Consider the following 138,702-nt stretch of genomic DNA (forward strand, 5'->3'; position numbering starts at 1 on the left):
CTGGGAACCACAGCTGTACTCATCTCGTAGACTACAAGGCCCAGAGAGGTGCTGGTTCTGGCCCAGAGAGACACACATGCACAAGTCCAGGCAGGTACACTGGGGTAGAGGACAGGAAGGTACAGGGCCCTATCACAGAGATGTATGATAGGAGAAACTAGGCAGAACACATCTCCTGTAAATCTTGGGCACGAAGTGTGTGTGTGTGTGCTGGAGGAGACTCGGCTCTGGGCTGAGGTCGCAAGGCCCAGACACACAGAAAGTGCAGCTTGAACGCGGAGTCCCTGCAGGCTAGTTTTGCCAGAGAAGATGCTCTACAGAGGTGGTGGTTCTTTCTTGGCTCCTTGCAGGGCCCCAGGGCCCCTTAGGCCCAGACAATGGGCGCTGAGGTCTGGAGGCTCTTCTTCGGCTTAGCGGGCCCAGAGCTGCTCCTTTAGGGCACATCCACCCGGGAAGCATTTTAAATGGGTTCCGGGTACCAACACAGGGTTTGGGCTCTGGGGTGGGAGGAGTGGAAATAGAAGAGGGGGGCAATGGAATTCTACACTCACCTGCGGTCTACACCCGCGGTCTACATTCAGCTGGGGGCCTTGGGCACAGGCAGCTTTCCAGCCCCCTAGAATGCCCCACTGTGACCCCAACCCCCTGACGGAGCGGGGGGGGGGGGCTTCTCCCAACAGTGGGGAGCAGGCTCCTCGGGGTACGCGGAGGCCTGGAGGAAGCATTAGGCAGGCCCGGGTCGCGACGATCCAGAAGCCTCGGGGTGACGCTGCCGGACCCTGGGGATGCAGCGAGCGCCCCGCGCGACCCCGTGAAGCCCTGCTCCCGAGCCTTTAAATTCCTAAAAGGGATGCCGGGGCGCCGGGAGGGACCCCCGTTTCCAAGACGAGGGGCGAGAGGCGAGTGTCGAGCGCGGTCCATGCGCGCAGCGCCGGGGGCGGCGGTGCGTGCGGGGCTTCGGGGCGTGGGCCTGCGGGGACGCGTGCGTGCGGGGCGGGGGGTCGCGTGCGTGCGGGGCGGAGACGCGGGCGCGCTGCGGGGGCGCGTACGGGGCGGGGGCGCGCGAACCGGGCCCGGAGCGCACGTCGCGCCGCCGCCGTCGCCGCCGCCCGGCCCGCCGCATTGCTGCTGCCACCGCCGCCCCGCGCCCCGCGCCCCGGCCCGCGGCCCCCCACTATGGTGCAGCCGCCCGCGCCGCCGCCCCGCACGCACGCGGGCCCCGCCGCCGCCGCCTCCCCGCACCCGCAGCGCGGCAGCCGCAGGTGGGGGGCTGCGCCCCGGGCCTGAGCCGCCGCGCCCCTGCGGGCCGGCCCGCCGGCTGCTCGGGCCCGGCGCTGAGGTGGAGCCGCTCGCCCCGCGCCCGGCCCCCCCCGCGAGCCCCTCCCCGCGCCGCCGCCTCCTCCCTGCGGGCCCATCTCCAGCGGGAGCGCCAGACGCGGGTCGCTCGGCCGCGGCGCAGCTCGGGAACGCACGGGCGCCCCCGGCCCGCGTCGGAGCCTCCGGTCCTGCCGCCCGCCGCGGGCGCGGAGCCCAACGCAGAAGCGGCCGCGCACCCGCCGCGGCGGTGGATCGTCGGTCCCCGGCGGCTCCGGCGGCTCCAGCTTCTCCGGCGTCTCCGGCTGCTGCTGCTGCTGCTGCTGCTGCTCCACCTCCTCCTCCTTCGTCTTCGTCTTCTTCCCCCCTCTTTTCCTTTTCCGCCCTTTGCGGGGTTCGCCAACCGCGTTACATGCATGTCCAGTGGGGGAAGGTTTAATTTTGACGACGGAGGGTCCTACTGTGGAGGCTGGGAGGACGGCAAGGCGCACGGCCATGGCGTCTGCACCGGCCCCAAGGGCCAAGGCGAATACACCGGCTCTTGGAGCCACGGCTTCGAGGTCCTGGGCGTCTACACCTGGCCCAGCGGCAACACGTACCAGGGCACCTGGGCGCAGGGCAAGCGCCACGGCATCGGCTTGGAGAGCAAGGGGAAGTGGGTGTACAAGGGCGAGTGGACGCACGGATTCAAGGGGCGCTATGGGGTGCGGGAGTGCACGGGCCACGGAGCCAAGTACGAAGGGACGTGGAGCAACGGCCTGCAGGACGGCTACGGGACCGAGACGTATCCGGACGGAGGTGGGTGCCGGGCCCAGGGGGTTGGCGCGCGCCCCTCGCCCGCCGCCGCCTGTTTACGCGCGCGTGCGCCGGAGGGTGCACCCTTTCCTTCAGGGGGGACCCCTGCGGCGCCCCGGGCTACAGGTAGCGCCACTGCCTGGGTTTGGGGGTGGACCGGCTCCCCGGGTAGCTTTGGTTTATTTTTTTCTCCTGTAGAGCCAGGCATGCAGGGGACTCTGCTAGGGACCTGGCGCCGGAGAGGCCCCTGCGTCTGTCGGTTCGGTTCGTGCGAGGCTAGGGGAGTTGGTCGCACCCGGTGGGGTTCTTGCTTTTCTGCGGCGCCGGCCTCCCTCGGTCCTGGACCTGCTCAAATCCCTGGAGAGGGAGGGAACGTGGAGACCAGCAGGAACTTCCAGACGGCTGGATGGAGGGAGGCGCGCGCGGGCGAACCTCGCGCCTCACCCTGCTTGGTTTCCAGAGGCACTTTAGGGCTTTGCTGCCCAGGATGCCAGCAGAGCCTGGCCGGACCGGGCCAGGCCTGGGGCCGCGCCTGTGCCTACTCCTACTGTGCGTTGAGAACAGAGCAGCCAGACCTGGACCCCCATCTCCCCCTCCACCCTACAGCTCCTCCCCCACCGGCTCCTCCGAGGAAGCCGAGAGGTCCCCTCGCGCGCAGACCACCTGCTCCCCGCGCCACACCGCAGCAGGAGCGGCTGCGGGCTGGCGAGTACTGATCATTTCGCTTATGCAACTCGCGGCCTGGCTGCTGCCCCGGAGGGGAGGCGGGGTGTGGGACCGTTAATTATATAAGCTCCGCTCGGCGCCTGCTCCCCCGCGGCCTCCAGCGCGCTTGTTGTTTTCCCGGAGCCGGTGCGCGCCGCTGACCCTGGGTACCCAGGCCGGCCCGGCAGGCGCCCTCCCAGCTTCCGTGGGCGTGTGCGCGCCTGCGTGCGTTTGTGCGCGTGCGGGCCCGCGGCGGGGAGCAGCCGAGGGAGGCACGGGTGGGCGGCCCAGCAGCCTGGCACTTCCAGCTGGGCCGCCCGGGACAATTGCCCCTGCTCACCCATGCCGGCTCCGCAGACACTGACCCCCCCAATAAGGAGATGGAGCTCTTGGGTCATAGCTGGTTTCTGTCCTGGGACCCTTAGGGGGACTGAGGGAGCCTGGGGCCCCAATGTCCTGTCATGCACCATCTGTGCAGTAGCTGGATGTTTCAACTGTCTCATCCCTCCTGGCCTCCGTCTCAGGCTGGTAGCGCACCCAGAGGGGCCGGCTGAAGTCTGGGGAGCAAGCTTGAGCGGGTGAATTCACAGGGTGCAGGGGTACATGCCACCAGCTCGGCTGTGGCCAGTTGAGATTTGGTCCTGTGCCCTGCGCTGGCCATGCCCATCTTTCTGCCCCACACCCTGAGCTGGCCCATTCTCTTGGGGACCAAGGTGGCCACTGTGTTTAAGCTGTTGGGAAGGTCTGGCAGCTGGTGGGGCAGAGAGAGGGGCGCTGCGTGCTGGGTCGTCCTGTCATGACAGGCCCAGCCCCACTCAACCAGGTTCGCTTCTAGCTCAGCTTTGCTCCCATCATTGCCCTCAGTGGCCCATCGCCCTCCTGCGACTGACCTGGGGGGAAAGAACTATAATTTTTTCTTTCTTTTTTATTTTTCCATTCGTTTTTTGGGCCCCACCTGGTGGTGCTCAGCGGTTACTCCTGAATGTGCTCAGGAATCACTCCTGGCAGGCTCTGGGGACCATATGGGATGCTGGGGATCCAACCCAGGTCAGCTGCGTGTAAAACAGATGTCCTCCCTGCTGTGCTATCATTCCAGGCCCAGCTGTGATTTTCATGAGTAGCCCTGGCTGGACTGGGTCAGGGACCCTCCTGGGAGAGTCAGCCAGGGCAGCCCCCCAGGCCTGGGACAGCTTACTGACCTCGTTGAGCTTGCTTTTCTCCTGCTGTCCAAAGGCAGGTGGAGTGGAGTGTCTGCCACAGGTGGGCCTCACAGAGGTGGCAACTCAGCTGTGGTGGTTGGAGCTGTTGCCTTGGTGTCCTTGGTGGTGCTGGGCACAGGGTAATGGTGAGGGTCAGTGTAGCATCCAGCCAAAGCAACATCTGCATGGGTTCAAGCACTCAGTTTCTGGCTCTTCACCACGCTCGGGCAGAACAGGGGTCTGTGGACCCCCCAGGACAAAGTTCAACTGTCCCCTGTCCCTGGCACTTAGTGCCTGCAGCCCCGTGCCCTGCAAGCGGTCATCCTGCTTTGCTGCACAGGAAAATATTTCCGGGCATATGGGACCTCTCGGACTGCAAGTTCCCCCTCCACAAATAAGGCCTCCCACCTCCAGTTCTGAGTCATCTCGCACGCCTCTCCCCCTCAGGGATCTCTCAGCAGCCCAGATCCCCAGGCCCACGCGCATCACACACTCCCACGGCCGTGCACAGCCCCCACGCCTGCGCACTCGTCCTGCACACCTGTCACCTGGGCCACCTTTGCCATCCAAAAACAGCTGCATGCACTTCCCAGCATGGCCGTGGTCAGGGACTCGGGCCCCGCCCTGCAGCATGGATGGTGGCAGGCAGCAGCATGTGCCTGCTGCTCTGGGTTGGTGCGGGGAGCCGGCGGAGAAGCTACTGCTGCTGCTGCTGCTGCTGCCTCTCAGGGAGGAGGGAACGCGAATGACTATTCTCTGTGCCAAGAATAGCGAGGATGCCCCGCCCCTCACGGCTGCTCCCTGGGACCCGCAGAGCTGCAGGTGTTTGTGGGGATCCAGGAACCTGATGGGGCCAAGACCAGCAGTGATTCTGCAGGGGCCTCGCCCGCCCCGTGCTGGCTCTTCCCTCCTTAAACATGCAAGGTGCAGCTCTTTGCCCTCCAGTTACTCAGGCGCGCCAGAGGGGCCTGGGCTTCACCAGTGACTCGGAATCTCCTATTGTGAGAAGCTGAAGCCACGGTCAGCACCTTGGACAGCACCCAGCACCGCACAGGCCCCTTAGGCTACCTTCATGAGTTCCTTGCTGGGCCTCTGTGACTCCAGCCCCCTCAGAGACACCTCCAGGATGGGTTGGGGAGGGGCTCCTTCCGCTGGGCTTGCTGAGTTTGCTTCTGCCCCAGACATTCCCCTTTCTCAGTGTGGGGAGGAACTGCGGGCAGAGGAACAGAGACAAGGCCTAGAGCGCCAGCTCAGCAGGCACAAGGCACAATGTAGCCCCAGGAGCAGCTAGCTAGCTTGGCTTTGCTGGAGTCCAGGCTGGGGGTTCTCAGTACCATGCCCAACTGTAGGGTTGTTCATGCTGCCCAGCTCTGCCCAGGAGATGCCTGTGTAATGAACAGAGTGAATCCATAGAGATGGGTCAGGGGCACCCATTGGCCCTGTGCAAGACCCACTGCAGTGGTCTTATCATTTTTTTTTTTTTTTTTACTGAAAATTACCTTTTTCACTGCACTCAGATGTTCAGGGCTGACTCCTGGCTCTGTAGTCCCTCTCTCAGGGATCACTCCTAATGGGAATTGGGGACCACAATGCTGCCTCTCTGCCGAACTCGCACATGGATTCCTATGCCCAGTGCCCCAGGAGGTCTTCGCCATCTGCTGCTGTGCCTACTGCCTAACTGCCTAGAGGATGCCCCCTCAGGCTGGGCCAGGATCCCTTGGGCTGTGAGATCAGGCTGAAGCTGGTATCTGTGGAGCCATCCTGTATCCTAGGAATCTCAGAGCTGAGGCCAGAGTCTCAGCCTCTGGGTGTGTCTTTGCTTCTCTGTCTGCTTGGCTGTGCAGTTCTCTGCCCAGCAATCTGTCCTAAGCAGGACAGTATGTGACAGAGGCCTGTGAGAGCCCCAGCATTAAGCCTTGGGTGGCAGGGCATGGAGCTCTCTAAAGGGTGCCAGTGTCTGAACCAAGTCTGGGCTCAGATAAGGCAAGGCAGGGGAGGGGGAGCCAGTGAATCTGAGGTTAGGGCTGTGGGGCCCCACTCTGGGTTTGGGCTTCCACTTTCTGTGGATCTCTTTTTTTGGGGGGGGATCATACCCAGCAGCATTCAGGTGTTACTCCTGGCTCTATGCTCAGAAATTGCTCCTGGTAGGCTCAGGGAACCATATGGGATACCAGGATTCAAACCACCGTCCTTCTGCATGCAAGGCAAACGTCCTACCTTCATGCTATCTCTCCACCCCCCTTTTTAATATAAAGTCTTTATTTAAGCACCATGATTACAGGCATGATTGTAGTTGGGTTTCAGTCACAAACAGAACGCGCCCCTTCACCAGTGTAACTTTCCCACCACCAATGCCACCCTCCCTCCTTCCCAATGTGGACACTCACTGGTATTTGAGACAGGCTTTCTACTCTTCTCACTCATTAAGATTGTCATGATAGTTGTTAGTGTAGTTATTTCCCTAGCTGCACTCACCACTCTTTGTGGTGAGCTTCATATTGTGAGCCAGTCCTTCCGGCCCTCATCTCTATTGTCTCTGGGCATTATTACAATGATGTCCTTAATTTTTCTTAAAACCCATAAACTGTGGGTCTCAAGGCAACAGCAAGAGGAGTACAGGGACTCTGGAGGGGCCCATCTGTGCAACCTACTGGATCTTCTTTTTTTTGGGGGGGGGGTCACACCCAGCAGCACTCAGGGGTTACTCCTGGCTCTACACTCAGAAATTGCTCTTGGCAGGCTCGGGGACCATATGGGATGCCGGGATTCGAACCACCATTCTTCTGCATGCAAGGCAAATGCCTTACCTCCATGTTATCTTTCCTGCTCGCACTGAATCTTCTTGCCTTTAGGGAGGAACACTAGCTTTGACAGGGGCCCTTTTGGTTCCCAGATAACAATGCCCAAGCTCTGTAGGATGCATGTGCCCCCTGAGCTAGGAAGAGGTGAACCTGAGGTCCCCATGGAACCCCTATTACCAGGGTGAAGAGTGCCCTGGAGGAAGTGACTACACACACTCACAAAGCAAACTTACAGTCATTTTTCACCAGGGATTCTAGATCTTTCTAGATCTGGGGAAGGGGCTATGATCATCCTGCTTCTTGGGCAGCATCTGGGCCGACCAAGCCTGTGGAAGTATACTAGAGGCCCCACTTCCGTTACTAGGCCTGGGCCCATTCCCTTCTCTTCACATGGGTCCTTGTCCTGACTCTGCCCCTACCTGGGGCCCGTGAGACCCTCAGGCTGTATTTCTCCAAGGTTGAGATCTGGACTGAGACCGAGCAGTGGCTCCACTACATAGAGAGGCCCTGGATCCCACCTTCTGCCTACTTCTAGCAGAGCACTGCTTCAGTGCTGAGCCCTTCATCCTGCTCTCTGTCCACTGGCGGGCAGGGAATGTTCCCTCCCTCCTGTTTCCCACCATTTTCTTGATACTTCGAACATGCAGGGGAGGTGCAGGGGTGCTGGGAACTGAGCCAGGATAGACCCCTCCACACTAGTGTGTTCCACCTGGAACCTCTGGTGCAGCCCCACCAAGGTGTCCCCACTCAGGCCATGCCTGAGGTTCACCCAAACTGAGCTCACTCAGCCACTCCTTTTCAAGGCTCCACCCATTACAAGGCCCTGCTTGTACCCTCCTTTTAGGCCCTGCTGTGCCCCTTCCAGGCCTCATTCACTCTGGAGTCCCTGGCCACACCCACTACTGCCCCTCAGTAATACTGTACCCCACCCACCGCTGCCCCACCCAACCTCCCTGGACCTGCTTTCAAGAGGGCAGCTTAGAAGCGGGGACAGGCAGAGGGTCCCTTGAAGCCACCTGCTAGGGCCATTGTGGACACTCACTGGGACCTGTGCGTCTCTGGAACCTTCTGGGCATCATAGAGTGCAGCTGGGACCCCCCCCCCCAAAACATCCAGAAACTACCGTTTATCTGCAGAGACCTCCCACCCCTCACTGTCTCGTTTTTCCGCAGGTACCTACCAGGGCCAGTGGGTGGGCGGCATGCGGCAGGGCTATGGCGTGCGGCAGAGTGTCCCCTATGGCATGGCCGCTGTCATCCGCTCGCCTCTGAGGACGTCTATCAACTCCTTGCGGAGTGAGCACGCCAACGGGGCGGCGCTGCACCCCGATGGAGCCCCAGGCCTGGCGGGCAGTCCGGCCGTGTCCCGTGGTGGCTTCGTACTGGTGGCCCACAGCGACTCGGACATCCTCAAGAACAAGAAAAAGGGCCTGTTCCGTCGCTCGCTACTCAGCGGCCTGCGGCTACGCCGCTCCGAGTCCAAGAACAGCCTGGCCAGCCAGCGCAGCAAGCAGAGTTCTTTCCGCAGTGAGGCGGGCATGAGCACCGTGAGCTCCACAGCCAGCGACATCCACTCCACCATCAGCTTGGGTGAGGGAGAGGCTGAGCTATCGGCCATCGAGGACGACATTGATGCCACCACCACCGAGACATATGTGGGCGAGTGGAAGAATGACAAGCGGGCCGGCTTTGGCGTCAGCCAGCGCTCTGATGGGCTTAAATTTGAGGGCGAGTGGGCCAGCAACCGGCGGCATGGTTATGGTTGCATGACCTTCCCTGATGGGACCAAGGAGGAGGGCAAGTACAAGCAGAACGTGCTGGTCAGCGGCAAGCGCAAAAACCTTATCCCACTGCGTGCCAGCAAGATCCGTGAGAAGGTGGACAGGGCTGTGGAGGCAGCTGAGCGGGCTGCCACCATTGCCAAGCAGAAGGCTGAGATTGCTGCCTCCAGGTAGGCCACAGGTGGGAGAGGCCATGCCCAGGGGTCCTTAGGATGGCCAAGGACTGAGTGGACATCCCCTGCTGTGTGTTTGGGAGAGCCAGGAATCAGGGCCCCAGGAGCTGGGAAGGGAGACATGGCTGGGAAGTGTCCAGGCTGCTGTGGAGCTGGGCAGTGAGCAAGGGTGTGGTCCCAACAGTTGGTACAACTGTTCCTGGTTCAGTAGCCAGGTGTTGGCACCACCCCTCAGTTGCCAGGTAAGTTGCATGCCACAGGATGGGGCAGCCTGGGATGCTGAGGCACTAGGCCAACCACCAGCCAGTGACACTGGGACTTGGCCTCTGAGCCATAGAGTCCAAATCACTAAGTCCAGCCCACGGAGACCAGACCTTGAAGAATGAAGGCCCTGAAATTGGGGTGTTCCTGGCATGGGTATGACACATGGGGGGGCATGCAGGAAAGGTATATGGGGAGAGTAGATGGCATGATACAGGCATCATTGGTCCTGGTGCTTTTGAAAAGCTGCCCACTCTGCCTGGGGCCATGGCTGGCAGTGTTGGCTGCAGAGGTGCTGGGTCCCTATGTTCTGGGGATCAGAGGTGCTCATCAGGAGACACCAATGCTGCTTGCAGGAGCCTGCAGGAGGTTGCTCTGGGCCCAAGTTTCCCTCCTTGTACTGGTGCTAACCTGAGCATGGTGTGCAGCCATGCAGTGTACTGTATGCATGTGCCGGCCTGTACACATGACCCCACACGAGCTGCACATCAGGCTGAGGGAGCCCTGTTCTGCACAAGGGTGCCCTGTAGCCTTCAGGACTCAGCCTGCTCTGCACAAGACTGATGCCTGGTACACACATCCATGCCCACAGCTGCAGGGTGCAGTGTTGGACCTTGCTGTGTAGGTGTGGGTTTCTTGTGAGAGTCTCCCTGTGGGTGAAGGTTGTGGCTCATGCTTGGCTGAGCTCCCTGACCAAGTCACTCCCGCTAGAGCCCCCATCCCCACTGATTACCAGGAGCCAGTCACTGGGAGTGTGGTCACCTTCAGGGCAGACCCACAGGGCCCCCATTGTCCATCCTCAGTACTGTGGCCCAGTGCTGGACTGTTGGACCCTGTCCGTAGCTCCCAAGCACTTTAGGAATCCATCACTTTCTTACTACTTCCCTCAAGACTCAGTGAATGTGAGGTGCTTCCTGAGCCCCCAAGTGGCTGAGCCCCCTCCAAGATGGGGTTTGTGTGGCCCCCAGGATCCTGCTTGGCTTTCTTGACATGGGGGCTCCCCCGCCCCCCCCCCATTACGGGGAGAAGTGAGGAGGTCTTAGTGCCAAACTTAGCTGTTAGGGAAGAATGCAACGCCAGAGAGTGGGCTGGGGGGAATCCCTGTGCACCCCATCTCAGCAGGCTGAGCTGCAGGGTCAGACCTAGGATGGGGTCTCTGCTACAGACATCCAACAAACTCCTGGTGCTTTGAGGGTCTCCCTCTTTCCCTGTGTAAGCTCAACACTAGGACCCCACAAAACTTTCTACAAGACCTCTGCTAAGAGGATGGGCCTTTGGAGGCAGCAGAACAGCAGCTGCCATCCAACACAGTCGTGATGCCTCAATTTCCCTGTGAGGGAAAAAGAACCTTTGCTGGGAAGGACCAGGTCCTGCTCTGAGCCCACAGCCGGTGTGGAGTAGGGTTCTGCTGTCCAGGGCCGGGGGTGCCAACCTGCTCTCACTGCCAGTCCCACCCCCTAGGACCTCCCATTCCCGGACCAAGGCGAAGGCGGCACTCACAGCGGCCCAGAAGGCGCAGGAGGAAGCGCGGGTGGCCAGGGTCACTGCCAAAGAATTCTCACCGTCCTTCCAGCACCGGGAGGACGGTGAGTACCAGAGAAGTTCCTGGGCATGGGGCCCCGTGCATGTGTGCATGGGGAGCCACAGGGTGGGGAGGGGGCTCAGGAGCTTCCAGCCGTGACCCACATCTGCCCCGGCTAAGGGCTCGAGTACCAGCGGCCGAAGCATCAGCTGTCGAGTGATGCCTTGGAGGTGACCTCTACGGGGACACCCCTGCAGGAGAGCCCCGAACTTTACCGCAAAGGCACGACGCCCTCTGACCTCAGCCCCGACGCCAGCCCTGACGCCAGCCCGCCACCTGCCCCGCGCAACCAGCTGCCACATCTGGCGCGGCAGGTGTCCATGGATGAGGAGCGGGGCAGCCACATCCAGGTGCTGCTGGAGGCCAGGCCCGGGGACCATGCCCGTGGCAGTTGGGCTGAGAAGGGCTCAGCCCGGGGCTCAGGCCACAAGCAGCCTGGGAACCCCAAGGCCCAGGAACGCAGGCCTGAGTCACCCACTTGCTTCTCCTGGACTTCCCAGCCCCGGGCAGCCGCGCCAGGTGGCACTGTCAGACTGGCCGAGCTGGATGAAAAGTTGAGCAAGTACGAGATGGAGCTGAGACCGCTGCTGCGGGTGGATGCGGCCTTGCAGGAACCGCACCCCCAGAAATGGCGCCACAGCAAGGGCGAGGACCATCATGCCGAGGACCGGGCCTTCGGGGTGTCAAGACAACGGGCCAAAGGCCAGAACAGCAGCCGGCCAGTGGCAGAGCCCTCTGTGCAGCGGCTGGGGAGCCTGCGGCTGGGAGGCCGCACTGAGCCGCGGTTGCTGCGCTGGGACCTCACCTTCTCCCCACCCCAGAGCTCCTCACCAGTGGCACTGGAGTCGGATGGAGAGTCCTCGGACCAGCTCAAGACCAGCTCGGTGAGTGTGCCGGGAAAGGAGGGAGAATCAAGGTGGCCCTAGGGATGGGTGGGACTGGGTGCCATGTGTTGGGGAGCCATTGGGCCTCCCACTCACCTGCCACTGCTTTGCAGGGCTCTGCCCCGCTCCTGGTCGCCATGGTGATCCTGCTGAACATCGGCATCGTGATCCTATTCATCAACTTCTTCATCTGAAGGACCGAGCGAGCCCCAAGGGGCCAGACTCAGCCCGTGACCCTCGGGCCAGCCCCGGGCCCATGCAATTGGGTCTTATCACAGTTTGCCTTTTTTTCTGGGTAATGTTTTTGGATTCTAGTCAAACTCCTTTGCTTGTCTAACTGCGCTGTGTGGCATGGCAGAGGTCGACGCTCGCCGACCTGTCCCTCTAGCCTGGCGTGGGGGGACAGGGATCCCATCCTGGGAAGGGTCCCTGAGTGTCAACCAGGCCCTTTACGCGGCAGGAGAGACCCATGCTGTGAGGAAGCAGAGACCCTGCCCCGCAGCTGGATCCTGTGTCCCCTGCTGTCCAGCCCCAGGAGGCCATCTGGGGGTTGGTGCCAAGGACAGGCCATCCTTCCTGGAGTCTCTGCCTCCTTGCCAGCCTTGTTCCTTTACCCCAACACCAGGATGAGGCTCAGCTCAGAGCACAGGGGTGGGGGGCCCTCCCCTCGGTCCCACCCCCTGCCAGGCACCACGTCAGGACTCTGCTACTTCCGTCTCGCTGCCTGCCTTCGGCCCTCTGGAGCAGTTCTTTCCTACACGCACTGGATCGCTATATTTTTAACCAAATAAACCGGACGTTAGAGCATGTGCCAGTCGCCCCGGCTGTTCCATTCCACCCCATTATCCCTGCCCCTTGCTCCTTGGGGTGGGGGGAGCTGGCCCCACTCACCCCGCTGGGCAATGCCACCTGACAAGGTGGTGCTCTCACACCCCAGAACTCCCTCACCTTGTCGACCATTGGTCAGTGTCACAGGCTAGATGTGGAAGAGGGAAGGAGAACAAGGAAACTGATGACAGTACCTGCACATCCTTGGTGGGATATGAAATGCTAATGCACTCACTGGCCCTGGCCCCAGAGCTGCCATGGGGCAGTTGCCTGAGTAAGTCCATGCAGAGAAGCCAAGGTGAGGGGAGGTGGCTGTGCTAGGGTGCCCTGGGCTCAGCCACATCCTCTGCACACCCCCATTGCTGAGTCAGGCAGGCATAGTTCAGTTCTGGGTGCTTGTTCCTTCTGGGGGTGCTGCTCTGCTGCTGTGTCCTCAAAGGGGACTAGAGGGGCTTAGGGCCCACCACACCCTGGTCCTCCCAACTTCTCCACACACTATTTGCAACCTTTAGCACCTCCCCTGAGCCATGAGCCAGGAGGAATGAATACTCAGGACCTCCTGGGCAGCAGAGCTTAGGGCTCTGGCCTAGTGCCAAGCAAGGCTACGGTGTGTGGCAGGGTGATGGGTGCAGGTGCCTAGGCAGTCATGAGCAAGTGTACTGGGTGGGGGGAGAGAGGGGAGGGCACCAGCACATACACAGGTGGGAAGTGTCTGGAAGTAACACTTGTTGCTCTGGCCCCTTGCCTGTACCTCCTGAGGATCAGAACAGTGGGGCTGGCCAGGATGTGGGAGGAGCAGGCTGAGGGCACTGCTGGCCCATGTGGCAATGTGGAGCGCAGAACCCACAGGCTAGGCCTCAGGCAGCAGCTCTGGGCCCAATAGGTTGTCACCAAATACCAGGACTAAGACGGGGCTGTGGTGCCTCTACTGGAAGCGTGTTGGTCATTGGGATATGAGCTAGTCACTGGAGTATGCACCAACCACAGGGTTAGTTTCTCAGCCTCAGAGCAGCACTGGAGCGGGGCCAGAAGACAGGGCAGGGTAGAGCTTCCCCAAGAGCTGCCCCAGAACTTTCTAGACTGAGAAGTGGGTGGGGGCAGAGAACAATTTATTTAAGGGTCCCAGTCCAGTCTCTTCAAGTAGCAGAAAAGAACCTCCAGGAGTGAAAACAAAGACATGGTGGCCAGGCGGGTCTGGACACAGGTGCTGCTGCCACTTACTGGGCCTGTGTGGCCCCAAGCTGGGGCTCTGAGGAAGGAGGCAGAGAAATGGGAATGTGGGGTGTGTCTGAGACCAAAGGGGCACGCTGCTGGCTGATTCCCATGGCCCCAGTGGACACTTACCCGCAGTCTCCAGGTCGCTGTCCTCGCTGCTGTCCTCATCCTCCTCACTATCCCCCTCTGAGTCTGTCTCTTCCAGCCATTCTTGTGCTTCTGCAGAGCCAAATGCTGCCATTGGAATGCGCTGGACCGAGATCAGCACTGGGCCATGGGCAGGGAGAGGGCTTGGGGGATGCGGGTCAGTCACCTGGGTCCCCCTCAGCCAGGACTGTCCACTCCTCCATGTGGTGCAGGTCCAGGGAGTACATGTCACTGAGTGTTACCTGGCGGTCACCAGCTTCAAACATGCCACCATACAGGAAGAGGCGGCCATGCTTCACAGCCATCATGGCACTAGAGCGGGCACAGGGCCCAGGGACAGGAGCCTCAGCCTCTGCTGCCTCTTCCTCCTCCTCCGGGCCTGGGGCCGAGTCTGAGGGGCCCATGGGGCTGGGCAGCACCTGCTTGATGGTGACCACAGTCCCATCCTCGGTCACCACCTCCTTGACTACCTCCAGGGGCAACTGGATGTTGCTGGGCTCCACCTTGGCTTTGGCCTCTCCCAAGGACTCTGCTCGGCGGCCACGTCTTCGCCTTCTCTGCTCCGATTTGGGGCCCTGGGCAATGTGGGGTAGGCAGCATGGCCAATGTGGATCTCCCAAAGTGCTCCCTAAACCCACAAGGGCCTGAAGCCACAGCACTAAGGCAGTACTAAGGGCACTGCCCACCTTCAGCTGCCCCTGGGCCCCCAGACACCGCCTACCTTCAGCTGCCCCTGGAACCAGCGGTTCTTGACTGGGTCGAACAGGTACAGATCATTAAGGAATTCGCCCTCCAGGCTTTCTTCCTCCTCCTCATCACGGACCCCCCCGAAGAGCAGTGTGTGCTGATTTGGGGCCATGGCCACGGAGAAGCCAGATCGCGGGCTAGGCTTGTGTCCTGAGGGCTGAAGCCTCGTCCATGAGCACTTGCCTGGAACAGGAGAGCAGGGAGGAGGGGCCAGGTGTCAGCATGGAAACCAGCTCAGACACCAGGCTCTGCCTGCTATAGACTCCCAGGTGGAGGGAGAGGTAGATGAACCAATTTCCTCAGTGCTCCCACCTTGGCCACCCTCCCCCACCAGTACCTTCTGTACCCTCAGCCTGTAGCAGGAACATGTCTGAGTGCGGTGAGCCTTTGTCCACATCCTTCTTCACACGCTGTAAGGAAAGTGCCCTCAGACTAGCATGGAGTCCCAGGCCTAGAGCATGCTCTTTCCTTTGCTTGGTTTTTATTTCTGGGTTAAACCTGGTGGTGCTCAGGAATTACTCCTGGCAGTGCTCAGGGAGACCATATGGGGTGCTGGGGAAATCAAATCTGGTTGGGCCACATGCAAGGAAAATGCTTTCCCTACTGTCCTATCTCTCTGGTCCTATCTCAGGTTTTGGGGACTATCTCTGGGAGTGCTTATTTGGAGCCAGACTGTGTCCCCCACCCCACGCTAGCAGGCCCACATGGGTGCTGCAGCAATGACACAGAATCCAGGGCCAAGAGCAGCTGAGCCACTGTTATGACTGCCTAGAGCAGGGGTCTCAAACTCGCGGCCCGCAGGACATTTGCGGCCCTCCATACAACATTTTGTGGCCCTGCCCTAGAGGAATCTTTGTTTTATTTTAGTTGTTTGGGTCAACTCCTCAATGTTCAAGGCTTACTACTGACCTTGCACTCAAGGATCACCCCGACTTTGCCTCCTGCGGCCCCCAGGTAAATTGAGTTTGAGACCCATGGCCTAGAGGCAGTCACAGCCTGATGCCCACAGGAGGCTCATCAGAAGTGCCTTGGATGAAACCGATGCCCTTTCTGAAGCCCCAGGGCCACCCCAGGTGAGGATGCCCAGGGCGAGCACAGCCCCCAATTCACCTGCTTTGAGTAACCTCCATAAAGTAGGACGCTGCCCTGTGGGGTGACTGTCAGGAGGCAACCTGAGCGGGGACAGGGCCCAGTGCCCACAGGGGCCAGCTTGGTCCAAGAGAAGGTGTCCAGGCTGAAGGCATGCAAGTCATTGTAGTATACATAGTCCCTGAGAGAGCAGAACACAGAGCAATGAGGTGGCCTGGGCACCAACTGCATTGCCCACAGCACCCTCCTGGGAGCCAAATGCACTGAGTGAGGGCAGCAGGCCAGGTCCGGCTGACGGGTACAGCCAATAGAGCTATGCAACCAGGCCTAGGCCTGATGGCTTCTGGGCAGGATGGAGACTCCAGACCTTGTCCACCCCAGCTGTGAGCCAGAAGACTCCTGACCTGGCTTTGTTCATACCCTGACGAGAGCCAGAGACTCTCCACCCAGTTGTCCATGTTTCAGCTGAAAGCCAGGAATTCTATTCTTGTATCTTCTGAGGTATCCTGAGGATGGGGACCCCATGGTGCTGTCCTGACCACCCAATGCAGGGGCCATAGCACACAGGCTCAGGCCTCTCTGGCTAGGGCAGGTGAATGAGTGTTTATTTTAGAAAGACTCGAGACTAGACAGGTAAGGCCTGTAAGTGCCCATGAGATGCAGGAAGAGCAATTTCCACCATCTGGCATGTCTAGTTCCAGATACCAGTCAGGCCCCCCAACCAGTCTTCAGCACCTGGCCAACCTGAGAGTACAGGACTCCCTCCCTGCCCCCACCATGGGACCAACCTGGTGCTCTCGTGGAAACCCCCAAAAACGAGGAGCTGCCTCTTCCAGGCCACCATGCGATGACCACTGCGGCCTGAGGGGCCACCTGGTGCCCTGAAAGAGGGGAAGAGGCACTTCCTGAGGATCCTTTAATGTGGGGGGCCTAATAAAAGACGTGTGTGCACTTAGACACATACACACCACAAGTAACCACATGTAATCTCTCTTCTCTCTCTCTTACCCCTTCTCCCCCACTGCCCCAAAACGGCCTGATCCTGGTCCTATGAATCATCCTCCTTCAGCCACTGGCCAACTCTAGTGCAGGGAAGCCATTGGAGGACAGCAAGAGCCCAGTGCACTACAGGCCAACATGAGGTCCAAGCCCCCCCACTAGCTATGACTGCTTTCCCAGCTTCGTACCAGTGATTCTCAGATCCCAGAGGGGTCAGTCTGTCCAAGTCCAGACCCATTCCATCTCCAAGAAAGGCCCCCCCCCACATACACGCAACACGCAATCACACACAAACACATATGTATGCACATACATGCACTCACACACACATGTACTCAAGATCACATACAATTTCACATATTTTCTTTCCCTTGGCCTATCTCCAAAAGACTCTGAGTCATCTAACGGTGAAATCAGGAGCTGGGGTCATAGCTGGGTCTGACTGAGCCCCAGGTCCCAAAGAGAGGAAATGACACAGCATCTCTGGGCTCAGCCTTGCGGAGGGCCAGGCCCAGGCCAACCCTGGGCACTGTCCCATGAAGAAACCCCGCTTGGCTTGACACAGAGACATGAACAAGGACAGACTAGGCCCAGAGCAGAAGGGTGATAGTGGGGGCAGGGGCTGCCCATCTGTCCAGGGGAGCAGCCACTTCTCAACAAGGATGAGCATAGGGGATCCCCTCCTCTCCCACAGCAGCCCAGGAGATGTCCATGTCCTCACCTGACTTGTTCCCACTTCTTGGTGGCAAGATGAAGCACCCACAGGTCCTTGTAGTGGTAGAACTGTTCCCCATCAGGAGATGCAAACTCCCCACCGAAGACCCACAGCTGCCCTCCACCCTGCGACACTGCCACCGCCTGGGGAAGGACATGGGATGGTCAGAGTGATGGATGAGGGAAGGTAGAGACAGACAGATGAGGAAGGGCACAGACAACGGATAGGGGAGGCAGATAGATGGAAGAGGGCATATCATAGACAGATGGAGAGTGTCACAGACAAATTGGGGAAGCCACAGACAAAAGGATAGGGCAGGGGACAGAAGAGGGCGAGAGTTTCAGTGCATGGCCCAGAAACAACATGAGCACTGGCTTCCCAGAGTGCCAGGCTCCAGGTCTGATTCTCCCTGAGAAGGACCCCTCAGGAGCCAGAAACACAGCACAGCGGGAGGGCACTGGCTTAGTATATGGCTTAGTATATAGTTCAATCCCCAGCATTCCATAGGGTCCCCAAAGCACTGTCAGGATGAATTCTGGGTGCAGAGCCAGTAGTGAGTAACGCCTGAGCTGGATGTGGCCTAACACCTCCACTAAAATAAAAATATATATTAAAAAAAAAAAAAAAAAAACCCAACCCTCCAGGAGAAACCTCTGATGGATACCCAAAAGGGATGCCATAGTTAGTCAGGTTAGTTAGGGGTGTGTGAGTGTCTGTGTGTGTGGCATCAGAGCAGCACCAGAAGGAATCAGCCTAAATTTCATGCTCATACCACCTTCCTCGACTAGAAAAGTCCAAGGCTCAGAGAGTCTGGCTCTGATAAGGGGCTAGAGCACCAGCTCCTAGGGAACGGAGAGGCAAGTTTGAGGGGGCAAGGTTCCACCTTCTTCCTGGGACAGAGTGAGGGAGAAGTATGAGGGGCAGTCTGAAGGGGTAGTATAACGAGAGGTGTGAGAGGACAGTCTAAGGTGAAAGTGTTAAGGGGTTCCCTCTTCTTGGAAAATGTGTGCACATGAACACTGACCTGATGAGCGCAGCGCCTTGGGGGGGCCCCAGGGATGTCGAGCTTGGTCCAGGCCTCCTTCTTGATGTTATAGATGTAGAGCTCGTTATACAGGAATGTCTGTGAGAGATTGGGGTTTACGTACATGAAGGATCAAGCTGGAACAGAGACTGGTCTGTGCCCATGTAGGGATACCTCTATCCACTTAGGACTGCCTCCCAGAGCAAGCAAAGGGGTGGGGTGGAGATGTTACAAGGTCTTGATTTGCATGTAGGACCCCAGTGCTCCTCTCCGCCATCCCATGACGCACTGTGAAAGCTTGAACCTTGTAGGCTTGTGGCCCCAAGAAAGAAATGAGAAGGGCCAAAGGATAGCACAGTGGGCAGGGGATTTGCCTTGTATTCAGATGACTCAGGTTCAATCCTCTGGCATCTCATATGGGTCCCGAGCCTGCTAGGAGCAATTTCTGAGCATAGAGCCAGGAGTAACCCCTAAGCGCTGCCGGATGTGGCCCAAAAACAAAAACAATAAAAGCATGAGAAAGCGAGTGAGCACAGGGCTTCCCTGTGCATGGGAAACCCCAAGTCCCTGTAGAAAGGGATCAGCCAACACACACATAGCTCCAGAAGGAGTGAGCAGGAGGCTGAGGTCAGCAGCAGCTGGAGGGCCTAGGGTCCCTGCAAAGTCTAGGAGCATCACCACACTTCTCTCCCAAGGACACCCAGGAGAACTAGAGGGGGAAGAAAGAAACATATACTTTACTTTTTTGCCATTGAAATATTCACCTCCGAAAAGGATTAATTCGTCTTTCTCAGGGTGAGCAGAAAATGAGGCGTTTAACCTGCAAAGGAAGCAGCTCTGTTCCTGCGTGATAGTGGCAGGGGTGTGAAGTCCCTACAAGAAAGCCCCAACTCTGCACCCCCATGACACTGGTGCAACATCCACTTCAGGGCAGTCTCCAGAGCTCAGAAGTACAACTTGGAATCCCTCCCTAGTTTAGTGGCTGACAGTAGTTCCCAGCTCTTCTGGGCTACCACCAACCTTTCAAGGGAAAGACCTTGATGTGGCTCCTGGCATCTGAGGGGGGAATCTCTGCAGACTCTTCTCAGAAACAGACCAGAAGAAAGCTGCGGCCCTGGTGGGGGTCCTGCCTCGCCGTCCCCTCTGACCCCCCGCTGGACAATGCAGGATCAGGAGGGCCCTGGAAGCCTTAGATTCTATCCTCCAGGAGCAGTGAGGTGCAGGGGTTCTGGGCTGCAGGAGCTCTCATACCTGGGGGAAGGTGGGGCGCTGGGCGTCTCCACCACCTGCGTCTTCCCGGCGTCCAGCGCCTGGAAGTGGGCAATGAGCGCCTCCAGGTCCTCCTACATCAGGGAAAAATTCCAGTGAGCACCCAAGCGCATCCTGCAGCGCGACACCCCATCCCCGGGGTCAGCGGTGCCAGGCGAGAGGCAAGCGCTCAGGAACCAGGCTGGGAGCAGGGGGACACCTCAAGGCGGCAGGGACGGGGGTGAAATACACCCCTACCAGCCACCCGGGACCACCCACCATTGCAGAGTCCCGACACTGCTCTGGACACCCGAGAGCGACCCTAAGCGCTTTCCGAGCAACGTGCAACAGAATGGGGAGGGGGTTCCCGGGTCGGCCCAGGAAGTGGACGAGAAGCGGCTGGGGCGCTGGTGGGGCCAGGCAGAGCCGCGCTCACCTCCCCCTTCCGCGAGCGCTTCGACACTTTCTTCTCCATCTTGGCGGCCGTCTTTTCCGCCCCGCGCACCTTCTTCTCGCGGCGCCCCTTCTTGCCCATCGCGCCGCTAGCACGTCTCCGGCTCCGGGCTCGGCGCGCCGGAAATGCGTCACGCGTGGGCGGATCAACTTAACCGGAAGTTTGTTTGCGCAATGTGACACGTCACTTCCAGCTCGACCGGGACCTCCCGGGCCCCTGGTTCCCTTGCGCGCTCTGGTGCCTGCTAAGGGCTCTGTCATGCCTTCCTCCCGCCTGTCGCCGTCCGTGCTCAGGCCCGGCTGGGCTCTCCTAAACCTTGTCCGGGTATTGGCTGAGCACATGCATTCTCTCCCCGGGCCCGGCTGCGGCTGTCTCCTCGGGCTCTCGGAGCCTCATACACTGACTCCGAGCACTGTGCGGGGAGCAGCCGCCGCCCAGCACTGTCACATAACGGTCCCCCAAATCTGGCGTTGAGGCTGGAGCGACAGCACAGTAAGCACAACCCAGCTTCAATCCCCGGGCACCACCAGGAGTGATTGATTGATTGCTGAGTACTTCCAAACGTGTGGCTCCCCAAACCCAAAACTGTAAATCTAGGCTTGTCATGCCGCAGCGGGAAGACCAGAGGTTGGGACAACGGAGAAAAGTTGTTGCCTCCAAGAAGGCATGTGCTAGTTGTCCCCCAGGACAGTGGAGACTAATAGAGAACAAGGGGCCAGAGGGGGCCAAAGGAGACCTGTCGGGGTCCATTTCTAAGTGTTGGGCACCCCCATGTGGCTCCACCTTAGTGGCCTAGAGCCACAGTGACCTCCTCCCCCCACCCCGTGACCAGGAGGACGCTGGCCAGGTCTCTCAAAGCAGGTGCAGGGAGGTAGGGACAGTGGGAAGGAAAGGTAAATTGACATAGTTGCCCTGGGGATGAGGACGTGAGTGATGGGGAGAGTAGACTGGACAACAGTCTGAAAGGTCCCTTTATTCTCTTCTCTTTCAAAAGTCCATGAGATCTGGGGGCAAAGCTTAGGAGCAATAATAATGGCTTTAAAAAAATAATAATAGGGCCCGGAGAGATAGCACAGCGGCGTTTGCCTTGCAAGCAGCCGATCCAGGACCAAAGGTGGTTGGTTCGAATCCCGGTGTCCCATATGGTCCCCCGTGCCTGCCAGGAGCTATTTCTGAGCAGACAGCCAGGAGTAAACCCTGAGCACCGCCGGGTGTGACCCAAAAACCAAAAAATAATAATAATAATAATAATAATAATAATAATAATAATAATAATAATAATGGGGCCTGGAGAGATAGCACAGCGGTGTTTGCCTTGCAAGCAGCCGATCTAGGACCAAAGGTGGTTGGTTCAAATCCCGGTGTCCCATATGGTCCCCCCGTGCCTTCCAGGAGCTATTTCTGAGCAGACAGCCAGGACTAACACCCTGAGCAACGCCAGGTGTGGCCTAAAAACATAATAATAATAATAATAATAATAATAATAATAATAATAATAATAATGGCTTTGATAAGTCAGTAAAGCAAAGTGTCACCAAGGGGCTCAGATGCGCCTCCCCCCCCTAGACCCCATGCTTCAGTTTCCTCCCTGCAGCATCTCCGCTTGCTGCTTTGGGAAGTTTGTGGTCACAGGTTCAGGGTGAGGCATGTATAGATACAGTGCTCATCACCGAGGAAGAGAGATCAGAACATGGGGATGAGGTCATTCTCCTGGAATAGTCTGGATACGAAGTGCAGGGGCTTCACCCTGGAGTCTGATACTGTTCCCCACCCCAGGGCACTGCCTTCTGCTCCTGAGACCTCCATGCCCCTTCACCTCCTTCATGCTCATTCAGGACTTGGAGGAGCAGTATCCCTTCTCCCTATCCTTGCACCCCCAAAGGAATCCAGGGATGGTGAGTGCATGGCCAGCTGGAGGCGAGGATACAGACGGAGGCGTCTCCCAGCAATCAGTCCCCACACCCGGAAGCCCACAGCCTACAGAGGTGCCAGTGTGGGGACCAAGAGCCCTGGAATGGGCCCTCAGCCCACAGTGCCAGAGATGACCAGCAGAGGGCGCCGCTCCCACACAGCAGTCCCAGCCTCCTTTGCCCAGGTTGCATCAGTCCCACGTGGTGGCAGAACCAGCTAGGACTCATGCAGACTGGTCCTGGGTGATCTTAGGCCTGTCCTGTGTGGACATGGTCCTGCCCTCTCCTTTGGGCAGCTGCTCCTGGCTGGCAGCTACCCCTGCCCTGGCCCATGCTGAGTGCAACTGCAGGAGAGACAGAGTGGAAGGAAGGATATCTTTGTGGCTGGTGCCTGCCAGCCTATGCCCCATTCTGGCTTATCAAAGGAGCTTTGTTGCCTGGTGCTCCGGAGTTTCCTGGGTTCAACAGATTGAACAAGTGGTATCTGCCTCACCAGCAGGCAAAGTGCAAGGTTGGGCTTGAGGGCCTTGTCAGCCTGGCCACAAGGTCCAGAGGGAGGAGGTCGGTCCTAGCAGCTCCAGGTTGCCCTTCCCAGGGATTTGGGGTCTTAGTGAGGATCCTTGGCTATCTGCTCTGAAAGCAAACAGGCCCTGGATTCCCCCCCCCCCCCAACCTGGCCGCTTTCTGTGTCACTGAAGCTCAGGAACACAGAGCTCTTGACCTCTGGGATCCTGCAACACTCGGTCTTCCGTATTTGTCCAGGCCTGTTGCCCTACCATAGGTGTGTGCAGGCCCACAGATGCACATGTGTGTACATACCCAGGACACACATGCATTACATGGTACACAGATATGCACACACATGCACAGAGCTACGTGAACATGTCCACAGGTACAGACATTCACACCTTATTAACATACTGTAGTGCTCATCTCATCCTGGACTTTGTGACCAGCCAATGCCTTTTCAGACTTGCAGAAGCTCAGAGAAGCACTAGGCAGAGCAAGACATGCTGCCTTTGGTCTGGGGGGAAGAAGGTGTCTCTGGGCCCTACAGGTCCCTGGCACCTCCCATATCCCCGTGGGGCAGAACATGTGCCTACCCCTCTGGGCTCCTCTTTCTCGTGTGTTGTCCCCTAGGCCCCATGGATAGGCCCTGAGTTTCCCACATTCGACAAGGACCCCGGGAACAGGGGAAGGCCCATTAGCAAGTCCTGGTACTTAAGTCCCTTTTGTTCCATGATAACCCCAGAACCTCATGATAACCCACACTGTCTCTCAGCCGAGAGGAATCCATGGATGCAGATGTTGGACTGTTACATTGCTGGTCTGTGCAAGAAGAATTTTCTAAAACTACTGGAGAGAAAGCACAGCAGGGAGAGCACTGTCTTGCTGTCTGCTAACCTGGGTTCGATCTCAATATTCCATATGATCTTGAGCATCACCAAGGAGTGATCCCTGAGTGCAGAGCCAGGGATAAGCTCTGCCTTTCCCCCCAAAATCATTCTCCCACACTTTGTTCCTCCTTAGCCATCATCAGAGAGGGGAAGGAACAGGATTCACTTCCCAAAGCATCATGTCACCAAGCACATCTTCTACTGGCAAAGATAAGGGGGAGCACATTTTGTGGGGAGAAGAGGGTCAGAGGCAGGATGGGGTGAGGCCCTTACTTTGCACACAGCTATTCCATACGTGAAGCCCCAGCACTGCATAGAATTGTCCTGAACACAGAGCCAGGAGTAGTCCATGAGCACCACTGACTGGGACAAGAAAAGGGGGGGGGGGCAGAGTGATAGTGCAGCAGTAGAGTGTTTGCCTTGCACACGGCTGACCCAGGACGGACTTTAGTTTGATCCCTGGCATTCCATATGTCTCCCAAGCCAGGAGTGATTTCTTTTCTTTTTTTTTTTTTTTGGTTTTTGGGTCACACCTGGTAGCGCTCAGGGGTCACTCCTGGCAGGTTCGTGGGACCATATGGGATGCCGGGATTTGAACCACCGTCTGTCCTTTGTTGGTCACGTGCAAGGAAAACGTCTTACTATCACTGTGATTTCTGAGCACATAGCCAGGAGTAATCCCTGAGCATCACTGGGTGTGGCCCCAACACCACCCCACCACATAAAGAAGAAAAGCAAAGGTGTGATGGTGTCATACCTGGGGCCCCTCACCCTGTCTGCAGACACTGAAAAAAGGCTCATCCCTGTTGCTGGAAGCATAGGACAGACGGGGAGGTGGGCAGTGGGACTGGCACCAGCTGTGTCTCAACCCATCATGTCTGGGTGGGGGAGTCCAGGCATCCAAGGGCACTCTGGGACCCTGCTGGTACCTGATGGCCAGGACAAATCCCTGGTTCTACTCCAAGGAGCCTATGTGAGGCTCGGGATAGAGCTTGGTGGAAGCTGCCAGATCAGCCTCCCGGGTCCTACCTCTCAGGCCTGGTTCTCTTCATTCCTAGCCATCTGGATATTGGGGGGAAAGGGGGAGGGCATAGCTTGCTTACAGCCTCCCTTCCTGCCTGGCTCAGTGCCTACCTCCCTTCCCTGGAAACCATCCAGCACTCCGACCTTGCCTGCTTCTGGCCTTGGCACTTGTGTTGCTGTTTGTAGAGCATCAGTGGCAGAGCCTGGGGGCACATGTGTGTCTGTGGTTGCCAGAACCCCCATAGGGGAGACACCCAGGCCGGCTGAGATAGGTATCTTTGAGATGTTCCACAGGGTAGGCCTGCCTGGTCATGCTCAGCCTCACACATCCCCTTGGCGCCCGCCTGGCAACCCCGTCTCACTCTCCATAGACAAAGGCCTTTGTAGATATGGCTGAGACCTGGGGCTGGTGACCAGGAGGTACACAGCCTGAACCAGAGCCTTCATGGGCTGAGGGACTGCTCAGAGCTCAGTCTCAGGCAATGGTGAAGCCCCCGGTTTGAAGCTGGACTTCTGCTGCTAGAAGGGCCCAGCTGAGCTTGTCCTACCCAAAGGCTTAAACTTAGGAAGGAGTGACATGGCAGTGCTCGGGCCTCACTCCTGATTCTGTGCTCAGGGCTCACTCCAGCTAGGGCTCCAGAAATCAGGCCTCAGATGGTGCCTTTCCCCTTTGCTCTCTCTCTGCTCCAGAGCTGTTTTCTTTCTCTGCAGGAACACAGAGGGAGCAGCAGCAGACACAAGCCAGGAAGTGTTCCCTTGGCGTTTGGGGACACCTAATGCATCCTGCCTGGAGCTGATCCCTCTGTGCCCGGTGCCAGTCCTGTGGCTTTCCTGGCTAGGCAAGGGAACTCTAGTCACTTCCCTGTGTCTCTTCTCTCCTCTCCATGCCAGCCCAGTGTGTAGAGATCCCAAAACCATGGTATGTTCCAGCTCACAAACCCTGTTCCTGCCCTCGTGTGTAGCATCTGGCCACCAGGATGAACCTCTAGGACCCTGAGTTTGAGTTAGGGATGAATAATGCCCCCAAGCTGCTGTACCTGGGGAGACCAGCAGCCACCTCTGATCCCCCGCAGCCCTGCAACTCTCCAGAAGCCTGCACTCCCAATGCCCCTGTGACTCCAGCTTCCCTGTAATCACCATAACCTCTGCACTCCCAGCACCCCAATTTCCCCAGCATCCCTGTGACTCCAGAACCTCAATCCTCTGGCACCTCAAAGCCAGCAGGGCATGTGGGCAAAGAATCTTGGCAGCCCAAACTGGTCCTTGTTCCTTCTCTCTCCTCCCTTTCTTAGAGGCAGCCCTGCAGGTCCTGTGGATGACCCCTTCACATTTTGTCCTCTGCATCAAGGGCTTGGGTTGCCATTTTCCCTAAAGTCTGGGGGCTGAGGTCACTCAGGGCTCAATGGCACCCACCAAGTGGAGGGGTCCTGTGATGCTCCTGCCTCAGACCTCTGGCAGCTCCAGTGTATGCTGGGGGTTCCCAGCCAGCCGCCCAGAACCATTCACTGCAGCCCAAAGTCAGACGCTCTTCAGGGACCCTTGATGACTGCCAACAACTATCCCTAGCCCAGCCCCACTCTGGCTGAGCAGACCCAGGGCATGGAGCTGTTTTAAGGGGAGAGGGGGGAAATGCAGAGGGCAGGGACATGGGCAGGGCAAGGGTTCCTTTATAAAGTCCTCCTGGGCAGGGCTGAGACCAAGATAAGACCTGACCCAACTCCACCCAGAACTGCACAGGCCCAGAGCATAGAGCCAAGACTAGTCCTGACACCTCCAAGGCGTGACCTCACCCGCCCCCTCAGTAAAGTTCCTCTCTGGGTGGCTACAGACCTGGGGGCCCTGAGGAAAGGTGAAGCTGGAACTTATGCAGCTGAGGCCCCTGTCTGGGGGACAGAGAGCCCATCCAACGGGCACTAAGAGCAATGCCATGTCTGTTTAGTTTGCTCAAATGGACCTGATCCCACCCCGTGCCCAGCCTCCCGGGCCGGAGCTTTGAAATTGCAGCTCCAAGCACTGATCTGGAACAGGGTGGCCTCCCCCATGCTAATCCCAGAGGCTTTACCTGCACCCCTAGATGCTAATCCGGCTTTCATCCAACATCCACCTCCTCTGGGCCTGCCAGCACCCCAGGGGTTGGAGGACAGCTGTCCAACCTGGGGGTGACAAGTTGGGGTTGTGAGACCAGTTCCTGTCCACCCCAGGGCTGTCCCTGGTCTGGGCCCAGGACACATGAAGTATCGTTTTTGTTTGTTTTTGGGTCACACCTGGCAGCACTCAGGGGTTACTCCTGGCAGGCTTGGGAGACTTGAACCACCATCCTTCTGCATGCAAGGCAAATGCCTTATCTCCATGCTATCTCTCCGGCCTCACAAGCATCTTTGACAGCTGAGAGCGGCCCAGCCTCACTGACCCAGGACAAAGGATGGACGAGGTGGCCTGAGAGTTCATGGGGAGAGGGGCACCTTCACACTGTAGCTCAGAAGGACAGGACAGTGCCCTTCCTATCAGACACTGGGCCCTTCCCTCTGGCAACAGGTCTAATCCACCCAGAGGCCAGGACCAGTGAACAGGCCCACACCCCCAAACCCTTCCTGTTCATATCCTGAACAGACCCACCTCATATGCCCTGAAGCAAGAAGACATTGATAAGCTGGTTCCACAAAACCCATATTCAAGAGGTTCCATCTCAGAGTTCCCTGAACCCCAACTTTTCCTTTTTTTTTTTTTTTTTTTTTTTTTTTTTTGGTTTTTTTTTGGGTCACACCTGGCAGTGCTCAGGGGTTATTCCTGGCTCCAGGCTCAGAAATTGCTCCTGGCAGGCACAGGGGACCATATGGGGTGCCGGGATTCGAACCGATGACCTCCTGCATGAAAGGCAAACGCCTTACCTCCATGCTATCTCTCCGGCCCCCCAACTTTTCCTTATTGATTTGGGGGTGCTTCAATCATTAGCCTGTTTACCACCTGCAATGGCCTGGGCCAGTGACCTCCTCCCTGGTTTCTGAGGGACTCACATGGTGCAGATCAGGGGACCCTGGGATCTAGGGTCTGCAAGCAAGAGCCTGCAGCTGTATACTGGAGCCAAAGCCCCTGAGGGACAAGGGGCACTTGGGAAGGACACTTGGGGAAACACAGGGAATTGGGGGACAGGGCTGGGCCCTGAGCCCTGTTCCACCCCAGCCCCACTGAGCACCAGCCCCTTGCTTGACTTCTGGTTCTGGATATTGGGGGTCAGGGGTGTCTGGGGCTAAGACTGGGGCTGAGCTAATCTTCTCAAGTTCAGTGGCCTGAGCCGCTTTGTGGTCCTGTGACAGGGTCCAGCTTCCCAGCTCCTGCTCAAAGCCCCTGCATGACCCCAACATGACCTCAGAGTCCTTGCCCCCCCAGTACCCGGGGCAGAACCCAGCCCAGGAGGGTCCCCCCTAGGCAAGCCACCTGCCCAAAGTACCCACTCAGCCCCACACAAGGCAGTCCAGTTCAGTCACCTAGTCGTGGCAATTCTCAGGCAGGTTGCATCAGCGAGGCCTCCTGGGACAGATGTTGGCTGGAGGCTTAGTGGGGCGCCAACAGGTGCTTGCCCCAGGCTTCATCTTCCCAGTGAGCCAACCTAGACTTTGTACAATACACTGTCACAGGGCCAGTGGAGCTGTCCTGACATACTGCTCTTGCCTACACCTCCCTGGCCCTGCAGGGAATAAGCCTAGTGCCTGCTGCTGAAGCCACCGAAGGTTCTAGAGTTCCAGAGCAATCCACCATGTGGCCAAGGGACTGGAGGAGGGTCTGAAAAGGGACTAGGCCAGTGTCAGATGTGGGGCCTAGGTCTAGGAGCATCCCCTACCCCCTGGGAACAGGAGTCCTGGATAGCTCACTTGTCCCTCTGCCCTGTGGCTCAGACCCAGGCCTCATGGTCACCAGGGGGAGAAATCAGGAACAATTGGGGCGTCCCAGCCTGGGCACTACAGATGCCCCATCCTCCCTCAGCGGGCCCAGAGGAGGGTTCCTAGCACAGCTGTCCGGGAACCCCATGCGACCAAGCACAACCCTCATCCAGCACCCATGGGACGAGACTGGTGAAAGCAGGAGAGGGTGTAATGGCACAGAGCTGTGGGGGATATGACCCCTAACCCACCCACCTTGGACTCTGGGGCCTCTGGGTATGTGTCTGCTGCTGCTCAGGACTTGAGGGAGCCTCACAGAAAGATCCTAATGGGAAAGGTGATTTGGGGTGAGGATACATAAAGTCCCCAAACCTGAGTGCCGAGAGCTGGGTGAGTGGGTATGGCTCAAATTGCAAAAGGCAGAACCTCTGCTCCTAAGCGTAGCTACACTGTGCAATGGATGTGAGCCCCCTACTTGAAGTAGGTGGAACTCCTGCTCGCATGGGCATGGCAAATGATCACAACAGGTGGAACCTTTGCTCACCTGGGCCTCGCCTCTGCTTGCTGGAGATGATGGGCCAGACAGAACAAGTGTCCTGCTCTACCTCCTTTTTCTAAAGCCCAGTGTGTTCCCACATTTTCTCACAGGTTTCCTGGTGCCTGAATGCGGCCCATGGGGTGGGAGGTGGCTAATCTGGCTGCACCCATGAGAGCCTGCAGTTTCCCAGTGCTTGCTGCAGCTGGACTGGCCCTTCCAGGCCACCCCTGCTCCCCCAGACCTCTGTGAAGAAGACAGAGTTGGATGCACTGGGGCTGAACAGAGGGGACCTGTGTGGATGTCTCTGTGTTTTGTCTGGGGGGGCCTCAAGGGAAAGGTGGGCACAGAAGGTGGCAGGGTGGAGGCAGAGGTGAGACGCGGAGACTCTGGAGGTGCACAATCAGTCCAGCACTGAGAGGCAGGTAGATCTATAAGAGCTGCTGTGGGTGTGAACATTTGCTGCAATGGGCCTGGCATGTGGCTGTCTCCCAGGTCTGGCTCAGAGTTCCCACGAGCTTGAACGGAGCCCCTACTCCACCCGACAGGGGAACAGTGTGGGAGACAGTGACGTGCCTCCCTCAGAGAGACACAGGAATATCCACCCCAGATCCAGGTGCTGAAGAAAAATCACTAGGACTTGGAGTTTTTGAGTTTCAAAATTTTCTTACAAATAAACCCCTCCGGTATTCTTTACATGACTGTAATCATACAACCATAATCATATTTGTAATCACGGTGTTTAAATAAAAAAATTTTTTCAAAAAAACCCAAACAAACCAATAAACCCCTTCCTGCCCAGTGTAACAGATCAGCCATGAGGTGGGCACGAAGGCCACAAGGCCACCACCGCCCCCAGGAGTAGGAGAGCCCAGATAGGCACACACGTGGGCAGAACTCCCAGGGGCTCCAGTGTTGAGGATTCTACAACAGCGCTCTGGCCTTCTCATGCCTGCAGCTTGAAGGCCACGTTCCAGGACATGATTCTCTCTCCAGTCCAGACTCTGTCTTGTCTCTCCCTCCCTGCTCTAGGATGACCCGTCCCCTGGCCCTGCCCAGACACACCCTGTGCAGAGGTGGCCCTGCCCAGAGTTGTGAGCCTTGGTCACCAGGAGACAGAGTCCTATGCCCAGGGGCTGGATGATGGGCCAGCACAGGGGTCCCTGTCTGGCTGTCCAGGAACCCCATCTGCCATGTACAGGGCTCTGTTGGTACCTTCCCTGAGGTGCCCCATTTCTTTAAAAAATAATTACCTGGTACTGTCATCTTGACCTCAAATTTAAGTTAAAAAAAAATAATATTACAAATAAAATAGGGTGAGGGGAGTCGTTGAGCCAAGCAGAGGAATGACGGATTGTGGCCCATGAGCACCAAACCAAGATGGGCGCTAAGGGCTGGGCCCATCTGCCACTGCCCCGGGAGTGTGCAGGTGCGGGCCAGCCGGTATGAGCGGGGTCCGCTGGGTTCGTTGACAGCTGGTGCCCGTTCAGTTATTCCTGGGGTACCACCTGCAGGAGCTTCTGACAGACAACAGTGGTGGAAACTGTGGGGGGGAGGGACAGCAGTCAGATGGGGTATCGTGTGAGACTGGCCCAGGGGAGACCCCACTGCTGGCAGACCACAGAAATGACCCACCAAGTGGGGCTGATCTTCTGAGGTGCTGGGGTTCCATGTCTGGTCTGCAGGGCCTTAACTGTCACTTTAACTGCCTCTCAGTGGAGCCCCGTGTGGCGCCTGGATCTTTCTGGGTCAGCCAATACTTTTGGCAGGGGACCTGTCTCCCAGGGAGTCCGTGCAGCCCATCCACCAATGTCACAGCCCCAGATGCTGCCAGGCTGATTGCCAAGCCCGTGTTGTGGAGTTACTCACAGATGCCCTGGAGCAGCCACTTGGGCTTATTCTGCCACCACACGCCGAGGAAATAGACAGGCAGCCCACTGAGGATGATGGCGAAGCCAATGCCGCATTCCACGGGTGTCTTCCAGAATGAGACAGCGATGAGGAAGAAGCAGGCCAGGATGAAGAAGAGTGGCAGTGCCAAGTTCACCTGAGTGTGGAAGGGTGGCATGGCGGGGTCCTGAGGTTCTGCCCCTCCCACCAGGAACGGGGCCCAGACATGAACAGCAAGGTTCCAGGGTTCAGCAGAGGCCATGGTGCGCCTTCATGTCAGATGGGGCCCAGCCCCATCTGGTCACCCAGAGGAGGAACAATATTTTGGGGGAGACTCCCAATCCCAAGAGCAAGTTGGGCACAGCAGGCCTTGAGCCAGGAACATAAAGCTACTGCAGGGCTGAGTGTCTAGCAGTGGGTTCCAAGGATGGGGTCAGGACTGGGACAGGGGATGGATGGAGATGGGGTGGGGACAGGACAGGAAGAGGTGCTGCACCCCCTTCTGTCCCAGCTGGAACCGTGCATCAGGCTCCAACGTCTAGGACTGGGGACCAAACTGCCTCAAACATGCCTGACCTCGCTGTTCCAGGTGGGGACACCCAGGTCCCCTTCTGCTCTGCTCTGCTATCCCAGCTACCTTAATGGGCCGCTCCAGCTCTGGCTTCTTGTAGCGCAGCCAGAGCAGACCAAGGATGGCCAGAGCCACACACAGCCAGTTGAAGAAGCTGAAGAAGTTGATGACAGAGAAGATATCGTTGGAGAAGGCGTAGAACAGGGTCATGGCGCACTGCAGGTGGGTGGTGGGGGTAACTCGAGTGAGGCATGGGTAGAAATGCTCCTGCACATACCACAGACATGTGTACCTGTCTCCTGCACACAGCACCCTCTCCAGCATATGTGCACATGCACACATGTCTCCTGCACACACACATGCTGAACCTGGAGGACATAGCACTCACATCTGTCACCCCCAACCTCAATGCAACCACAAGGGGGGCAATGGGGGAGACGCAGCAGGAAGAGGCCAGAGCCTCAGAATGATGCACACATCCACATGCATGGGGCCCCAGTCAAACATGGTGAGATGTGGGGGTGTGGTGGGCTAGGACACGCCACCTCCCACACCACTCACCGTGAAGATGAGTGAGGGCACTGGCGTGAGCAGCTGTGGATGGATCATGGACAGGACTGAAGGTAGGTGGCCTTCCCGGGAGCCCACGAAGAACAGCCTGGACATGGGGCAGGGTTTAACCCGGGCTCTGCGAGTGGGGGCAGTGCCCTCCCAGGGATAGGGATCCTCCTCACCCCCCAGCACCCCAGGTGATAGTGTACCTGGATGATGTGAAGAGGGAGCCGTTGACGGAGCCAAAGCAGGACAAGCCCACAAAGACAGGGATGATCCAGGACATGACCCCTAGGTGGTAGTTCCCGAAGTCCTATGGGAGCCAGAGTGTTGGGAGCACCTCTCAGGGCAAGGTCTGGGTGGCAAAGGGCCTTGGGCCAGGCAACCCCCCACCCTGAGACGCCCCCCCAGCTCCCAGGTGTTGGGCTCACCACAGCCACAGCTTCGGAGGCCAGCATCTGCTCAGTGGTGAGCGTAGTGAAGTAAGCAAGGTTGGTGAGCACGTAGACCAGCGTGACGATGGGCATCGAGATGATGATGGCCAAGGGCAGGTTCCTGCGGGGCCACAGCTCAGCATGGCATGCATACAGATATGGACACACACGCACAAACACAGGACGGACCAACTGATGCTCAGCTCTGTGACCCAACTCCTAACTCACACTCCTGAACCTCTGATCTCTGACCCACCCTCCTGACCACCTGACCCCTGATCCTGTTGATCCACAGATCCTTGCTCACACACCCCTGTAGCATCCCCTACGTACCTGTAGGGGTTTATCATCTCTTCGGTGACGAAATTCAAGTAGTTCCTGGCAGGGAGACGAGGATGGGTGGGGGCTTGGTCAGTGGAGGGGTTACTCCCCAATAAAAGGATCTCCCTGAGCTGTGACTCTACCAATGGTGGCTCACCCCCTCCCAGCCGTACACACCACTGCCACAGTGAGCAGAAACCCAGCCCTGGGAAGGCCTTCCAGAACCTTCCAGAGCCTCCTCCCGCCTGCCTGGGAACCCACCAGCCGCCATAGGCGAAGAGGCCACTGTATAGGGCCAGCACAATGTTGCCCACGTCCAGGTTGGTGCCCTCGAAGGAGTGTCCAGGATTGAGATTGGACACGTCACCTGGAGGGAGAGCACGGGATGAGGGGTCAGAGCCATGCTCAGTACAGAGAGACTCTGGAATGTTCTTGAAGCAAAACATTGTCACAGGCTAATGCGGGTAAAGATTTCATAAGAGACAAATTAAAGGCAACTACAGAGCTACTGACCCTACTCGGCCAAAGGCATTAGTGGCTGATGCAAGCCATCATGTGTCTACCACATGCAGGATTGTCTAAGGGCCAGAACTGGTGAGGGTGCCTGGCAGGCCATGGGGTCCCCCACTCTGCAGATGCCTTCCTGGCTCGAGGTTTAAGGCGGGGGTCTTCTGCTGCTCCTTGCCCACACCACACTGAGCCCACCATTGTCCTGCCTGCCCCAAACCACAATTTGGGACTCTGTGAACTCACAGAGTCCCAGATTCTATGAATGTGGCTCTGGAGAGTCTTTGTGCTAAGAGTCTGAGGGGAGGCAGGTCTCCACAGGGGACAGGGGAGACAGTTCAAATGAGGGCACAGTCTCACCTGTGTCCCAAGCACTCCCAGGGGTGACCCCAACATCAAACAGAGAGTAGCTCCAACCCCTTCTAAATAAACACACCAAAGGCCATGGGGATATGGCACCTGTGTCCCTCAGCTGCTAAGGTCATCCCCACCCAGGCCAGACATGTGGGGTCACTCTGCCTGAGAGACCTATATGGGCCTTGGGGCATGAGGACTTGACTGGTTCCAACTGGGACAAGCTCCAGCGTGGAGAACCCCTAATCTCTCAGCCAGGAGCAGCCAGAAACTTGCACACCCCAACACAGGGCCCAGATGAGGACGGCAGGAGAGGAGCCCAACAGACACACAGATACACAGAGACTCACATAAACAGAGACACATGGACAGAGACTCATAGAGACACAGAGACAGGCACACAGACAAACACAGAGACATTCACATAGACACATGGATAGATTCAGACACACATTCACACAGGCAGAAACAATCAGGTGGATACACAGACACACAAATACAATGCAGCTGGACTGGCCGCCTCAGGCCCTGAGCAGAGCCTGGACAGGGCAGCAGGTTTGGCCTTGGGGCAGCGGCTGAGCCTGGCAGTGGGAGACAGAATGGACCCCACCACACCCTGTCACAAGACCCCACCCCCATCCTTCTACCCCATCACAAGGCTGTTAGGGGGACTCAGGGGGATGGCTGATGTGTTCATAGGCCCCCTGAGGCTGTGCTCAGGGAGCCACCAAGCCCTTCACCATGGAAACTGGGGCCTGGAGACACAGCGGCTGCAGGGCGCCTCCCCCAGACCAGCTCAGTGTGCTCAGGGCCTGCCCACACAGTGCCACCAGCCCTGAGCCTTGTGCCTTGGCCCGACCTCACCTCTCCCAGCCCTGCAAAGAGACACGGGGCCAGAGGACCATCTGGCTAACTCTGGACATTCTCAACAGCAGAGTGATGGGGACAGGGACAGAGATGGACCTGTCACACACCCCCTTTCAGAGGACGTGAGGGGCCTCCTGAGCCATGGGGTTAGAGGATATGACTCCCTGCTAGAATGTTCTGGAAAGTCCCACCAACTGTAAGCAGGGACTCAGTGAGCAGCAGCTGCCACAAGGGAAACTGAGGCAGAATGGGAAAGGGCGTTTATGTCAGAATCAACAATATGACTCCTGTGGGAAGGGCACGACTCCTGTGGGAAGGGCAGAGAGGCACCTCTCTCTCTCTCTCTCTCTTTTTTTTCTGGTTTTTGGGCCACACCCGGTGACGCTCAGGGGTTACTCCTGGCTATGCGTTCATAAGTCACTCCTGGCTTGGCGGACCATATGGGACACTGGGGGATCGAACCGCGGTCCATCCAAGGCTAGCACAGGCACCTTACCTCTAGCGCCACCGCCTGGCCCCTGAGACACCTCTCAAGACAAAAGAACTATGGGGAGCTGGCAGGAGAGCCCATTAGGCTTCAGGATCACCCAGGTTGCTCCTTCCTGGAACATTCCCGAACCTGCGTCCATGGAGCTAACAGTGGAGGCCAACTGGGCTCAGGGAGATCTGGACGATCTGAGAAGTGGGACCCAGCTCTACAGAGCTGCCCACCCTGGGGTGTAGATAAGCTCAGGGGATGGAGGACCAGGCAACCCCTGCCCTCCCTGCCCTCGCCAAGCCGGGACTCACCTTTGCCGAGCTGGATGAAGCCCAGGAGAATGATGAGGGCCAGAGCCAGGAGCTTGGCAGCAGCGAAGGCATCCTGTACCCGGGTGGCCGCCTTCACACTGTAGCAGTTCACAGCTGTGAGCAGTACTGCAGAAACAGGGGACAGGAGTGTGTCAGAGCCTGGGAACCCAGAACGAAGCCTTTTCTGCTCTAGCAGCTCCCGGGCCCCTTCAGAACTGGGGACAGAGCCCAAAGGAAAGATAGGAGGAAACACGGGAGGAAACACGGGATATGCAGGGAAACAGACTGACAGGAAGCATTCATTCTGTGGTGATTTTCCTGTAGCTTAAAGTGGGACTGGGGTGTACGAAGGAGGAGAAACCTGCCTGGGGAGGAACAGAGGGAGTCTGGGGAGGCCTGGGGGGAGGGTGTCCCAGCTATTGGGGAGGGAAGTGATTTCCCTGCCCCACCTCAATACCCAACAGGACACAATGGCTCTTCCCAGCAATGGAGGGGATGCAGGGCACAGGGACACGTGGAGGGGCGCGCAGGGACACATAGGGGGTACAAGGTTTAGGACAGGCCCCATGCGGGACACGGGCCCAGCCCCAGCCCCTCACTGCTCCCCTTGTCCGTTCTAGTGCTACTAGTCTGGCCTGGAAAAGGCCACGAGACACGGGGGTGGGGCAAGCTGGTGACAAATTAACCCGGAGCTTCCTGAGCCCCCAGATGACCAGGAGCAGCCGGCTGAGGCCTCGGCAGGTAAGATCCCCCAGACATACGGTCCCCCAGAGTCCCCAGACAGGACCCCCTATCATGTCCCCCAAACTCGCGCCCCCCCCAATCCCCCCAGCACTGGGTTAGCCCAGTGACCTCAGTGACCATTAACAGTCTGGACCCTGGGCCCCCCCCCCCACCCGCCAGACACTCCAGGACAGCAGGGGTGGTGCAGGGAGGAAGTTCAGGGAGACTGCAGACTGAATGAGGGGCCCAGCGGGTGGGGGAGGAGACACACACACACACCCTGGGCCGCATGTCCTACAAGTCTCCGTCCCCCCCCCCCCCTGGCTGTGGCAGAGGATCCCCTAGATGTGTCGGGACTCTACGTGCAGCCGGCAGGCGGCCCTTCCCCCCACGCATGAGGCAAGCACAGCCCAGATTGCATCAGTGGGCTGGGCCGCAGTGACAAGCCAGTCAGCCAGACAGCCAGTCAGCCAGTCACCCTTCTCTCCCTCTTCCTCCACCTCCCATCCCTCCGAAGGCCCAGGGCAGGTTGGGCAGGCTCAGCATCCCACCAACCCAGCCCACCTCTCTTGAGGGACCCCCATTTAACCCTTGCGGGGAGGCAGGGTCCTGAACACAGGGTAGGAGGGCAAAGTCCATCTCAGTTGTCACGGAAGGGCTGCCCCCCTGCACCTGTCTGGCCCGGACCAGCTGTTTGGAAGTTGCAGAGTGTTGCGGGGTCGCGCCGGAGGGTACAAAGTGGGGTGAGCAGAGCGGACAGTGGGGGGGGGGGCGGGGCAGATGCGGTTCCTTCGCTCCTTTCAGGAAGGGGCGTGTCTGATCGCACCTGGAACCAGCTCAACTCTGCCGGCGGGGGCCCCCCCCCCCACTGGAGCTCCCCAGTTGCACCACCGCTGCCTGACCTGGAGAGTCCAATCCTCCAAGCCCTCCTAGGTACCATACAGACAGAACCAGCCTACTTGCACACCCAGATAAGCACGGCTGCTCGGAGCAGCTGGGACAAGGAGATAAAGCCCCAGTGGCCCTGGTCTCTCCCACTGATCCCGACGCTCGCTTCCAGGGGTCACCAGGGCCAGAGGACACCCCACCAGCCCATTCATGTCCTGCAGAGAGGGGGAGGTCCCTGAGGGTCTGACCTCCCCATTTCTACCTCCAACTGTGCCTTTTCTCAGGGTTGCCCAGTGCCCACTGCCCACCCCTAACCACAGGAATCCTGGGTTCCATCTGGGCACCAGGCGTCCTGGCCCTCAGCCATCAGGTGTGGCCCCCAGCAACCAGCAAACCAGAAACCCACCAGCTGCTAGGCCGGAAGAGGAAGCAAAGAAGCCAGCAGCAATGTTCCCTTCAGACACAAGACTCCAGAGCTGGGCTAGGAGATCTGGAGGACACAGGGGGTCTGGGGCCCAGCAGCAGCTGAACCCTAACTCTAAATGGCTCTGAGCTAAGCTGGAAAAGCCTCCAAAGGTGTGTGTGGGGTCCTGGCAGGCTAGGAAAGGTCCAGAGGCAAACGCACACCTGGGCCTTATTCTGCCTGCCCAGCAGGTGGAAGGGAAAGCAGACCACAGCCAGTTTCCCCAGTTCCCGGCGCACTGTGGTGTCTAGTCCATGCAGGAAGCAGGTGTGTGGGGCTCTGCTATAGCTAAGGGGCAGGAGGTGGGGCTCATATTCTTTTTTGGTTTTTGTTTTGTTTTGGGGTCACACCCAGCAGCACTCAGGTTACTCCTGGCTCTGCGCTCAGAAATCACTCCTGGCAGGCTTGGGGGACCATATGGGATCAAACCCGGTCTGTAGGTTGGCAGCATGCAAGGCAAATGCCCTACTGCTGTGCTATCTCTCTGGCCTGGGGTTCACATTCTGCCGTGACTGGTTTCCCTCCCTGGCAGACAGGCCCCACGAGTGCTGCTAGGTGCCTACAGCCTCCAGGCCCAGTTGCCCACTCCTGCAGCCCTCCCCAACTGTGCCTTGACTCCCTGTCCTGACTCACTGGGCAGGTCCTGACACACTCCACTATTTGCACCAGAGTCCCGGGATGGGAGGGGATATCTGCTTCAGTGGGGAGGGACCACCTCTGGCAGATCAGAGACAGCCAAGCCCAGCCCTGGATCCCTCCAGCACCGTCCCACCCGCAGGGCAAGGTCTGACAGGCCAGTCATACCTTACAAGACTCTATCAGGCCCAAGTGAGACTGCGCTCAACATGGACTCCCAGCTCTGTGCTCAAGGCTCACTTTGGAGGACTCACACTTGAGGCAAAGCTCCTTCCCTGTTCTCTCTTCCACACCAGATATGCTGAAGTTTTTTGTTTGGTTGGTTTTTGGACCATATGCAGCAATGCTTAAGGCTTGGCTTATTCCTTATTCTGTGCTCAGGGATCACTCCCAGGCTGTGCTCAGGTACTATAAGAGATGCTGGGGCTCAAACTGAGTCCTCCCCACTGTCCTATCATTCCAGCCCAGAAATATGACTTTTTTAATTTATTTTTTATTTTTTATTATTTTTGGTTTTGGGGCCACACCCGGCGATGCTCAGGGGCTACTCCTGGCTGTCTACTCAGAAATAGCTCCTGGCAGGCACGGGGGACCATATGGGACACCGGGATTCGAACCAACCACCTGGATCGGCTGATTGCAAGGCAAACGCCGCTGTGCTATCTCTCCGGGCCCGAAATATGACTTTTTAATGCGGCCCAAAATACTAGAGTCCTGACATAAGGGGGCAACACCAGAGCTGGAGGCCAGAAACGGAGATTCCTATGTGGGAGACCCCAAGTGTGTCATACACACACACACACACACACACACACACACACACACACACACACACACACGAGGTGGTTCAGAGACTGTTTGGCTGAGGAGACCAGGCTGGGCCACGACCATTCACACCCAGGAACTCACTTGGGGCTCACACTCATAAGTGTGAGGCAGCAGGAGGCAACAGCCATCAGCCCCTTTCCTCCCAGGCTGGGGCGACACAGCAGAGCCAAGAGCCTCCCACAGGTCCTCCCCTCAAAGCTGGGGCCTGACCGGGTGAAGCCAGGGGCCCCAGGGCTCAGAAGCTGCAATCCTGCCCTCACTCAAGTGGCCAGTGTCCCCTATCATCTGACTCCCCAGCTCTGAACGGTGCTGCCTTGGGACGGGTAACTGGTGTTGGGCAGGACCTCACACAGCTATCCTGTTGTGGTATCTGGGGACGGAATTGATGCTTGGCCCTCTGCAAAGGAGCAGTCTGTGCTCTGGATGTACCCCAGGAGGTGACTAATACCCCCAGACTTCACCCCATCCACCGCCAGGGACAAAGGACATCAATGGGGCCTGTGCTTGGGAGATGTTAGTCCAGTGGCTTTCCTGGGGTCATGTGCCTGACAAGGCCACTGGGCTAGACATGGGGTCAGTGCTGGGCACCAAGCCAAGCAAAGCAGGGCTTGCTGGCCACCAAGAAGCAATGAGGGAGCGAATGAGGTGTGGTGTGTTAACGGACCCCAGGTCCCCAGGGAACAGAGGCCCCCACCACCAGCCTCTCTGATCTCTCCCATCCTTGTAGCCCCTACCTGACCCCGCCTCAGATCAGGAGCATTAGGGCGGCAGGGCTGGACTGGGACAGAGCCCTGAGCACCCCAAGTTCCAGACATGCGTCTGGCCCCTGAGCAATCACATGCCAGTCTTGCCACTGGGTCTCCTCCAGCTTTTCTGTTGCTCTGCTTTGTTTCAAGGGTCTGGGCACTGATCGGAGGCTCCCACGTGCTAGGCATGTGACCTGCCTCCAGGCCCTTCCGGGCCCTTCTCAGGCCTGAAAGTAAGCTGAGCTGAAGGCCCAGGGCAGGTGGTGAGTGGGCATGCCATCTCGCTGTCTCTCCTCTCTTTCTTTCCCTATACTGCAGAACACCAGTGCCCTGTAGTGTCCCTGTGGCCCCAGCCCAATTACCCTGCATCCCTCACTGTACAGACAGGCCCAGGGGTCAGGGGCACAGCTCAGGAGGTGGGTGGACTCCTGCATCTGCCAAGTCCTCCTAGAGCCTGGCCACAAGATGGGCAGAAAAATTGCCAGTCACAGCAGATAAGCCCACGCAGCTGAACCCACGTGGCACAAGAATCCATTTTCCCAGGTCCCAGCAGAAAGTGGAAAAGCAGCGAATCTTTCACACCCGACCCCTCCCAAGTTAACAGTGACCCTCCCCCCACAGTCCAAGGCCCCTAAGCACAGCCCAGGACTCCCCATATCTCTGGAAATCCAGAAACTCTCAAGGTCCCCCATAACATGCCCGAATTTGGGCATCACCCAAAACCCAAGACACCCTTGGCTACTCAGATGAAGCAGAAACCCTCCCTTCTCTGCCGCATGGGCCCCTCTTCACCCTTCCTCCTGCCCACACACAATTTTTTTTTACTACATTGGACAAGTTAGAGTTGCCGGTTCTGGTAACCTGGTTTGGTGAGTAATGAATGAAGTTTCCTCTAAAGATCCGTCTCAATCTCTGCGCAAGAGACAGGGGTGTGTAGACTGCCTGTGGGTGGGAGCTGGCAAATGGAGGGAGGGGGTGCTGCCCAGCTTCCAGGCCACCAAGGCGGGGCATGCACTGGGGCACAGGGAGAGGGTGACAAAGAAGTGGGGAAGGCGGGAATCTGTGTGCAGATGGGTTCTGGGGGAGGGCGGGTATTGGGCTGGGGAATGTCCCAGGGGCGCTGGACATCATTGGCCCTGAGGGAGGCTGGGGCAGGAGCCAGGAGGATGCAGACGTGTGAACCCACGCACACGCACACGCATACGCACACGCACAGCAGGGACAGTCGGGAGCCCGCGGGGCACTGCGGGTCAGCCCAGGACACGGTCCCCAGGACCACAGGGGCAGAAGGCATGGTGGGGAGATACTCACGCACACAGAGGCAGGCCACCAGCTTGGCCGCCTCCTCGGGCACTGGGCAGGTGGGGAAGATGGGCTTGAGCAGGTAGGTGGCGAAGACCAGCGCCACGATGTACTGCGACGACGGGCGGATGATGAGCAGCTCGATCCAGAGCTTGAGGAAGGCGGGCAGCGAGCCGTACACCTCCAGCATGTAGGCGTAGTCGCCGCCCGACTTGGAGATGGTGGTGCCCAGCTCGGCGTAGCAGAGCGCGCCCACGATGGAGAAGACGCCGCAGACGGCCCACACGACGAGCGCCAGCCCGGGCGAGCCCGCCTCCTTGAGCACGCCCGTGGGTGTCACGAAGATGCCCGAGCCGATGATGGTGCCCACGATGATGGCCACGCCGTTGAGCAGAGTGATGTTGCGCTGCAGGGTCACGCCCTCGCCATCGCCCTCGCTCGGCGGGCACCGCTCGCCCAGCATGCGCTCTCGGGCCTGCCGCTCCTCCTCGGCCGTGCCGGGGCTCGTCGCCACGCGCCGCTTCGGGCCCGAGCCTGCCATGCCGCCCGCAGCCCGCTACGAACAGCCCCGAGCGTCTGTCCCAGGCACCGCCGCCAGGCCTGAGCCCGCGCTCCGGCGGAATGGATTAAATACACGCCCCGCAGAGGGCCCGCCCGCTTCCGGCCGTGCCCTGGCCTGCCATTGGCCCGCCCGACACCCGACGCCTCGCTATTGGCCCGGCTGGAAGCTCCGCCCCGCGTCGTGGACTCGAGGACCCCCGGCCCGACAGATGAAGCCTTGGAGCTGGCGTGCGGCAGTTGCTGCTGATGTTGCTGCTGCTGTCTGCGTCTACCTGCTTTTACGCGCGCGCCTCGCACCCCACGGGGGGCGAACCCCCGAGCCCACGTCCCCGCCGCCTCCTTCACCCCACCACGCTCACTGTGGTGTCCAGACGCCCCTGGTCCCCCGCCCTCCCTCGCACGTGGTGCGCCTGGTGATCTGAGCGCCCGGGCCGTCCTGGACCAGCCTCCCCCGCCCCTCTCCATTCCCCAAGGCTAGGAACTGAGAGTGCTGCAAATCGGGGTTCGGGCGGCGGCCTTGGGGCACAGCAGCCTGTTCCTGGAGGGTGCCCAGCTCAGGCTTAGGTCCCAGTGGAGAGCCTCAGGGGTTCCTGCTTCCGGCTGCTGTAGCTCCTGCCTCCACTCTCTCCCACTACTGAGGCTGCTGCTCCTCTCTCCGGGAGGATCCTTGAGAGCAATCCCTGCCACCAGGGTCCTTGATTCTTGGACCCAGAACCACCCTCCATTTTATCCCAGGAGCAATGAATGGCACGTGTGAGTCAGTGTGTGTGTGTGTGTGTGTGTGTGTGTGTGTGTGTGTGTGTGTGTGAAAACCGGCATTCACTGGGGCAGATGGACAGACAGCAGGAGTGACTGAAAAAGGCCATTGCAGCTCCGACTCTCAAGGCTGGGGTGAGGGGTCATTTGCAGAACCAGCTCGTGACTGGAGTGATGCCCGTGGTCAGAGCTAAGTGGGTGTGTGGCCTGGCAGCAGGAAGGGGCCACGGAACATGCTGTGCTGGCTGAGTGGCCAGGTGGGCAGGGTTTATCAGGGCTCCAAGTCCTGAGGTCCCTCACCCTTCAGGCCCTCTACCCCCAATGACAATCATCGGCTCTGTGGCCTGGAAGGTGCCCATGATGCTGGCTCCCATAGCCCAGGGGGTGTCAGGTTGTCCTTGGAAGCCCGACACTGTTCTTAACCCTGGTCAATATGTTGGGGAGGGCCCGGAGAGATAGCACAGCGGTGTTTGCCTTGCAAGCAGCCGGTCCAGGACCAAAGGTGGTTGGTTCGAATCCCGGTGTCCCATATGGTCCCCCGTGCCTGCCAGGAGCTATTTCTGAGCAGACAGCCAGGAGTAAACCCTGAGCAATGCCGAGTGTGGCCCAGAAAAAAAAATGTTGGGGAGCCTCTATAGGAAGGAGATAGGCTGGGCTGAGCACTTAGGGACCACTGCCCAGCTCCACAGGGCCCTGCTCAGGGGCTATTTCTCCCCCCCCCCCCCAGGGGCTATTTCTAACCCTGATTAGTGGATCACTCCTTGTGGGGCCGACCTTTGCAAGGCAAGTGCCCCCATCTTGCCTCTCCAGCCCCCGGCTTTCCCTACGGTCAAAGAGTCTTTGGTTGTGGCCTTAACTGGTCCTAGTGTAGCCGCACAAGGCTGCTGGGGTCCCCCAGGAGATCTGTGGCAAGCGGGCCTCACAGGGCCTACCCCACCCTAGCCCCAGGCCATGGTCCCTGAGCACGTGGGCAGGTGGGCATGATACATGCAAGTTGCTCAGAAAGAACCTGGAAACCAACCCAGCTCCTCAGAGTGAGAGTGATGCGGCTGGAGGCCCCTGTGGAGCTGCAGGAAGGGACTTTGTCCAGAGTCCACGGCCCTCTCTGCCACTGTGAACACTGTAGCATCTTGCTTGATGTCTGTGAGCTCACCCCCCTCCCACTGACCCAGCCCACAACTCAAATGGTCTCTGCAAGGAGCTTGGTCAGACACAACTGTCCATTACAGGCTGGGCCCATCGGATCTGACCCCAACACCATGAGGGCTCCCTTGGGCACATAAGTGGGCACCAAGATAGCAAAGCTGTCCAAGTGCTGGAAGCCAACCCCTCTACATGTTTGTGCTTGTGTGCCTGTGTGCCAGTGTGCCTGTTGTGCATGAAGTGGTACCCAGCCACAGGTCCGCCACTTTCCTGTCACCTGCAGAACAGCTGGGAGGAAGCCCAGGGGACACTGAATGCTGTGGCGCCTCCTTTGTCTGGAGGCCCAGGATCCTAGACTGGCCCTTCCCGCCACACCTGCCGGAAACCCCCTACAAACCTGAACCAAGGGCGCCCTCTGCTGGCGGCGTGGACAAAGGCCCTTTGTCCTCAGTCCCTGAGGCTGCCAGGGCCCTGGCCCAACATTTTGGGGAGCTCCGATGGTTACTGGGAGAAGCCTGATGACCCCTGTTACCCTGCAGAACATTCTCCAGGACCAGACCTGCCATTTGCTCTCTGTGGGGTTTTCTTTTCTAATTTTATTTTTGGGTCACACTCAAGGGTTACTCCTGGCTGTGTGCTTGTGCTCAGGAATCACTCTGGCAGGATAAGGGGACCCTATGAGATACCGGAAATCAGCTTCGTTCAAGTCAAAGTCAAGTCAAGTCCCTGCTGTGCTGCTATCCCACTCCTCTTTATGTGGTTTCACAGCCAAGCACCAGCACAGAGAACCAAGTGAAAGTCCAGCAGAGCTTTCAAGGCTCTGCCCAGAGGATCCCTCAGCACAGCCAAGTGTGAGCAATGTCCTAGCCCTGAGCACTTGGGGGGGGGGGGCAGGGAGGAGGATGTGTCTGAAGGGGCTGTCTGGGGACTCAGGGGACACATACACAGGCAAGCTGAGTGGTGCAGGCTTAGAACAAGTGCCAACTTGTGCCTGACTGCAGGGTGCAGAGTGAAGGCCAGGAGATTGGACGGGGCAGCTCAGCTTGGCTGTGGCCATGTCCACAGGGGTGAGTGGAGGGGGCAGCACAGGTCCCAACCTGAGGAGTTGGCCTGAGCCTGCTGAGCATGTCAGGCTGTAAACGTCCTTCAATTGTCCATCTCAAGTGGTTCCATGGCTAATGTCAGGTTCTCTGTTGGGAGACTATTAATTTCTGATGCTGGAATTTGAACTCAGGGCCTCACACTTGCCAGGCAGAGCCAGCTCCTTGCACCTTTGACCATGGAGCAGTACACTGTGCTCCCTCCGCTCTGCCTCAGTTGCCCCAGCTGCCCCCATCGAACATTGCCGAGTGTCTCTTCGGGGGCAGAAACTGTCCTGGGGGGGAGAGGCAAGGCCAGGCAGACTCTCTATTACCTAACTCACCTAGGGAAGGGATGGTGACAGGCAGGAACTGCTGGAAAACAGGATCTGAAGTAGCTTCAGCTGCACCTTTGTGCTGAGAATGATACTAGTTTACAGGCACAAATCAGGCTTTTTGGTTTGTTTTTGTTTTGTTTTGGGCCACACCTGGCAATACTCAGGGTTACTTTTGGCTCAGTGCTAAGAAATCACCCCTGACAAGCCTAAGAACCCTATGAGATGCGGGGGATAGAACCTGGGGACAGCCATGTACAAGGCAAATACCCACTAGACTTTCACTCTGACCCCGGATTAGGCATTTATTGATCCTTCCCATGTGGCTTCTGGCATGCATGATCTTACCATTTACTTCAGATTCACTAGTTCTACCTGGGTGCTGGAGAGCCACCACATGTCCCCTTCTGGAAGACAGGATGGAGTGCCCTGCCACCTCAAATGAGCTCCTTCACCCTATACTCCCCAAGGCGCTTCTTTCAGAGCTCTGTCTTGATCCAATTCCTTGTTGCTTCTCACACTGCTCTGCACCCAAACTCTCCAGAACCAACCCTGGGAGTGTGTTCAGGGCTCCCACCTTACATCCTGCCAACCTTTGCTCAGGAGCCCTGCATGGGGGGGTTTCCTCACCCCACTGCAGTGACCACTGTGGTTCAGGACCTTCCCTGCTCTCTCATGGTTCACTCGGTCCCCGACTCAATGCTGGCTGTGCCCTGGCCCTACACTCAGTGCCTGCCCAGAAGTAGCTCCAGGGGTTCACCCATGCCAGTGTCCTACTTTTGCACAAGTCAGGGCAAGGGCCCATGACAGGCTTCTAAGAAGTGGGTGCTGAGGGTGGGGCTCAGGGCCCCAACAAGGCAAGGCGTTGGAGTTTGGGGTACAAAAAAGCGGTTTCCTGTTCCGAAATAATGAAGCAAGTTGTGGAAGGGGATGGGTGGGGGAGTGTTTGGAGGAGCTGGCCTTGCTGACTGCTGGCTATCAGTACCTCTATTTGGGTTTCAGGGCCAAACCTGGTGGTGCTCAGGGGTAGGTCATCTCTTTGCTCAGGAGTCACTCTTGGCGAGTTCAAAGGAACTCTATGGGGTGCCAGGGACTCAAGCCTGGTTAGGTGGCTATGTGCAGGACGATGCCTTAGTCTCCTCTGGTCTCAAATCAGCACCTTTGATGTTGGGGAGCCTGGGCCATCTGTGACAGCCCACCCCTGGATTCTCAGAGTTTAGTAAAAGATCAGAAGGTTTCCACCGGCTGCAAAATAATCCCCCGACTGAGTGTTCCTTCAAACAAACCTGGACTGACACAGGAAGCTCTGACAGGGAGTAATCTCTCTGCTGAGAAAATACACAGACTCAACCTTCATCGCAGGAGCCAGGGACCTATCTCCAGGCGGAGGAAACAGAGGTACTGTTCTTCCTGTTGACCTTGTCTGAGCATTTTGGGGACTGGGGATGGCTGTGTGGCCCACTCCGGACTGGGGTCGAAATCTAAATGGCAGGAAGAGGCCAGCGAGTTTCAGAGCACGTTGGATTTGCCTAGTGGGTGATGGGGGGGGGGAGCTTATCCCAGACCTGTACCTGTGCCCCAAAGCTCACCCCTGCTCTGCCCCACTGACTCCTGTTAATTTTCACCACCCCCTCATTCCCACTCTTTCTCATTCCTGCTCATCCCTGCTCTTACTTCACCCTTGCTCCATGTGGCCGTGGCCCATCTCTCTCTGAACATGTCAAGTAAAGGCACCAGAGCAATAGGACAGTGGCAGGGCACTTGCCTTGCACACAGCCCACCAAGTTTTGATCCTCAGCACCCCACTAGGTCCCCTGAGTTCCCCACCAGGATTGTTTCTTGAGCACAGAGTCACAAGTAAAGCCTGAACTCCAAACCAAAAATTGTAAGAAAATAAAAATAAAAATAAAAATAAACGTGTGTCAGGATCAGAGCGATAGCCCAGTAGGCAGGACAATTTGCCTTGTACATGGCTGACCTGGGTTCGATCCCCAGCATCCCATAGATTCTCCCAAACCTGCCAGTAGTAATTTTTGAGCATGGAGCCAGAAGTAACCCTAAGTGTGGCCCCCAAACCTAAATGAATAAATAAATAATTACAAAATAGACATATCTTGTTCCTTGAGAGTGTCCGTACTGACCTCTCTCCCATCTGCCCTCTGTGATGTGAGTCACTCGTCACCATCTCTGAAAGTCCACACAATTCTTAACAAGGTCCAGGTCTGTGGGAGTTGCTCAGGAGTTTCTGTCCCCTAGGTCTGAGTTTATGCAGCCACATGCCAGAGGAAGCTTTTTCATCTGGGCCAAGTGGAGGATCTTTGGGGGGGGAGGCTGGCATTTCCAGGAGGGTGCATGGGTAAAGGTGCAAACACAGAGGCTCTCACAGACAAGCACATGACAATGGTACCAGCCTGGGGACTGTGCACCCACCTCTTTTCCCACTGAGCAAACATGTCTCTGCACTGAACTAAGGCCTTAGGGAGACCGGGGGTTGGGGAGAGGATCACAGCTATAGCATCTGCACCTTCTCAGCCAGCACCCAGAACTGGTAGAGCCTCGTGAAGCAGGGAGGCCGGGTGCAGAGGGCAGGCACTGATGCAGCATGGACCCAGATCTCACCACAGAGCCAAAGTAAAGGGTGAGGGGCTAATGGGTGTAGCCAAGAGCAGGCCAGAAGGAAGAGACACTACAGGAGTGGGGATCAAGGGTGCAGCAGGAGCCACAGATGCAGGGCCACAGACGCAGCCCGACAGCAGAGCCTGAGGGACTGGGACTGGGCCTGGGTCACCTCGCTGTGGGCATCTGGGCACAGGAGGGTGCAGGGAATGGCCCAGCCAACACCCCTGGTCACCATCACCCCTAGTCCATCTCTGCTGGCCCACATGCAAGGGGTGGTGTGGGCCATTCAGTGTTATGGGCATCATCAGGTCACCTCAGATCTTCAAAGAAAGTGAGGACTATACAGGGAACACCTTCATTAAGAAGAGGAACAAGTGCTATGGGCAGGATGTGGGACTGAGGGTGAAGGTGTGACACCACAGTGCCCTCCAGTCAGAGCAGGCTCAGAGTGAGCATGGACCCCTGTCCCACAACTGTAGGTGTGTGCAAGCACCATGGCTGAGTGTGGGAGCACCATGCTAAGTTGGAGCATCATAGCTGAGTGTGGGAGTGCTGTAGCTGAGTATTGAGCACTTTAGTGGGGGTGTAAGCATATCACAAACTGTAGGTGAGTGTGTGAGCACTAGTGCCTGGAGTTTGTTTTGTTTTGGGGTCACACCCAGTGACATTCGAGTTACTCCTGGCTATGCGCTCAGAAATCACTCCTGGCTTGGGAAACCATATGGGATACCAGGGGATCAAATTGCGATTCATCCTAGGCTAGCATGGGCAAGGCAGATGCCTTACCCCTTGCACCACCGCTCTGGCTCCAGTGCCTGGAGTTTAAATTCCATGAGCACCACAGTCAGTCCTTGCTCAGTAGCATGAGAGCAGGAGCAAGGAAGGTGGGTGAAGACAGGGCAAGCCTGCAGCACAGGGCGGGGGCCACGGCTTGAGTCTTGCAGGGGCTCTGAAGAGTGAGTGTTGGGTTCAGACAAGCACTGATGAAAGGAGCCTGATTCCAGCTGGCCCCAGGACAGCAGGATGGGGGGTCAAGGACTATCAGGTGAGATTCCTGGGGAACTGGGCGGAAGAGCGAGTTGGGTGACTGTCTCTGGGGAAGGTGGGGTGGAAGACTGTCCAGGAGAGAACAGCAGAAGCAGGTGGGAATCTGACTCTGGCACAAATCCTGACCTGACCCTAAACCTAACCCTGACCCTGAACCTGTGGCCCAGCCGTAAATGCTTCCTGCTCCCTCTTGTTCCTCCACACTCCTTTAGATTCACCGGATCATCCCCACAGCCAAGTTTCTGGGCCTCAGGTTCCAGCCCCACAGGGTCCTATGAGTGAGCGTGCTTTGTGAGAAACAAAAACAGGTGGTCAAGGCAGTTCTGACCTGCTCTAGATCTCTTTTGATCTTTTAGTTTTGGGCGACCTTGCCTCTGTGCTCAGGGATCACTCCTGTCTGAGTTCAGAGGACATATGGGATGCCAAGGATCAAGGCAAACACCCTCTCTGCTGTCCAATCTCTCTGTCCCCCTCCATTCTTCTTTTTTTTTTTTTTTTTTGATTGTTTTTGTTTTGGGGTCACACCCAGCAGCACTCAGGAGTTACTACTGGCTCTGCACTCAGAAATCGCTCTTGGCAGGCACGGGGGACCATATGGGATGCTGGGATTCAAACCAAGGTCTGTCCTGAATCAGCTGTATGCAAGGCAAACACCCTATCAAACATTCTATCTGCCCTCACCCTTCCATTTTTTTTTTTTTTTGGGTCACACCCGGCGATGCTCAGGGGTTACTCCTGGCTGTCTGCTCAGAAATAGCTCCTTGCAGGCACGGAGACCACATGGGACACCGGGATTCGAACCAACCACCTTTGGTCCTGGATTGGCTGCTTACAAGGCAAACGCCACTGCGCTATCTCTCCGTCACCCTTCCATTCTTAATTGCTTTGAGGACTAGTAGAAGTTGAAACATGGAGGAATGTGATCCAGAGGTTTTTTTGTTTTTGTTTTTTGGTTTTTGGTTTTTGGGCCATACCCGGCAATGCTCAGGGGATACTCCTGGCTGTCTGCTCAGAAATAGCTCCTGGCAGGCACGGGGGACCATATGGGACACCGGGATTCGAATCAACCACCTTTGGTCCTGGATCTGCTGCTTGCAAGGCAAACGCCGCTGTGCTATCTCTCCGGGCCCAAGTGACCCAGAGGTTTTGACTGAACTCAATGTTGCTGGTGGCCCAAGGGGTTATGGCTAGGAACAGTATCCTGGTGGTCCTAGGCCACATGGCCTGTTGAATGGGATGCCACTGTTGGCTTTGTTCAGACACAGTGTCACACTCTGGTGTATCCCTCTGCTCCCTTTCTCCCTCTCTCATTCTTTCCACCATCATGGGGAGTTCAATGGAAGGGAGCCATTCTAGAACATTCCATCACAGGAAGTGTTGTGGGATAGAGCAGTTTTTGAACATTCCATCACTGGAAGTGCTATGGAACAGACCAGTTCCAAAACATTCCATCATAGCAGGAGCTTGAGTCTGTACCAGCATTATAGGATGGACAGAGCAGTTCCAGAGCATCCTCACCCCAGGGACTCTGGCGAGGCATGCTAATCCATGGGCTGTGCTATATCTCCGGATGTGGAAGGGCCTCTGCAGTATGAGGGACACATGAGAGGGAGATGACAGGTCACATAGGCATCTCAGTAGGAGGGCAGGGCAGTGCGTGATCCTGACCTAGCAACCATGAGGACTGTACATCATGAGACCCAGGAAAGGTCTCGTGTCCCCAGAGACACCTTCCGTGTCTGCTCCAGCCTGCTAAGCCTACAGGCGGAAGCACCCACCCACCACCTACCCCCAGTGGCAGGGTTATCTTGTGCCCATTGGAAAACAGGCCTGGGCCTGCCCTAGGCCACTCCAGGAAAGCAGGTACATGTGTCTTTGCATCTGAGAATGTATGGCATTGCATGTGTACATGCATGTGTGGGTATAAATCAATGTATGTGTGCATGCATGTGCATGTGTGTGCTCACATGTGTATATTGGGGGGGGTCCCAAATAACCAGAGAGCCAGATGGTGGATACAGCAGGAGGGCCTGGGACAGAGCAGGATTCTCCCTCTGACCACCAAGGCCATACCTGAATTTAAATGGCCTTCTCCTCCTCCCTCACCCCAGGGCCAGGGCAACCCTGTTGGTCTCACCCGCCCAGCCCCCGCCACTCCAAATCTCTATTGTAAGGGAAGGTCTTGGTGCAACAATAGTGAAATGTCTTATTAAGTAGGTGTTTATCCAGACAGTAATAGCTAAAAAGATGTTCCTGCAAAGGGGTGCAGAAGGGAATATGGGGGCCACAATAGTGCCTGGCCCTGAACTCAGAGGACCTGGGCCTGGCTTTTTTCCCCCCCTCCGGATTTGGACACAGCTGCCTACACTGTGGGCACTCCTGGGGGTGGGTGGTCCCACTGTTGGTCAGACTCTAGAAGGAGATGGAGCAAGGCAAGTGTGGCCTCGGGCTGGGAAGAAGGAAGGGGGTCAGGGGAAGGGTAGGGAGGGTGAGGGCGAGGGGAGGCCTGCAAGGCCCTGTGACCCCACACCAGAACCTCTCCCATTCTAAGCTCCTTTAAAGTGGCTGCGGATTTGCAATCTGGAGAGCTCCCAGAGAATAGAACTGAGACAAAGACTCTGAGCCCGGGACTCTAAGACAGAGACCCTGAGATGGGAACCCTGAGATGGGAACCCTGAGAAAGGAACCCCAAGAAGGGGACCCCAAGACCAAGGACCCCTAGACAATGACCACAAGCCCATTTCCTGTTATGTTCAGGGCCTCATGTAACTAGCTTAACAGACCCAGCATGGGGGGGGGGGTATATGTGTCTTCCCATGTCCCCAAGTTTCAGGCATCAGGTGAGTTCAGGCCCAGGTGCCCCCTGGCATACCCTGGAAGGAGGCACGGACCCTCCTGCCCAGGAGTGGCTGCACGGGCCGGAAGTTGTTGGCCATCGGCCGCTCATCCTCACCCGGAAGGGACAGCAGGAGTGCACGGAAGGCAGCCAACTGTGGGGAGAGTGGGGTGTGAGCTGGGCCAGTGCCCCAGCATCCTGGTGTGGAGTCCCTATCTGCCACTAGCCCAGCACAACCACAGGGCCCTGCAATCACCCCAGCACTGCTGTTTCCTTGGGGTACCCTGGCAGCTATGGACTAGTGGAGGTGGAGATCAAAGAATCCAAGTTATTTTTATGTTTTGTTTTGTTTTTTGGTCCCCACCCAGCGGCGCTCAGGGGTTACTCTTGGCTCTTTGCTCAGAAATTGCTCTTGGCAGGTTCAGGGGACCATATGGGATGCTGGGGATTGAACCTGGGTCTGTTCTAGGTTGGCCACGTGCAAGGCAAACACCCAACTGCTGTGCTATAGCTCAGGCCAAAACGAGTCCAACTTGGGAGCCACGGTGTAAGAAGGAGGAGTACCCCAAGAAGGAGTACAGCAGCCCAGACAGCCCGGGCAACCTTGCGAGTTGGAGTCTGGAGTCCAGGTGACACCCAAAATCTCCAGCCCCAGGCTCATGGCAGCAGATTCTCAGGACCGTGGGGGCAGGAAACAGCTTGTTCTAGGACTGTGATGCAGTAATGGGGTGAACCCAGCTGAGGCCATCTCCCCAGGCACCCCATGACCTTCCCTCTTGTTTCATGGCAGCTCAGTGGTTCCCTTGTCTGCGAGGGCAGGTGGGAGGCACTTATAGACTGGGGCTAGGCACAGACTCAGCACTGCAGCCCTGTGTGTTCCCCCCACACCTGGGCAAAACCAAATGAGAAAAAGAGTATATGGGAGTCCTAGGAGAGGGACTGTATATATTGAGAAGATCGAGGGTGGGAGTGGGTTTCTCCCTCCCAGGGGCCAGTGGCCTGAGGCATGATATCCCCGGTAGTTTTTTGGGGGGTGATGGTATCCATGTCCCAAGGCTTGTTCAGGGCAAGTTGGGCCCTGTGCCTTTAGGCAACCTCCGAGCTGGGGGTATACATTTGGGGAGGATGCACCACGGTCTTATTCTGACCTTACCATTGTCCCCCTCTATTCTGGCCCTGCCACTGTCCTGTCTGCATATACCTACTGCATGCCAAAGAACTGGGGTGTCCCCAGGCCAGGCTGGTCCTGTCCCCTCGTCTCCAGCCCCCACAGCTCACCTGGGCTGGTGCCACTTCAATGGGCATCTTGTGAACGATCCAGGTGACTGATTCGCTTAAGGGCGGCGTAGTGAGGGAGCCTGGGTATGTCCAGTAGTCAGGGCAGGCTGGCAGCAGCATGGTCGGCTGGAAGGAGCCCAGCGCTGCCCGCGCATTCTGGCAGGAGGACAGAGCCCCTATGCATCTGGGCAGGGCAGCCCCAGCCTCCGGGATCACAATGTGCCTTGAGACAGAGGCCCAAGGCTGCGGATGACCTTCAGGTCAGGGACAGGATCGTGGGCCTTGTTTGGGGCCGGCCGCTCATGGGGACCCATTTCCCTTCCAAGTTTCTCCTTTCCCCATCTCAGGATGAGACAATGTCACCCTTCATGTTGCAAACTGTTAAAGGATGAGTGAACCAACTGAAACACAATGCTCCTGGCTCTGTGCTCAGGGATTACTCCCAGTTCTGGGTTCTGGGTTCACTCCTGACTCTGCTCAGGATCACTCCTGGTAGTGCTTGAGAGACTGACTATATGGAGTGCCGGGGGTTGAATGGGTCAGCTATGTGCAAGGTGAGAGCCCTCCCCTCTGTTCTCTCTCTTTAGCCCCAGAACTAGGAGGTTTGGCTCAGGGTTAGGGATATCTTCATGGGCTGAGCGGGGCTTGGGACCTTGGGGCTTGGACTGGTCATCCTGTGGAAACAGACACAACAGTAGGCTGCAGGTATGGGAAAGCTGGAATTGGGGTATTGGGGCTCCAAGGGCCATCTCTCTTCAGGAAGAGAAACTGAGGCCCAGAGGCCAGCATGAAGCTGGGAAGTGGCCTCTGTCCCCTAGGCCCCTCCCTGGCTGGGCAGGACCCTGCAGTTGCCTCCCAGTCAGCTGCTTCCACCCTGTGGTGGCACCATACCTGGGCATATGCTGTAAGGACAGGTGAAGTATCTAGTGGCCAGCCAGCAGGGGGTCGTCTGCACTGGCGTTGGTGCGGGGAGGACAACATCAAGGATTTGCAGGGGACAGATCAAAGGGCGCCCTGTGTGTGGGAGGAAGGGCTGCGGCCCTACCGGCCCATTGTCAGGCCTGAATCCATCCCACGGCCCAGCCTGCTCCCTCGGCTCAGAATTCTTTTGTTTGCTTCCAAACAAATAAACCATATTTCTCTGGAATTTCCATTTCTCCCTCAAAGCCCTTTCTCAGCTGGTGCTGGGGGGGCAGCGTTTGTACTCTTGACCTTGGGGACTGGGCTGATGGCCAGGACTCACCCATGTTGCCTGGTGGGCTACGTGGCCCAAGGGGAATCAGGGGCAACCAATGTTGATTTTTTTTGTTTGTTTTGTTTTTTGTTTTTTGGGTCACACCCGGCAGCACTCAGGGGTTATTCCTGGCTCTATGCTCAGAAATTGCACCTGGCAGGCTCAGGGGACCATATTGGATGCCCGGATTCGAACCACCATCCTTCTGCATGCAAGGCAAATGCCTTATCTTCATGCTATCTCTCCGGCCCTAAGTGTTGGTTTTGTTCAGTTTTTTTTTTTTCTTTTTTTTTTTTTGGTTTTTGGGCCACACCCGTCGATGCTCAGGGGTTACTCCTGGCTGTCTGCTCAGAAATAGCTCCTGGCAGGCACGGGGGACCATATGGGACACCGGGATTCAAACCAACCACCTTTGGTCCTGGATCGGCTGCTTGCAAGGCAAACGCAGCTGTGCTATCTCTCCGGGTCCGGTTTTGTTCAGTTTTAAGACTATCATTGTCCCTGAGGCCAATCAGCTTAAGATTCCCCAGAGCAGATGAATGGCTGAAGTGATAATGTTCCCCCAAACATGAGGCAGTGGTGGAGGGCATGGACAGAATTCTGGGGATGGGCGAGAGATGGGATCTGGGGGTTCAGATCTTCCAGGAGGGGAGTATGGAGAGGAGGGATCAGGGCAGAGTAGCAGTACCCCCAACACCATCCCCGGCCATACCTTGTGCCTGATGGCCGGGAGGATGTCCACCAGCGTCTGCAGTGCCTGGTGTGGAGCCCCTAGCTGCAGGTACATGGTGGCTTGTGAGTTTGGGGTGCCGCTTTCCTTAGACACCCCAAATTCACAGAAGGACTCATGAGGAGTGCACATGGCAGGCATAGGGTCCACTTCTCATAACTTCCCAGCCCCACATCATCAAAGGCAAAAATAGAAAACAGAGAAGAGAGACTGGAGAGGACAGAGGGAACAGGTAAGCAGTGCAGGAACTGGGTCCTTGATCCTTTTGTGCCAGGCCCTTTGGCCAACCCACCTTGAGGAACACAGCCAGCACCGCCAGACCCTCAGGACTGCCCGATGCCTCCTGGTAACTCTGGTATTTCTCAGCATTCCAGTGTACCACATGTAGCTGCAATAGTGGACAGAGCCTCAGCAGGCAGGCCTGCATACAGTCCCCCCCACCACCCCGCCATCCTGTCTGTTACCCACAGGATCCCAGCTCCCATCGGTCCTGTTAAAGGGCAGTGGAGAGGGGCCCCTCCCTGAGGTCACCTGCTGGGTGATAGGGCAGGTTTTCTGGATGCGCTTCCTGCATGTCCACGCACCTCAGCCGGGTACACGCTCTCATCCACCGTGTGCTCGGACCCACACTCGTCACCTGCTCCCCAGTGGAAGTGCAGCTGCCTGAGCCGGTACTGGTTCCGCAGGGGCCCCCCACTCACCCCTGCAGAGTATAAAGGTGCTGTCACTGCTCTGCTCGAGGCCCTGAGTGTGAGTGAGGCCTAGAGCACACTCGAAATTCCAGCTCCCGGAAGGGTGGGCCTGGGAGGTGGGACCTGGATTGGGTGCTCTAGCCTGAGCATCCCAGCATGTCTGCACACTGCAGAGTGTGCCCAGTGTGGAGGGTCCCAGCAGTAGCATTTCCCGACTATAAGATGATGTAAATAGGGCCCGGAGAGATAGCACAGAGGCGTTTGCCTTGCAAGCAGCCGATCCAGGACCAAAGGTGGTTGGTTCGAATCCCGGTGTCCCATATGGTCCCCCGTGCCTGCCAGGAGCTATTTCTAAGCAGACAGCCAGGAGTCATCCCTGAGCACCGCCGGGTATGGCCCAAAAAAAAAAAAAAAAAAGATGATGTAAATAGGGGGCCGGAGCAATAACACAGCAGTAGGGCGTTTGTCTTGCACGGGGCCAATCCTAGACGGACCCGGGTTCAATCCCCAGCATCCCATATGGTCCCCTGAGCCTGCCAGGAGTGATTTCTGAGCGCAGAGCTAAGAGTAACCTCTGAATGCTGACGGGTATGGCCCCAAACCAAAAACAAAAAGATGATGTAAATAGATTAGACTCAACCTTCCATGGTCCTTAAAGAGATGTGTGAGACCGAGACTGGGAACAGGCGAGTCCTGAGCCATGTGTTCCCTCCTGCTAGCACTGTGGAGCTGTGGGGGTGCTTGTGTTCAGGGAATCTGCATTTCAACCACCACCCCAGTTCTCTATATTTTGATCTAATAGACTGGTGGATGAGGTCCTGGAAAGGTGGCCACAGCCTGCTGCTGCACTGGCGCCCCCGTGTGGCAGTTTTGAGGGTGCTGGTCACAGATCTGGGATGAGCTCCCAGGGCTTCAGAATCCAGAATCCAGAGTGGTTCCGGCACACAGAGGCCAGAACCAGCAGGGCCGCAGATGTTGCTGCTTCCGTGGTGTTCATGAGCCACAGAAGAACAGGTGAGGAGGGAAGGAATCACCTGGTGGGTTCCAGCTGTGACACTTTAATAGAGATTTTCTGTGGCTGGCACATTGAGTCCATCCCACCGGATCCCTATCTCACTAGATTACACCTCAGCTGATCACTTACTTCATTGAATCTACCTCCCTGAATCCCCACCTCACCATATCCCACCTCACTGCCCGCCTTACCTGACCCCTTGGCAGAGTCATCGAACTCCACCTGGAAGAAGTAACCTGTGTTCCAGATGTGCTTGCAGCTGGCCGCATCGTAGGCCACCCTGAGAGGTGGCAGACATGGATCATACACACTGTCTTCACGGCAGATGTTGATGGGTGACTGGCGGCTGCCCCCTGGCACGGGGACTGGACCCTTCCAGAGGGGGTGCACTGTGGGGGGAGGAGACTGATGGTGGGTCCAGAGCATCAGGGGACATAGACACTGTCCCTGAGAAAATCATTCCTGGGTCAGAGCTGGGGGAGCCCTTCTGGCTGTGTGGGCTGAGCCCTGTGTCTCCCACCATGGTCAAACCTGTTGCTTTCTTGGTTTGGGGCTCACAATGGCAAAACTCAGGGCACTGAACTACAGGGGATGTGACATGCATGTTGGGTGCATCTGTCCACTTGTCCACCTGTACCTTGGCCCGGGCATGTCAGTTTGGGTGAGTGCCACTGTCCCAGTGCAGCCACTGCATCACCACTGGCGACTGGAAGGTCTCCCCGACATGAGGGCCCTCAGAAGGCCCAGTCACTATAGCCAGAGTTCAGCTGCTCCCACTCAGAGGGTGAGATAGGGTGGTGCCCACTATGTGTAGACCTGGAGAGGAACTGAGATCCAGGCCCTTAAAGCTAGCAAAACTTTTTGCAGCGGCGGCTTCCTGATCTGACAAGGTCTGGCAGACTCGTGGGGAGGAAACTGTGCTCTGGGACTAGCAGACCTTGCTCACGGGGGGGAGGGGGTTTGGTGGGGGAGCTGATTCTCAATCACATCAAGGACAAAACCTGATGGTTTTGTACAAGTCTTGGGCCCTGTACAAGTCTTAGGCCCAGTTCATATGGGTGCTGCGTCCAAAGGTGGCAAAGGGACGCGCGTTCATCACTGTCAGATTTTCTGCTTCTGAGGCCCAGGCTCAGTCAGAACACAGAATACCACCAGCTAGGGGATATGCCAGGCAGCCACAACTTCAAGGACCACCTATCACCCACTCTCCCTCCAAGCTTGGCAGAAGGTCCAGGCCTTAGGGCTCAATAGGTCAAAGGCCCATGAGGGACAGTGCCTGGCCCGAGAGCAGTGTCACTCGCATCTGTAAAGACTTGGGGTGACTTACCGGCAACGTTCCTGTCCCCTAGTGTGCAGGGGCCGTGTGAGCATGTGTGTGCCAGCTGTGGAGGCAGGTGGAGGCCCCTTAAAGGCCCTTCCCAGGGCACCCAAAGCCTCCTGCCCAGCACTGGGAATCTTAGCATCTTGCTCTGACACCCAAGATTCCCAGCAAAGAGCAGGTAAAGTCTCCACTGTCACTCTGCCACTGTGGGTCCTGTGAGCAGGGACCAGTATCCAGAGATGCCCCCAGATCCTGACCTAGTGGTTAAACTTCAACTTGGTGTGGCCAGTTGCGAGGCTGAGGTCCAGTTTGGCTTAGGGTCAGTGGGTTCCAGGGTCAGTGACCTCTGCTAAGTGCTGGGACCAGGTCAACAGTAGGTGAGTGCCCCCATGTCACCTCTGCTGGGAGTGAGAGGGGATTCAAGGCCTGGTCCTGACATCTACCCCTGAGTCTAGGCTAAGCCCTAAGGATTTAGGCTAGGAGTCAGGCTGAGCTGTGAGTCTGGGAAACAGGATGAGGAGGAAAAGGAGCAAGTACAAAGGGCATCAGATCAAGGTTGGCACGCACACACACACACACACACACACACACACACACACACACATCGACACACATCTTACAAAATGCGTGCACACACACAAATATACACTTGAACCTGTCCAAAAACAAGCTCATGGGAATTACATATGCACATACCTATTACACAAAGCTCAGGACATATACAGACAACAAACAACTCTACACAAATGCACCAGAATATCTATTTATAGGGCAGTGAGGAGGGTGCTTGCTTTATAAGCAGTCCCCAGGTTAAATCTGGCACTGCACAGGGCCCTCTAGCCCTGCCAGGAATGATCCCTAAGCAGTTGGGATTTAGGCCACACATGGCTAAGATCACTCCTGATAGTGCTCAGAGTTGGTATGTGGGGACAGGGATTAAACGTGGGTCAGCTGTGGGCAAGGGAGTTGACAACCCTTTGTACTTGATCCCTGACTTCATGTGACCATTTTGAGCAAGAAGCTTTATTGACTTTATGGATTTATACAGCTGCTCCCCAGCTGAAGAGCCAGGAGGTGCGGGAGGAGGCAGAAATGGAGACACCTTTAAGAACCTGAGGCCTGGGGCCGGAGAGATAGCATGGAGGTAAGGCGTTTGCCTCTCATGCAGAAGGTCATCGGTTCGAATCCCGGCGTCCCATATGGTCCCTCGTGCTTGCCAGGAGCGACTTCTGAGCGTGGAGCCAGGAGTAACCCCTGAGCACTGCCGGGTGAGACCCAAAAAAAAAAAAAAAAAAAAAAAGAACCTGAGGCCTATCATCTGTCTGGTCAGTCACTGTGCTTGGTCTGGGGCCAAAATAGTGAGAAACCAAACATGCAGGCAGTCCGGGAGCCTTCGCAAACACACAGCCTCTCCACCATGAGCCTGTGCACCTGTCCTTGGGTAGGACGCTGTCCACTCCTCTCAGGGTGCCCTCAGCCCTTTCCTCCACTGACAGCCAGTGCTGTCTTGGATTCCAATTCACTGTGGCTGTCGAACCGTTTCCCCGTCTCTCTGACTCCTCAAGTCTAAGCCACTGCCTCAGCTCCACTCATCTCTCTAGCTAACCTTCTGGGCTTCTTTGGAATCCGAGGCACGGTGCCTGCAAAGGAATTCAGTGGTCAGTGGTTGGTTTCAGCCTCCGGAGATCTGCCAGTGTTAATTCTGGAAGATGCTTTTACTCTAAAAGGTTGTTCAGGGTCGTACAGCTGGGGACTGGGCTGAACGAGAAGAAAAAAACCCCAACAACAACCAAAACAACAAAAACCCTTATGGTTTTTATAATCTGTAAAAGGGAAGTGGGCGGAAACTCAGCAAAGTTCTCTTTTCCAAACCAAAATACTGCCCTTGCCAGGCTTACTATCTGGATGATCAAAGACATTCCTGGGGGCTGGAAACAATACAGAAGATAGAAAATTAAGGAGAAAAAATGTAAATCCGGCATTCCTGGGGGTTGGAAACAACACAGAAAACAGAAAATAAAGGATAAAAATGTAAATCAGCAGTAATGGTGTTTCTGCAGTTGGGGAATTTTCTTTCTTCAGTGCCCACAAGGGGGGCATTTATGCTAACTAACTCAAACAATCTACATGTTAGATTATTTATTTATTTACTTATTTTGGTTTTTGGGTCACACGGGCTGCGCTCAGGGGTCTGCACTTACAAATTCCTGGCAGGCACGGGGGACCATATGAAATGCCGGGATTTGAACCACCATCCGTCCTGGATCGGCTGCGTGCAAGGCAAACGCCCTACCGCTGTGCTATCTCTCGGGCCCTACATGTTAGATATTAACAGTAAAATAATTTGATGCAAACAGTATTGCTACTACCAAATACACTAAAAATACGCAGACACACCTACACTCATCCGCAACACAGCGTCCCCGAATGCAGGTGCGTGTCATGTGTCGTGTGTGCTATCTGAATTCAGATAACAGAAAAAATTTGCATCTAGGAAGGAGCTTCACGAAGGAGCAGGGCAGGGCCGGGCACCAACCAGGTAGGTCTAGCCCGGTGCTCAGCTCCCGAGGGCTGCGCGCGCAGCAATTCCCCTCGGCGTCTTCACTACAAATCCCAGCAGCCTACGGGAGCGCCGAGCCGAACCGGACGCGGACTACAAGCCCCAGCAGGCCCTGCAGACTACAACTCCCAGAATGCACTGCAAAGGCCGCGCGCGAGACCTCCCGGGATATGTAGTCTTCGAGAGGGAGCTCCTTAAATCCTTCAAGTCCGGGACACCATGGGAGTTCAACCGCCGACTCCGCGACGCAGCTCCTTACGGCCTAAGAGGGGGCTGGTTGCGCGGCAGAGACGGGTGAACCCCGCGGAGTCTCGCCGGGGCGCGGGGAGGGCGACACGTGCGCAGGCTCGGCAGGAGAAGGCGCGCGCGGGAGGCCTCGGCCAGGCCCCCCCCTTCGAGCCCGTCCCGCCCCGCGCTCAGCGCGCCACGGCGCAGGCGCAGACGCCGCCGGGCGGGCGGCCGCGGGGAGCGCCTCGCGGCGCCTGCGCAGAGCGGCGGCTTCTCTCGCGAGGACGGACGCCATTATCGCAGCTCCTCGACAAACACCACGAGAATTCCGCAGCCCACACGGTAATTGCAGCTCCCGCAGCCGGTCGCGTCTCCTCCTCCCCCCCTTCCCGCGGGGCGAGACGAGAACGAGATCCTCCCTCGGCCCTGCGCCCTGCGCCCTCCTCCGGCCGCGCCCGCCGCCGCCAACGGCCCTGTCAGCCGCGCCGCCGCCGCCTCCTCGGCCCCGCCGCCCGCCCGGGCCTCCCGGGCCGCCTCCCGCTTCGGCCCCTCGCGCCGCGCCCCCACGGTCCCGGGACTCTGGGCTTTTCTGCCCCCGCCCCTCCTCGGCGCCGCCTGCCTGCCCTAGGCCTAGGGGAGGCGGCCCCGGCTGTTCGGAGCCCCAGCCCGCCCGGGGCCCTCGTCTGGTCCTCCCCGGTGTGAGTGACAAGGGCCCCTGTTGTGGTGAAGACTGCAGACTGACAGGTTTGGGGAAGGTTCTCGCCTCCCCGCCTCCCCGCTTGTCAGCTGCGGCCCTGCACTGCCTGCCTGCACCCCTCATCCCCAGCCCAGATTTCCTCCCCCCAAACACACACACACACACACACACACACACACACGAAAAGGACAGTGAGCACGGCCCGCAGTTGGCCACCAGAGGCACCTGTAGTTCCATGTGGGACAGTCGCACCCCAGACCCAGGCCTGGGGTTAACCATGCAGAAGTCCCCAGTGCTCTGGGTAGAATGCCCGGCGTCTGTCCAGGACCAAGGGAGCCGGCCTTAGCTGTCATGCACGCCTACACACACACACACACACACACACACACACACACACACACACGTGCACGCACACAGCTTGCATCCACGAGTGGGTGAGTGGCACTCGGCAAACTTGGGGATCTGTCATCTTCACGTTTCCTCAGACGATACCTGTAAACTCTCAGTTACATCTCATCCGTGGCCTTGAAAAGCACCATTGATTATAATGTTTGGACGACTTCTGACTTTAAGGAATTTTGCTTTTTCTCCCGAAGCAGAGATGGCAGAGGGGAGGAATATTTATCTTTCCATAGCTCTCTGTTCACACCCGACTGTGCTCAGGGCTGACTCCTGGAGGTGCTTGGACTATATGGCATGCTAGGGATCAAACCCAGGCCACTGTATGCAAGTCAGATAGCCTCTCTGCTGTGCTATACTTCTGAACCCAAGGAATACTTTGGTTTTTGGGTCACACCTGGAAGCTCTCAGGTCACTCCTGGCTCTGCTTTCAGAAATTTTTTTTTTTTTTTTTTTTTTTTGGTTTTTGGGCCACACCCTGTGACGCTCAGGGGTTACTCCTGGCTATGCGCTCAGAAGTTGCTCCTGGCTTCTTGGGGGACCATATGGGGCGCCGGGGGATCGAACCGCGGTCCGTCCTAGGCTAGCGCAGGCAAGGCAGGCACCTTACCTCCAGCGCCACCGCCCGGCCCCTGCTTTCAGAAATTGTCCCTGGCAGGTTCAGGGGACCATATGGGATGCCAGGAATCAAATCAACGTTCTTCCTGGGTTGCCTAGGCAAACACCCTACCTCTGTGCAATCTCTCTGGCCCTCAAGGAAAATATTTTAGAAGAAAGCTTGAGGTGTCTTTATTTTTGGCCACAGTTGTTAGTACTCATGCAAGTGGGCAAGGGAGGTACTGTACCCACTGTCCTGTCACTCTGATCCCCAAAAGAAAGCTTGAACAAAACTCAACACCAGAATGTTCTGTTCCTGGGGCTGGAATGATAGCACAGTTGGTAGAGCATTTACCTTGTACAAGGCAGCCAATTTGGGTTCGATCCCCAGCATCCCAAATGGTTCATTGAGCTTGCCAGGCAGGAGTGATTTTTTTTTGTTTGTTTGTTTTCTTGGGCCATACCCAGCTGCATTCAGGTTATTCCCGGCTCTGTGCTCAGAAATCTGTCGTGGCAGGCTTGGGGGACCATATGTTATGCTGGGATTCGAATCTGTCCTGTCTTTGGCCAGATGCATGCAAGGCAGACACCCTACAACTGTGTTATCACTCCAACCCCTCAGGAGCGATTTCTGAGCTCTGAGCTAGGAGTAACCCCTGAGTGTGGCCGGGTGTGGTGCAAAAACAAAAATCCAGAATGTTCTGTTCCTATCACAATAATGATGGTCAAAAAAAGAAACTCCTTGATAAATTGTTCGCTGGAGTTTGGTACACGAAGTGTTTATTTTGTGGCTGTGTGAACAGTTACGGATGAGCTGACTTTCCTGCAATTTGCTCTTATACTGCACATGGTAGACAGACCTGGGGCTCATAGGCTAGAATCAGGATCAGTGTTTGTGTGTGTGTGTGTTTTGTTCACACCCAGCATCGCTCAGAGTTACTCTCTCTCCTGGCAGGTTTGGGGGAACATACGGGATGTTGGGGATTGAACCTAGGTCAGCTGTATGCAAGGCAAATGCCCTATCCGCTGCTCTGGCTCCGATGGTTTTTAAATTTGTCTTTTTTTTTTTTTGGGGTTTTTGGGCCACACCCGGTAACGCTCAGGGGTTACTCCTGGCTATGTGCTCAGAAGTTGCTCCTGGCTTGGGGGACCATATGGGGGATCGAACCGCGGTCCGTCCAAGGCTAGCGCAGGCAAGGCAGGCACCTTACCTTCAGCGCCACCGCCCAGCCCCAATTTGTCTCTTTTTTGCAGTGTTGGGGCTCAAACATGTGGAAGGCAAGTGCTCTCCTGCCTGCCCCTGGTGTGCCGGGTTTCTGAAAGGGCTTGATACTGAGTGCCCTTTGGAAACAGGTCTGCTTGGGGCACTCACCACACTTCAAGGTTTGCTCATCCTGCCTGAGGCTTCTGTTAATGGGCTGTGGCCTGTAGCCTTGTGGAAGAAGGGATGCCTTCACCTTCAGTTGGGAAGGCTGGAGGGTAGAGTATTTTGCCTGTCATCTCACCCTGCCCTCCCTCCTTGTCTCAGCTGCACAATCCCGCTCAAGTCTACTTCTATGCCTGTTCTTGAGTGAAAATGTTCAAGAGAATAATGGGGGTGGCAGTCAGCAGGGGCAATGGCTTCGCTTCAGAATTTGCACCTCTGCATTTCTTGTGCCTGTTCACGGTCAGTGTCCGGAGTTTGCTCCAAATCTAGACACTCATCTCCTTGGTGGGTGCCCTTGAGAGTCACTGCTAGTGGGAAAGGCGGTGGAAGGACAGTGTCCCAGATAGGTGACGGACCCCCAGAGTCTTTACCTGCCACTCAAGTAGAAGGTGAAGGAAGTGCAGAGAGGCAGCTGCTGTCCCAGCCTGTTCCTTCTCAGTGCTCTTTGTTAGCATTGAGAATAATGTTGCAGGGACCTGATGAGTGCATGAGGTCAGTGTGTGTTCTATACAGTTTCCTGCACTGTTGTGGTGGCCTGGGCAACCTGGGCACATAGTATGGAGGTGATAAGAGCCATCTTCTGAGCAGGGCTTGGAAGTTCACCTCCTTCCCCCAAATGAAAAGGGCAGAAGGAGGGCACTTGAAGGGGATACGAAGGCAGCTAGAGTGATGGAGGTCAGAGAAACTGCTGAGTTTCCCCTGAAATTTTTCTTTCCCCATTGTGTAAAACCATCCCAGAACTTGGAGATTAATATGATTTTTCTTTTCTTTTCTTTTTTTTTTTTTGGGGTCACACCCAGTAGCGCTTAGGGATTCCTCCTGGCAGGCTCGAGGGACCATATGAAATGCCGGGATTCGAACCACAGTCCTTCTGCATGCAAGGCAAATGCCCTACCTCCATGCTATCTCTCCAGCCCCTGATGTGATTTTTCTGAGCTTGAAACAGATTGATTCAAGTTCCCTGGGAAAGAGTAGTGTGTGCTGCTGCTGAGTTCTTGTTGGGGTGGCCTCTCTGTTCTTGCATGTGGTTAAGAGCCCGAGACACCTTAGGCTGGTCTTGCTACAGTTCCTGCCATGGCCTCCAAGTACAGCCCTGAGCACAGTCACTAGTAGTGTTACTGGCCATCCTGTCCCAGCACAGAAGGTTTCCCTGCAGGCTCTTTGGTACCAGAGATTGATTGAGGACGCAGGTTCTTCCCCCAACGGGGCCGGTGCAGAGTAGCTGCTGTTGTCTGGATAATGTGCAAGTGATCGTCTTGAACCCATGGTGGGCTTCAGAGATGTGTGCAGTTTTCAGCTGTATTGTGATTTTTTTGTTGTTGTTTTGGGCTACACCCGTTTGATGCTCAGGGGCTACTCCTGGCTAAGCGCTCAGGAATTGCCCCTGGCTTGGGGGGACCATATGGGACGCCAGGGGATCGAACCGCGGTCCTTCCTTGGCTAGCGCTTGCAAGGTAGACATCTTACCTCTAGTGCCACCTCTCGGGCCCCTGTATCGTGATTTTTGCACATGAGTGATATCAGGGAGTGCGGTAGGGGCAGTGGACATGGGGTGAGATGGAAACAGCCCAAAGGCCCAGTCCCTTCTGATCACGGGTACTTATAAGACCTGTCTGACATTGGTACTTCTCTGAATTGGCCCAATAACACCAGCCTGCTGGGCCTCCTTGGAGCTGGACACCAGCCCCCTCTGGAGATGTCTCTTCTAGGGGTCAGTCCCTGTTCAGAATAGTCCCTGAGGGGCCGGAGAGATAGCATGAAGGTAGAGCGTTTGCCTTCCATGCAGAAGGATGGTGGTTCGAATCCCGGAATCTCATATGGTCCCCAGAGCCTGCCGGGGGCAATTTCTGAGTGTAGAGCCAGGAGTAACCCCTGAGCAAAGCTGGGTGTGACTCAAAAACAAAAACAAAACAATAGTCCCTGAGATTTTCCCTGGAAGCACACACTTAACCACCTGGGGCAGCAAGGTGGTAGGCAGCCACCTGCTGCAGAGGGCCAGAGAAGTGGGTGGTCTTGTCTCTGGGGCCTCTCATAGCTGCTCCCACTCTGGCAAGTCCAGCAAAGCCTAGGTTGCAAGCACAGGCAATGAGTTGTGTGACACAGTGAGCTCTGGGCCTGTAGCACTAATGTGTTCAAAGAGGGTGGGGCTGCAGCTTTGTTCATCTTGAAAAGTCGATGCCAGTGGTACTCTTGGAGAAGTGTAATTAGTGTTGGAAAATTGCTTCAAAAGAGAACGTCTCCCTCACTGCCTTTCTTGGAGAAGAAAAAAATAAAACCTCATCATTTCCTTGGCTGAATATTTTTCTCTGCAAACTTAGATAACTGCAGAAACAGCCAAAGAAATACACACACATATGTGTGTATAGATGAGCATATTCTTGCCTCTGCATTCAGGGATCATGTCAAGCAGGGCTCAGGGACCTGCACTAGAGACTGAACCCAGGTCATTCATGTGCAAGGTGAGCACTTTAGCCCTATACTTTCTTCCCAAAGTCTGTGACATAACTTCTCCATTCAAATATTCCCATCTTATATTTGCTTTTATTCCTCACCATAGCTCACATGTGTGAAGCATGGATTCTCACCTCTGTCCTTGGACCACCAGAATTTTCTTCAGAGGGTTTTTTTTTTTTTTTTTGTAGTCTATAGAAGTCTTCATTGTGAGGAAGAGGTAATTGTATGCATACATAACATGGCAGAGAAAACCTTGATTGATCAATCAAGAAAAACTTGATTGATTTCAATCAAGTTTCCCCCCAAATGTACGGGAAGTTGGGAGGATGTCAGCCTTGCATGTGGCTGACCTAGGTTCCATCCCCGACATCCCAGCAATGCCAGAAGTGATCCCTGATACAGAGTAACCCCCAGCACAGCTGGGAGTGCCCCAGCGCCCCCCCCCATTTAAATTAAAAATAGTGTTTGGGGGGCTGGAGTGATAGTGAGATGATTGCCTACATGCAGCCAACCCGGGTTTGATCCCCAGTATTTCATAGGATCCTCTGCTAGGAAGGGTGGGAGGTGAGTCAGATTGTATATGTGTATCAAGCTCCAAAACCAGAACACGGGAGAGACTCGGGTCTAGAAGCAAATGCAGGAAATCATGTACATACTGAAGGGGGTGAAATGGGTTCAGGGCTTGTGACACGCAAGCCTTCTGCTCTTAAGAAGCAGGCAGCTCAGTGGGGAAAGCTGGAAACGCAAGAGAGCATTTTCCTGAGACCTGGAATATTTATTATTAGGAAGAACCAGACAACACCCTGGGGTGGAAAACAAGTGGTTGAAAACCAATTGAAGGTGCTACATTCAAAGATGTTTCCCACCAATGAGTAAAAAGCCATATACTGAGTGGGGTGGTATTGGGTTAATCCAATGGATGTGTGTCTAAGTCTAAGGGAAGCTCTCAGATGCCCAGTCCCCTCCCAACAATTCTTAGCTGCCTGGGTTGGCAGTTGTTTGAGTAGAGGGCAGAAAGGTGTAGGCATCTGGGGTCCTGCAGTGCTGGGGCTCAGCTTGGCCACCTCACCTCAGTCAGCCTGGCTTGGTGTATTGGGTGGTGCCAGTGTGGAGCCAGCATCAGCTCCAGGGAATGCAGCTCCCTGCGCTAGCTCTCTATCCCCAGTAATTTGGTGTTATCAGAAGGATTTCTACTGCTCAGGTAGTTCTTTCTTGCAGCCTCATTGCCTCCCATGCTCAGGGTCAGCCATCCCTCTGGCCTTCAGCACCCAGAGGGCGAGGAGGAGATGAGATCTACCAGTAACCCCTGTGGTTCTTGCCAGTGGTCTGCGGGCTCTGCCATGTGTCCTCCTGGTACAGCTTGCTGGGTCCCAGTGTGTCTACCCCCTGTTCTACAGCACAAGCTGCCTTGTATTCCCTGTCCTCTTAATGGTCTTCCTGGGCCTTCGCTTCACAAACAGACTCGCATAGCCCGGAGTGTGCTGGTGACCCAAATCCAAGTGTCCAAATGTCCCAGGGCCTCTGCTGGGTCTTGGCTGGATACCCATTGTGCCCAAGAGCAGCACCAGCGCCAGGTGATAAGTTCCAATGATGACTGCCCACAGGTCTGGTGCCTGCGTCCTTGTGACTGCTGTCACTGCCTGGGTAGCCAACACTGCCAGCGAAGATTTGATGCTTTCAGGGCACTCTGGACTGGTAGGAAGTGGTCTCTTGCCTCCTGACATTAGGTGCTTCTCATGGGGCTGGTGCTCTGGAGCCATGAGCATTGCGACATGGGATCCACCACCTTTGCACGGGCCTGGGGAGGGAGGTGAAGCTCTTCAGAGGGAACTGTGGAAACCTGGAGACTTCACCTTTCTGTATTGTATTGTCCCCTTGAGAGCTATATGTAATGCTGGTGGTGGTTGGTTTTGCCATCAAATGTTTCTCTATTGCCCGTTTCAGCAGCACATATACTAAAATTGGAATGGTACAGAGAAGATTAGCATGGCCCTTGTGTAAGGATGACATGGAAATTCATAAAGCATTTTATATTTTTGGGAAACAATCCAAGTGCCTGAGAACAAATGAGTGGATAAAGAAACTGGTACATCTGCACAATGGAATACTCTGCAACTGTTAGAAAAGATGAAGTAGGGGCCGGAGAGATAGTATGGAGGAAAGGCGTGTTTGCCTTGCATGCAGAAGGACGGTGGTTTGAATCCCAGCATCCCATATGATCCCCCAAGCCTACCAGGAATGATTTCTGAGCGTAGAGCCAGGAGTAACCCCTGAGCGCTGCCTGGTGTGACCCAAAAACCAAAAAAAAAGATGAAGTAATGAAATTTGCTTATACCTGGGTGGGTGGGTATGGAGAGTATTATGTTGAGTGAAATGAGTTAGAGGGACAAAGAATGATTACACTCATTTGTGGGATACTGTATAAGGGAAAGATAGTATGGTAATAGTATCAAAGACAATAGAGAAAAGGGCCAGGAAGACCAGACCATGGTACTAAACTTCACACAAGTAGCAGGAGAGTGCAGTTAGGGCAGAGAAGGGACCACAATGACTATAGTTGAAAAATGATCACTCTGAACAAGAACTGGGTGCTGAAAGGTGATAAAGTAATAGGTATGGTACTCCTCACTAACAATATTGCAAACCACAGTGTTTAAAAGGGCAGGCGGGGGATGGGGGGTGGGAGAAGAGAGAAGAAAACTGCCCCATAGGCGGGGGTAGGGGGTAGGGCAGGAGGGAAACTGGGACCATTGGTGGTGGGAAATGTGCACTGGTGAAGGGTGCATATCACATGACTGAAACTCATCATGAATAACTTTTTATTTGTGAAAAAAACTGTCTATGAATAGCCTTGTATCTATGATGTTTAAATAAAATAATTAATTTAAAAAATTTCTCCAGTGCACTCACCTGCCAGCGCTGCTGAAGATGGAAACTAGTGCCAACACAGTCCTCAGCCAAAGCCAGCTGAACTGCTCAGGAGTGGAGTGACAAGTTCGACACCGTAGACTCCCTCCCCCAGATTTCTTATCATTCGGGAAGCAAGTTATTTTTCATAAAATCACTTAAGTGAATAAAGAAAGTCAAACAGTTTTGGACCCGATTTCAGATATGTCTGTTGAAGATGCGCCTATATCCCTAGTCATGCTGCTTGCAGAGGTGAAAAGGCCCGACCTGGCCATGGCCCTGCATTCCTTCCCTTATTCTCTGTCCTGTGTCACTGTGACCTAGAAGGAAGAAGGGAAGTGGTGGATTCAGACCAATGTGGAGACCCTAGGGCTGCTTTCTTCTCGTTTCTAGTTTAGAAGTGGGCTGTTTAGGGGTGTGTTGAGCTACAGGGTTTTTTTTGGGGGGGGAAGGAGGTCATATCCAGTGGTGCTTGGGTTATTCCTGGCCCTGCATTCTTGGGTCATTCCTGAAGGTATTTGGGGGACCATATGGGATGCAGGGGATCAATCCAGGACGGCTTCATACAAGGCAAATGCCCTCCACTGTGCTATCACTCTGGCCCTGCCCTCCACTGTGCTATCACTCTGGCCCTGCAGGTCTGGGGTTTTACCCCAGTGGTGCCTGGAGGTCTGGCATGGCTGTGTTTCAACTGTGCAGTCACCTACCACACTCTCCTTCTGTGCCCCACTCTGAGGAGATGTGGGGAAGAAGGGGGAGTAGAGTCTGTCCCTGAGCCCACCTTGCAGGGCCTTAGTCCAGTGGGGTGTCACTGGGTGGCTTCCTGTTCCATGAGCACCTCTTGGTCACTCTGCTCAGGGCACGGGGTTCCTGCCTGGGTTTGGGTGCTGGTGCAGACTGGGGTAGTTATGGAGCCTCTGTCTCCCCAATCCCACATAAAGGATTCAGGCGTTTGGCTTCTGAAACATGCCGTCTCCTGATCCTTGGGCAGCTAGGCCTGGTCTGGTCACAGGGTATCATAGTGATGCCTGCTGCAGCCTGAGAGACATGGCTCTGGGCTATCACCCTCACACACATACAGCTGTGTACTTTCACTCACATGATTCTACATACAGACTGCAGTGGGACTACATCTGCCTGTTGGCACATACTTATACACATGTGCCTGCATACACATACACATGTTCATGTACACACGTGGCTTTGGGGCTGCACTCACATGCTTGCATATACATCTATGCATGCATGTACGTGCCTGTATGCACAAATCTGAACATAAAGGCATGTCCACACACACAGACATGAACACAATGGCACATCTACACACATGCATGTCTGAGCACAAGCAACACACACGAATATGGGCACACCCCCTGTCTGACCAGAATCTGGGTTCCTATGCACTGGGGTGCAGGTTCCTATTCACTCTTTTCTGGAAATGTTTACATTTTGGCTAGCCTGAGCTGGGGGCTCCGCCCTGGAAGCAGCCTTTCTCTGTGCTTACCGGCCAGTTCCAGCTGAAGCCCAGGACTAGGTGTCCACCATGCTCCAGCCATGTTAGTGTTTGTGCTGGTCTCTCACTGGGGCCCTGAAAGTTGCCAAGCTACCCAGTGCCTTACACTTTCCTGCATTCTTCTTGCTGTTGCACTGACTGGGCCCTGGCCTCAGAACCTCCAGTACAATTTTAGGGGCCATGTGGGAGCTGTTGGGTGGGAGTGTTGGGAATGTGGATTTTAGGTTAAATGCAGCATGGCAGCCCTAGGTGAGTGGTTGTGCTAGCCAGGAGGACCCACTCATGGACTCTCTGCTGAGCTGTTAGGAAGAACAGCAAGCCATTGGGATTTGTGGGGGACTGGAATGATACCTGACTATTTTCTTCTCATTCTTTGGGTCCCTAGACCAATTTTCCTGGTCCTTGTCCAGGAACCCACAGGAGAAGGTCAGGTGCACAGAGCTGATGCCAGCCCATGCGGCATCATTCCTTTAGCAGCAAGATCTTGGCCAGTGAGCAGAGCATGCTGGGCCAGGCAGGAGAAGATGGGTCTTTTCAGGTTCCCATCCTCTGGGGCCAGGATGGGCGCTGGGAGCCCAGTGCTTTGCCTGTCTTACTGCTTTTCAGTCGTGTAGGTGGGGTCTGCAGTGCCTGAACTGTGGGCCTGTTCGAGGCTTGCTGTCTTCTTACATGGTCACTGAAAGTGCTGGGTCCCTGTGCAGCCACCTGAGGCTTTCCAGAGAGCTACGGCTGCTCTTATCTGCACCTGAAAGTCATGCTCGGTGCCAGGACTGTACACAGCGCCTGCGGGACTTGAGGTGACTGCATTACCTCCTTTCTCCTGTCCCAGTCTTGTTCTTTTATTTATTTATTTATTTATTTATTTATTTAGGTTTTTGGGTCACACCCGGCAGCACTCAGGGGTTACTCCTGGCTTTACGCTCAGAAATCGCTCCTGGCAGGCTCAGGGGACCTTATGGGATGCCGGGATTCAAACTACCGTCTAAGGCAAATGCCCTACCACTGTGCTATCTCTCCGGCCCCGTTCTTTTATTTTTTTTTTTTGTTTTTTAATTTATTTTTTTGGGGGGCCGAGAGGTGGTGCTAGAGGTAAGGTGTCTGCCTTGCAAGCGCTAGCCAAGGAAGGACTGCGGTTCGATCCCCCAGCATCCCATATGGTCCCCCCAAGCCAGGAGCTATTTCTGAGCGTTTAGCCAGGAATAAATAACCCCTGAGCATCAAACGGGTGTGGCCCAAAAAACCAAAATGGGATGCTGGGATTCGAACTACTCTTTGTCCTCTGTTGGCTGTATGCAAGGCAAACAGAGATACAGGCAGCAGGCCCTTCATGCACCCTGGTTGCTGGTACCTGGTATCCTGGTCTGGTGCCTATGCAGGAAAGTAGGACATAGCAGCACAGCTTCCACATAAGTTTTTGTGTCACTTCTACAGGCATGGCCCCACAGGCCTGTAGGGTGTGCCTGGCAGAGAGTTGGATAGAAGGTCAATTGTCACTCATGGGGACAGGGACAGTGTACAGTGCCTGCGTTGTATATTCCCTGAGGAAGATCTCCATTCCTGATTTCTGCTGCCCCCTCATGATGGCCTGATTTGCCACCACCTCAGGGACTCATTTCAAGTGCTGTTTATTTAATTTTTTGGCTTTGGGGCCATATCCAGTAGCTCTCAGGGGTTCCTCCTGGCTCTGCACTCAGGAATTACTTCTAGTGGGCTCAGGGGACCCTGTGAGATGCCGAGGATCCAACTCAGGTTGGCCATATGCAAGGCAAAAAACACCCTTCCCGCTGTGCTATCAGTCTGGCCCCTCAAGTGCTCTTTGAGATAACATATTTGTGCTGATGTGACCTCACAGGGCTCCTAGGGCTGCCCTCAACCCCTTGGGGGACTGCCCTCCCTCAGACAAGGCTGGATCCAGGAAGGGTCTGAGACCAGCGGGGAAAGAAGCTGTGTCTGTGGGCCAGGTGGTATGGGGAGGCACTGTATGTTGGGGACTGAGCCAGAACAAGGTCAGCAGCATCTCTGAGCTGCTTCTGGGCCCCAAGGACTGCCCTGATGTTTGTCACTGTCGTCCTGTCTGTGGCCTCATGGCTGATTCCCTTCCTGTCTGGTCTTAGGTTATAGTGGACAAGCCTCACGACTCCTGAGTCTCATTTCTGCTGTGTGGCGGTGGCCGCCCCGGGCTGGATGATGTCAGAACAGGACTTGGCGGACGTGGTGCAGATCGCTGTGGAAGACCTGAGCCCCGACCACCCAGGTACTGGCTATGGAGGGTTGTGCCTGTGCGGCTTCATGCACATGTGTCTATGTCACCATGTCCTGGTGTACAGATACTTATATATACACACACTCCTGCACTCATGCTCCTGTGTACACACACACACACACACACACCTGAACTCCCCTGTGCCTGACACACACACGCCTGCATCATGTGTCCTCCCATGCCCAGGGCTCAGCTGCGTCCTCTGCTGTCATTTCAGTCGTCCTGGAGAATCATGTTGTCACCGATGAGGATGAACCCACCCTGAAACGCCCAAGGCTGGAAATGAGCTGCCAGGACCCATCAATAAAGGTGAGTGGGTATGACTGGGCTGACCCTGAGCCCCTGAGCAGCAGGGACAGATGCCCAAGGTTAGAGCTTATGGGACTGTGCTTCTTTGTTCCTGCTTCCCCATCCACTATTGCCCTTGGTGGCCTTTTCCCAGCCTGTCCTTCAGACCCACTGAGGGGCCTGCTTCGGGGAGGTTGTTCCTAGGGCAGGAGAAAAGCCAGCAGCATAGAAGAGGGATTCATCTTCTCTTACCAGATAGTTTGGTTTGAGAGGCTGGCCAGGAGGGCAGAGTGACAGGTGATCCATGCAGTTTGACCCCAGTACCCCAACACTGGGCCTTGGAACCTGGTGTTGCTGTCAGGCATGACTGTGTAGCAGCCACCAGGGGGCAGGCTTGCCGTGCAGAGCTGTGCTGGGCCACCTATGCTGGGCTCAATCTAGTATCAGTGGCCCCGTGGATTTGGGTGAGAGGCTAACCTGCTTTCCCTGGGCTAACTGCCATTTAGGGACTGGAACAGTAAGGAAGGGAGAGTTGGAAAGGCCATAGCTCTAGCCCGTGGGGCTTCCACAGAGCAACTGCTGGGTCATGGCCCCCCAGGACAGTGTAGCTGGAGTGGCCATGGTGTTTTGGAACCCCGAGTACTGAACCCCATGTTCACGGCCCCTTTTGACTTGTCTCTTTTTTTTTTTTTTTTTTGGTTTTTGGGCCACACCCAGCGGTACTCAGGGGTTTCTCCTGGCTCTCTGCTCAGAAATCACTCCTGACAGGCATGGGGGACCATATGGGATGCGGGGATTCGAACCACCATTGGTCTTGGATCAGTGCTTGCAAGGCAAATGCCCTACTGCTGTACTATCTCTCCGGCCCCTGACTTGTCACTTTCTACCTACAGTCATTCCTATACTCCATTAACCAGACCATCTGCCTGCGACTGGACAGCATTGAGGCCAAGCTGCAGGCCCTGGAGGCCGCGTTCAAGTCCCTGGAGGAGAAGCTGGACTTGGTCACCAACAAACAGCACAGTCCCATCCAGGTGCCCATGGTGGCGGGCTCCCCGTTGGGTGCCACACAGACCTGCAACAAAGTGCGCTGGTGAGGCCTAGCACCTTGCGCCTGCTGCTCTGTGTGTTTGGGGTGGAGGAGCCTATTCTGAGACCTTTTCTCCAGGACCAACCCCAAGACTCAGCCTAATGGGTGTTTCTCTACCATCTGGCCCAGCTTAAGGCATGTTCTCACCCCATAGGTGTTCTGCCCTACTGCATGGCATCACATGTACTACTGAGCTGTCAGTGGGACCTCTCAGAGCCTCCAGGAATACTCAGGTGGTCAGGTGCTTGCTTGTCTCCAGGCCACATGGCTCAGTTGCATTTGTCCCCTGACAGATGTGTGGAGTTTAAGGGTCCTGGGGTGCTGGGTGCAGCATAGACCTCAGTGAGGGAGCCCGGCCTACCTCCTCAGACCAGCCAACGGATCTGTGGGCTGTACAGGGACATGGAGTTGAAGAGGGGGTTGGTGTGAAGAACCTCAGGTTCACATGACTTGCAGGGGCACTTATTCTGTTTTGTCGGTGTTGCTGTGGGGACATTGGTGTACACCTGAGATGGGGGTGCTCCCTTGAGCTTGTGCAGGAGTGGGGGTGCCAGAAAACTGTGTAGCCCTGACTTGCCTGGTGGATGCCCAGGGCTGGGGTGGATTGGGAGCTGGGTAGTATCTGCTGAAGGGGGTGGCCAGGCCTTTGCACTCTGCACTACCCTTGGCATGTGCATCTTTTCCCGCCTCTGCCCACTGTGCCCTGGTGCCTATATTTACAGATCAGTGTATTCAAATGGCTGAAACCCAGAGAGTCAGGAAAGGAAGAGAATGTGTAATGTGAGGTGCAGGACAGTGAGGGTGGAGGGTGTTCAGTAGGGCAGTCTGTGCAAAGGGTGAGGGAACAGGCCTTTCTCCAGGGTTTGCACAAACAAGGCGCCACCTGCAGGGCTGAAGTGACCAGTGCATTCACCCTACTCAGGGTGCCTGAGGCCGGGTCTGTGAGTCTGGTTTAGTGCCTCCCCTGCTGGAAGTGGGGATGTGACTAATTGTGGGGAGACCCTTTTGTCAGTGGAGACGGCCCTGTGCATCAGAGACCCGTGCCAGTCACCTTTCCTCCCCCAGCAGAATCCCCCTCTTGGTGTTTTTGTTTGTTTGTTTGTTTTTGGATCACACCTGGCAGTGCTCAGGGGGTTACTCCTAGCTCTACGCTCAGAAATCGCTCCTAGCAGGCTCAGGGGATCATATGGGATGCTGGGATTCGAACCACCATCCTTTGCAGGCAAGGCAAATGCCCTACCTTCATGTTATCTCTCCAGCCCTGTGGATCCCTCTTGTTATGGAGACAGACATGGACCATGGGGTTACGCTCAGGAGTCCTGTCTCAAGCATGTTTGAGTGGAAACTGGCAGTGACCTAGGCTGTTTCTTGGGTCTGTTAGGGCTCAAGTTCTGGCTCCTTGCTTTGCAGAGTCAAGAAGGGGATTGGATGCTTCTTGGCCCACTTAGACCAGGAAGTCCCCATTTATGGGAACTTTATCAGTGAGAGTGGATGTCCCCAATTACAGGGAGACGGGGGCTGTCTGCAGACATGGTGACATGGACCTTCCAAGTCATAAGCTGCCTTTGCGGTGGTTTGGGGTCCAGACATGGAAGATTAGAGTCACCATTAGGTGAGTCAGATGCCTAATGTGGGGATCACAGTGTCCTGAGTACTCCTATCTGTTGATGGCCACTGTCATGACAGCCACGAGGGCCAGAGCCTGCTACTTCTGTTCTTCATTAGTGGTCTGTGGTCACTGTAGCTGCCATTCTGGACAGATGTTCATGGTTGATCTGAGAGGAAAGCAGGGACGGAGGGAGGTTTTCTGCCACCTCCATATTGCTGTGGACTGCTGTATAGAATGTTCATGGTCGTGTGGGACAGTGCATGTCCACCTCCCCCGTGACACCATGGACTGCTGTTTGGAATGTCCGTGAGCATGCGAGACGGCGCATGTCTATCTTCCCCGTGACACTGTGGACTGATGTTTTGAATGTCTGTGGACATGCGGGACGGCGTGTGGTCCACCTCCTCATGATACTGTGGACTATTGCCCGAGATTTGGGGGCGTAGGCTCGTAGTAGCTTGGTTTAGAAAGAAACTTGCAGCAGAAGAGGTGCTGCTTGGCCTCCTGCAGGTCTCCTGAGTATGGGCATAACTTCACTTCCCTGCAGCTGAAGCCTTGGTGTGGCAGGGAACAGGACTGGCCTCATGTGCCCGCCCTCTTCAGATCTTAGCCTGGGATGGGGTGGAATTGCCAAACTCCTACCAACAATGAGCTTGTTAGCAAGCAGACTCTAGGCTCTAATGCCTAGATGGTGCTAATTGGCAGGAAGAAGTGGGTGCACTCCCGCAAGGAGGCTCCCGTGAGGACAGACTCCATTGAGGATAATCCCCTTCAAGAGCAGACGCCCATGAGTACAGTTTCCCTGAGGATAATTTCCCCAAGGACAGACACAAGTGATGACAGTCTCCCCTGAGGACAGAATCCTGCGAGGACAGATTCTAATGATGACAGATAGCTGCTAGGACAGACTCCCTCAAGGACAGACTTGAATAAGGACAGTCTCTTGTGAGGACTGAACTCCAAGGAGGACAGACTTTGGCAAGAATGGACTCCCTCAAGGACAGACTCCAGAGAAGACAGCCCCCCATGAGGATAGATTACTGAGAGGGCAGACTCCAGTGAGGACAGACTCCCATGAGGGCAGACTTTAGAGGACAGACTCCCATGAGGACAGACTCCAGCGAGGGGACGTCTATGAGGGAGGACTCCTGCAAGGGCAGACTCCAGTGAGTACAGACTCCCATAAGGACAGACTCTTAACAGGTACAAAGTCCTGCAATTTTAGATCCCCACTCTGGACAGGCTACTCCGTGAGAAGTCATCAGCTGTCACCAGCCACCTCCGAGGGTGCTGGCAACTCTCAGCAGCCCAGGCAATGTGTATGGACCAGTCTCTGGGTATGAACCAGGCTCTGGGCATGGGCCAGGCCCCGTGTGTGATCAGGCTGTGGGTGTGGACCAGGCTCGGGTGTGGACAGTGGGACAGTGGCCCTGAAGGCCTGACCCTGGTGGTGGTGGAGGTACCGGGAGCAGAGCCATCAGGAAGTATTAATCCCTTGCTTCCTCGTCTCTGTGCAGATTCCTGGGCCACTTAGTCGTTGTTTTCAGTCACTTCATCATCCTCAGGCTTCTTTTTCAGCCATTGTGCATTGGGCAGGCCCGAGTTTGGGGTTCCCCTGGGGCTGGTGTTGGCCACACCAAGAATCATGCTTTGCCCTCAGACCTAGTATGGGTCTTACCCCAGCCCTTCCTTTGCTGGGCACTGTGCATGCAGCTGTGTGAGTGCTGCTGTATGCTAAGATCTCTCTCTCTCTCTCTCTCTCTCTCTCTCTCTCTCTCTCTCTCTCTCTCTCTCTCTCTCTCTCTCTCTCTCTTTCACTCTCTCTCACTCTCTCTTTCTCTCTCTCCCCTTCTCCCCCACCCATAGTGTTGTGCCCCAGACTACAGTCATTCTTAACAATGACCGTCAGAATGCCATTGTAGCCAAGATGGAAGATCCTTTGTGCGGCCGGACTGCGGACCCCCTGGAAAATGTCATTAGCAAGTCAGTAGTACCCCCACAGTACTCTCCAGCAAGCCTGCGGCCAGGCCCAGGGTTCAGTTCCGTATACCTCCCCCCCCCAAAATGTGAGGGTTCTTAGTTTCCTTGTCCCTCCCCGTACTGGCCTAGGAAGGACACTGGTCCCCAGCCTCCTGTGCCTTTCTCAGCACATTCCTGAGGACTGTCCTGACTGCGCTGTGGTGGGTCCCAAGAAGTGGGGAAGGGGATGGGGAATAGGGCTGGGCATGCCTCTGGATACCAGGCAGTGAGGGCAGAGCTGAACCCAGGCAGGCCAGTGGTGCTGCAGCACAGTCTGGCCCTGCCTGTGGTGTGACTGTGGAACAGGTCCTACACCCTCCTGTTCTCGGGATGTGGAAAGTTGGAAGGTGCAGGAAGGTTGTGACCCTGGACTGTTCCAGCTGGCAGTGTCCTCCTGCCATGTCTAGCCCTTACGGTCTGGAAGGGCAATGGGCACTGATGGTGGGAGTTAAGACCGTGCTGTTTCTAAGACATTTTGGTGGTGGGGTCGGACAGGTTCCCCCTGTGTCAGGTCATCCCAATTCAGTAACCTGCCCCCTGCCTATCTATACTCAGGCTCCGACTGAGCTAGTAGACATTCTGTGCTGTCGGCCATGGTACAGCCTAAGTTGTCCTTGGTGGGCACTAGGTGGGCGGTGGTGCCTGAGGATGGCCTGTGTGTGTTTGCAGTGTGGTGCCTGGGCGGCGCCAGAACACCATCGTGGTAAAGGTGCCAGGCCAGGAGGACAGTCATGAGGACGGTGAGAGCGGCTCGGAGGCCAGTGATTCTGTTTCCAACTGCGGCCAGGCGGGCAGCCAGAACATCGGGAACAACGTCACTCTCATCACCCTCAACTCCGAAGGTAGTGCCTTTCCTTGCACCCACACGCAGCCTCCCGACCCTGGCTGGCACTGCCCTTGGGGAGTGGGGGCTGTTCTGGAAATTTCTGATGGTGTAGTTGCTGATAGTAACTGGTGTCTCCTCGCATCTGTGCACCTGTGTAGTTAGCTGTCATCTGTCCATCTGAGCAGGGCTTTTGGGGTCGGGTTGGGCTGCTCCTGGCAGTGAGCGGGACACCCTCCTTTGAAGGGATGGAAGTGACCCTACTGTCTAATCTCTCTGGCCCCATCTCTGCTTTTGCTGTTGTTGTTTTGTTTTGCTTTTGGGTCACACCCAGCAGCGCTCAGGGGTTACTCCTGGCTCTATGCTCAGAATTCGCTCCTGACAGGCTCAGGGAACCATATGGGATGCCAGGATTCGAACCACCACCCTTCTGCATGCAAGGCAAACTCCCTAACTCCATGCTATCTCTCCGGTCCACCATCTCTGCTTTTGCCCACAGTGAGTGACTGTCCAGTCAGGCAGACCCTGGGACAAAGTCATGGACTCGGGATCACTTGTTTGACTTGAACTATGGGGGTTCCAGGTTTTCATGAGCTTGCCCCAGCTTCTGCTCTGTCTCAGAGGAAAAATTTTATTCTTTTTCCATTTCTAGGGACTTCTGGGTCCATATCCACACAGGGCAGCAAACCTAGCCTAATAGATAAACTGGGGGTGGGGGATCCCCATGTGGAGTGTCTTAGAATTCATGTGTGGCTAGAGTTGGGGAAGGAGCCTGCCCTGCTCAGGACTGTCTGGGAGCCTGCCCCACCCTACAGCTCTGATCCTGTCTGAGTCCCACTATCCTCCAGGGCCTTCTCACATGGGCATGGACTTACTGGTGTGGATGCTGCTGGGCGGTCACTGTGGGGACATGGGCTTGCAGTTGGCCTTGAGAGGGAACCTCAGAATCCTGAGCACTGTTGGCCATGTTTCCCAGGGCCCTAGTATGGCCAGAATCACTGGGTGTCCACCCGCCCACCTCAGCACCACTTGGAGCTGCCCTGGGACTATGGGAACCTGGTTCCCACTCAGTGGAAGATAAAGGGCTTTGATTGGCACTTGTCAGAACCCCTGGGCCCAGCGCTTCTGTGGCAGAGCCTCTGAGGGTCTCTGTGTATCTGCCATTTCTCGTGATCACCCTGCTCTGGCCGAGAGATTGGGGGATCTTTGGTTCTGCAGCATCAGGTAGGGGGAACATGTGGCAGGTGCCACCTTGGAGTGATTTATGGTGTCAGGACAGAGGCAGGTCTGCGTGTGGCAGGGGGCCCTTGCTGTTGGCTCGTGACTCTGCTTGGCGGTTGTCCCTGCCCTGTCCACTGAAGTCTTGGACCCAGCTCACAGGGGAGCCCATGAGGTCCCACTGAAGGTAGGTTTGCTTCTGTGGGTCAGGAAAGCCATTTTGTGCTCAGGTACTGACTTGAACTGTACCCTGAGGCCACTCATGCCACTCTGGAGATGCCCATGTCACGTGGCCCCTCCTTCAGGATCACCTGCTCTATGGCACCACTGAGCAAGGTGGGGCCCCAACTTCGCTTCTTCATGGCTGTGACCATGCCCTTTACTGTGGGAGGTGCCCATGGGCCGATGCTAGAGAGTGGCAGTGCTCCTTCTTGGGCAGCAGTGCCCTCTGGCCCCTCCTGATACCAGCTCAGGCAAGGAACCAAGCATCAGGGGGCTTTTGTGGGGACTCCAAGCACCATTGGCCCCTCACACACCCTCGCTGAAGTCTTGGAGTTCCCTGGCCCAGATGTGCTGGAAACACCCTTTTAGAGGGGAAAGAGAGTCATGGAGGCAGAAAGGGGAGATGTGCTAAGCTTAGGGGCTTCTGCAGAAGGCTTGGTTTCCCAGGCCAGGGAGTCGTGGAGGGGGTCATGGAGAGAGGAGTACCTGGAGAATGGAGTGCCACAGAGAACAGGAGCCAGAGACCCCAGGGCAGGCCTGTCCCGAAGTGCTCCTAGCTTTTCTGTACAGATTCTTCAGGGATGATTGATTCGTTTTTCACTCGGGAGAGTGTTTGTGCTTTTCTGGCCAAATCTTTTTAGCAGGGTGGCTAGTGTGAGCTGCCCCATTTATGGCTAAACCACAGACAGCGTACTGAGTCCATTCTGGAAAAGTATTTTATTTATCTGTTTATTTATTTTTGGTTTTTGGGTCAAAACTGGCAGCACTTGGGTTACTTCTGGCTCTGTGCCCAGAAATCACTCCTCGAGGGCTTAGGGGACCATATAGGATGCCGGGGATTGAACATTGTTCAGCCACAAGCTAGGCAAACGCCCTCCCGCTGTGCTTTCACTTTGGCCCCTGGAAAAGCATCTCATGTGAAAATAGTGGTAGAATCAACCGTTTCCATAATTGTTGTCAAAGATGGGATTTCTATGGGTTTTTATTTATTTTGTTTCTTTTTTGGAAGGGGTCACACCCGGCGGCTCTCGGGTTACTCCTGGCTCTGCTCTCAGAAATTGCTCCTGGAAGGCTTGGGGGACCATGTGCGATGCTGGGATTCGAACCACTGTCTGTCCTGGGTCAGCTTCGTGCAAGGCAAACGCCTACTGCTGTGCTATCTCTGGTCCCTCTGTGGATTTTGAGGTTCAGGTTCAATGTCACATAATTACAGAATTGCTGAGGTTTTTTTGTTTTGTTTTGTTTTTTTCTTTTGGGGCCATTCATGGCTGCCAGGGATTGAACTCGGGTCGACTGTGTGCAAGGCAAACGCCCTACCTGTTTTGCTATTGCTCTGGCCCCTAGAATTGCTGAGTTTTATAGGAAGATTGGCTTTTACCAGCCTCTTGTCCTGGCCCTGGGCCTGTGGGGAACAGCTGTGAAGCTCACCACCTGGGGCCTCTGGCATCTTTGACCTCCCTGCAGGGTGCCTAGGGCCTCTAGCATCTCTGACCTCGCCATGGGCCTAGACGGGAGGAGCAGAAAGCAAGTTTATTTTTCTTCTAATCCAACTTGTAGTTTTAAAATAAAGCTACTAGAATTTTCCATGGTTTCAGATGCCAAAGCTGGACCAAGCTCTTTTAGTAAAATAAACAAGTCTCTGCCAGGGTGGTAGCTTGGTAGTGGAGCACATGCTTTGTGTGTCTTAGGCCTGAGAGTACATGTAACTCGGTGAACCCTCCATGGAGCCTTGTGCACTGACTGAAAACACTGCATCTCCCCACCCCCAGCCCTGTCTGGGTCACAGACCCTTTGTCCTTCCGGGTTAGGCTGCTCCCCTGTCTGTAGTGACTAACAGGCTGTTGCTGAGATGTGGAGACATTAATTGGTCCAGCTGTGCTCAGTCCTGATCCTGGAGATGAGTTTTCTGCTACGCCCAGCCCTCACCCTGAGCTTTGGGGGAGCCTCTCCCTCAGAGCCTTATGGAATAGGGTTGGATGGTTGGATCTGTTCCAGACTCCAGTGGGTGAGAAGATCCAGGGCCAAATGTCACAGGGGTCCCAGCCAGCCCTCCAGGGGTCCATCCCTATATCCCACCTGCCACAATATTAAATGGTCTGAGGTCTTCTGGAGCCCAGGCAACTTGGGGCCCAGCTTTGGAGGCCCTGGATTGGGTTCAGGTGTGCTGGGGTTCCTGGGAGACCTGCCCTCTGGCTAGTGGCTTTATGGAGCCACAGAAGATGCTTGCCCTGCATTCAGCATAGGAGGTATAGGTGGGAGGTGTGATCTGTATGCTCTGAACACCAGGTCAAGAGCTCTGTGGGATGTAGTGGGCATGGCAACAAACTGCAGGCATGTCCCATTTTGTGCTTAGGTGGATGGGCTTCATGGATTATTGGGCACAGCATACCCATCTGATTCATTCCAGCACATCCCCCAAGGGCTTGGCAGGAGGTGTGCAAGGCTCCTCTCCCCCAATGAGGGGCTTGTCCAGGAGAGGCCAGACCAGGGCTTTCCTGTCAGCCTAGTGGAGGTGGGGGTGGCAGGGCCAGTGCCCAAGTACTGAACAATAGGAGGCCACAGGTTCCTCAGTATGCTGGTCCAGGACCCACAGCTGGGGTAGCTGGCACATTCCTGGGTACTTTGGTAAGGTATGCACTGGTTGCCCTGTAGGCTTTGGGGCTTGTTGGCACATCCTCTTGTCCTGTCCCCATAGAGGATTACCCCAATGGCACATGGCTGGGCGACGAGAACAACCCCGAGATGCGTGTGCGTTGTGCCATCGTGCCCTCAGACATGCTTCACATCAGCACCAACTGCCGCACGGCCGAGAAGATGGCTCTCACACTGCTCGACTACCTTTTCCACAGAGAGGTGCAGGCTGTGTCTAACCTCTCGGGCCAGGGCAAGCACGGCAAGAAACAACTGGACCCTCTTACCATCTATGGCATCCGCTGTAAGTCAGGGAGGGAGGGCTCTGGTGCAAGTGCCTCTGCCACCAGGGGACCTCAGGAGGGAGGGGACCACCAGGTTAGCTGCTTTTGGTACGAGCAGGGCCTGAGTCAGCACCTGTGGGAGCTGCCGGGGTTGGGCCTGAGTCCTGGGAACTGGAGCTAGAGCACAGTGGATTGGATATTTGCCTGGCACGTGATCAACCCAGGTTTGAGCCCCAGCATCCCATAGGGTCTCCCTGAGCATTGCCAGGAGTGATTCCTGAATGCAGAGCTAGAATTAAGTGCTGAGCATAGCTGAGTATGGCCCAAAAGAAAAATAAGGAGGCCAGACCAATAGCACAGCAGGGATGGCATTTGCCTTGCACACAGCCAACCCCAATTCAATGCCTCACATCCCAGAGGGTCCCCTAAACCTGCCAGGATTGAGTCCTGAGCACAGAACTAGGAGTATTCCCTGAGTGCTACTGGGTGTGGCCCCCAAACAGCAACAACAAATAGATAAAACAAAATAAAGAACTAAGTCCTTTGGCCCTGCAGTTTTAGGGTGATCGCAGACCCCCCACTGATGCCCATTAGGCCTTGACCAAACCCCTGCCATGTGTCCCACTGGGACCACGGGGAAGTGTGTCCACTGCTGGGCCAGGGAAAAGGAAAGGGCCCCAGGTTCTGGTGACTCTGTGTGTAAGGTAGTGCCAAGAGGAATTTCATTCAGTTGACCCCTCCTAGGGGCTCCCAGGGTGCTTGGTGCCACTCGGTTACCCTGTGTGCAACTGTACCTGATGAGTAGGAGGGCCTGGACACATCTCATAGCATAGGTGGCCAGGATCTGAGAGGAATGGGACTTCTCTGACAGGGCATGGGGTGTTCAGGGCCAGTGTCACTAGGAGAGGGTTTGGGTGTACTAGGAGCAGGACAGAGGCTTGGATTGCCCCGGTGGCCTCCATGCAGTCCCACCCCTCCTCATCCTCCTGAGCCCAAAGCTTTGTTTTTCTGGTCTTTGGCTATCAAGTCAGACCTGAGTTCCAGCAACAGGTGCTGACTCTCTCCTCGACATGGGCACATTCTTTGGTGGCTGATGCACCACTCATGAGGTTGCCTCAAAGCAGGGCTGTCTGTCCAGATGGTTGTTCCCACGGGGCTTGCATGAGTCGCAGCTTAACTGATGAGTGGGAACCTTGGGTCTCGTGGGCGGATTTGGGGCGCCTCTTCTCGACATGTCAAGGTCCAGACGGCGACAGGGCATCTTTTCCAGGAGACAAAGTGTGGGGAGAAGCCAGGGCACGGTGAGGCTCAGACTGTGTGGTCTGAGCACTGGAGAATTTGTGGGGCCTGGCGCCTTGCTCCCCTGAGTCCATATCCTCTGCCTGGCTTGGTTTCCAGCCCTATCTCACCCTGGGCCTGGCTGTGGGTTTCGTGAGAGTAATGAAATTCTTCTCTCATGACATGTCTTTGGATGCAGAGTCGCCAAGATAAAAGCAGTGGCTCAGTGGGTGGGAGTCTCAGCCAGAACCTCTGCCCTTGGTTCCCAGCACTGGCCCAGCCTGGCGGTGTGAGTTGAGGTCCCAGCCCTGCCCTGTCCCGCCCTGAGCCTTGGCTTCAGGATGTCGGCTCGGGGACTGGTGCTACCTCTACATTTATTGGATTTTTATTTTATTTGTTGGAATTTTGTTCATTATTTTTATTTTTTGGGCCACAGTGATGAACCCAGTGATGCTCATATTACTCTGGACTCGGTGCTCAGGAATTATTCCTGGTGATGTTCAGGGACCCTATGGGATGCCAGGAGATCAGGCCCAGGTTGGCTGTGCGCAAGGCAAATGCTCTCCCTGCTGTGCTATCACTCCAAAACCTGTTTTTCAGGTTGTTTTTTTTTGTGCCAGCCCAGTGGTACTCGTGTTACTCCTGGTTGTGCTCCGGGATCACTCTTGGTGAGCATAGGGTCCCTGTGCAATACTGGAGGTTGGCTGTTCAAATAAGCAATTTCCGGCTGCCCTGTTGTTCTGCCCCACTAGCTTGACACGTCAGCTTCCTGGAGTCACCGTGCTAACTTGTCTAGAGCTATTTTTCTATCACAGTCCACCCAGCCACAAATTGTCTCATTGCTCCTGAATCTGTGGGTTTAGGCTGCTCCTCCTCGAAGCTCTGTAGTCACATGTGCCCGTTAATAGTAATAGTCCCTGATGTTCTTGGACTGTGTACCTTGGGCTACCTTGTGCCGCTAAGGCCACCCCCAGCCTGCAGGAGTCACCTGGGCCTGCGAGCTGCCCCAGAATTTCTCATTGCACAGCTGAGTGTCCAATCCCACTAAGTGGTACACATCCCTGGTCTCTGAGACACCTTCTGTCGGGGCAGGTTGCTGGGCTTGGGCAGATTCATTGCTTTCCACAAGAAATGGGGCTTCAGCTTCGTGCCAGGAATGTTGTAGGTGGGTACCTGCGTCACTAAGCCACACTCTGCCTGCGTTGGACACAGAGCAGGCTGGGGGGACTCAGTGTCCACTCCTGTACAGCCCACCAGAGCTTTGGGGACACTTGGCTGTTCTGCCTCTTCCAGGCACCTGCCTAAGGTATGTGCCTATGTCTGGTGGCAGCATCCCCTTTTCCTGTCCCACATGTGTCGGGGAGTTCTGGGTTGCAGAAACAGTGACTGACTCCATTGAAGGACTAGGTCACGGAGGTGCCGAGGAAGCCGGAGACAGGGTTAGGAGGACAGTGGCCTTGCTCCTGCCATAATGGACAGTTGGTGAGGTCTGGAAGGGATTGTGGGCCACCACACTTGGCTGGTACCCCAGCTTCAGCAGACTCTGGCAGGGCCCTGGCACCCAGGAACTGTGCCAGTCTCTGCCCCACGTCCATGGTTGCCCGTGTCCACTCCAGGTCACCTCTTCTACAAGTTTGGCATAACGGAATCTGACTGGTACCGGATCAAGCAGAGTATTGACTCCAAGTGCCGCACAGCCTGGCGGCGGAAACAGCGAGGCCAGAGCCTGGCTGTCAAGAGCTTCTCCCGGCGGACTCCATCTTCCTCCTATAGTCCCTCAGGTCTGGAGCCTTTCCATCCCCCTCCCAGGGCCTGGGCGCTGCATTTGGGGAGGGGTCCTGTCCTCACACCATGCTGAGCCAACCACTCCCCATGCAGAGTCTGTCCTGAGCACGCCGCCGCCCGCCAGCGAGCTCCAGCCACCACCACAGGCCCTGCACTATGCCCTGGCCAATGCCCAACAGGTCCAGATACACCAGATCGGCGAAGACGGCCAGGTCCAAGTAGTACGTGTCTTCCCAAGTGGTGGTGGGCAGAGCTTGTGGGAGGGAGGGTGCCTGGTTCTTTCCCAGGGACAGGTCCCATTACAACCATGTCCCCTGCCTCTCCTATCAGCCCAGTGTCCTCTCTGAGTTCATGTGTTGCTCCTGACCCTGTCCCCGTGGGGTCAGAAGGCCAGGCCTACTTGGCTGAAGCTGCCATGTGCTGAGCTTGGTGGCTCCGAAGCCCAGGCTGCAGCCCAGCAGGGAGGGCTAACTAAGGCCTATTGGGACTTCTCTTCAGACCCTGCACATGGGGACAGTTTCAACAGGGCCATGGGAGCACATGTCACTGAGGTTTAGGGTTCCAGGAACATGAGTCCCTCCCCATAGTTGGCTTTTCTTTCTCTCTGGACCAAGGCTGTATGAGTAGCTAGTCCAGCTGGTTTCTTCAACTACAGACGCTTGACTCTAATGGAGACTCATATGTCCACTGGGGACCTCCTCGTGCCCCTCAAGGTTCCTGGGCAGTCAGAGAATGTGAGCAGGGGCTAAGAGACAGCACAGCGGGGAGGGCATTTGCCCTGGATGTAACTTACTTGGGTTCTATCACCAGCACCCACAATTGGTCCCTCAAGCACCAATGGGTTTTAGCCCAAAACCACCACACAAAAAAACACATTAAAAATACATTTAAGAGCTGGAGAGATAGCATGGAGGTAGAGCATTTGCCTTGCATGCAGAAGGACAGTGGTTTGAATACCAGCATCCCATATGGTCCCCCGAGCCTGCCAGGAGCCATTTCTGAGCATAGAGCCAGGAGTAAGCCCTGAGAGACACCGGGTGTGACCCAAAAAAACAAAACAAAAACAAAAAACATGGTCCAATCTGGGATTCTTTTGTTTGTTTGCTTTTTATTTTGGGTCACACCCCTAGCTCAGGGGTTATTCCTGGCTCTGCACTCAGAAATCGCTCCTGCAGGCTTGGGGGATCATATGGGGTGCCAGGAATTGAACCACGGTCTGTTCTGGGTTTGTTGTGTACAAGGCAAACGCCCTACCGCTGTGCTATCTGTCCAGCCTCAGTCTGGGATTCTTGTTATCTCCTTCCCACTGTCCTTTATTCTCACCTTTCTGTACAGGCACACTGCATTACAACACTAGCACACACACTTGCTTACCTGCGCACATGACACTAGCACTCACACTTGCTCCACACTCACATATACTTATATACTTGTATGCTCACATATACACTTGCGCATACATGCTTATACCTGCGTGCTTGCACATACATGCCATTATACATACTTGTTCACACACACACCCGAATGCATAGTCACATGCATGCTCACATGTTGGTACCCATACACACATGTACCTTCACATACTTGTTGGTTCACTCACTCACACATACTTACTACCACGCACTCAGACTGGTACCACAAAGGCATGTACATTTATTTATACACGTGCTTACACAGATGTAGACAAGTCGCATGTGTGCACCCATTCTTCCTCTCATGCTTGCTCCAATCATCCTCCCTCACATGCACAAGCTTATTCCCACCTATGCCCTCGCCTACCCACACCTATCCATGCATACTCGTTCTGCTCACATCCACCCATGTACTCTTTCACCAGCCCACACCTCTCATTCACCTGCTCACACCCTTGTACGCTCACTCATACCCATGCACTTAGGTGCACGTACCTGCTCACACCTACCTATGCATGCTCGCTTATTGCCTGCACCCATCCATGCACACTTGCTCACCTACTCACACCCACCTGTGCACTCACCTGCTCACACAAACCCTTGCATATTCATTCATACCCACCCATGTACTCACTCAAACCCACATACCTTTGCCTGCTCACACTCGTCCTTGCACACTCACTTGTGCTCACACCCACCTGCACACATGCTCACACCTACCTGTGCACTCACCCACCCATGTACACTTGTAAAATAATAAAATTCCACAAGTTGGTGAGACTGCCCCAGGCACCATGTTTCTAACCCCTTAGGTGGATGGATCTGATGAAGCAGAGTAGCAGCAGAGAAATGATACCAAGCAGTCAGAAAAGATTTTCATTGGAGTCAGCTCTCTCTGCCACGTCTCTGTTTTCTCCGTGATCCCTCTCTTCTCTCCTTTCTCCCCTTCCCTCCCCTCCCCTCCTCTGCTCTCCTCTCCTTTCTTCTCCTCTCCTCTCCCTTCCCTTCCTCTCCCCTCCCCTCCCTTTCTCTCTCCTCCTCTCCCTTCCCCCCTCTTTTCCTCTCTTCTCCCCTCTCCTCTCCCCTCTCCTCCCCTCCCTTTTTCTCTCCCCTCCTCTCCCTTTTCCTCTTCTCTCCTCTCGCCTCCCCTCCCTTCCCCTCTCTTTTCCTCTCTTCTCCCCTCCCCTCCCCTTTCCCCTCCCCTTCCTTTTCCTCTCCCCTCCCATCTCTCCCCTTCCCTTCCTTTTCCTCTCCTCTCACCTCCCTTCCCTTCTTCTCCTCTCTCCTCCTCTCCCTTCCCCTCCTCTCTCCTCCTCTCCTCTCTTCTCTCTTCCCTCCCCCAAAAGCCAGATCCCTTTATTCAAACCAACTCCTAAATCCAGGGAGGTCAAGTCAGATACAAAAGCAACTACCCAGGGGCCAGAGAGATAGCATGGAGTTAGGGTGTTTGCCTTGCTTGCAGAAGGACGGTGGTTTGAATCCTGGCATCCCATATGGCTCAGGACCCCCGAGCCTGCCAGGGGCAATTTCTGAGTGTAAAGCCAGGAGAGACCCCTGAGTGCTGCAGGTGTGACCCGAAACCAAAAACCAAAAAAAAAAAAGCAACTACCCAGTGGGCTTTTACATATAAAAAGAAGAGGTTAGGGAAAAAGGAACTTGAAGGAACACCTGTACCTAACTTCACCTTACATACACTCATGCTCACCCATGCACTCGTGCTCACACCCACCCATATACACCTATGTGCTCACATCCACCTGTGCGCACTCACTCACCCACCCACACATGGGTCCAAAGTGCTGCTCCAGTTCCCAGGCCCCATGTTGGAGCCTCTTCAGGGGAGTTGGTGTTGCAAAGTGCTTCTTATTTCCCCTGGTTTTGATTTCCCACTGATGCTTCTTCATGTCCTGTCCCCGCGGATCCCCCAGGGTCACCTCCACATCGCCCAGGTGCCGCAGGGGGAGCAGGTACAGATCACGCAGGACAGTGAGGTGAGTGGTGGGCAGGTGGTTCTGGGACAGCCCTCAATCTTCTTCCTCTTTGGGTTTCCTGCTGTTGGGGCTGGAACCTTCCAGAATGAGGCCAGCAGTTTTGAGAGGCTCCTGTTCTCAAGTACCCTCTTCCCTGTTTCATTTGTTCCTACAGGGCAACCTGCAGATCCACCACGTTGGCCAGGATGGGCAGGTAAGCGCTCACCTGTCTTCGCTTCTTCCTGGCATGCTGTGGTCTCCCGCTGGACTGGTGGATGTGGCAATGCCCTGGGAGGGAGTGAACAGCCAGGGAGAGAGTTGAGCCCACTCTGAGCAGCGGGGCACCAGCCTCCAGTACCTGTTTCCTGGATGCTATTGGGTCCATGCTTATGCATGGCAGTATCTTAGGAGGCCGCTTCTACCTCATGCGTGTTTCATCAGTGTCATAGTCGAACCACTGCCTTTACCTGAGCTATGACCTAGAGAGTGAGAGTGACAGTCCCTGAAGTCTGAGCCCCAACTCTTGGCTCTGGGGCCTTGGCTTCACCTGAGGTCACCTGCCCAGAGGGAGGGAAATGACTCTCCAATTGGAGGTTGGTGTTTTCTTGTCTTTTGGAAGAAAGAAAGTCTGTATTAAAGAGATATTTGTAACCTTTGTATAGGGGGACAGTCTGGAGGGTCTGTCTCCCTTCTTTCATGAGTCACGAATCTAGAACTAAATCAGTACCAAGGTAACAGGCCTGATCCCCTAAACCAAGTGCTTGCTCCTCCTTAAAACATCCTGTGCACATCCCTCTGCTATTCTTCATGCTTAGGGGCCTTTATCCTCGGACTTGGAAGCAGAGGGACATTTGGCCAGTGGGTTGTCTCCCTCAGAGCTGGAAGCCTTGGATTGCACAACCACATGTGCCAGTGGGAGCCTGTGCTTTGAAAGGTACCTGAGAGCAGTCAGGGCTCTCAGCCATGTGGCAAAACTGCCTGGGGAAGCCAGAAGGGCTTGGAGCATGGCCAAAGTGTGACCGCCAATACTGGGTCCAAGCACCTCATTTCTGCCTGTCATCGTGTGATTCCCTCCCTCCCTGGACTGGCTGATTTAGAAAGGTATAAGAGGGTTTCAGAGCAATAGCACAGCAGAGAGGGTGTTTGCCTTGCACATGGCCAACCTAGGTTCAATCCCTGGCATCTCATAGGGTCCCCTGAGCCTTTCAAGAGTGATTCCTGAGCGCAGAGCCAGGAGTAATCCATGAGCGTCAACAGGTGTGGTGCAAAAGCAAAAGCAAAAAGATAGATATAAGGGGAGAGAAGAGGGAACCACGTTCAGTAGAGAACACAGGCTTCACCAGAGGGGAATCAGATGAGCAGGAAGCAGACAAGCAAGGAGAGGTGTGTCCAGGGAGGAGCCCAGGCTTGAAGCGCCAGCCCCACTAGGGCACTAGGGTGGAGTCCTTGGTGCCACTGCACCTGCTTCCCTCCTTTCCTGGTCACTGCCTACATGGGCATAGGCTGAGCAGCCATCCTTCTGAATCCCAGCCTGTGTCCTGGCATCTCCAACTCTAGCATCTGCCCATTGGGGATCAAGCTCTCTATGTAGGGGCCTATCAGAAGTGCATTTTAGTCCCCAGCCTGAACACAGGGGCTGGGAGTGTGGGTGACTGCATATGGGGGGACTGTGCTAGGGGGTCAACACAGGGTCTAAGCCAGGTTTTGGCGAGCAACCAATAGTCTGGGGTGGGGACAGGGCAGTCTCAGGGCTGAACAGCACTCACTAGTTTCACTTGAGATCAACCTGGAGGCCATACAGGCCTTCATTGCTTTCTGCTCTGAGGTAGTGCCGGACCTCACAAGAGGCAGCTGTATCTACATTCTCACTGTGCTCTCAGCTTGGTATGGATTCCGGAAGATTCTGAGCATGACGCATCTTAAAATGTTGAGAGACCTGTCCCGAGTTTGGGACCTGGTGTATGTCACCATCCATCTCCATCCAAATCCATCTTTATTTATTTAAGACAACAGGGGACAGCTCTCTGGTATGAGTCTGCATATGTTTGCAGCGAGACATATGGCCATCCTCATGCCCATTGGGTGATGCAGCCAGCATGTGGACCTAATGGCCACACTAACCGGGCCTTGACTCTAGTATGTCACCAGGGTCTGGGCTGCTGCCTGGAGCCAAGAACAGCTTATAAGGGAGTTAACAGCGGCCTGGACTGCTCTAGAGATGTGTTTCTGCTATAAGAACCACAGAGAGGGGGCCCGGAGAGATAGCACAGCAGTGTTTGCCTTGCAAGCAGCCAATCCAGGACCAAAGGTAGTTGGTTCGAATCCCGGTGTCCCATATGGTCCCCCGTGCCTGCCAGGAGCTTTCTGAGCAGACAGCCAGGAGTAACCCCTGAGCACCGCCGGGTGGGTGTGGCCCAAAAACTAAAAACAAACAAACAGAAAAAAGAACCACAGAGAGCACAAGGCGGAGGCCTTGGCTGTACATGAACCTGTTTGCCTCCCTTGGACTAGGTGGGTCTCGGCATTGTCTGGTGCAGCCACTGGGGTAGCTTGAGCAATGCTACATCCTTAGTCCCTTGTATTCAACAGCCAGATAAGAATCCCCAGAGGATTCTCCAAATAAAATAGTCTTCAAAAGTAAATGCTTTTCCTCTTGTCTTGAGAGATCGTGGGAAGATGCTGAAGAGAAGCAGGGCAGGAGTTTTGTGATCCCAGGCAGCAAAGCTTCAGAGGCCTGTTGGAGCAAGAAAGTGTGTGTGGGCAACCAGGGGACAGCCTTTGGGGCCTCATCAGGGTGCTATGGCTTCAATTGGGCCACAAGAAATCTCACAGAAGCTAAAGACTCCTGAGGGCACAGTGGCTGTCCTGGTTCATGGTGGCCAATGTTGGGGATCTGGGGCATTGGCAGCAGCTCCTGTTTCTGAGGCACAGAGAGAAGAGCTTCAAAAGGCTGCTTGTGGGGCCCGGAGAGATAGCACAGCGGCGTTTGTCTTGCAAGCAGCCGATCCAGGACCAAAGGTGGTTGGTTCGAATCCCGGTGTCCCATATGGTCCCCCGTGCCTGCCAGGAGCTATTTCTGAGCAGATAGCCAGGAATAATCCCTGAGCACTGCCGGGTGTGACCCAAAAACAAAAACAAAAAACAAAAAAAAGCTGCTTGTGCTGTCTAGATCCTGCTCACACCATCTGGGGGCCTGCTCACCTGTCTGGAGTGTGTGGAGCTTAGACACTCACTGGGCCATATTGTGACCATGAGTGAGGGTTGCGACGTCTAGAAATGCTGCTTGAGGGGGACGGAGAGATAGCATGGAGGTAAAGTGTTTGCCTTGCATGCAGAAGGTCAGTGGTTCGAATCCCGGCATCCCATATGGTCCCCGAGTCTGCCAGGAGCGATTTCTGAGCATAGAGCCAGAAGTAACCCAAAAACAAACAAAAAATGCTGCTTGAAAAACCAGATGGGCCCGGAGAGATAGCACAGCGGCGTTTGCCTTACAAGCAGCCAATCCAGGACCAAAGGTGGTTGGTTCGAATCCCGGTGTCCCATATGGTCCCCCGTGCCTGCCGGGAGCTATTTCTGAGCAGACAGCCAGGAGTAACCCCTGAGCACGCCGGGTGTGACCCAAAAAACCAAAAAAAAAAAAAAAAAAAAGAAAAGAAAAGAAAAACCAGATGCAGAGAGATAGCACAGCGGTGTTTGCCTTGCAAGCAGCCGATCCAGGACCTAAGGTTGGTTCGAATCCTGGTGTCCCATATGGTCCCCTGTGCCTGCCAGGAGCTATTTCTGAGCAGACAGCCAGGAGTAACTCCTGAGCATTACCAGGTGTGGCCCAAAAAAAAAAAAAAAAGAATCAGAATTTAAGCCTCAAGAGTGAGTTTTCCAGGGGCTGGAGGGAGAGCATGGAGGTAAGGCATTTGCCCTTCATGCAGAAGGTCATTGGTTCGAATCCCAGCATCCCATATGTCCCCCGAGCCTGCCAGGAGCAATTTCTGAGCATGAAGCCAGGAGTAACCCCTGTGCACTGCCGGGTGTGACCCAAAAATAAAAAAAATAAAAGTGGGCCTTCCCTTACGGGTCCTGTGAGTGCCACAATACGGGACAGTGACGGATGGCACCAAGCTTCGGAGCTCCGTGAGGAGCCAGGCACTTCTGTCTCCTGTCCCAGTCAGCGCAACATCCCTGTGAGGGAAGCCAACAGCTCTCAGGACTGGAACACCAATGGATCTTCCCCACCAGGGATAGGAGATGACTTTGGGATAGATCCAGATTCTGGAAGGGCCAAACCAGCTCTGGTTCTCTGCATTGTCACTGCCCCTGTGGTCGCCACTGTTCCTGGACCAGCTCACCATCATCAGCACACAGACACTTTCAGTGGCACCAGGGGTTTCTTATTATTTTTTGAGCAACGCTCGGCAGTGCTCAGGGGTTACTCCTAGCTCTGTGCTCAGAAGTTACTCCTTACATTCTCAGGGAACCCTATAGGATGTGGGGCATTGAACCCAGATTGGCCACATCCTAGTCAAACTCCATCCGTACTGTGCTGTCATTCTGGGTCCCACCAACAATGTCCAAGGCTGTCTTTGCTGTTGCTGTATTTGGAGCCTCCAGCACCAACATGACACGAAACGAATGGTCAGTTCTTGGGCGGCTCAGCCATTCCTTCTCCCATCCTCCCCAGTGAGGTGTCGGTGCCGCTTTGGTCCCCTTGTGAGGATCTGGGAAAGGGTAGGTAAGGGGCAGTTTGCAAGGGTAGAAGAGAGAGAAGTCCCAGAGCACTGCAGGCTGGGCCTAGTGTTAGTGGTGCCTGTGCAAGCCTGGGAAAGGGCAGAACCACTGCATCCATGGTCTGTTTGGTCACATGGGTTTAGGCAGAGACAGAAAGATGAAGCTGGCACCCATTCAGCCTTGGCCATGTTGCCCCAGAGGTTTCAGGGCCTCAGAGTGCATTGAGCTCCCCGGGCTATGGCAACCGAGATGTGAGGAGACATTCAGGGGACTGTTGGGTGAGGAGACTTGGGACTATTGGAGATGTTCAGGGACTGTCAGATGAGGAGTTGGACTGTTGGGTGATGTGTCAGCTCACTCGAATGCCTGGAGCCTCTCCGTGTGGGAAATTATGTGTGGTACATGTACATGCCTGTACTTGCCTGCATATACCTGCAGTGCATGTGGGAAGCAGGGGACTGTGGCTGTACCAATCCCAGGGATAGCACTTTGGGGCCCTTGTGGCACTGATGATCTTCACCTCTGAGGCATTGAGCCCCTTCCTGTGTCTTCACCTAAAGTCATTTCATAAAATGTGTGGGGAGTCCATAGGAAAAGGGGAGTTGTACGTGTGTGCTAGATCTGTGTAGGGAGTATGTGTGGGTTGAGTGCATATATGAGTGGGGTGAGTATGCATGTATTTGGGGATTGTATATGCTGGGGTGTGGGGAGGGCTTTTAGATCCGTGTATGTATGTGGGGTTTGGGTAAGGACCATGAGTGTGTTCATATTCCCTCCTTGAACATTCCTCCGGCAGGTCCCTATTGTAGCTGGAATAGCAAAGCTAGCACAGGACTCTGTCCCTGTGTGGGCACCTTTCCCGAGCAGACCCTACTGGGTTTTCCTACCAGCTCAGAAGCGAGGGCTTGGGGTGCCCACAGGACCTGAGACTGGCCTGGCCTGACGAGACTTGGTGGGGGTCGGTGCCCATGGAGAAGCTGGAGCACAAGCTTCCATGTCCATCTGGGTCTGGGGTATGGGTTGTTAGACTCTGACATGCTCATGGCCAGAGCTGCAGGCAAAACCTGCAAGGGGTCACATGGTGCACACGCATCCTTGGGATTGGTCCTGTCAGGAGTGGGGTGCTTCCCAGAATCAGGGCAGGCTCTGCCCCCACATCTCTGTCCCCTATCCCTCTACCCTGGGTCACCCCACCTCCTACCCCCAGCTCCTCATCCTGAACAGCCGTTCCTGGTCCAGCAGTTCTTCCTGCCAGACTGTCCTGCAGTGTGGTGTCACTTGTCAGTGACTGAGACCAGCTTTGTGCTGTGATGGGACAGAGTGCACCAAGCATGTCCCCTGTCTCCCTTGTGCTGTTGGGGTGGAGTGGACCAATTGTGTCTCCCTCCTCCCATACTAACAGGTCTCTTCTCCTCCAGGTGCTGCAGGGTGCCCAGCTGATCGCCGTGGCCTCTTCAGACGCCACAGCCACTGGAGTGGATGGGTCCCCTCTACAGGGGAGCGATATCCAGGTGCAGTATGTGCAGCTGGCACCCGTGACCGACCACACAGCTGCAGCCCAGGTGGGTGTAACCCCATAACCCTAAAACCCCCATAACCTCAGAATGAGTGTATACCTCTGCATTGCCACACCGTCACACAGAACCCTCCCTCCCCATATATACATGGTAATTAGCCATTTTTGTGGCCCCTGTGTGGCTATAACCCCAAGTCTGTAATATGTAGTGAAACCAGAGTGGTAGCTTCCAGAGAGGTGCTGCTGGATGGCTCGGGGCCAGGCTTGAACCTAGGGCCTTGTACTACAGAGCCTGAGATTTCTCAGGCTGTGGCAGGTCCCATTAGCCTCATTTGTCACACTCTGTGGGCAGAGGACCCTGTGAATCTCTTCCCAAAGTGGGGTTGAGGTCAGGAGCCCTAGGGGTCAACTTGACAGTGTTTCCTCTCCCCTCAGACAGCCGAGGCGCTGCAGCCTACCCTCCCTCCCGAGATGCAGCTAGAACATGGTGCCATCCAGATCCAGTGAGGACCAACTGCCCACTGGGCGCCGACTCCTGCCAAGCTCCCGTGACACTCCCTTGCTGTGGCACAAGCCCTTCTGGGTGCTGAGGGCCTATCCATGGGGCCCACCTGGCTCAGGTGCTGAGCAGGGAGGTGACAGTCACGCCCCCAGGGCCTGCCTCTGAGCCATCTGTAGGGCGCAGACGGGACAGTGCTGCACTGCACGTGCAGAAAATCAAGAACTCAGATATTTTCTCTGTTTCCACGGCTTTTTTTTTTTTTTAATTTGCTATGGTGTTTATAACAAAAAAGAAAAGTGAAAAAAAAAAGTTGAGTGTCCGAAGCCTCTTGCGTGAGCTTTGGGTGTGATGAACTTAGGTATTGGCGATGACAGTGACAGTAATAGAAAACCGTTCACCACTTTACTGGCGAATGCTCTCAATGCTGTCAGTGCTCGTTTTTAATGAAATAAAATGTATTTATGGCCATAGCAGCTTCCAGCTCATTCCCAACAACCTGTGCGTCGCTCAAAGGCACCCCAGGGCCCTGCCCAGGCCCAGAGCCTCCCTTACCCCCACAGAACCGCTTCTCACTTTGTTCTCCATACACAAAGTGAAAGAATGCAGAAGACTTCTCCTTGAAAGAACAAATAGGATTGACAAACCCTTGGCGAAACTCACAGGGGAAAACAGAGAAGAGACCAATAGATCAGAGATAAAGGGAGGAAATTCTGGTAGATGTAAAGAAACATGAAATGTTAGAAGAGGTTGCTGTGAAAAACTGTCACTGAGCTGGAAAGCCCAGAAGAAATGAGTTCATCCTTAGAATCAAGCCTTCCATGATGGAATCAGGAGGAAGTGGAAACTCGCATCACACTTGTCAGTCAGGACATTGAAAAGTAACTAAAATTCTCCTTGACAACAAAAACTTAGACAGGTTAGCAAGTGAATTCTGCCAAGCCTGCCAGGAGAGCTTATTGTCTGAAAATACTGAGCTGTTCCAAACATTCAGGCCATGGGGATCCTTTCCGACAGCTTTGATGTAGCCAATAGTGGCTTGACCTAAAACAGAATTACTAAGAAAGTAAATTACAGACCAATACCCTTGATGAATATTGGTGCAATTTAGCCCCTAATCCTAGTAAACCAAATCTAACAGTATGTTCTGAAGGGTCCTGTTACCCCTCCCTAGACTAAATGCTAATCTTACCTGATGGTCAGACCAGCCTACATCTGGGAGGGGTCTATGGAAGGTAATGAGTTGCCTGATGGATGTAAGGAAAATTCAGCAGGAGAAGCCTCAGGAGCAGGAAGCAGAATATAGAGACAAAGACAGGAATAGATGCAGGGCAGCTTAGGATCCTGCTTAAAAGGTTAGTTTAGAAGCCGTGTAAGATACACACATGGTGGCTAGGGCCTTATTAATAAAGCTTCATGTCTCCTGACTTCTATTGACTGCTTGTGGATTATTTCCTCGCTTTTATCCTCAACTCTCTACGCACAAGGCCAAAGAATCTGCAGGCACCTAGGCAGGCCAAGAAAGGCTTCACCACCCATCCACCATCATCCACCTCAATCTAGGTCTTTTATTAATTTAATACTTCAGGGTCCTACAATTTATTCTAAGATGTGGAAATCAGTTGAGTACCACTCTGCAGCAAAGGGAGAGAATGTGATCTTCAGGAAGATTTTTGACAAGATTCAAACCCTTCTGTGATCAAAACCTCAATTAAATCGGGATAAAGAGGATGTACCTCCAGACAGAAATGGCCACTCACAGCAGGCCCACAGTAAGCATCGTGCCAACTGAGAAATTGGAAACCCTGAGTGTGATGACCGGGATGCCAACTTGTATACTCATGTTCAGTGTAATCTGGGAGGGGGGGGGCCCTCACCATAGCCATCAGGCAAGTAAAAGGCATCCAAATTGGACAAGTTCAGTGTTCACTAGCAGATGACATGATGTACATAGGAGACCCTAAGGAGTCTGCTGACAACTTCTTAGATACAGGTCAGAGAGATGGTACAGCTGTAGGGGCACTTCTGACTCTGATTAAAGCCCTGGCACTATATGTGGTCCCCCAACCCTGATCAGGAGTGATCCCTGAGCACAGAACCAGGAGTAAGCCCTGAACACCGCCAGATGTGGTCCCCTCATTCTCTCAAAAAAAAACCCACAAAGCTCTCAGAACCAGTACAGTAAATGAACAGCAAAATAGCAAGCCATAAAATCAACATGCAAAAAACCTGTTTTATCACAATATTCAGCAAACTCAAAAGTAAAGAGCTCTTAAATGATTCCATTGAAAATAGTTCTCATGGGCTGGGCGGTGGCGCTAGACGTAAGGTGCCTGCCTTGCCTGCGCTAGCCTAGGACGGACCTCGGTTCGATCCCCCGGTGTCCCATATGGTCCCCCAAGCCAGGAGCGACTTCTGAGCGCATAGCCAGGAGTAACCCCTGAGCATCACTGGGTGTGCCCAAAAACCAAAAAAAAAAAAAAAAAAATAGTTCTCAGGGTGCCAGAGTGATAGCACAGTAGTTAGGACTTTTATACATGCAGTGGACCCGGGTTGATCCCCAGCATCCCATAGGATCTCTGAGCCTGCCAGGAGTAATTTCTGAGTGCAGAGCCAAGAGTAACCCCTGAGTATTGCTGGGTGTGGCCTAAAAGCCCAAAAAAAGGGAAAAAATAGTTTTCAGGGCCGAAATGAGTGTAGCAGCAGGTAAGGCAATAAATTCAAGTTCAATCCCCATCATCTCATGCAGTGCACCACCAATCTCTGAGCAGTTGGGTATAACTTCCCCTGAAAACCAACAAACCAAGGTTCAGGAGCAAGGTAGATCCCCAACAGGAAAAGGGGAGAGACAGAAATAGATGTTTCCGTAAAGAGTCTATAGGCACAACCAGCAGCTGGTAAAAAAAGAGCTTCTCCATCAGGGAAGTGGGAACCCCAACAGAGACCTTCACACCCTTGAGAATAATGGGGCTCAAGACAAAGTAACCCTCAGCACTGGTTTAAGGGAAAAGGAATACAGGCTGGAGATTCCTCCAGACCTTGGACTAGAGCTTCTGTATGGCCCAGCTCTTGTCACTTTTTGGCACTGACCAGTGACAGAAACATTCATCTGTAGAGACGCGTGCACAGCTGTGCTCACTCGAGCATTGAGCACAGTGGCCAGAACCATCTGAGACATGGCCCAGATGGCTAACAAGGACAGATGCAAAAGCAAGCTCAGGTCTGGATGCTGTGGATGCTGCTCAGGAGGACGCTGCTCGGGGAAGATGGAATCTTGCTATTGGTGCCATTTGGTCAGAGCTGGGGGGTTCGTGAAGTCAGTCAGAGGGAAGACAGACAGGTGACCTCAGCCAGCTGTCTGCAAGGTAAGAAAGGGGAGTGGCATGAGAACCTTGGGGTTACACAGCAGGTCACACATTAGGGAGGCAGCAGTGGTGAAGGGAAATGAGACCTAAATGCTGGCCTGACAGTGGCAGCACCAAAACTACAGTAAGGGTTTTAGTCATTTTCTAATCTCCTGTGCAATGTTTTGGGCAAGTCGGTCACACACACCAGCATGGATTTTGGTGGCCAGCAAGATCCCAGCACTGGGCGGGCAATGGGGATAGCTGACACCATTTGGTCCAGAACACAAAATGAAAAAGTAGAATCTGGGTATCCCACAACCTATGACATAGGCCCAGGAGCTCAGCAGCTGTGGGGCCTCTAGGACACGTCCAGGTGCTTGACTGATGGTGGACACATGCCCTTGGGTCCCCCTTGCTCCCAAACTCTTGAAACATCCTTTGTGAGCCAGACCTTAAAGACAGAGTGAGAGAGCTGGAGACATGAGAGAAAGCCAAGAAGAGTAGGAGGCACCATGTTTGCAGACTCCTGAGCCCTGGACTCAGGCCAGCTTGACACAGGCATCACCTCTTGGTCACACTAATGTGGTGTGAGATATGGGGTATAGAGTGTGAGGTGTGGAGTATGGGTGTGAGGAATATAAGGTAGGTGATGTGAGGTGTGGGGTGTTGGGAATTAGGTGTGGGGTGTGAGGTGTGGGGTGTTAGGTGAGAGGTGTGGGTGAGGTGTGAGATGAGTTGTGAGGCATGGGTGTGAGGTGTGGGGTGTTGGGTATGAGATATGAGTTTGATGTGTGAGGCGTGTGATGTGAGGAGTGTGTGGTGTGAGGCATGGGGTGTGGGGTTTAAGATGTGGGTTTGAGGTGTGAGGTGTGGAGTGTGAGATACTGTGTGAGAGGTGTTTGCCTCTTCCTCTGGCTGGCGCAGTGGCAGCAGGTCTTGAGGAAGTGGGGCCAGAGTGTTACTCAAACTTGCCTCAATGGCTGCCTCTGGCTTCTGGTCTCCAAACAGTGTTGCAGGCTTCTCCCTGCTGCAGCAGCCCTGCCTTGGCTCCTTTCGAGCCTCTCCCTGGGGTCAACCACATCTGTGGGCCCCAGAGGATGAGAGCCATGCTCCCACAGGCCTGAAGCAGGGACCACTCTGCCGTTGAGTGTGGGAACAGAATGTAAAGATGCCACTGTGTATCCAGCCCCTGGCAGCATCAGCGCAGGGCAGGCAGGAGAGCCAGGCACCAGATCTAGGTGCCTCCACACAACAGGGTTTCCTCAGGATCCCTGTGGCCAGGCAACAGCAGGGTTAAGTGTGGCAGGGGAGAAGGAACCGTGGCCTGCCTGGAACTTGAGACTTCCCAGCTGAGGCAAAAGCGAGGAGCAGAGCAGGCTGAGTCTCAGAAGTCGCCGAGGACACAAGGGCCAATGGGTCAGGTAGACACATGGTCCCCACAGAATCCAGCAGACTTGGCAAGGCCAGAACAAGTCATGTTGGGTTCCTGGGATAGGGGCCTCGGTGGCTCCTTTGTATGCACCTCAGGATTGCTAGGTGGTCTCAGGGATCTGGAACTTTCCTGGGTCTGGGTCTGAACCATATTCTCTCGGTCCCCCAGAGCCCCCAGTTTTTTGAGGGGCCACACCTGACAGTGCTCATGGGTTACTTCTTACTCTGTTCTTAGGAATCACTCCTGGCAGGCTTTGGAGACCCTATGGGATGCCAAGATCAAACCCGGGTTGGCCACATGCAAGGCAAATACACTCCCCCACTGTGATATTGCTGTAGAGGGTTTGCCAGGGTTTGCTAGACTGGTCTGTGTGGTCCACGAAGCAGGGCTGGAGTACTACCTCTCAAGCATCCACTGCGTCCCATATAGCTGCACCGTTGTCCCTGAAACAGCAGTGCTATCCATGCTTCTGGAGCATACACTTCAGATACCTCAAAAGACTGATCCCCATAAGCAGCCCCATCCCCAGAGCCAGGGGCAGCTATATCAAGGTAGGGGCAGAGAAGGGAGGACGGGATGCACTGTCAGCCTAGCCCAGATGGATGAGCGAGAGCCTGGGTGACCCCTCCCATTCACAGGCTTGAGGAGTGGGGAACAGGCTAGGAAACAGGTTTTCATGGTTTTGGGGTCTCCCACATTTGGGATGGGGTCTCATGGTGCTGGGGTCTCCCACCTCCACCCTTCAAATGACAGCTTGGTTTCAAGAACAGAACCTGGGTCCTGAATAGAGGCCCCCAAGAGGGAGTGGCTAGAACAGCTGGAAAGAAGGTTTTAGGATGTGAGCTCATGGCATGGGGGCGTCACTGACCGAGCGGGATCAATGGGTCACTACGTGGGGGGGCCATCATGGGAGCTGATGAAACTTCCAGAGGGTCCCTGAGCCTTGCTGGGGTGTGGGGTCCAATAGTAATGGTGATGTCTGACTGGTGGGATTGGCTAGATCGTTTGGGGATACACTGTCGCTTCTTCAGGCTGAGCACAAGCTGAAAGGGGCTCCTAGTCAGCTTGAATGCATATGTGTATGCCTGTGTGTATGTGCGCGCGTGTGGCCAGCAGGCCACGTCCTCAGCCCGTGCACTGGCCAGGCCAAGTGCCAGGCAGGCGGAGCCTGCAAGAAAGCAGCGTCCCAGTCAGCCCCTCTGAGCAACCCCAGTGTATCTGGCAGTGCTTGGCGGGGTGTTGTGCTTCCTTTGGGTCCCTCCAAGGGAAGCTCTGAAGTCAGTGCATTGTAGAGCAATCACAGCTCTGCCTGGGCTAAAGCAACCATGGTCCTGGCGGGTGCATTCTCAAGGATCACCCACCCACCCCCGCCCATACTCTTACTATTCAACATGGAGGCTTCTGGGGGGCTTCATGCTGGCCCTGGGCGTGAAGTCTGGATGCTTGTGGCCAGTGGAAGAGCTTCCGATGCCAGCACAGGCTGCATCTAAACACGCACATTGTGAAGGCACCACTTCCTGAAGGCCCATCTCTGAGCCTCTGTCCTGCCCATCCCAGCTCTGCAACTTTTGGTCAATGACTGTCCTCCTGTCCCTGTGACAGGCACTCTGGACTCCACACAGGACCCAAAGGACCCCAGGGCCCCAGAACATCCCAGTCCCTCACAGAGGGACTACATGGTCCCAAGTTTCTCAAGGAACAAATGTGACCTGCCTGCCTTTCCTTCTCCAAGAGACCCCAAAGCCCTAAATAGCTGAACCCAACTGCCCAGTCAGTGGCCTTGGGCCCTTGTCCCACGCACCCCCCCCATCCTGGCTCCCCAAGCATAGGCAGGGCTAGGCCTGGGCTCAGCCAGAGCCACCCTGAAAACTGCTCTGGGGCCGCCCTGGTGTGCCCTGTGCTCCATCACTGCACTGCTTGTCACAGCAGGACCCCTAAGTCACTGACACCCCTAAGTCCAGGTCCTTGGGACGCTTTTGTCCCTGGTGCCTGAGAAGGAAGTGGGTAGGAGGGGAGGATGGTTCCTGTGACTGGGAAGCAAGGGGCTCTGTCCAGAGCTTTCCAACTGCCTGCTGAGTCCTCTGTGCCCCACTTTCCTGTCTGTGCTCTTGATCAAATGGGCTTCGGATGCTATTCTGCTGAGCTGGCACATGGTATGTCTTCTGCCCAGGAGCCCAACTCCACCTTGTCAGGGAGAACTTGCCCTGTTTCCTCCAGAGTTTCAATGTTTCAGGATTTGTGCTGAGAGCATGGCCCTGTCTATCAAAACCACCATGTCTGAGGGGCACAGTGTGAGGAACACTTTGTCTATGAGGGACAAAAAAAATGTCTGTGAGGGATTTCATGTCTTGTGAACCATGTCTATGAATGATGCCATGTCTGTATATACCGTGTCTGTAACACTGTGAGGGACACCATGTCTGTGAGGTACAACCATACCTATGAGCCACAGTTGTGCTTATGATCCAGTAGTCTGCCTGTGAGCTATAGTTATGTGTGTGGTCCAGCCATTTGTGTCCTCTACAGCCATGCTTATGAGCTTTAGTTCTTTGTACTTCAGTCCAGGGCACTTCCTCTGACTTTGTTTTGTTTTTTTGGGGCCACACCCAGTGACTCTCAGAGGTTACTCCTGGCTATGTGAATCCTGGCTATGAAATCGCTCCTGGCTCGGGAACCATATGGGATGCCAGGGGATCGAACTGTGGTCCGTCCTAGGCTAGCACAGGCAAGGCAGATGCCTTACTGCTCTGGTCCCCCTCTGATTTCTGAATGTACCACAGGGCCATTTGTTCTGTCCAGAGTTAAGGACATGTGTAGAATTAATTAAATTAATAAAGAGTCCTGGATGGTGCTGGATGATGGTTGGATGAATGGTGAGGCCCTTCTCAGCCAGCCCGGGCGCCTGCATCCCCTTCCAGCTGGCGGGTCTGCGGGTTCAGGGTAGTGACGAGGAAATGACCCGCAGCAGTCAGGAGAAGTCAGGAGACATGAAGCTTTTATTAATAATATGCCCTAGCCACCATGTATGGCTTTTAGGCTAACCTTTGTGTGTGTGTGTGTGTGTGTGTGTGTGTGTGTGTGTGTGTGTGTGTGTGTGTGTGTGGTTTTTGGGTCACACCCGGCAGTGCTCAGGGGTTATTCCTGGCTCCAGGCTCAGAAATTGCTCCTGGCAGGCACGGGGGACCATATGGGACACCGGGATTCGAACTGATGACCTCCTGCATGAAAGGCAAACGCCTTACTTCCATGCTATCTCTCCGGCCCCTAGGCTAACCTTTTAAGCAGCCCCTTAAGCTGCCCTGCATTTAATCCTCACTCTGATATCTCCATGCTCCCTACCTCAACTAAGGTTTTTTCCTGAATCCCTTTCTGAATCTTCTGACTCTCCTCTTACTCCTGAGGCAACCCCCTTTATTAGCAACCAGAGACCCCTCCCATCCAGGTGAGCTAGGTGGAAGTTGGGAGAGGGGTACCAGTCATGGACACAGAGTTACTTGTGGAGATGCTTGTGCCAGGTGGGCCCAGAACCCTGTCTTATACCCTGCCCTGTACCAGGTGGAAGGGCAGGGCTGGCCCCCAGCACTTTTCCTCTGGCATGTGCCACAGTGCTGTGCAGAGTGAAGGCTGGGCCCCGACTGCAGGGCCGCCACGGCTCTGGATGCCATGTGCTTCTTGGGCCCGGGTGTGAGCTTTGTTCCTCTGTGGAATCTGCTGGCAGCCACTGCCCGGCCCAGTTCCAGGTCCAGCAGGACAGCAGCCAGGAAAACGTGCCTGATTGTCTCCAGGCCTGGCGCTGTCTTTGATGGGGGACTCTGTTTATTCTCTGGTCTAAACACAGAAGAAATCTACTTGTTCCAAAGGGGATGTGAATAGATCCTGGGTCCGCCGCCACCCCCAGAGCAGCTGGCTGAGAGGAGACTCGTGCCCTTGGAACATGCGGGCTCCTGTCATGGCCAGTGCATGGGATCAGTGGCACAGTGGGGTCCCGAGCCAGAGAATGCCCTGAGTCTCTGTTTCCCACCTCCCCTTTCCCTGCTTCTCCCATCACTGACACTTCCATGGCAGCCAACTGGTGCCAGGAACTGCAATAGATATTGGTGGAGACAGGACCCACTCTCACCCAGGAGACAGGCAAGGCCAGTGGAGCTTTGGTCCAGAATGAGGGAGAGATAGGGTGGTATCTCAGCACCAAAATGGGGGCAAAAGAAGATGCTGGGACCTGCTTGTGAGAGTTGTGAAGGATTTTATGAGCAGGGACCCCCTCTTGATGGAGATTTGAGAAGCAGCTGTTCAGGCTGGATATGACTTTCATTATCATACAAGAGCATGTTCAAATCAATAGTGTATATGGCAGTGTGAATCTCTGGGTCATGTACACAGCATGACTCTCTGACTTGTGTAACAGTGTGAATCTCTGAGTCATGCACACAGTGTGAATCTCCCTGGGTCATGTATACAGTGGATCACTGTCGACTCTTCACACTCTAGTATGAAGTCAGATAGCATAGCCTTTCATTCGTCTCCACTTTGACTGACTGGCCTCCCAGCCCTGGAAACAGTGGCTCACATCACAGGTGGACCTTGAGGGCTGCCAACCCTGCACCCTTGCACTGCAGCTATGTGTCCTCTCCTGGCCTCTCCTGGCACTTCATGGACCCCCATCATTCTGACCCCTGCCAGGGCCCCCGAGGCTTCCGGGGTACATTTTCATGGAAAAGGCCGCCGCTGTCCAAGCCCTGGCTTATCTCCTGGCAGGCAGGACAGTCTCCTGGCAGATACTGAGCCACAACACTGTGCCCCCCAGCTATATCCCTGCCAGCCACAGGCAGGAGGGAGAGGGCAGGTGAGCACCTGGGAGGACTTTTCTGAGACAGTCCCAGGCCCCAGGCCAGATATGGCTAAAGTAGAGCATCTGGCCTCCCCTATATTCTCTCCTGGGGCTCCATTTCCTCCTTAGAAAATGGCCACACTGGTCTATAATCATCTGTACCAGAGAGCTCCTAGACAGCTGTCAGAGCCCCATTCCAGGGCCCGCCTTGCTGGGTGGAACAGTGACTATCTTGGAGATTTCATCGGGCCCAACCCAGACGCACTGTTGGTCACAATCCCTAGACTCCACTTCTTGGCCAGGTCACTGTGCTGAAAGCAGAGAAATAGGGTGTCTGAGTGTGAGAGGCATGTGTGGGCCCCACTTCTTCAGAACCTTGGTGGATGTGCGGGTTTTGGAACATGGTGTTCACCTCACTGCAATGTCCCCAGGAAAGGGAGGGAGCAGGAGACCTGGCGGGCACCGCCGGTCGATCCCCACGAGGCCTGATTTCCTCTGACCTGGTGCTGCCTTTCATCCAGACCTGTAAATATTTATCTGATGCTCTTCCTGATCAGAAGCCATCTACTTGCGCAGACCACTTCCTGTTGTGCAAGGACCCGTCTTCCAGAGACCTGGCAGCTGTCCGTACCCAGGGGCCTTGGGCCACCACCCACCTGCGAGCCCCGACACCAGGGAATCATCTACATAGGCCCTTTAGTCCCAGACTCTGAGTGTCTGATGGTGGAGAATGGGCATGCTGTGTGGCCTTTCCCCATTGTGACTCAGATTCTTCGGTGTGTGTGGTCACTCCCAGGTTATGTTCATAGCTGGACACATTGAAAAAGGAGGCATCAGCCCCTAAGGGACGACGACCAATAACAACTCGTGTCTGAATACTAAATTCTGAGTACTTTATATGCAGTGGTACTGGGAACACATCTAGCCGTACTCAGAGGCTTCTTTCAGCTCTGAGCTTTGGGGTTACTCCCAGTGGTGCTGTAGGTCTGGTCAGTGCCAAGGTTGAACCTGGAAGTTCCCATGTATCTAGCATGCATCTGCCCTGTACTCTCTTTCCAGCCCTCAGACCCCTTTTAAGTAAAGATGTCGGACCCTGAGATGGGGACAGAGACCCTCATCAGAGACTCCTGGTTAGAAGGAGTCGTTTTTGTGGGATGACAGCCAACACCCAGCAACTTCTCTCTGAACACTTAGGGCATTTCGGGGTTGGTGGCCTGCAGGCACATGAGCCTGAGTAGCCGGGACAGAAGAGGCTCTGGAGTGTTTTCGCCCCCTCTCCAGATGGATTCAGGCTGAGGCCCTGAATGGTGCGGCCTGCCCTCTAGGCCAGCAGAGGTCCTGGGCACCGTCCACACATCCCAGCTTGGCTTCCAGTTTCCCAGAGCCTCCTGTGTCCTGTGTGGATGCTGGCTCCATTCTTGGAGGGTCACTGTGTTGCAAAGAAAGAAGGTTGTAGGGGAGAGGGAGCTGGAAGGGGGGCATCTGGGACGCGGCTGTTTTCACTTTGGAATGTCCTGAACCATGGAAGGAGCTTCCGGCAAGTTTATCCCCCATATCCCAGTGGAATGTGTGTGAGGCTGAGACTCTGAAGGAATCTGATTGCACACAGGGGTGACAAGACCCCCCAACACATGGCCTTAGGTCCAGGGGGCTCCTGCTGGGCTCAGAGGCAGCACCTGCCCATGTCGAGGCCCACATGTGTGCAGCCCACCCAACCTGGGTGCCTGCACAGTGCATTTATCCTGGGCTCCGTCCTCACAACATCTCTGTTTGGAAAAGACGTGCAGATAGATGGTAGGTGGATGATGGATTGTGGATGCATGCATGGATGAATGGATGGATAGTAGAAGGATGGATGGATAGCTTATAAGATGACACCCAGCTATTAATTCAAAACAAGGCTTTCCCCCAATTTCCTCTTTCCATTTCACCTAGCCCTTTGATATGTAAAAGCCCATCTAGATCGCTTGCCTCTCTCCCCATTCTGGTGAATTTTGTATGGGTTAATAAAGAAAGGTCAGTTTTGGCTTGGTGTGCTCAGAGATACCATGAAGTAAAAATGCCGCTGACTCCATAATTCCTTCTTGACTGGCTTGGTTTATTAATTCTTTGCAGTTACTTTACCTACATCAGACCTGTCTGCCTGGAGGTAGAAACATGGAACGTGGAGTGATCTCACAAACCATGGGGATTTATTTCACAGAGAGGTGGTGGATGAATAGACGGATGGATGGTGGATGGTAGACAGATGGTGGGTGGGTGAGTGGATGGGTGGATGGATGGATGGTGGATAGATGGACAGTAGATGGATGGTGGGTGGCAAGTGGGTGGTAGACTTGCACCATCACAGATACTTAAAAGTAGCTTTTCAGCTTCTAAGTATGATGCTGGTCCTTTTGGTCTACTTCATGATGTCTGTTTGCTGAGCCCCCCCCCCCCCTTTCTGTAGTGGGGAAGCAGGGGCAGGCAGGAGGCAAGAGACAGACTCCAGGAAGCAGCTGGGCATAGAAGTTTGGGACTGAGGGCCGAGGGAGATCCTTACCTCATGACCACCTGGCTGGGGCCCCATTGGTCAAGTGCCTGCTCTCATGGCAGGACTCAGGGCAGCCATTGTGCCTACTGTATACAGCTCAGCTGAGATGGCTTCCATTTCCCAGGAGCCGAGAGAGACTTTTCCAGGCTGCTGTCCTGTCATCATCTGGATGGGCTGGGAGGAAGGGGCCCATCATGACAGCCCCCCTGTAATGTGTGGAATTTCCTCCACTCCCACTCTCTCTCCATACAGGAGCTTGTTTTTCTTGCTATGTGAACCAGGGCCATCCACAGTCACTCAGACGCTGCTGGCAGCATCACCCCAAACACACCGAGCCTGACATCCTGAATTCCACTCCTCTACTCCCCCACTCCCGCCCTTCTTGCCCAGGCAGCCCAGGGCCAGACTCCACCTCCTCAGCAGGGCAGGCAACCCGGGCCCAGCTCAGAACACTCTTCAGAGCTTCCCTAAGGGCTCTAGACAGGCAAATGCCTCCCATGGGAACTTACAGGGCTGATGGCCCTTGGCAGTTGGGTTGGGAGGTGACTGTAGACTGTTTTTTTTTTGTTGTTGTTGTTGTTGTTGTTTTTTGTTTTTGGGCCACACCCCGCGGTGCTCAGGGGTTACTCCTGGCTGTCTGCTCAGAAATAGCTCCTGGCAGGCACGGGGGACCATATGGGACACCGGAATTCGAACCAACCACCTTTGGTCCTGGATCGGCTGCTTGCAAGGCAAACGCCGCTGTGCTATCCCTCCGGGCCCAAAGTCAAAGCCTTTCTTTTTTTTCTTTGGTTTTTGGGCCACACCCGGTGATGCTCAGGGGTTACTCCTGGCTGTCTGCTCAGAAGTAGCTCCTGGCAGGCACGGGGGACCATATGGGACACCGGGATTCGAACCAACCACTTTTGGTCCTGGATCGGCTGCTTGCAAGGCTAACGCCACTGTGCTATCTCTCCGGGCGACTGTAGACTGTTGAGGGTGAGGCTGGCAGACAAGGGGGCTGGGGAATGAGAACCCTTGGGGTGCAGCTGCTCTGATGAGACTCTTCAGCTGCCTCTGGGCTCAGCCCAGCCCCTCAGACCTCAACTGGCTGTGGGGAGATGGCCCCACCTTCTGCCCTAATCTTCACATCTCCTTTGGGCATGATACTCACCTGTGTGGGGACCTCACCCTTCATCCCCCCACATCTCCCCTTGCTCATCACCTGTCTCCTGTCACCCCCACCCCTCAATCAATCTCCCACCTGCCCTATTTTCCTCCCTTGGCCCCAGTCAGAAAGCTTGTCAGAGGGGCTGGCCTGTGTGGGCCCCAAGGACACCCTGTCACACATCTCTGCGCCCCAATGGGTTCTCACATCTGCTCACACAGTAGCTGAGACCCAGGGAGTCACAGCCCCCACCCACCTCCAGTGCTCAGGGCTGGGGTTATGCACCACATAACCCAGGGACCCCTGAGTCAACACTCAGGATACAGGGGCCACAGGAGACCCCTGGGCAGGAGGGGCCCTGTCCTGAGGGCCAACAGGCCTGGCTTCTGCCCCCAAGCCTGAACACTGGGTCTACAGCCAGCTGGGCACATGCCAGGCCAGCATGTGGTACCACAGAAGTTTCTGGAGACATATCCAGAACCCCCTGATCTGTCAGTGGAGGATGGAGGCATGTGGGAGACACGAGATACTCAGGGCTGTGGTGGGCAAGACCTGGACTGTAGCCCAGGGGATGTGGGGGGGTCTGCCCCACCCAGGTAAAGTGGACCAAAGATGTCTGATGGAGTGCTTTTATACAGCCCTGCTGTCTCACCCCGTACCATCACCACCACCCACCACCATCACTACTACCATCACCATAATCACCACCCCCTCACTGTCACTTATCCTGTCTGGAAATATCCCTAAATTCAGGATCTTCCTGATACAGATTTGGGGTTCAGTTCTCTGTTCACAGGAAGGAGGTAGCCCCATATGGAGAAGAGCTATATCACCCTGTCCCAGGCTGGTCCTGGTGGCCCCTCTGTGCCTTCCTGGGAAATGTTGGGGGGACTGTTCAGCAATAAACAGACGCATCTGCGGCTGCAGACGAGATGACTCAGCAGCAGCTCAGGCTTCGACTCCAATAAGGCTGCTCCAAGCAGAGTTGCTGTCTGGAAAGCCCTGTGGGAACCCATCCTGTGCTCCACTCCCAGTGCTTGGGACTGTTTAGGCCCAGTATCAGAAAGTGAACCCTATGTAGCAGGGGACACCCCCCCCCCCCCACAGCCCGACTCCCCATGCCTGGGACCAGGATTGAGCTTTTAAAGCTCTTCCCATTTTGACTCAGGAAATCACTCTGAGAAGTCAGGCCCATTCTACAGGGCCACACTGACCATCTCACGTCTGGGCACCAGAGATGCTAGTGAGTGTGTGTTCTGCCCTATTAGGGTGCGCCTCCTCAGGGGCCCCTCCCTCTCAGAATGCTCCTCCCCATCAAGGTGGTACTCCTTATGGACTCATCCCTCTCAGGATGCTCCTTCCCCTCAGTGTTCTCTTTCTCTGAGTGTTCCTCCCTTCAGGCGACTCCAGACCTGGTTCAGTACTTTAGGACCTGTGTGTAAAAAATTCTAGAAGTTTCCAACCATGGCCTGAGGCTGCCAGGCTGCTCCCAGTATTGCCTGTCTATCCAGGTCTTTTGTCCATGGGGCTGGGCCCGGGTGACCCCCTGCATGCCCTCGGGTGAGTGTGGCCCCAGGCAGTGCTCCTGACACCTGCCTGTGCCAGCCCATTACCCCAAACCTTGGGCTGCCAGGGGAACAGTGCTCTGGAGGTTTCTCCATACAGGGAATCTAAACTTGGGGTGCTTGTGAGGTCCCTGGGGGATACAACTCCTGACAGTTGAGGGCACAGACCCAGCCATGTTTCCTCACACACTGACCGCTATGTCTGTGGTATGTGGCTAGATTCCAGAAGTTTCTCTGGGCACTGAGGAGGCAGCTTCATTCACCATGTGGGGCTGGTGAAGCACCCGTGGGGGGCACCCAGGCCAGGTTGGGGGTCTGGGAGGGCCTGGAAACACCACAGCCCTGCACTGTGACTGCTCGGGATGACAGAGGTGCACGTGGCCTTCAGCAGAGAGAGCCAGCAAGGGTGTGAGGCTCCCTTGACCCAGCGGGTGTGAGGCCCTTCTGCCCCCCTCCTGTCCCCCATTTTCCATTGCCCTATTCGGAAGGTCTGAGGCGCCTGCACTGGCAGCTCTTGGGTGGGAGATGAAGGAAGCTTCCAGCAAACCTGGAAAAGCAGCTTCCCTGCCAGTGCTGGGCCAGCTAGTGCCTCTGTTCACACCCTGCGCCCAACATGTGTACATCACATGTGCTACAAACTGTGGAGGGTGGCAGTGTGCTACTTGTGTATGTACATGCTGTGACCCAGGGCATGGGCTGCCTGCATGTGCACATGTGAGGGGTCCCTGCACATGGTGGTGTGGAATATATTCACATACTACCAACCTGTGTGTGTATTCACATGTGCATATGTGCAGGTCTGACACATGTGTCATATGTATGGTACACACATGCTCCATGCCCTGCCTTGCCCAGCTGGGTCTGGGTGCCAGCCAGCCCCGTGTTACTTGCTTCTCCTCACCATCCTCCCCTCACCCACCTCCCTTCTCTTCCTCCCCCAACTAGCTCATTTCCAGCCTGCCCTGCCCCCTGCCCTGCTGATGAAGGAAACAGATCGCTTGAGTCAGTCGGAAAATACTTTTCTGTGTGTCCAGGGAGGAGCCTCCGGGGCCTCCAGACTGACCTCGGTCTCCCACCCACGCACCCCCAAGAGGAGCAGGGCCTGACTGCCTCAGTTTCCCTGGAGCTTCCACCCAGCCTCCCCAAATGACAGCCTGAAGCTATGATGGTCTTGGTGTGTCGTGGAACAACCAGGGTCAGGGCTCACTCAGACCTGTTCCACCCACTGGTGTGTCCACCTACCCAGGGCAATGCTCCACATTCCGTTTCCACAGCTAGGTTGAAACCTGGGTCTCCCATGGTCGGGGCAGCAGAAAAGATCTGAGCCCAGACAGGAGTCAGCCAGCACCTACGGGCCAGGATGGTGGAACCTTCCAGAAAACATCTGAGCCCAGATGGTAGTGTGGCGCCCAAGGGCCAAGACAGTGCACAGAACCAAGCTGCACAGAACACAGAGCCTTCCAGAAAGGACACAGCAGCCAGGAGGTGCCTAGAGGGGATGGCTACTATTAGGGTGAGGGCTCATGGGCTTGGGGTTCCCCAAGGGTGACAGGAAGCCCTGCATAGGCACAACCGGTGCCCACAGCCAGTGCCCTCAATTACCCAGTTGGCGTCCACTTGGTCCCTCATCAGAGACTTAATGAACCCAAACGTTGAGGGACCTGGGAGCCATGGGGGTTGCTGATTCTTAACCCCCCAGAGCGGGTGGTAGGCCCTCTCAGCCACCCAGAGGAGGAGACATCAGTCAGTGCTTGGGTTCCTGGGCTGAACTAACCTGTCAATGCCCCACCCTGTCTGTGATCCCTGAGAACAAGGCGGGGTGCCTAAGCAGGTCTGGAGGGTCTGCATACTCCTCCATTTTGGGCAGAGCAGGTAAAAGGGACCTGGGGGGATGGCTGAGCCACGAATCCCTCTGGGACCACTGCCCCTCAGAGCTCCTCTGAATCCACCTCAAATTCTCGCTGGTTGAACCGTGTATCCCGGGCCAGCTCACCACGGTGCACTGCACATAGACAACTTTGTTACCGGCCGGGGCTCAGATTCTGACTCTGGGCAGTTTAGGGTGGACATTTCAGGGAAGAGTTGGGGGGCTCATATATGGGGATTCCCATCCTGTCTCCAGGGAGCTGATCTGCCTCTGTTCCAGCTCTGGCACCTACAGAAACATGCTTGTGTCTCCGGGGGCCACCACGATTCAGCCTGCTCACACAGGTACAGTGCCAAGGACTGAGTCAGCCCTGACTCTTGACCCCAGCCCCATCCCTAACCCTTGACCCACCTCTGACCCTGAGGATTGTCCGCAGGGCACACACTAACCAGAGGCAGCAGAAAGGAAGAATCCATATAGAGAACAGGACCCCTCAGCGAGAGTGAACCAGCCTTGGGGCCCAGTCCCACTCCCCTTTCTGTGACCCTTGAGCAATTCCATCCGAGGTCCAGCAGCTGGGAGCAGACAGGCATCGTGGGTGGTAGGAGACTGGATGCTGGGGTGCAGGAGGCCCCTTCGAGGGGAGGTCACCTCAGCAGGGACCCCTCCTGCAAGCACCAGCTGGCGTTGGCCTGGGTCCTCAGCATCTTTCTCAGCATTAGAATAGCTGCCACACTCCCCACGCCTCCCCCCACCCCGTTATCTGAGTACCCACAAAGGAGTCCAGATGCCACTGGCCCACCTCCCCGATGACCCCGCCCATCCCCACAGGCACCGCCCATATCGATAGGCCCCGCCTCCTTCCCACGGCCCGCCGCTTGCCCAGGCTCCAACCCTCTGCTCATGCCCTACTACTTCCTTCTCAGGCCCCGCCTCCTTCAAGACCCCGCCCCTCTATAGGCCATGCCTCCTTCATACCACGCCCACTTCATCATCCCAGGCCCCGCCTCCCGCTCTGCCTTCCTTCCAGATCCCGGGGAAAGGGGAAAGGAGCAGATCTGCTCCCCTGTGGATCTCTCTCAGGGCTGTAGCTTCAAGCGAGACTCGAGGCTGTTGTGGGGTGACCCTGCACACGTGCCTGACTCCAAGTACCTGAGCGAGCCCTTCTGTGCCCGTGTGAGCTGGTGTGTGGACAGTGACGGGGCTGGGGGGAGGCAAGTGTGGCCCCAGCACCTGCAGTCCCGCCTGTTGTCTGAGGTTCCCACCTGGACTCGCGCCTTAATTCCAGCTCTTCCTTGAAGAATCTCCACTCGGAAGCCGGCCGCCAGCGGAAGCGCCGGTGTTATTCTGGGCCGGGTCTGCGCATAATGGCCCGCGGAGCCGAAAACAATCCCTGCACAGAAGCCAGCGCGGCTGCCAGAGCGACTTGGCGCGCCCAAAGCCCGTGTCCTGGGGACCAGCCCGGCGGGGCGGTGGGGTGTGTGTGGTGATAGGGGGGGAAGGGCGACTCAGGCACTTCCGGCATCTGGGGATTTGGGCTGGACGCGAAGCCCCCATCTGGGGGGCTCCTGCTGCTTCCGGGACTGGGAGCAGGGCACTGGGGCCTGGGGTTGCAACACTGATAGGCTTTTCAGGGCTTGACTTCAAGCCCCTTCAACAAACAGATCTGGACCCCATGGCACCCCTGTCCTCTGGGGATGGGCAAAGGACCTCCCAGTTTCCAGGCTGCCCGGGTCAGCAGTAGCCCTGCCCAGACACATGGGTCAGTGCTCAATACAGGCTCACCTCAGAAGAATCACCTGAGCTCAACTCCTAGCACTCCCCTTGCATCCTGTACCCTTAACATTGCCAGCAGCACTACCACCATTATCTCACCTTCATCAGCACCATCAGCATCACCATCATGGAAAGACCCACAACTATGACTCCCGCGTACACTGGGTCGCAGTCCCATGCAGCCTTAGGCCAGGAGGGACCCAGTGTCCAGAGTGGAGACAGTTGGCACAGAGCCACAGTGCTCAGGAGACAGGTCGAGGGGCCAAGGGCTTCCTTCCGTCTATTCAGGCGGGCACCTGCAGCTTTGCCTCCATAAAGAATGATTTTCTGTCTGTAGCCCTTGCCCTCTACAGCGCCAGGGTGGGGCCACCCGGGGCATAAGAAGAAGAAAATCCAGACAAGGCTGCTGAGCCAAAGGGCAGGATAGGGTCAGCCAGTATGAGGCCACTTATTTCTGCACACATCCATATGCATACACTCACCTCTCATGTGCACATGTATATGAATGCTCAGATGTAGAAGGTGAATGCACAATGAAAAGCCGGAGCTCTCCAGCCCTGGAGTTCTTCCCTGGAGAAGGCATCACCAGTATTGGGCGCTGGGGGTGTGTGTCAGAAGGGGCTTGACTGTGGAGTGTGAGCCTGACCTTCCTGATAAAGGTACTGCTGTGGGTGCGGCTGCCATGGTCCTCACCTATCCCGGGGGAAGTGCCGGCTCCAGCCAGGCCGGCGGGCAGAGCCGCAGGGAGGAAGCATGCCAAGGAACCGGCCACATTTTCTAGAGGAATGTTGGCTGACGCCAAGGCCAGGTCCGCACAGTGAGGTCATTCAGGCCTGTCCGGGAGGGTCCCCGTGGTCCAGGTGCTGAGGCTGCCGCACAGATGTGCCTAGGTGGGCTCCTGACAGCTGCCACCTCCCTCACAGTCCAATGTGGTCCCCTCAAAGACACAGGCCAGTGGCGGCTGGACTGGGACTCAGGCACTGGGCTGAGATGGAAGCAGCTGGGCCAAAGGCCTGAGACGCAGCCTGTTGTCTGCTCCTCGCCTGGGCTGCCCCAGGCCCCCCATTCCCTAGACAACCCTCCCCACCCGGCCCGAACTGCCCCGTGAAAGGGTCCATTCATGCCAGGCTGCCGGCTTGGATTTCTGCGGATGCCTGTTCTCTGCTGGCTCCTGACTGCAAGGCCCAGGCTGTGTGGGGGGTGTCCAGCAAACCACAATGAGACTATCACCATGGCAGATAGGGAAACTGAGGCACAGTCCCATGTGGAAATCAGACTTGCATCCTCAGCTCAGATTTGCAGAAGGGCCCAGGGGAACCTGGACAGAAGGTCTGGACCCCTGTGCTGCCTAAGCCCCATGGGGCTTTGTCTCACCATTTGTGAGTGGGTGGACCTCCTGGAGCATTGGCCCCAGAGCAAAGTTCTACTCTAACTTTGGTGGGTCTCCTCTGTATGTATGCATCAGGGCCTACTGGGAGCTGACAGATGGACCTTGAGCAGGCTGGTGGGCTTCCTAGAGCCAGGCAGACAACACAGAAAGTGGAGGATACTGTCAGGAGGGAGGCTGGTGTCCAGCAAATGTGTGAGCGTGAATGTGGGCACTGTGTGGAGAAGGGGCACCTGTGAGGACAAACTCACAGTGACATGGCAGGGAAGGTGGGGCCCACTGTCCGGTGCTCTCTCTCGCTTCCCTTCCCTTCCCTACCCCTCCACCTCTCTCGACCTCTGCAGTCACACCTCATCCTTGGCTGTAAAGATGGGCTCACTGGGATGGCAAGTTGACTGGAAGGTAAAGCTGGTTCCATTTCTCTGTGTCCTCAGACCCTCTGTCTGAGTGTCAAATGTGAAGGCACAGGTGTGTAGAACAGGTGGGACAGGTGTGCAGGACAGGTGTGAGAAAGATGTGAGGCGCAGGTATGAGGGACACCCATTCACATTCATGCATATATATGCACTCACTCATATTCACTCAGTCTACACACACTATATAGACATTCACAATCTAAACACACTCACACCTTATACTCATACACGCATGTAAAATCACACCACGTGCTGTATCTCCAAGCCCAGGTGAATGAGTCTGAATCAGAGTTACGAATGAAATAATCCAAACCAAGGGCCAGAGAGATAGCATGAAGGTAAGGCATTTGCCTTGCATGCAGAAGGACGGTGGTTCAAATCCCAGTATCCCGGGGCCCGGAGTGATAGCACAGCAGCGTTTGCCTTGCAAGCAGCCAATCCAGGACCAAAGGTGGTTGGTTCGAATCCCGGTGTCCCATATGGTCCCCCGTGCCTGCCAGGAGCTATTTCTGAGCAGACAGCCAGGAGAAACCCTTGAGCACCGCCAGGTGTGGCCCAAAAATCAAAACCAAACCAAAAACAAAAAACAAAACAAATCCCAGTATCCCATATGGTCCCCCAAGCCTGCCAGGAGTGATTTCTGAGCATAGAGCCAGGAGTGACCCCTGAGCGCTGCCAGGTGTGACCCCCCCAAAAAAAATTCAAATCAGGCTGAGGGTGAAACACATGTAGTTTGGCACTCTTCTACCTAGTCTGGAGCACCCACTGTCTGCCAGACTGCAATTCTTATTGAGTACAGAAGCCACCCCTGGATGGGGCAGTAAACCCACTAAGGTTTACAAGTAAGACAATCTCTGTTTTGGGGTAAATCCAAGTTGTAAACAAACATACAAAAAAACCAGGGATGAACTTTGTTTTATATAAAATAAGATGTAATCCAACAACACCCACATATTCACACACACCCATTCAACACCATCACACACATTCAATCACACTCACATACTCACATCCATCCACATCTCTTACACCCACTCTACACTCCTGTGCCCACACTCATGACACTAATATTCATACAATTACACAATCAGCTTACACACTCATAATGCTCACACCCTTACAGACTCCAGTCAGACACTCACGCATAACTCACACAATACACATATGCTTCGCCTTACTCTCCAAATGCTCATACACTCACAAATGCTCCTACAGACATTTCCATGTTTACACTCACACCTCACAGACTTATCACATCTACTCAGAGTCACTCAGACACTAGTACAAAGCAAGCATGAACACACTAATATCCATGTGCATACTTGCTCTTGTGCATGTGCCCAATTGCTAACATACATGTCCTTTCCCATGTGCACCCTGGCTCCTGACCAGCATCGAAGCTGACTGGCCCCTCTTACTGGAACCTTGTGCCCAGGTTGTCCTGCTCTGCTCCTTCCAGTGAGGCTTGGCCACACCCTGCAGGACTGCACCTAGCCTCTTCATCCCATTCATCTCTGGGCAGCTCTGGGGAACTGAGCTAGGGAGGGCACAGCACCCTCCAGGGCCCCCAGACAACTTTTGTTTTCCAGCTTCAAAAGGGGGTGGGGGAATTCTGAGCCCACACAAAAAGGGCCTGATGCCCAAACCCCAGCCTCCACCTGGAGGCATCCCTCCTGCCTCCCTCCTCCTTGTCCTGGCCGAAGGCTGGGTGGGGGGTGGGGGATGGGGGGTTCCTCAGATGCCAAGGTCCCTCAAGAGTGGGAGCACTTGTGTTCCTCCAGATCTCTCCGTGTGTCCATTCGTGTCTCCCCCATGTCCCTCCATATCCCTCCAAATCCCTCTGTATGTCTGTTCGTGTCCCTCTGTTCCTTGCACCATCTTAGGAGCCAGGGCTAAGGGAATGCTCAGCGGTCAGTCCACACTCCCAGGTAGCCCGGGAGGGGGGGATACTGCGGGATTTGTTTCTTGACAGTGCAGGGGCTGTGGGGACAACCAGGGAGTGTCGGGGTGCAGGGCTGAGTCCGGCTGAATTGCTGAGGCCCACTGGTCCAATTCATCTGAAGCTGACTGTGGAGGCCCAGGGCGCCCCTCCCTGGCACCATGGAGGGTCAGAGGGTTGAATGTGGCTTCGTCTGGGGCTAGTTTGTCTGTCAGTCTGTCCATCAGGGCAGGGTTGGGGCCTCCCCAGCACCCAGGCCACTCGGCGTCAGCCAGCAGCGCCTCTGGCCTGGACTCTTCGGGTTTGGCCGCCCGGCCCCGCCCGCTCCGGAGTTGGGGGGCGGCTCCAGGCTCCCCTGCCCGCCCCGAGGGGCAGAGCGCAGGGCGGGCGGGTCTGTGCGGGGCTGGGCGAGGTTCCGGGGGCTCATTCGATCCGCCAGCGCGGCGCGGAAGAGGTGAGGGGAGGAGGTGAGTGGCAGCGCCCTGGTGGGTCCCAGAGGGGCTCAGCGCAGACCCAAGCCCCAGCCCCCTCCCCGTGCCTGGCACCCCCTGACACCCTGTCCCTGGCATCCAGCCCACCGCCCCACGACGCGCTCAGCCCCGCGGGGCTCATTCATTGCTCGGGCCGCCCTCGGGTGGGGAGCGGGGGACAATGTGGGGTTCCACGTCGCCAAGTTCCTGCGCCAGCGCCCAGCGTCACTGCACGGAGCTTGGCGCCGGGCAGGGCAGGGGCCTCCCGGGACACCCCGACCCTGGCGGGACGTGCGGCTGCGGCTGCATCGGAGCATTGCCACGTGTTCGGGTTCGTTCCCGGAGCTGCCGGGAAGGACCGTCCGAGGGGCAGGGCTGGCCCGGCGCTCTCCTCAGCTTCCGAGAGCGCCAGACCTTGCACTGCCTTCCTGTCAGCGGCAGGGAGCCCAAGGGGTGAGGGAGAGAGGAGCGAGGTGGGGAGGTGGGCGGCAGGCGGAGGCGGAGGCGAACCGAGGTCCCCCCACCCTCCGTGGGCAGCGCCTCCCCTCCCCCGCACCTCTTTCTCCCTGCAGTTCCCCAGGTGGGCTCACAGGCTTCCAGGGGCCCCGCATCGCCCTCCCAGCCTAGAGGATGGGCTCCCCTGTCTTCCTCTCTCTGGAGGGCAACAGCCTGGAGAGGGGACCAGCTCCCCTCCCAGGGAGGTGAGAGGGCAGCAAAGTGGGGAACTCCAATCCAAGGCAGCCAGCCATCTCAGAGGCCACCGTGCAGGGTCTGGGGGAGACCTCCCTGATGTACCAAGAAACAAGTGAACCCCAGATTTCCTTCACAACCCTGCAGGGGACCCCCACTCTGCCCTGTCCTGCCCCACTCCCCCTCATACAGGCTCCCAGCCCTTCCCCAGTGCCCTGCCCTCTTCTCCCTGGGGCCCACCCTATCTGCGGGAGTACAGGAAGGAACTGCTACCCCCACTGTTTGTGGTCCCAAGAGGCCAGCCAAGCTGGGCCCACCCTAAAAACCACCTCTCCTGGGCATAGGGGACAGTGCTCCGTGTGCTCCGTGTACTTCTTGTGTGTGGTGTAGACATTGTGCTCCTTGTGTGTGTTGTGTAGACCGCATGCTTCGAGCCCCTGCAGCCTCTTGGGCACTTCTGATGGGTGAGGCTAGACAGAATGTTCTGGTTCTGGTCTACCCTGACAGGCTGGCTGTTCCCTGGGCAGGTTTGAACCACATACTGGGCCTGTATGTGTCTGAGCAGAGCTTCGGTGGGGATGGGCCGTGACCAGCAGCCGTGGGCAGTGTGAGGTCATTGATCCCACCTTTGTGGGCTGGGGGGCGGCTCAATTCTCAGTGACTGGGACACTGACCCTACTGTGCTAGATCACTGAATCTCTGAGTTCCCAGATCCGTAGATTGCTGGTTCCCAGCTAGTGGATTACTGGGTCAGCAGGTGACTGGAACACTAGTTATTGAATTGGTGGATTACTGGGTCAGCAGGTTACTGGATCACTAGGTTTCTGGGTAGGTGGATATAGGTTTTGTTTTGTTTGTTTTTTTTTAGTGTTTTGGGCCACACCCGGTGACGCTCAGGGGTTACTCATGACTAAGCGCTCTGAAGTCGCTCCTGGCTTGGGGGACCATATGGGACGCCGGGGGATCGAACCTCGGTCTGTCCTAGGCTAGCGCAGGCAAGGCAGACACCTTACCTCTAGCGCCACCGCGCCGGTCCCAGGTTTTGTTTGCTTCTTTTGGAATCACTCCTGGCTCTGTGCTCAGAGATCACTCTTGGTGGTGCTTGGGGACCATGGGAGTACCTGGATAGAACCTTGGCTCATATAAGCTCAACAAATGCCCTGCCAGATGAGCTCTTCTCCACCTCAGCTGCCATGGTAAGGATGGAGCAGGGATATGGAGCAACTCGAGAATAGGCATACACAGCCGATTCTTCCCCCAAGTGCTCAGTGCAGCCCTACCCCAGGGTACCCGGAAGTCCACACTGGTGAGGCTCAGTCCCCCCAGCAACAGTGATGAGGCTCAGTCCCTTGAAGGCTGGAGTATTCTGACCTCAAATGACCTTCCAGTGACCTTCAGCTGTGTGGTTCCTTAAAGGCTTCTGCTCCTCTTTACTTTGTGCCTTCCTCCCTCTCTAGGAAGCCTTCCTGACTGCCCTTCCTTCACAAGCCAAATCTACTCCCGTTTGGTCAAGCCCAAACTCATTCCTCACCTAGGTTCAAGTCAAGGTCCCTGGTGATTTGCCCTCAGCACAGTCCTGACCTATGCCTGGATACCGAGCTCCAGGCCCTGACACGTTGATCCCAGACACCTGGATCCCAGACACCTCCTCCCTCAGATGTGCTGGTTCCTATTGTGTGGGTGGTTGGAAAACTCCTCTGCACCCTTCAGAACCCTCTTCCTGCTGCCCAAGTTTTTCTTGGAGAAGACTTTCCTCAGGGCCTTGTGGACCCTTGGTTTCTGCTGTTCTTTATTAAATTTGCTCTTTGCCGACTCATCCAAGCGCCCTCATGTGCCCCGGTCCCTGGCGTGCTGGAGACGAGACTCAGAGTTGCAGGCGGGCAGGGGCGTGGGCGGGCAGGCGGGTGAGCATCTTCGATCTGGGTAAACATCTGGCCTTGAGGCCTGGCGGGAAGTTGACCTGAAGGTGCCACTCGGCTGACAGCCGGCCCGTCTATAAATACACCCAGTGCTTCGCCTGCTGCATGCGCGCCCAGCGGAAGGCTGGCTGCTAGGACTGGGGCCTGGCTGGCGGTCACCGGGCGGCCACCGTGTGGCTGTTCCTCAACAGGGTCAGCCCAGGGCCTCAGGCCGCTGTCATCTGAACTGTGGGGGATGGGCGGCGCTGCATCTGGCTCAGGAAAGACTGCCTCTCCTTTCCTTGGCACCTACTGCAGGGTTGCCGAGGAGCAATTGGGGCATTGGGGTCCCCTTCTGGGCCAGATGCTGGACTCTGCACCATGATGGTGTGGTTCAGTCCAGCCCTGCTGCCTCCCTTCATCTGGGGCTGGCATATGGGTTCTAGGTCATGTGCCGTTGGGAAACACCCAACTGGGCCTCACAGCAGGTCTCTGTCTACACCTATGGCTGGGGGGACCCTCTGAGAGCTCCGACATGTTCACCTTATAACACAAGCACTCCATTGTGTCTCCTTCAGGAAGATGGTCCTGGTTCTACTTTGGGCCTAGCCGGGCTCATGTTTGGGGCTCTAGGATAAAAGGCTATAGGGAGCCCCTTAGGGGTCTGTGCACAGGTTCTTTTTTGTTTTTGTTTTTGTTTTTTTGTTTTTTGGGGCCACACCCGTTTGACGCTCCGGGATTACTCCTGACTATGCGCTCAGAAATCGCTCCTGGCTTGGGGGGACCATATGGGACACCGGGGGATCGAACCTCGGTCATTCCTTGGCTACTGCTTGAAAGGCAGACACCTTATCTCTAGCGCCACCTTCCCGGCCCCCTGTGCACAGGTTCTGAGCCAGCCATTAGGCCATGCTCTGGGCTCTGTCCTCTGCCTCAGAGTCCCACTCCAGCCTTCACTGCCCCAGAGCACATGCTCTGCACCTCATCTGCTTAGTAAAGTGGCAGCATCCAGGGGAGGGGACACATGCTCCCCACAGCAGGCCACTGTCAACTCTGGGCTCAGGTATGGTAGATCCTAGGGAAATAGGCATAGGGATAGGAGGACAAGGGCTTCTCAGCCTGCAGGGAGCTGGAGCAGTATGAACTCGGGTGATGGGCGAGGTGAGCAGAGGGTTGTCGGTGGTTAATGGATGGTGGATGGTGGTTGGTGGTTGGTGAATGGACGGTAGATGGATAAATGGGTTTTGTTCTCAATAGAGCCTCAGTTTCTCTTCTGTGATGACACCCGCTTTGCCCTTGGTTGCATAGATTTTTCTACAGTGGACCTGGTTCTGTTCAGCACCACTCATACATGCCCAGATACACAGAGAGAGAATATCCATGCACTGTGCTCACTCACTCACACATGCATTTTTGCACCCTCTGCACACTCACTATTGTGTGCACCAAACTCTCCACACATTCATACACATACACATTCACACACACACACACACACACATATATATATATACAGCCACACATCCGTAGTCACACACACATAGAAAATCACAAGCACTCACACACATAGCCACACACACACATAGTCACAGTCACTCATGAATACACAGCCATATATATATAGCCAATCACACATAGCTAAACATACACACAATCACTCACACACAGTCACACCCACTCACACATGCATATCACTCACACACTCATAGTCATAGTTGCTCACACACACAGCCATACTCACATATGTGCGCGCACACACACACACACACACACACACACACACACCCTGTGAGTGTTGGCTGCTGCCTAACAGCACTGCCAAATTCAGGGGAACTTGGAAAAGCTAATTCAAAGCAGCTGTGGGAGGCTGGACAGGGCGGGGTCGAGACAACCGTCCTCGGGTCCCCCACTGCCCCTCGTGTCCTGCAGCAGGAGGAAGGGGAAGAGGGAGTGTCCAGGGACTGGAGCCCCGTCTTCACCGAAGCCTTGCTCGAAGTCAGGGGCTCAGACCCCCTACCCCAGCTTTCAGGACTTTCTGGATGGGACTGAGACACTCCCTGGCACACAGGAGAGGGCCAGGTGCCCAGTGGCCCAGCCTTCTCTGTCCCCCAGTACACAAGGTCTTAGAGTGCCCGACTCACATACAGGGTACCAACCCTGGCCCTCCTGTTCTTTCTGCCAGTCCCTGAGGCCTGAACACAATCGGGCCTGGGGTGGACCCTGTCCCAAGGAGAGACCGAGGGGCAGGGGCCAGGTGGGGAATGTGGGGCTCTGCCCTGTCTGCTCTGGGCATGGCTCACTCAGCCCACATCTGGTCAAGCTTTCTTATGACCCTGCACAGGGAAACCGAGGCTCACTCAGAGGCTGAGTCACTTGGCAACAGCAGCTCCAAGCTCCACCTGATCTGTGATTCTCAGGACTTTCTGGGTCTCTGTATACCTCCCACCTGTGACCAAGACTGGCCCCCAAACCTCAGATACACTTCCTACACATAAAGAGATTCAGGGTGAGACAGAGGGAAACATGCAGTGAGCAAGGCGGGGAAGGTCCTGGACCAATGCTGGATGATGTGGTATAATGTGGTACAGGTGAGTCCTGTACCACAAGGGGTTCCTGAACTCCAGCATGAGCACAGGCTAGGATGTCTTCTGTGCCATCCTGGGCAGAAAGGAGCGAGCAAGGAAGGGGGGATGGGGCTCACACATGTGTTCACACCTGGCGATGCAGTCACCAGGTTTAGGGGGTCACCTTGGGACACCACCCTGTGACCCACCTAAAGCTTGAAGGGGGGATGGGCATATGGAGCAGTCCCTTGGAAGGACCTCCTGCCTGCAGAGCTCCCATCTTCTTGGTCCCCAGGGCCCTTGGAGAACTGGATATGATCACCCCATCAGGCAGCAGGTGTGCCTGCAGGATGGGACAAGGACAGGAACTGAATAGGGGAGGGACAGGAATAGGCACTCTGGGGCGTCTCCACTCACCTCCTCTGTGCCCTTGGCAGTTTGTTATGGCCTTGCACTCTGTGTCCTGACCTTGCAGCCTATTCCCTAACCTTGGAGGCTGTACTGTGACCTTAATGGCTGTGCTGTGACCTTTCCCTGTGCCCCTCGTCTCCCAGTGCTGGGGCAGGACCTGTAACAGGACCCTCTGAGCTGTTGCTCCCCTCTGTGGGCTGGAGATAACCACTGGTGCATCGGGCTCTGCCCCACCTTATGTGGCCTCCCTGTTCCCCTCATCCTGTGGCCTCAGCCCCAGGCCCCTTGGCCCTGGCCCCCCGGGGCACAAGGCCTGGGGTGGGCAGGGCCAGTTGCACAGGGGGATGTGAAGAGGGGTGGCCTGACTTCAACCCACCCATGAGCCTCTCCACACACCAGAATGGGAACCTCCAGGTGTCTTCCAGGAAGGCAGACCACAGTGCCTCCTTTCTGCCCTCACCCCAGCTTAGAGAAAAGAGCCAGCTTGTCTGCGGGAATGTGGAGCCCACAGCAAGGAGTGGCCAGAGGTGCAGTCCAAGAGCAGATTGAGAGTGTGAGTGAGCGAGTGAGTGTGCGTAAGAGTCAGAGTGAATGAATGAATGAGTGTGAGTGAGCAGGTGAGTGCATGAGTGAATCAATGAAACAGAGAATGAATGAATTATTGTAAACGATGCACGTGACACTGATGAGTATGTCAAAGAGTGAGTGTTAGTGTGTGAGACTAGGGGAATGAGTATGTGAGTGAATGCGTGAGTGAATGAGTGAGTGTGTGGATGAGCGAGCGAGTGGGTGGGCAGAGACATGAGAGCTGAGCCTTGAGCCCAAGCCCAGGAATACAGGGTGTGGCACCCACAGGAAGGTCCCCAGGCTGGCCCAGGCGTCAGCGACTCCAGACAGTAGTGATTCTGTTTTCAGTGAATCTCTTGCCAAGGTTCACAGCGAGGAGCTTAGACTTTAAAACTTTGCTTTTCCTGAAAACTCAGCCGCTGCTGCTGGTCTGGCCATCCAGGCCTACTGGGATTTAGCACCGCTCAGAGCACTGAGAGGCTCATCCTGCAGCTTTGGCCTCGTCTCCTGCCTCAGCCTCCCTCTCTGTGGAAGACAGGGGAGGACCCCACCAACCCATCGTGTCTGGAAAACTCAGGCACAGCCCCTGGAAGGCTTCGGTTGGGACGGGTCTGGGCTGCATTCCTGAGACCAAGGACTCCTGTGAGTGTTGTGGCACCTGCTGTGGGCAACAGGGGCTTGGCATGCTGTCCAGCCCCCTGTCCCATCTCAGGCCACAACAGCAAACGAGTCGCCACATGTGCTGAGGCAATTGGTGACCCAATTGTGTCCTAACCCAGTGTGGGGACTTGGAGTACTGCCTGCAGGGGGCACTAGGCCGGAGGGACACTTGGGATGCCTGTAGGCTATGTTGGTTCTGGAGGGCCCTTATGTGAGCTTGGTTACAGGAAGTCTGGGGGCACTGGTAGGGCAGGACTTGGAGCAGGGGCAGGCCTCCCCCAGCTGCTTAGGAGGCCCCTGACAGAGGTCGGCTCTGAAGGGACAGACAGCCTCACCCTCTTCTCTGGGACTCCTGTGGCCCCAACTACAGAAGTCCCTAGACTTCTGTGGGTGGTGAGCAGTGCCCATGACCTCTGGAAGCCTTTTGAAGCTGCCAGGATGAGGTTGGAACTGTCCAGATGTGGGCAAACATGGGCATGCTATACCCTCCTCTCTCTGTTCCCCCTCCTCCTCTTCCTCCTCTTCCTCCTCTTTGTCCTCTTTCACTCTTTCTCCTCCTCCTATTCCCTCTCTTGTTCCTCTGCCTCACAGTCTGGCCCTGGTCCTGCCAGATGCCCCTGACCCAGGGCTGCCCACTGACAACAGGGCCTGCAGCTGGACCAGATGCAGGACTAGGACCTGAGAGGCCACTCGGGCCTGTTGGGGTACAGGGCCTGGACGGGTTGGGGGGGTGTCCTGGGGTCTGGGAGCAGAAGCTGAGGCTGGGCCCAGTGCCCACATCCCTGCCAACTCCCACGCTGCCCGCACCACCCTGTCATTTTCGAAGACATCATTTCCTTCCCCACGTGTGGCTGTGCTTATCTCCTCCTGCGAAAGGATCTCAAATATGTGGCGATAAGGCGGTCAGACACCACTCCGGCCCCTTCCAACGCTGCCTCCACTTTCCCCAAAGTAATTAAGATAAATGCAGCTGATAATAGGCCCGTATTCTTAGACGTACCCTCTGGGCCGCTTCTCAGATATAATTTTACCTGTGATGGTTTATCTGGACTCAGGTAACTGATAGTTTTTAAGCAAAGCGGCAGTGTTTGAAGCCCAAAGAAAAGGGAATATTTGTGAACTAATGTTGGAAAGAGGCAGGGCCTGGGCTGGGTGCCCGGGGTCAGTCCTCACGCCCTCCTGGCCACAGAGGGCCCTGGGAGCCTGAGACAGTGGTGCCCAGCACCTGGCACCCGCCCCCACCCCCAGACTCGGCAGCAACCTTGGGCACAGCTCATGCAGCCCATCGCGGCATGGCCCAGCAGCCCTATGCCGCTTCATGCTCATACAGGCCAGAGCACTGCCAGCCCTCCAGTGTGGGTACAGCCTCCTGTTTGGATGAAGGAACCCAGTGGGCCCTTGGCCAGACCATATCCCACCCCACACTGTTCCCAGAACCCTGAAAAGCTGAACATGACTAGACAAGGGGTGCAAGGCCTTTTGTGTAGTAGGGGTTAGCCTGGGGCTGTGGCATGAGTGACCTCAGCTACCCCATCCCCTCTCAGCATCATTAAGGCTGGGGAAGATGATGAAGAATTAGCACCCAGATTGGGTGTGTTCAGGGCCACTTCTGACCTGACCTGGGCCCCATTTCTGACCCAGGTCCTAACCCCTAAGTGTGGAATTGAGCCATAGCTCAGGCCATGTTTCTGGGGAGAAGAGGGTGCCTTGCACCTGATGGGGGTCCCTTTACTCCACAGGCCCAGGCTGAGAAAAGTGCACCCAGAGCCTGCATGCACCGCCTGGAAGACAGAGCCTAAGCCTACATCTGCTGCCCTTTGAGGGTTGAGAGCAGCCCTATGTAAGGCTGAGAAGGGGGGGAGGTGCTGGCTAGGCTCTGGGACCCCAGGGAAGGATATATAGGGCTAGTATGGTCCACTAGGAGGCAGCAGCTCATCCACACCTTCCATCATGTTCCATTCCCAGACAGACCACTTTGCCCTGATCTGGTTTCCTGCCTGCAGTGACCCTTGACTTGCTTTGTTTGCTTCTAAGTTGCATGAGATCAAAAGTGGGAATTAGTCACACATCATTGTGAGTTCATAACTAAGTGTTTAGGACAAATGTCCATGTCTACAAATAGATGGGTTGTGGGTGGATGGGTGGGTCAAATGTTGAAAGAGTTCAATGGACAGTTCAATGGTGGATGGTTCAATGGTTTTAGTTACACAGTGGATGGTTCCATGGTGGATGATTCAGTGGTTCAATGGTAGATTGTTTCATGGTGGGTGATTTCATGGTGGATGATGCAATGGCAGATGGTTCAGTGGTAAAAGGTTCCATGTTGAAGACTTCTATAGTGGATGATTCAATGGCAGATGGTTCAATGATGGTGGATGGTTTAGTGGTTGTTAATTCTATGGTGGAGGGTTGAGTGGTGGATGGTTTCATGGTGGATGGTTCCACAGTGGATGGCTCAGTGGCAAATGGTTCCATGGTGGATGGTTCCACGGTGGATGGCTCAGTGGTGAATGGTTCCATGATGGATGGTTCCATGATGGATGGTTTAATGGTGGGTGGTTCAATGGTGCATAGTTCACTGGCAGATGGATGGGTGGATGTCAGGGGGTGGGAAGTGCTACCTACTGATGTCCTACTGAGTGCCCAGGTTTTTCTAGGCTTCATTTACCCACCTGGCTTTCCAGTGGTCCTCAAACTATGGCCTTTGGGCCACATATTGTATTTGTATCTGTTTTGTTTCTTTATTGCAAAATAAGATATATGCAGTGTGCATAAGAATTCGTTCATAAGTCTTGTTTTTACTATAGTCAGACCCTCCAATGGTCTGAGGGACAGTGAACTGGGCCCCTGTTTAAAAAGTTTGAGGACCCCTGCGACACACACAGTGAACCCTGGGTCCCTCCGCCTTGTCAGGACACACTCTGGGGCAGCCCTGCATCGGGGCTACAGATAAGGCCCTTTTGTGCTGGATAGTGGCAGTAAAGCTCACAATCATAGTATCCAGGGATAGGACAGGCTTAGGGCTTATGAGGAGCTCCCAAGGGGCAGGGTCCTTGGTAGGGAATCAGATAGCCTCAGCCTCAGACCATAGAGATGATCCCTAAAGTCCATAGGCCATCTCTGGCTCCTAAGAGTCACTCTGGGGACCTGCTCCCATCCCAGAGGGAGGAGAGGACAGAATCACATGGTAGATCCCAGGGTGGGAGCCAAGCTGGCTGCTCCCATGCTGACCCTTCCTCATTAACCCCCCCATGATGACCCCACACTAATCCAGGGTGTGGACTGTACTGACCTCTCTTCCCTGATGTCCCCCCATGCTGACCTAGGGAGGGATGAACCAAGCCAGCCACCCCCATACTGACCTCCCATGCTAGTCCGACAGTTCAGGATGTGAACTGAGCTGACCACTCCCTGCTGACCCACACACACCGATGATACCTCTCCACTGACCCCTCACTGACCTTAGGATGGACCAAGTTGACCTATCTCTGCTGAACCTCCACAATGACCCTGGGGTGTGGACTGAGGTGACCCCTCCCAGCTGACACCCCCACATTGACCCAGGGAGTGAGGGAGTGAGCTGGCTTCCCCACACCCTGGGGGCTCCTTGGAAGTCCCCTGTGCAGCCAGGCTGGTTGCTACATCTGACCAATGCTCCATTTTCCCTGCAGCCAGGAAGCCAGAGAGCTGCAGAGGACAGATGTACACAGGTAACGGCCCAGAAGCAGCAGCTCATCTCTTTCCCGCCTATCTCTGTCTCCTGCCAGGTGCTGGGATGGTCACTGGGCAGTGGACACAGGGCCCAGGCAGGCTGGCCATGCCCAACGCCCTCCCCACACTGCCAGGTCAGCTCACAAGCTGAATTCCAGCTGACCTTGTCCCCATCCCCCAGAGTGGCCGCTGCTCCCCTCTCAGCCTCACTCCTGCTGGTTCCTCTACAGACCAAGGCCAGAAGGAGGCGACAGGAGAGTCGGCAGCTGAGTTTGGGCACCGCAGGCTCGTGGCAACCTCTGCTGGCCGGCGCTGGAACCACACTTGCCCAGGATCCCCTCCCCAGCCCCCATCAAAGTATGCCCCTTTCCCCCCAGTCAGTGGGGTGACCCCCCAGAAGGCCCCAGAAAGAGAGGAGTCAATGTTGCCTGCAACTTCTTTAGCTGTGGAAGGCCCCAGACCCAGTCCCATGTCTGGGTGACCAGTTCCTGCCCCCACAATCACTGCTTGAGATCTAAGGTCTCTGACTCTCATAGTGCATCTGATGGGCTACATGAGACTGGGACAGTCACCAGAAGCAGCACTGATGCCTCCCATGCCCCCTTATCCTGTTCCTGACCATGCCAACTGGCCCCTTCAGGACCCCTCAAAAAGTGGGGATGGCGTAGTCGCCCTGCTCAGCCCCCGCCATCTGATCCCTAAATCCTCCTAGAGCCCTGCACGGAGGGGTCATGCCCAGGGAGCAGCTCCGCCAGGCACCCCCAACCTCGGCCGGAGCCGGTAGCACCGTGGACTCCTCCCGGCCCTCTGCCAACGATGGCAGGACCTCCAAGGTCCAACCACGTCCAGACAGTAGCCTCGAACCCTGGGCCCTGCTTCTGGAGAACCCACCCCTGAGCAGCGCCCCTGAGCAGGACGGCGGCCACCCTCAGCAATGCAGTCTGAATGCCACTCTCTCTGGGGCTGGACCTCCACTGGAGACCGAAAATCTGATGTGTGGGGGGACAAGAGCCCACGTGAGGCCAGATTGTCCTGGAGAGGAGCCACCGCCGGCCCCCGAAGATCTTGGCTTCCAAAGGGGCTTCCCAGACCCCACAGCCAGCTTTGCACCCCAAGACTATGGCTCACCATGCCCCCTGGCCCTGAGGGCTCCTCCCCATGGCCCCCACAGCCCCTGTACACCAGGCCCCTATCCAGACGTGGCAACCCTTGGAGCCCCGACCTGGCAGCCCTCCACTGGAGGCAGCTTTTCAGGAGCCACATTTGGGGTCCCCCCTCCGAATCCCAAGCCCTTCTCATACCCCTTTCCAGCACCCCACAGGGCCAGCCCAAAACCCTTCTTGGACGAGGCAGCCAGCCAGGCTTACACTCAGGGGATGCCCCTGTTTGCCTCCCCAAGGCACCCTGGGGCATGGACAGAGGAGGTAACAGGCTCGCGCCCCCCCTGTCCTCTGTCCATGCCGCCCACTCCTGCACCCCCTTTTTGCTATGCCAGCCAGTCCAGCAACCTCGACTCCCCCCGGGACCTTGGTGGAGCAGGCCCTGAGACTGGAGCTGTTTCTGCAGCCCCCAGCTCCTTCTCAGGGAGCAGAACCTCCTTTGTGGACAGTTCATCCAGGATGTCCAGGACGCCCCTTTCTGTGCCTGAGTTGGGGGGCCATGGGGAACCCTCTGCCTCTCTGCCTCCGGGGCACTTTCCTGGTTCCGGCCCACTGGATTTGCCACTGGTGGTGCCCGGGAGCTCACCTACCAGGCTGCCTCAGCTCTGGGGCCCTGGAAACCCCCCTTTTCCCTCTAAGGCTCCCTTGGGCCCCACAGCTGCTGCCAGGATGATGTTCTTAGAAAACCAGTCCAGTCCTGGCCCACGGCTTAGTTTTCCCCAGGGTACTCCCTTGCCCTGGGCCCAGCTGCTGCCCCCTGCCAGCTCTGGCACCCAGCAGATGAGGATGCTGAATCCGCCTTTCCCCCCGGGGGGCCCAGAGTGGTCAGGGGGCAACCAGGGTGCAGGTGGCCCTGGGGAGGGCCTGAGGGTGCTGGGAACAAGCCCAGGGCCACCTGACTGTCCTCATGATGGGCTGAAAGGTCCTGGAGCTTCACCTCTGCTCTTTGGGGTGGGGCAGCCCCAACCATCACCCAAGGGCCACCCTCTGTCTCAGGGTGGGATGACTTCTCCCAGTGAGTCCCCACTGCCCTCACCGGCCCCCATCAAGGCTGCCAGCTCCTGCTCCTCCCTGTCCCCGACCTCAGGCAGCCCGGCCCACCCGAGCTCTGAGGACAGTCAGCATTGTGGGCCCATGGGGGTCTCAGCCTTCTTCCATGCCTCCACGAACCTCCAGGACACCCAGCTCCCAGACCACTTCCAGCCTGCTCTAACCAAAGCCTTCCCCTTCTCCCCCCGAGACACGGGGGGCACTCAGAGCACCTTTGAGAGTGGGCAGATGGCACCGTTCCCCACGGAGGGACCCCCATACTCTGAGCAGCACTTTCTGGACCAGCTGGATGTTCTGCTCACCTGCCGCCAGTGTGACCGAAACTACAGCAGCATCGCCGCCTTCCTGGGTCACCGGCCCTTCTGCAGCGCTCTGCAGGTGCCCGCGCCACATCCAGGGCCCCTCACACCCCCTGCCACACCCAAAGCACCAGCAACCGATGGGGCGACTGGCCTGTTCCCCATCCCCAGAACAGGGCCATCCTTGTTGGCCGAAGGCAAAGAAGAGGCTACGGTGAAGAACAGCCTTCTGTCGGCTGCCCCCTGCCAACTCCCCTCAGCCTTGGACCTGGACCTGGAGGATGAGGCTAAGCTGGACAGTCTCATCACGGAAGCCCTGCATGGGCTGGAGTGTCAGGCCCACAGCCCTGACATTGACAGCTGCTTCATCGACGTCTTCACCGACGAGGAGCCGCCAGGGCCCAGAATTCCGCCTGCCAAGGCCAGAACAGGGCCAGTGCCTGAGAAGAAGGCCCAGCCGTCCATGCAGGGGAGCACTAAGGAGGCCTGCAGCCAGCCCCTCACACATTCCTGCAGCCCCACAGGGAGTCGACCCAGCTCACACAGCCAGCAGAGCCGGGGCAAGCGGTTCAAGCTGTCGGTGCCCAAGAAATGCACAGCCACAGCCACAGATGCCATCATGGCCCCAGGATCCCAAGGTCCCCGCCTGCGGCCACGGAGGAGGAAAAGAAGAAGGAGGAGCAGCCGTGAGCAGAGGGAGCCTGTGGCAGAGCCGAGACGACGGGTTCGGGGCCACACGTGGGGGAAGGATATGATCCACAAGAACCAGAAGAACCAGCAGCCATCTGGCCGGTACCTCTCCCTACGACCCAGGAGGCCCCCAGCACACTGTTCCTGGGACCAAGACTCCAAATTGGACAAGGAGGACCAGGGCCCAGGGCCTCCCAGAACCCGTGTTGGGCGTCTGCCCCAACTCAGTGGCCCTCGGGGGCCACGAGGCAAGAAAAGGAAGAGGGTAGATTCAGGACCACCAGCTGCTGGGGTGCCTCAGAAGCCCCGGAAGGTGGTTCGTCGAAATAGTGGGGCCCCTCTGAGCTCAGAGGAGCAGGATCAGTCCAGCTCGGGCTCCAGCCAGAAACCGGAGGCCCATCAGCCACTGCCCAGCCCAGGGGCCAGAAACACCGAGGAGACATGTCCCCTCCTGGCCAGCGACCCTGCAGCACCTCCTGGTCTTCACTGTACTCCCATCCAGGAGGCCCCGAGCCCTGAAATCGCAGATGTGCTTCCCCAGGACACCCCCACACAGCTCCCAGTGACACTGGGAGTCCCCTTGTCCCTACTAGACTCTCTAGGCCCAGTGGGGATCCCGAAGCCCTGCTCTGAGGCTCTGACCCACCCCGGAATTGGCTCTGGCCCTAATTTAGTCAACGACCTTCCTGCAGGGTCTCCCCAGTCTCACAGCACAGTCCCTGTCAGCCACCCTGACTGGGACCTGCCCCCCATGTCCAGCGCCTCAACAAGGCCTGAGTCATACCAGCCTCCCTTGTCTCCTCTGCCTGACCCGGGCCTTGCCCCTCTGGGTGCCAGTGTACCAGAGCAGGGCGAGGACGAATCCCAGCTGGACACCAGGAGGCCAGAGAATCAGCTGCTTTCCACTCAGTTGATGCCAGGGGCCCCGGAACAGGAGCTGAGCAGGGGGGCCTTTTCCCCTAAACCGACCTTATTGAGGGTCAGCCTCTCCCACCTCGGGTCAGAAGCCAGCAGGGAAGTGAGTGTGGGGAGCACCAAAGGGGAGTGGTCGCCCCCGAAAGCAGAAGGAGACTGGGGGGTGGGCCCCAGCCTCTCCAGAGAGCCAGGGAAAGACACCCTGAAAGTAGCAGCCCCTGGCCCCCCAGCACTCTATAGACAGAGAGCAGGGCGTACCCCCAGATCTTTCCAAGCACTCAGGCCCAGCAGAGACCCACCAGCAAGTGGCCATCCTGAGGCCCGTCTGGCACCTGACATGACAATTGGAGGTGTCGGGGCTCCACCCCAGGGGGATGCTCTGACCACTGTCTCAGGGCCCAAAGCAGGCGCTTCTCTGGGGAGCTCCCTGAGGACCAGCCCCCAGGATGGGTTTGAGGGGCTCTGCCAGGTGCTGAATTCTGGCAGGACCCTTTCTCCACCCCAACTCCCTGCTATGGGCCCTGGGAACACCACAGTCCCTGGAGGTTCCCCACTTGCCACCAAAGTTCACAGACCTTCTGACCTGAAAGGGGGTAGGGGGAGCTGCAGATGGCAGCCAGATCCCTCTGTGGGAAGCACCATTAACCCTGAGTCCCCCCAGTTGGACGGGGCAGCCGGCCCAGGCCTGAAGGAGCTGATCCCGGTGGGTGGGAACAGCCTGATACAACTGACCCAGGAAGACACTCTCTTGAGTCCTTCAGGGAGGCCCAGTGACCTGCCAGGCCCGCAGAGTCCCCAAGACCTCAAGCAAAATGTCTCATGCATCCCAAAACCCCTAGCCTCAAGGAGGTCCCAGCAAGGTCAAGCTGGCTGCCCTCCACCCGGCAGGGCCCCTGAGAACCAGGCCCACTGCCCTCGGAGCTCCCTGCCTGCCCAGAAGGGGGCCCAGTCCAAAGATAAGACAAGTACCCCCAAGGGGCTCAGGAAAGAGAGTTGCAGGGGGTCCCCAAGAATGACCAGTGTTGCCCCTAAGATTCTGGACATAGTTGGGACTGCCCCCCATGTCAGCCCTGAGTCTGGGCCGGGGCTCCTGGACAACATTGTGACCTCTGACCCTTCCACAGGGTCCCCGCTGGACCTGGAAGGAGAGGCAGGAGCTGGCCAGGTCAGCCCACACACAGCTGCAGTGGCTCAGGGCCACAGAGACAGAGATGGCACTGTGCCCCCAATGTCCCCAGACTCAGAGACACAGAGCTTCAAGTCTGGAGCTGCCCACACGTGCCTGGTCTGCAGGGCCAACTTCCGCTCACGGCCCGGTCTGAGCCTCCACAGAGCCCGAAGACATGGGCTGCGGCGGGCTGGTGATTCCCAGCCCCATGTCCCCTCACTGTCCACTCTCCTTCAGGACACCCCCAGGAAAGGAAATCACAGACCACCCTTGCAGAAGGAGAAACTGAGGCAGGCACCTAGCACCCCCAGTCCCACAGCCAGGCCATCTCCCAGTGGAGAACCGAACACTCCAGACCTCCTCCAGCCTGGTGGCCTTGAGGTCTCAGAGTCTGAGGAGAGGGGTGGGCAAGTGCGGCAGGGGGAAGTGTCAGGGGAACCCTTCACTGAGGGCAGAGAAGTCCGGGCAGGTGGCAGAGCCAGGAAGCGAAGGGCACCGAGGTCTGGAAGTGCATGTAGTCCCTGTGTGAGCACTTGGAGTTCAGACACAGTCACCTCAGACTCTTTGGTTGTGACAGCCCAGCCCCCTGAGACTCACAGCTCACATCGACTAGGTGGGGAACTGGATTCCAGGGGGTCAGGAACAGCTGCAGAGGGGCTAGTTGTAAGGAAGGGGTGCAGGGCTGGGGTCATCCCTCCAGGGAGCGTGACGGGGTCACAGGCTGAGGGGTGCGGAAACCCAGAGACACCCAGCAACAGCAGAGACTCGTTTTGGATTCTCTGTCCCTCACAGCTCCCTGGGCCCAACCCAGGCGCTCTGGATTCTCATGGTTCCGAGGCAGATGCCTCCCGGGGCAGTCCAGAAGTTGGGGTGCAGGAGCTTGAGGACACTCTTGATGCCTCCTGCCCGGGTCTTGGGGAGCCTGTGAATCTGCCTGGCAACAGCATCACGCACCCCCAGCTCTCCATCGTGGGCTCACCACCACCTCAAAAGAAGGACCCTCAGGTTTCCGGGGAGCAGCAGGAAGAAGCAACGTCGCCACCGGAGCTTGAAGAGGTCTGTGACTTAGGGACCCCTGACCACCCACCCACGAACACCAGTGGCCACTCAGCTCTTTTCTGCCTGCCCAACAGCCTCGAACCCTGGGCCTCACACCCTAGCCTGTGGGCCTCCCACACCAAGGACCTGGAAGGGAACATCCCGGAGCTGCCTGTGGCCCTGGAGGAGCCTCCCTGGCCACAAAGAGCCCGGAGCCCAGAGCCACCGCTCTTGCAGCCTGAGCCCTGCGCCCATACGCTGGCCCGAGGAACCCTGGATCTGCAGCTACTCAGTACTCAGCTCAAGTCCCGGGACTTGTGCCTCCTGGAGTCCCATGAGGAGCTGGCCAAGCTCCCCAGCCTAAATGCCCCAGACTTGAGGATCTCAGTACCTCCCAGCCTGGAAACTCCCAGAAAAGGACAGAGATGTCAAGTCCAGAATGGGGCCCACAAGTGCTTGGTCTGTTTGCAGTACGTCCGTGATCCAGCCAAGCTGAGCCAAGGCCATGCCCTACCGCCCACCTGCTACATGTGTGTGGAGCGCAGGTTTGGCTCCCACCAGCTGCTACGGGAACACCTGCAAGAGAAACATGTGCAGAGCAGGGCGGGACCATGGGCCTGTGGCATGTGCCTGTGGGAGGCAGCTGATGTTTGGGCCTTCAATGAGCACCTGCAGGACCATGCACTGAGCTTTGGCCACCAGGGGCCGGGACATGGGACCCCAAGTTGGGAGGGCCACAACTCTGTCCTGAGCAGTCTTGTAGGGCAGATACCCAGACCCCAGGGAGGCCTGGCTGATGAGGTCTCAGAGCCAGAGCCGCCCAGGAGTGAGTTGCCAAAGGGGCGGGGTTCAACTCAGGCTCTGGCCCCCAACACTGGCCCCCCAGAGCTCCTGGCCATCCAGCCCTCTGCACCCCACATTTCCCTAGAGCCCCCGGATGGCCCCCACTCCCCTGCATCCCATGGCCCGCGGGCCCCTGTGACCCACGACATGTCGGAGCCCCCAGCCATGACGGTGCACCTGGGCTGCAGGGACGAATCCCGGGACTGTCACCACTGTGGGAAGAGCTTCCCCAAACCCTTCAAGCTGCAGCGCCACCTGCCGGTGCACAGCGCACAGCGCGTCTACCTGTGCCCCAGGTGCCCGCGCGTGGACGCCGAACCCGGGCCACTGCAGGCGCACCTGGCGGCGGCGCATGGGGAACTCGGGCAGCGCGAGGTGCCGCCCACAGCACTGTTCAGCTGCGCGCTGTGCGCCGACGTGGCATGCGCCAGCAAACGCGCCTTCGTCTGCAGCGCCTGCAACTACACCTTTGCCAAGAAGGACCAGCTCCGCCGGCACCTGGCCAAGCACCGCCGTGGGCCATTGCCACCAGCGCCCCTGCGCCGCGGACGGAGGCCCCGGGTCCCCCGACAACATGTGCCTCTGGACCGCGAGACAGCCTCGTCCAGCAAACGCTGCAGAGAGGTCGTTCCCCGCAGTCCCTCACGGCCCAGTCTGCCCCCACCTCTGTCCCCGGAGGACACGCACCCAGACCTGCCATCGTCCTGTTTGGATGTAGTCTCTGACCCCTTCAGCACCTCAGAGGGGCCCGGGAGTTCCCCGTCAATAGGATCCCAGGGACCACCCGAGCCTTTGTCTCCTGCCCCTGCCCACAGCAAAGGCTGCCCGCTGGCCGTGGTCCCCCAGAGCTCCCCTGGGGAGGCGACCCCCAGCGCTAGCCACTCTCCTGCCCAGACTAGACAAGGGACCAAGGAGAAGAGGGCAGGAGGGGCCTGGCCAGAGTCGAGCCGACTCTCTGGCTCTCGCCTTGAAGTCCCATCCACACCCCAGAAGAAGCCAAACTCCACGTGCCCCCCGGATGCAGGCATGGGCTCTGAGGGCTGCCGTCGCTTGTTCAAGGACAGACTGGGCGGGGCCTCCCCCAGCAAAGTCCCCCAGTTTGCGACGCAACCCAAGAAGGCCACCCGCAGTCCCCCACCCTCAGAGCCGTGCCCACAGCACAGCAGAGTGGCCGGCGGCAGCCAGCCACAGCCAGCCAGTGGGCGGCTTCAGAGCGAGGCAGCCAGCACCCCCGCCCCGGCTCGAACCCCTGCTGAAGGCTGCTCCAAGGGCGAGGAACGGAAGAAGGGTCTCGACAAGCCCCCACGGGCCCCCCGGAAGCAGGCAACTCCCAGCCGGGTGCTCCCTGCCAAGCCCAGGCCTGGGGCCCAGAACAGCAGGATCATACGAGACTCACTGGGACCGCCAACACTTGCCCTTGGGGACTCCAAGCCGCAAGGGCTGGCCAAGGCCTTCTCCCAGGTGGGCAGCCTGCACCGGCGCCCCAAAAGGGGTCCAGCTCCCCCTGGCCCCCCCAACCCCCGTCCCTGCCGCACGGCTGAGTCCCAGAGCCACCTCCTCAATCAGCTCTTTGGACCGAGGCTGAGCAGCTTTAAAATCCCTTTAAAGAAGCCTTCGGTGTAACCCAGAGTGACTCAGTGCCTGACCGTCAGGGTACATGGACACTGACATTTGCAGCTGGGCTTGGTGCTAAAACTGCTAGCTGACAGCCCCTTCACAAGATGGGAGCTTGTGAGGGGGCAGCCTTTATACAGTTGCTTTGGAGCCTGAACACCAAGAACAGGACTGTAAAGTGTTGTTGGTCTCGGTATTGTGGTCATGGGACCTAAGGACACCCTGGGCCCAGGGCCTCTTTCTGGGGAATTGGAGGGTGGGGGTTTGCAGGCTCCTGCCCTGCCTCAGAATTCTATTTTCTAGAAGCTTCTTCCTGCACAGGCCTCTGGGTTAACACTTGTGGGAACTTCCGGTGCTATTTCATGTAAAATGTGAACAAGGTCTGTGACTTCCTCCTAGTCCCACAAACACACAGCCTGTCTGTGTTGTGGCTCCTCCCTCCCTATGGCCCCCACCAGCCACGGTGCTCTGCCAGGCTCTGTGTCTTGAGCACAGCGGACCCGAGAGCTGTGTTGAGCATGCGGCCCAAATACAGCCTCTGTTTGCAAAAAGTGCCTTTTGGACTCCGACCTCCCTCCCGCCTTCAAAGCATGCCTGGCTCAGCTCGAACATGGAAGACAATGTCCCATCTGGCCACCAGGCGGCAGCATCACCTCAAAATGCAAGCTGGTCCTGGTGTCACTGCACCCCTGCAAGCACCACAGGTCCCCCAGTCTTGCAAGGACCCCCCCATGCCCATAGTCTAGATACTGCATATCCAGGGAAGCATTCACCTGCCAATACCCATCATCTACTGAGTGACAGGCACATCTACGGAGGGGTGGTCCAGCCCCCTGAGCTTCTTGCAGGGGTCTCAAACTCTATCTGGGGGCTGCAGGAATCAAAGTCGGGGTGATCCTTGAGTGCAAAGTCAGTAGTAAGACTTGAACATTGGGGGGTGTGACCCAAACAACTAGAACAAAACAAAACAAAAAAAGATTCCTCTAGGGCAGGGCCACAAAATGTACGGAGGGCCGTTTGCGGCCCGCGGGCCTCGAGTTTGAGACCCCTGTATCTGGAGGGAGGGAAAGGGGTCAACCAAACCCAA

At 56.1% G+C, this 138,702-nt stretch overlaps 5 protein-coding genes and 1 non-coding gene across 7 annotated transcripts; 3 read left to right on the plus strand and 3 right to left on the minus strand.

The window, feature by feature from the left end:
- Nucleotides 1-1,373: 1,373 nt before the first annotated feature.
- JPH3 (junctophilin 3) lies at nt 1,374-12,303 on the plus strand. 2 transcript variants are annotated; one of them, XM_049786736.1, is made up of 6 exons: nt 1,374-2,112; nt 7,987-8,764; nt 10,490-10,614; nt 10,731-10,960; nt 11,111-11,494; nt 11,608-12,303. In XM_049786736.1, exons 1-6 carry the CDS (start codon nt 1,731-1,733, stop codon nt 11,686-11,688), a joined length of 1,980 nt encoding a protein of 659 aa, XP_049642693.1. In that variant the 5' UTR covers nt 1,374-1,730; the 3' UTR covers nt 11,689-12,303. The 2 variants fall into 2 exon arrangements, with proteins under 2 accessions (XP_049642693.1, XP_049642692.1); XM_049786735.1 differs by having other exon boundaries at nt 10,731-11,494.
- Nucleotides 12,304-13,410: 1,107 nt separating this feature from the next.
- On the minus strand, nt 13,411-20,053 carry KLHDC4 (kelch domain containing 4). Its single transcript, XM_049786746.1, has 12 exons — nt 19,943-20,053; nt 19,510-19,601; nt 19,000-19,078; nt 18,259-18,357; nt 17,241-17,377; nt 16,309-16,401; nt 15,542-15,701; nt 14,769-14,841; nt 14,406-14,614; nt 13,851-14,259; nt 13,667-13,756; nt 13,411-13,571 (listed from the first exon to the last, which is right to left on the minus strand). The coding sequence occupies exons 1-12, from the start codon at nt 20,039-20,041 to the stop codon at nt 13,540-13,542; spliced, it is 1,572 nt and encodes a 523-aa protein (XP_049642703.1). The 5' UTR covers nt 20,042-20,053; the 3' UTR covers nt 13,411-13,539.
- A 9,422-nt stretch (nt 20,054-29,475) lies between these two features.
- On the minus strand, nt 29,476-41,165 carry SLC7A5 (solute carrier family 7 member 5). Its single transcript, XM_049786749.1, has 10 exons — nt 40,584-41,165; nt 34,989-35,114; nt 32,733-32,838; nt 32,484-32,528; nt 32,148-32,271; nt 31,926-32,029; nt 31,726-31,822; nt 31,231-31,380; nt 30,573-30,750; nt 29,476-30,246 (listed from the first exon to the last, which is right to left on the minus strand). Exons 1-10 carry the CDS (start codon nt 41,113-41,115, stop codon nt 30,194-30,196), a joined length of 1,515 nt encoding a protein of 504 aa, XP_049642706.1. The 5' UTR covers nt 41,116-41,165; the 3' UTR covers nt 29,476-30,193.
- A 9,595-nt stretch (nt 41,166-50,760) lies between these two features.
- CA5A (carbonic anhydrase 5A) lies at nt 50,761-57,437 on the minus strand. Its single transcript, XM_049786779.1, has 7 exons — nt 57,227-57,437; nt 56,091-56,288; nt 54,777-54,895; nt 54,485-54,580; nt 54,175-54,237; nt 52,229-52,384; nt 50,761-51,104 (listed from the first exon to the last, which is right to left on the minus strand). The coding sequence occupies exons 1-7, from the start codon at nt 57,360-57,362 to the stop codon at nt 50,961-50,963; spliced, it is 912 nt and encodes a 303-aa protein (XP_049642736.1). The 5' UTR covers nt 57,363-57,437; the 3' UTR covers nt 50,761-50,960.
- Nucleotides 57,438-60,303: 2,866 nt separating this feature from the next.
- BANP (BTG3 associated nuclear protein) lies at nt 60,304-96,106 on the plus strand. Its single transcript, XM_049786750.1, has 13 exons — nt 60,304-60,349; nt 72,109-72,255; nt 72,482-72,573; nt 73,446-73,645; nt 77,118-77,234; nt 77,940-78,112; nt 82,229-82,468; nt 85,343-85,507; nt 85,605-85,732; nt 88,852-88,914; nt 89,069-89,107; nt 95,034-95,177; nt 95,567-96,106. The coding sequence occupies exons 2-13, from the start codon at nt 72,186-72,188 to the stop codon at nt 95,636-95,638; spliced, it is 1,503 nt and encodes a 500-aa protein (XP_049642707.1). The 5' UTR covers nt 60,304-60,349; nt 72,109-72,185; the 3' UTR covers nt 95,639-96,106.
- On the plus strand, nt 67,513-67,619 carry LOC126029180 (U6 spliceosomal RNA). Its single transcript, XR_007502831.1, has one exon. It is a non-coding gene; the product is annotated as a U6 spliceosomal RNA (small nuclear RNA).
- Nucleotides 96,107-138,702: the final 42,596 nt, after the last annotated feature.

The sequence above is a fragment of the Suncus etruscus genome, chromosome 14 (assembly GCF_024139225.1).
Source record: "Suncus etruscus isolate mSunEtr1 chromosome 14, mSunEtr1.pri.cur, whole genome shotgun sequence".
Taxonomy (NCBI): Eukaryota; Metazoa; Chordata; class Mammalia; order Eulipotyphla; family Soricidae; genus Suncus; species Suncus etruscus.

What these genes read in the sequence shown, in the direction of transcription:
- SLC7A5 (XM_049786749.1), bottom strand. Translation starts at nt 41,115, where the DNA reads ATGGCAGGCTCGGGCCCGAAGCGGCGCGTGGCGACGAGCCCCGGCACG. An exon ending in GGTGGCCTGCCTCTGTGTGC is followed by an intron (nt 35,115 to 40,583) that starts GTGAGTATCTCC and finishes CTGTTTCTGCAG; the next exon opens with TACTGCTCACAGCTGTGAAC. An exon ending in GAGATGATAAACCCCTACAG is followed by an intron (nt 32,272 to 32,483) that starts GTACGTAGGGGA and finishes GTGGCCCCGCAG; the next exon opens with GAACCTGCCCTTGGCCATCA.
- BANP (XM_049786750.1), top strand. Translation starts at nt 72,186, where the DNA reads ATGATGTCAGAACAGGACTTGGCGGACGTGGTGCAGATCGCTGTGGAA. An exon ending in CCTGAGCCCCGACCACCCAG is followed by an intron (nt 72,256 to 72,481) that starts GTACTGGCTATG and finishes CTGTCATTTCAG; the next exon opens with TCGTCCTGGAGAATCATGTT. An exon ending in TTCCTCCTATAGTCCCTCAG is followed by an intron (nt 85,508 to 85,604) that starts GTCTGGAGCCTT and finishes CTCCCCATGCAG; the next exon opens with AGTCTGTCCTGAGCACGCCG.
- CA5A (XM_049786779.1), bottom strand. Translation starts at nt 57,362, where the DNA reads ATGCTAAGATTCCCAGTGCTGGGCAGGAGGCTTTGGGTGCCCTGGGAA. An exon ending in TGCTGGCTGTGTTCCTCAAG is followed by an intron (nt 54,238 to 54,484) that starts GTGGGTTGGCCA and finishes ATGTACCTGCAG; the next exon opens with CTAGGGGCTCCACACCAGGC. An exon ending in TTGAAGTGGCACCAGCCCAG is followed by an intron (nt 51,105 to 52,228) that starts GTGAGCTGTGGG and finishes CTCTCCCCACAG; the next exon opens with TTGGCTGCCTTCCGTGCACT.
- KLHDC4 (XM_049786746.1), bottom strand. Translation starts at nt 20,041, where the DNA reads ATGGGCAAGAAGGGGCGCCGCGAGAAGAAGGTGCGCGGGGCGGAAAAG. An exon ending in GGTTTCCACGAGAGCACCAG is followed by an intron (nt 15,702 to 16,308) that starts GTTGGTCCCATG and finishes CTGCTCTCTCAG; the next exon opens with GGACTATGTATACTACAATG. An exon ending in ATGGAGGTTACTCAAAGCAG is followed by an intron (nt 14,842 to 15,541) that starts GTGAATTGGGGG and finishes CTTTCCTTACAG; the next exon opens with CGTGTGAAGAAGGATGTGGA.
- JPH3 (XM_049786735.1), top strand. Translation starts at nt 1,731, where the DNA reads ATGTCCAGTGGGGGAAGGTTTAATTTTGACGACGGAGGGTCCTACTGT. An exon ending in GCTGAGATTGCTGCCTCCAG is followed by an intron (nt 8,765 to 10,489) that starts GTAGGCCACAGG and finishes CCCACCCCCTAG; the next exon opens with GACCTCCCATTCCCGGACCA. An exon ending in ACCAGCTCAAGACCAGCTCG is followed by an intron (nt 11,495 to 11,607) that starts GTGAGTGTGCCG and finishes ACTGCTTTGCAG; the next exon opens with GGCTCTGCCCCGCTCCTGGT.